Source organism: Anoplolepis gracilipes, chromosome 8 (genome assembly GCF_047496725.1).
Source record: "Anoplolepis gracilipes chromosome 8, ASM4749672v1, whole genome shotgun sequence".
NCBI lineage: Eukaryota > Metazoa > Arthropoda > Insecta > Hymenoptera > Formicidae > Anoplolepis > Anoplolepis gracilipes.
The window spans coordinates 10,778,967-10,923,145 of NC_132977.1; the positions used below are offsets into that span (position 1 = coordinate 10,778,967).

A 144,179-nucleotide genomic window follows, 5' to 3' on the forward strand; every position below is an offset into this window, starting at 1 on the left:
AAAAGTACGTGGTTAAATACTGGCCATAATGCGCGTAACGAAACTATCCCGCGCCCTCGTTACCCGGCCAACACCCGCCGGAAGCTGCCGTTCGGCGAACACCAGCCAGACAATGGGCAGAGGCGCAGAGCGCCCATTTTTTAATCATATCTAAGCGCTCAACGAGCTTCGAGCAAAGCGGTCCTTTCTGCTCCCAGCCATCTTGTCGGCCACCCGAACGAGCCGACGAAATCGCGCCCCACGAGAAGTCGCCAACCACGATCCACCCGCGGATCCATATCCGAATCGATACGCGCCAGCATAGATCGATCAGTCGGGGAGTTCCGCCCACCGAAGCGCGCACAACCCCGCGACATTCGCCGATTGATAATTGATATCGATCGCACAAAAATATGAGTATATTCTAAAGTAAAATATTACAAAGTTTAGAATTAAATATTACTAATTGCGTACAAGTATGCCAATTGCATAATCGGCATTAATTTACATTAATTAATAAAGTTTCTTTTCCTGAAATTAATATATCAAACGTCCTGCTCTTAAAATTGTAAATTCAAAGCGAAAAATAGATGAATTAAACGAGTCAAAAGATGTTTAAAATAACAGTAATTAAATAAATGAATGAAATTAAATGAGTCAACTGATGAATAGAATTAGAGTAATTAAATAAAATAAAATTATATTATAAATATGTATTTATATATCATATATATATATATATATATATACACATACACACACATATATAAATACATATTAATAATTTAATTTAATTTAATTTAATTTAATTATTATAATATTATACATTAGTTTAACACGTTTAATTCATCTATTTGGTTTGTTACAATTTTAACAACAGAATATGTTTGATACACTAATTTCGGGAAAAGGAACTTTATTAATTACTGATAATTAATGCCGATTATGCAATTGACATACTCGTACGCGATTAATAGTATGTGTCTTCTAATCTCCACGAAAATTCAATTTTTATTAATAAAATATTTTACATAAATATCGACAATGTACTTCACGAGCGGTAATGTATTTTAAAACGCTCGAAAATTCGCTTCTGAATGAATAGGAAAACATATTTCGCAAAGAAGGTATCGCTAAAATCCGCGGGAAGAACGATACCTTCTTTGCGAAATATGTTTTCCTATTCATTCAGAAGCGAATTTTCGAGCGTTTTAAAATACATTACCGCTCGTGAAGTACATTGCCATATTTATGTAAAATATTTTATTAATAAAAACTGAACTTTCGAGGATATTAGAAGACACATATTACTATAATCGCGTACGAGTATATGTCAATTGCATAATCGGCATTAATTAACAGTAATTAATAAAGTTTCTTTTTTCGAAATTAATATATGAAACGTTCTGCTCTTAAAATTGTAAATTCAAAGCGACAAATAGATGAATTAATTGAGTCAACTGATGAATAGAATTACAGTTATTAAATAAAATATAATTATATTATAAATATGTATTTTTAATATATAATTTATATATCATATATATATATATATATATATATATACATATGATATTACCGGACATCTACATATATAATATTGGTCATATATATATATATATGATATATAAATGATATATTACGCTTAAATGATATATTACGCTATAAATGATGTATAACGCTTAGCGAACAATAGTCCGGTAATAATCGCCCCAATTCTCTAGGGCAGATAGAGCAGATAAAACTGAACATAAAAGTCCTATATCATTTTGCGATTTTCGCAATAATTATTAAAATAATAATTAAAAACACTCGTATAAGCGCGCGCCGCATATAGCGCTCAGCATACCCTGAGCGTTTTTAATTAATAGTTCAATAATTATTGCGCTAATTGCAAAATAATACAGGACTTATATGTTAGATAACTAAAAGTTTATAATTTTATTTATAGAACAATACAATACTCTAAATTATTAAATTGTTGAAAGAAAATTTCTTTTTTATATTAAATAAGTTTTAATTTGTAAAATGTAGAATATAAAAATAGCGTTTAATAAAAGAAAAAGAATTTCAAAAAATCAAGATGTTATTGGCAAAATTAGAATATTGACAATATTTACTTGGTTATTTGATATTAAAAGTAAATTATTGCCAGTGTGGAGAAATAACAAGTTATTTTTAGGTGAAAGCGAATAAGCAAAATGTGTTAATAAGTTTTGTGGACATAGCACGGATCGCAACCAAAACTGTGCACATTATGCGTTATCCATTGAGAACATTCGTGGACATTGGCTATTTAGTTTAATGTCCAGAGAGGGCGTATCGCTTTCAGGGATTACGTAAAACCGGGCCGTGGCGTCTCTTAAGGTGCCTTTTCATGCTGACTCTTGACGCTCATATTTGGCGTCAAAACAGATCACGTGATCAAAATTGACGAATTGGTATTTTTATTTTTGGTCACGTGATGTCTTTTGACGCTGAAAATGAACGTCGAGCGTCAGCATGAAAAGGCACCTTTAGGCTTCTCTCTGTTGGAACACCTGAAGAAAATCAAATTTAAAGATTGCCTAGACTGATTTTTCCTATAACTACGCATGCGCGTTATAGCGGCCGTTGACGCGGGAGGATGATTTAGCAACACGAAAATAATTAGGTAAGTGTAAAGATCTCATATCTCTGAATCTTTCAAAACTCGCATATTGTATATATATAAAGGTATAAAAACTGAATTAATCTCTCTGTATAACTTAATGTTCCGGTAAATTGATTAATTTACATTTAAATCCTAATGCTTAGCATATTATGATCGCATCAAGTTACGCATGAAATTGCATACGCGCGTTCGCGGTCGATATTTTTCTCCACATTTCTGATAAAATTTCTTTGCAAGCGATTTATTTTTTAAAATTAAATTTCTTTTTCTCTAATTTTTTTAATACTTGACAATGTTTGAAATGTGAAATAAAATATCATTTAGCGCGACCATAGTTTCAAGCATTGCATCAAATATATTAATAAAATAATTGACAATTTAATTTTTGAAAATAAATCTATTTATAAATAAGCATGCATAATATTGAAAATACTGAAAAAATATGTGATTATATGCATATATAGTATAAATGTGAATTTCAATAATATTGTTCTATTAAATATTTTGCAAATTATATATTTTATTATTAGAATTATACATTAGTGTAAAGCTTCTATATTTGAGGTATATATTTATTCATATTTATGAATAAATACGATTGTTTATATTAATCAATATATTATATATTATATATAAATCTTAGAATATTTTGATTTTTCTGTTATTCAGAATCTGATGCTAATTTTTTTAAATCTGTGTCTAAGAAAGAATGAAAATGCCACTGCTCTTCAGATGTCAGATCATGAGCCCCATATATTTTGTAAAATTCTTTTGCTGGATTCCACTTAAGAACCAAGAAATCTAATTTGCTACAATTATTCTCAACTGCTTCCTGCAAAGATTTTGAATCAGATACATACATGTCACATATCTAATTCTAGTTAAACATACTTTTGCGACAGCTTTCAGAAGCTTGATGCCAACATGTTTGCCTCGAAACTCTGATGTTACATAAAGATCTTCTAGATACATAACTTTTCCACGCCATGTAGTATAGGTATAATAAAAGATAGTATAACCAATAATCTTTTCATTAGACGTTGCCACATTACAGAAAAATAATGGTTGTCCATCGAAGCCATCTCTTTCTAAAGCTAAATATATTTTTCATGTTATATTATCATTTTTATACAATTTGCCACAACACAATACCAAAATATATATAAATCTTACTCTTATAATCAATTTTTGGTCCATCAGGCATATTCTCATAATCTGCTAATTCCTGCAAAACAATATTTTTTACATTATCCCAGATATTTATTCACTGTTAATCAAATTTACCTGTATAAGCATCATGATGGCTTCGCAATCTTCACGTTTAGCTTTCCGTATAATTATTTCAGTCATCATTAATTTTTATTAATGTGGATATTGACTATAAAAATATTGCAGAAATAATAAATATTTAAAATGTTAAAACTGTAGTATAACACGAATAAAGAAAGATAAATCTGAGAGTTTTCAGCTAACACAAATTATTTATATATCTTATATTATACATTTACTTGTAAAAATCTAATTATATAACGTGTAAATTTTTATTGTTTTTATCAGTCTTATCGTTCTTATCGTTTTTACGTGTAATTATATATTGGGCATGTCTCTATCTTTCTAGTTATTTCCGTGAATATATTCCTGTTTCCTGTTGATTACTTACGTTTATTCTCAGATGGCTCTCAATCGCAAGTTACACACACACACACACACACACACACACATTTCCGTTACAGATCCTACGTTTATGTGCCGGCTGTTTCAAGTTTCAAGAAGCATCAAAACAAACTTGAAATTTTTTACGTTGCAGTGACTGTTCTTAACGCCTTTAAATCAACTTACTACATTTAAATAATTGAAACAAAATGAGTCGCAGGAAAAGAGCGAAGGTATGTGTTTTATTTCCCCCAGCATATCCTTAAAAATCAATCGCAATGTTTTATATATTTGTGGTTACGTACGTCAACAATTATAACGATAAGACTGTAATGCTGTCGCTTTGGGTCATGTCTTATTTTTTTATGTGATAATGAATCAGAAGAATAAATTCTTTTTGTAATATTTTATGACGATGCATTTTATTGCAATTTTGTTTTTTTCATTATAAAGTGAGGCTATATTTTGATTGTTTACATGTAGAGCAAACATTGTTCATGATACTTTACCTAATTATTTTTTATTATTCGACAAATTATTATTTATTTAAATCTTTTTTTTTAAGAAAAGTTTTCTATTTCTATATGAAATTTTTATAGTTAACCTCTTATATTTATGCAGGTGTATATTATGTATGTATATATTTTGTACGTTAAACTATATATATCCAATTATAGGTGGAGTATAGAGAAATGGAGGAAAAATATAATCAGTTAGAAGATGAGAATGCCTCGGATACGTCAGAGAAATCTAAAACTGGCCTTGTAACACCAGAGAAGAAAGTTTCCACAGAAATGAAAAAAGAATCTGAATCTACGGTGCCTGTACCTGTAGCTTCTGCTTCAAAAAGTGAAGTCAAAGAAGAAGATGATCAAGACAGTGACCATGAAGATCCACATGGTATCTTATGAATTATCTATCTAAATTTGTCAATGTTGATGCAGATATTAATTTTTGTATTTATATTAGTGAAGGAATTATTGAATGGATTGGAAGGTGCAGCGTTTCAAAGTCGCCTTCCATTTGATAAATTGACATCTACCGAAGCTGCATGTTTCCCTGATGTTTCTGGTGGACCACCACAAACGCAGAAAGTATTCTTACACATTAGAAACAGACTTGTAAGTATGTAAATTATAAACTATGAGATTATATTGTTCCTTTTTTAATATAATGTTACATTTTAGTTGCAAATATGGCTAGAAAATCCCAAACAACAATTAATTATCGAAAATGCATTACCACAAATTGAGCCACCTTATAATAGTGATACTGTGCTCACTCGTAGGATTCATACCTTTTTAGAACGACATGGTTTTATAAACTTTGGAGTTTTTAAACGTCTTAAGGTAATTTAATAAATTTAAAACTGCAATATTATTAAATTACAAATTATCAAATATTTTTAAGACAGTAATGCCATGTTTTTGTTTCATTTTAATATTATAATTGTATTATATATATTATTTATCAATAGTTATTAATTTATTAATAGATATTATTTATTAATGGTTATTAAAGAAATTAATAATTTATATTTGTTTGTTGCAGCCTTTACCAACTAAAAAGTTAGGTAAAGTCATTGTAATCGGTGCTGGTATTGCTGGATTGGCAGCAGCTCAGCAGATGCAACAGTTTGGCTTAGAAGTAATTGTCTTGGAAGCTAGAGTAAGTTTTTTATAACTATTCCATTTTATTTTAAATGATTTTTATTTTTATATAACTTTATTTTTACTCAATTATTAATTTCTGTCTCTCTAGGACCGTGTTGGTGGGCGAATCGCCACATTTCGTAAATCAAATTATATTGCGGATTTGGGAGCTATGGTAGTCACAGGTTTAGGTGGAAATCCTGTAACGACTCTTAGTAAACAAATTAATATGGAACTTCATAAAATTCGGCAAAAATGTCCATTGTATGAAAGTGATGGTCAAACGGTATGTTAAAAATATTTTATTAACACAGAAATATATCCATCTCTCTGATTTTTTATTGTTATATATTATGAAATATAATATGGTTGTTATTATAACCGTTTTTAACAATAAGATTAAATACTGCCTTATAAACTAGTTATGCTATTAATATGTTTTAATATATACATATACACTAATTATATGTCAAAGTTTAAATGAAATGTGTATTATATTTTTTGCAGGTTCCAAAAGATAAAGATGAAATGGTTGAAAGAGAATTTAATAGATTACTGGAAGCCACCTCTTATCTTTCGCATCAATTAGATTTTAATTATGTAAACAGTGCAGGAGCTGGAGGACAAGGTGGTAATACACGTCCAGTGTCTTTAGGTCAAGCATTAGAATGGGTGATACGTTTACAAGAACAAGGTGTAAAACAACGCCAAGTAGCGCACTTGCGTTCTGTACTCTCATTGCAAGGACGATTAGTTACTAATCAGCACAGAGTATGTACAATTAAAAACTATTTTTTTTATTAAATATTTTTAATGTGATGTACATGAAATGATATTAAACTGAATGAAATTATATGATTAAACTATAATTTATTTTGTAGATGATTTCCATTATGGACCGTTTGGTGGAATTAAATAAACAATACAAAGAAATGACGGAAAGTAAATTACAAACTCGAGAAATAACGCAAGAATTTGTGCTACGATCTAAATTACGTGATCTCCATAATGCTTGCAAGGTACGGTAGTTTAATGATGCACTTTTAACACAAAGTTATAAGTAATATATATATATATATATATATATATATATATATATATATATATATATATGCGATATATTATGTGATAACTAATGATATATTTATTTATTTTATACTTTAGGAATGGGATCAACTATCAGATCAGCAGAAGGAAATTGAAGCAAAGTTACAAGAACTGGAAGCATCACCTCCCAGGTAAATTTGTTGTATTCTAGATTCTCTAAATTTAATTTTAAATAATCTTAAATTTGTAGTAAATAAAACAAAAAATATACTTGTTAATTTATATGCTATTATATAGTATAGAAAATTTATTTTACATTTTAAAAATTGAAATACAAAATATATATCAGAATACATATATGTTATTTTGTTATTATAGAAATCAAAATTATTAATAAATTTTTGTTGCAAATTATAAAATATAAATTATCCAAAATAAATTTAAATCATATATATAGATTGATATACAAATTATCTTTTTTTTTTCATTCAGTGACGTCTACTTATCATCCAAGGATCGGCAGATACTGGATTGGCATTTTGCAAACTTGGAGTTTGCCAACGCAACGTCTTTGTCAAACTTGAGCTTGAAGCATTGGGATCAAGACGACGATTTCGAATTTACCGGAAGTCATCTAACTGGTGAGTCTATATATTGCTTATAAATCGAGTATCGATTTTCAAAGAGTTGCGATACTTGAAAATTCGAAAGTTATATAATTTTTTTTCTTTTAACAAGTGTTTACGACGAGAAAAGAATTACACATATGCTGTTACGGTGCTGTTACACAAATACCTATGTACAGTACCATTCTTTTCGACTAAAAAAAATTTTAATGAATTACCAATTATTTGCGGAACATTTAATTAAAACAGTATCAGGATCGAAGCATGTATTAATCTTACGAAGTCAGATTTGCACGATATAATCGTGTTTGCTGAAACACACGCACACAGTCACCTGACTATGTTCTTTGGAAATTGCTAAGGCCGAGAGGAGATGGCGCAGATAATGAGTGAATTATTCGCGAGTTGCATCTCCTTTATAGGCGTTTGACTCGCTCCTCTCGCGCGTCTCCCTGTAGTTGACTTTATCAACCTTATTGAAAGCCGATAGCATGAGATTCCGTGTAGATAGTCGCCGTATTCCCCCCGACCTATCGAGTACCGGAGTTCTCATTATGTGAAATTATGCTATGATCATAGCCCGTAAACTCTTACGAGCTTACTAAAGCGGCGACGGAAAAGCCATGCGGTTAAAAATATTTTATGATCGCCGATAAACGGGTATTTTTGCGGTTTGTATCGATAAATAAATTGTGTTCCCAAGTATTTTAATTTTACGAGACATGTTTATCAAGACTTGCGCGCGCGCACACAGTGTATGTTCTTTATTGCTAGATATAGGTATTAATCAAGTTCTACATTTTATCGTGCGTCTTAATGTATATGTATACATGTAAAAGGCATCAAAATTTCATCTGAACGCAAGTGTGTAGTTTTCGTTTAAAATAACTGACTCTATAATATTTTACTTTAGAAATGTTAGACAATCGCGACACGTATGTATAAGAGAAATATTTTCTTTCGTAATATTCTTTTTGATCTTTTTACTTTTTTCTTATAAACATACGACCGCTGTTATCTTACGCGGAACGTTTCATGTCATTTGCCAATTCCATTCCATTTCCGATGCGCGCTCGAGTGCTAAGAGAACATTAACGTAATATATTCACGATGGAAGTCTGACTATCTCCTTAACGATCCCTTTGCCGATACTCGATGCGCAATCAAAACTAGCCGATATCGTTCCGACTGTAATGCGGTTTAACTGTATCGCTACCGCCGTTACAAGCTCGACGGTCGCGCGAATGGAAATTGCTTTAAGTGTACCGGTCCAAAGTCGTTTTGTCGGCTATCGAAATGGAACCTACGCGCGAGAGGAGAGGTCCCCTCGAATCGAATCGAGTACGGAATGTACAATAAACGGATGTGGCTTGACGTGAAACGAGAGGACGCGCGCGCGAATAACGCTCTTATTTCGAGAAAACCGGCAGCGTTCGAGATTGAATGATGAGGCCCGAAAGAAAGGGTTCAAGAGAGGGTGGGAGCGCCCATGATTGAGCGTGCATCGATGATCATGACGGTCTCTGCTGCACCAGGTCCCATCGTTGTCGTTCCCCCGCGATTAATGAGATGTAAACAATTTAACACTAAATTAAGCACGACAATAGGCTCTCTTTTTTTCTCCCTCTTTCTCGATTGAAGCAGCCCTTCGGAACTTCCAGCGAGCACTGACTCACCCGATATATAATCGGGAACGAGGAACGAGGAACGAGGTGGACTGTCTCTCGGCGGCGCGCTCTCTTTTACGGACCATCGGTTCCTTCTCGGTTTCAAACGAGGCCCGCTGATGGGTCGGCCGCGATTTTATCGGGAAACGCACCGAAAGTAAAACAATACTTTACGGGACGTTTCTCTCGCTCCGCGTCTTTTTACCGTTTCACCCTTCGCGCTCTTCGGCGACGGGAGTTGCACCGGTTTATCACACATATCTGGTACCTTATCCTAAGGTAAGAACAGACGTTTTTATACGCGGTAGAGCATTCGGAGTCGATAACGTACAATATAAGAAATATCAGTAATATTAATTTTTCTTGTGCAAGTATTAAAATTACATGCCATCATGAATCTTTTGTAATAATTTAAGAACGCGATGCAAAATAATTGCAGACTATAAAATTGTTAAGAATTTATTACAATCTTTTCTATAAATAATTACACTGTATCAGAGATGTATAATCATACTTGCCACATGTGAGAGATGTATATAATTAACACAATTGAACGTATTAATTCTTTCCTGATCGTTACCCTGACGTTTCTGATCTCTTTTAGCTATATCCAAAGTATTTTCGCGCGGAGTTATAATTTCGCGCCTTTATAAGCAACGACATTTCATGCATTTCGAGATCGAGTGTATCCGCGCACTCGCGAAAAGTCGAGGAAGATGAAAAAGTGAAGCGCGTAAGGTAGTTTCGCGCGGTAGTTGCCCTCGTGATCGTGGAGGAAAAACACAGCGACGTGATCACAGGTCTCTATATTTTATACTCCGACTCTCGTAACTTGTTCCTCAGTCCACGCACGTTTACGTTCTGAGACTGAATACTGCGAAACGTGCCGTTGCACGCCTTTTCTTCTCGCACTTTATGCGGTTATTGATCCGACCTATGCAGTCCCGGGGAATATTCGGTACCGAAGTTTATGGATGTATCTCGAAGACAACGCGATCGTCACGGTCATCTCGATTTCAGCCAGTCTTGTGCGATCAGCAATATAACGCAGATTTACCGAGCTTTGTTCGCTGGCGACGAGATCGGTCGGCCGTCAGCAGTGTATTTTCGGGATTTGCCAATTTTTCAATCGCGATCGAAGACGACGTGAGTATTCTGACAACGCATAGGATGTTTGCAGAATTTTTACAAAACTCCTGCAAATTTAAAAACAGTTTTTTTTTTTTTTTTTTTTTTTTTTTTTTATAATGAAACTGTCACTTCTTGCTTTATCGTAACTTAAATTTAACGCAGTACTTTGAGGATTTAAAGTTTCAATTTAATATTCTGACAACAGAGCTTACTCGAAATCGATTTTTAAAGAAGAAGATTGCCCCGAAAAGTTGAGATTCGTAATTTTTTTAATTTGTCAAAATAATCGTAGGGCGCGGATCGAAAAATCTTTTGCGATAATCCACAACGAGGGGCACGTTCGCAAAGTTTGATATCGCGATATTCGCGAAACACTCCACATAACTCGTCCCCAGAAGAGCTCCGTTGTACGGTGGGTTCAGGAGAATAGAGGGGAAGGGGGCATTTACGACGTATCGAAGACTTCTATACGCCGTTCGTTGACTCCGATCGTCGCATTCCACGCCGTCCGTGTGTGTCGCTACCAAAATTATATTGTCGTAAAGTTGACTTCACTCTTCCCCTCTCCCTTGTCTGCCGTTGGTATCCTCCTTCTCCTTCTCAGTGTAGTTATATAGGGGGAAGAGGGGAATAACATTTGCGTGAGTACCCAGCACGCGGATGTCCTTCGCAGGATTCTCGCGAACCGATTGTCCCCCTCTTCCTCCTTGCGTGCGTAATGCGTGCGATATATACTGCACGCGCGTCGTTAACGCGTGCATATTTTTAAATTAATCAGGATCGAGATACGATAAAGGAGATTATTCGGCCGTAATACGGTGATGACGCTTCCTCCCACAAACCTCGGGGGGCTCGCTGCCGTGGGGACATCAAAATTAACTTTCTCCCCCTCCCCTCTTTCCTTCCCTTTCGCTGCGGCGATCGCGCTAATTGACGGGAGGATAACCCGATGTGCTTTTATCGAAGCTCGAAGCGATTTCGCGACACTCTGCGATAAGACGGGAAAAAAGAAGAAAAAAGAAATGGAGCAAGAAAGGAGAAAAGAAAGAATTTATTGTGAAACGCATCGTGAGTTACGCGCATAATAGCTTTCCGGTTTACATTTTATTTTTTAGAAAAAAATATATTTTAAATTATTTATATTATATATATAATGTGAAATTTATATTACATATATTTTTATGCATGCTTGCCTAAGTGCCACGTAATACGGAATATTTTTTATGCAACGTAGAGAGTACGGATAACGTGATTTTCGTTATAACAGAACGTATCCATTAACAGATGCATTGTGCAACATCAAGCTGTAACAATGTCGTTAATATGCGCTCGTAATCGAGCTCTGTAATGGAACTTTCAACGCACTGTTATTGTTTCCGCGGTCTTTGTATTCTCTTGGACAGAGTCAGATTACCAATCGCGTGGTACTGTCAACTTGGTAAAGACATCGCCGAGTGTACCGGAAGCGTGAGACGTATTCGAGGGTTAATGAACGGGTTAAAATCGCACTTCTCGAGCAAGAAAAGGGGAAGGGAGGCAGCTTGGTCGGCCGGATACTCATCCCGCATGATGATTTGAGATTATGTCGTTGTTCTTCCTTTTTCAACGTCAATACCGCACACTTTCGTTCATTGCTCCTCGGCAGCGGCAGCGGCAGCAACAGCAGCAGCCAGCAACGTTGCGTTGCACAAGCGGTCTTTGTTGAGCCAGAGCGCGAGGTATGACAATGCAACCGCCATCGGTTGAACATCGAAATTTCTTCCGAGTCTCCTCGTGATAGGACCATTGTGCAGAAAGGTTGATATTAACCGGGCAAGCCGGCGCGCCGCGCTCTCGAGAGACTCTCATTATGTATGCGCCATCGAAATTGCATCGTTACGATCTTGAATATGCATTCTCTCCCCCCCCCCCTCTCCCTCCTCCCTAAATATTCGCCCCGGTCCGCGCCACGACGTCGGGCGGTTTTTCTTTTTGCAAGCGAATGCACTCCAGAGTAGCAGTATTGCCGAGGCTAAAGTCGGGCTTCTTGACATTCCAATCGGATCGGATTTGTCCGACATCGGTAAAAATCCCCATGGGCACTCGAGGTAGAATACATGCTTTGGTATATATAGTGCGCGAATTCGCGATCTTGTCTCGTACTCGCGTCCGCTAAATTGCAAGAATTACAATACGACACGGCATTTATAACGATGGCATTACGTGAAGTTTAATCGTGCATATTCCCCTTTTATTGCCGACAGTATCAAAAAATAATTACATTTTCGCGATAAGCTTGAAAAATGTAATGTTTATCAGAATTTGAGTTTATCATTATTCGAAATATATCATCCTTTATTGAAATATGTTAACATTTAAAAAGAAGATATAATCTTTTTTTTTTAACAAAATTATTAAAGTAGAAACAAGTGAATTTTGAATCATCGATTAGTTCAATCATATATTAATGGATCATTTTATAGCACATTACTCTCATATTAATATATAAACTTTTTTATGATACCAGATAGAAAATGAGGAACTATCTTTAACTCTTAGTTTATCTCTATTCGTTTTATAAAAAATTTTAACTCATCTCTACATTTATAAATCGCAATTTTATACTTATTATTGAAACTCCGCAATATTTTGAAGAACGTTGTTAATTAATGTAATTAAAAGTAATTAAAATATTGAAAATAAACCAACAATGCTGCTGGTCTCATATTTAGACATTCGAGTTTTGGTTTATTTTATTCGACAATTCATCTCTCAAAATTACGATCTCTATAAAGAATACTACTTCACATAATGCATTTAAAAATTATAAATTATACATAAGAAAAAAAGAAAAGAAATTTAGTGTGATAAATTTTGCAAATAAATTATTAATGCCATTATAGAGTCACGTTTTAGTATAGCTAGCTTGTAAAAAATATCTCACATATTGATGTTCGTGAGAAGATTAATACAGCCTGGGCATTGTGTCTTCAATTTCTTGTGCCTGCTAAAAATTATCTTCTTGTCGCGTATACTCAGATACATAGCGGTGTTTTCATAGAGTTTTCATAGAGTGATGATAATGCGAGAGAGACGGGCGAAGGGAATCACGGAGTCTTTCCTCGGTGGAGGACGAAAACGAAACGTAGACAGCTTAACATTAGCCGAGAACCGAGAACTGGATGGCGAAGCCGGGCGGGAGGGCGGTAGCGGGGGTGATAAGGGGGGACCGAGCGGTAATTTACGAGGTATCGAAGACCTTGTACACTCTCCTACCCGCCAACGAGCCGGCCTCGCCCCGCGGAATCCAGTCTTGGCCTTAACGCACCGATACCTTTCCCATGACCACTTTCGGTGCCTATCTGTACATTGTACATACATACATGTTCGCATGTACATCCACAAACCATCTCTACTACTTTCACAAATACACACGCACACACACCAGTCGTCTTTACCATTTACAGTGCCCCTCGTGTCGGCAACGCAGTAGGGTACCTTGTTCGATATAGTCTATCTGGGGGTACAGTCCGTCGCATGATCTACGTAATTTCTCATCCCAACGACTATCGCTCGTGAAGAAGCGTCAATGAAACGATTGCTTAGCGCCGGGTCTACCGTTCCTCGGAGACAAATGGTCCGGTGGCACATATCGGTATTAGATCAGCGCTTAACTTATACATGCGTAGTAGTAGTCGGCTTCTGCTAGCGAGATATAACACTGTCATATAGGCTGAACTTTATCTTAATGTATAAGCCGTTCATTATATAATCCAACAAAAAAGAATAATTATTGTTTTAATGCGATTTTATGATCAGAGTTGCTCCATTGTGTTAGAATTTGAAAAAGTTTCATGTCAAAAGGAGTTTAGCGTAATTTATCATGCTATAGTTACAGTGACGTGCTGGAAAAATTTTATCTCATCAATTTTAATCAGTTTTATTTCATCAATGTTATTTATTTTATCTATATTAAATTTTAATCTTGCATTGGTATTCGACCTGAAAAATTTCTATAATTTCTATATGAATTTTAGTAAATACGTGAAAAATTAATTTTGGTATTTGCCATATTGATTTCATCATTTTGAATTTATTTTAATATTATAAATTTCTGCTTAATGACTTAGAAAACCCATAATAAAATTGAATAAATTGAAAAATATTTATTAGAATTATCTGTCATACTCAATATCTTCAGTTACAATTTTATTAATATAAAATACTTAAAATGGCTCCTTTATTATTTTTAGCTCAAATTTTTTAAAATTTTGATAAGGAGCTTTAGCTTGTCTTGATTAAAATGAACAAAAATTCGAACATTCAATTGAATGTAATTTAAAATAATTGAAATATCGAAAACAAACCAATGAACGTTACTTGTCTCATATTTAGACATTCGAATTTTTGTTCATTTTAATCAAGATAAGCTATTACACTGGAATATAAAAAAGACTACTAAAAATGAGTACTCTTTTCTTTAGACTTGAAGAAAAGTTACTTTTTAAATTAAATGTGTTTTTTTTTTAATCGTTAAACGTTATGTGAAGTAATAGATTAATTATAAAATGAAATCAATGATTAATATCGACAGTTTGCTACCAAATAACTCAAAGTTCCTTTAAAGAGTAATGTATATTGCCATTAGTTATATCTATTATTTCTGAGTAAAGATTTTCACAACTCGGCGAGCATGACAGTACGCTATTCTTCATTTTAGCTTTATTTGCATACCAAACTCTCTCTTGTCTCGCTTCGTCTGCTCTGTACCGTTGAAAATACGATGATGAATAATTGCGGCAACACGCAACTGATCACTGATGCGTATAGTGAAGATGATGGTAGTAGTAGTACAGAATATATTTGATATACAATATTGAAATTAGAGCGTACATCCTCCCGTTGACGTTGACCAACTTTTATTGCCATTTTAGATGTATCTATATCTTCGTGTTAATATTTCCAGTTCGTTACGAGCTGCTTCGACAGGTTAAATGCAAAGTGACGCGTTCAGAATCGGAGAGGTACCGGTTCGGTCGTATCGTTAATTGCCCACTTGCCGATTTGAGATGCAACATTGTACACGCGCGTCCGTGCCATTGAAATATTCAAGCTTCTAGTTAGATTGTAATTACGTCGTCTATGAGGCAATGTATCACGATATAGGCCGCGACGGTAGATGGGCGAAGGCCTCTAGAGACTACGGCGGATTGGATGATATCGTAAAGCATTCCTAAGCCCGACTAATTGTTGATTTGGGATGCAAAATCATATATCCGTCGACAAATATTCAAGCCGCCGGGCAAACGGCAAGATAAATGTTTGATAAGAAACGGGAAAAATGCCATGCCGTTCTTAGGGAATTATCTTCGATGCTCGATAGAGCGATCTAGTAAAAGTAATAGGGTGAGATTGTCGAGATACCTCATTGCGATACCGTAAGCAGCTTGAAAGCTTCTTTTCATGCTATTCCATTTTGGCTCTGATAATAGCAATTTTCCAACAATGAACTGTACATTTCAAAATTGCACGTTCCCATGATCACGATAAAATTGCTACGAGCTCATGTTTGACTTATTTATCATTAAATGTGGAATAGGTACATGAAATCGTAAAAGCGAGTGTAAAAAAATATTTTTGCGTAAATATTATCGAGTTGATACGTTTTATATTATACAGAGATAGGAAAAGAAAAATTTTTTACATAGAAAATAAAACGATTTAACCGCCAGTTTTATTTTTCCTATCAAATTATATAAATGTTTAATAATATAAAGTAATATAATTTATTTCTATGTGTTCAAATATACTATTTCAAATATTTAATTGGTTTTATACAAATGAGAAATATTTTAAATATATGTTTCTCGTTGCAGACGTTTGCTCTGAGCAGTTAATTTAAATAATTCTTTCTGTCAATGAAATATTTAAAAATACTATTTTTAATAAACTTGTCCTATATACTTATCCTATTATTTTTGTTTGTGTTTTATTAAATTATGTTAATTGTTTCTATAAATTAGCATTAAATACAATAGTTCCTTTCGGCTTAAATACATATTTGTTTTATATATAAAAAAAATGAAAAGATTTAAAATGATTAAATGCGGAAATATTCTACAAATATGTTATTTCAAATGGAAATTTCTGATAAAATTATTTCTTTTAATTTCTGATAAAATTATTTTAATTAATAATTTTAAAATTATTGCTTTTAATAATGCTTTCCTGCTTTATGTTTGTATCTCTATTATTCTCAGGTAAAATAAACTTTCAAATATAATATGTATTTTATTTAAACGATATTATCTCTTTATTTAAATGATTATGCGCAATAGTTTGGTAAAGAGTTCATCACTGCGTAGCCCGTGTGTAGTTTTCTTGTGTCTTTATATTTTAGAATTTATAAAAATAGAATTTTATTAATGAGCTGTCAGTAATTCTATGACAGTGTTAATAATTGTGTTTCGCGCCGTAATACCGCTTACAAAATTTTACATTTATATACAATGTAAATAGTACATAATATACTACGAAAACAGCGTAATCTTAGTAAGGATCGCAAGATTTATTACCGTCCGCGTTTCAGTGTATCTTAACGCGATGTAGAAGATGGACGAAATGATAAATAGCGAGTACCGTAACGGAAAAGGTGACGTATCGCCACGTGTCGTACATTATACGCGCGATTTTTCGAGGCGCGAAGATCGGTTTTTTTTTTTTTTTTTTTTTTTTTTTTTTTTTTTTTTTTTTTTTTAAGTCAGATTAAATTTTCATATACGCGCACACATGTGCGTCTATTTATTTAGGGACACGCAAGGAAGGTTGTGGTTAATCGGTTTTCACGCGGACTCGTCTATTCGTTAGGCGCGCGAGGCGAGGAGAGAGCGAATGCATTCGCCGAGATAGCAGAGCTATGGAAGAGGTACTCTCTTCACACCATAAGGAAGGAAGGAAGGAAGGAAGGAAGAAAGAATGGAACCTAAGAAAGGTTCTTCTCTTTCTCCATCTCTTTTCATGCACTGCCGTCGCCATCGTTTCCCGCAGGCAGGAGGCTCTCCGTACGGTGGATTTCCTTGACGCGTTAAGTCGCGGATAGATGTACTGTATAACATCGTAGCGAGTAACTTAAGGCCCATGAGGTTGTCGGGACGACGAATTATTTCCCTACGCGCTTTGTATAAACCGCCTCGCCAATCTGTCATCGGTTATACCCGCGTATACGCCAGCGGCGGGAATATTTATGCGCGTGATCTTGGAGGCGCGATGTACGCGTGCGATATCCCGGGTTACGTGTAAATTATTCATCCGCGAATTCGATTCTCTCGATTACGAGCGTGCCGTGTGTGTCGGCTTGTTAACCCCCTGATTGCGGGCCGCCTGGGATGTATCGCGCCCGTCACGTCTCTAATTCCCGATCGTTATTCAAATTGCCGTCGCATAGATTCTCTGTATTATTATTAGCTGAGTTTTGTACCGTTTTCCGCTATGACTATCATTATCCGCACGATCGATTGTATCTGACCGACAACGAGAACTGATATAATAACAACGAGTATCGAATGAGAGGGTTCTCTTATTCACATCAAAAATATTTCTCCGCAGATCTTATTTAATTACGGCATCGAGAGAGAATTCTTTTGAAGTATACGTTGTTGTAAAAAAAAAAAAAAAAAAATTGTTAATTTATCATCAATTCTTTTATTAATAACACGTCGACATAAAAACATAGGTAGTCGTCGTTTATCTCTAGGTGCAGTCCGACTGCAACACGTCTATTTGCCACATTGATAGGCTAACGTACTCGAGAGTTTAGCGATAAAGACAATTTAATATCCTAGAGAAACTCACGTACGCGCGTATCGGTTGAGTCGATGCGAATTAAAGGAGTTTCTTGTCGATTGCAGCCGTTTCAAGCAGCGGCCAACGTCGTATAAACTTGAACCGATAATTTCGAGCAGCAGAAATTCAGTCGGCGTACACGGGAGATTTCGTCCCAAATCGAGAACTGCATATGCAACTCGAATTGGCACTGGTCTAAGTCGCAGATTAACGATTTATTTATTTTAATCGCTCGTTAAAATATGCAATTATTAACAATGTAAACCTATAAAGACACATGTATTACACATTCATTAGAACTTTATTTTAATAATTATTGAATTAATAAAAATCTAGGAAAATAATATTTATGATTAATAATATTTATACGACTAATAAAATTTTATTTATTTATATATTGTAACTGTAACTTGTTTATAATTTCTTATTTTATCTTGAAAATACATATACTAAATCTAGTTACATATATATAAATTATATAGTTGAACTCGACGAGCTTGTAAGAGATGAAATATGTCAGAGATAATAAAAATAAGAAAAATAAATTTTTTTTCTGTACTTATTAGCAGTGAGAAACAAGTATTCGTTATAATCTCACATGTCCTATTATAAAAATGAAAAAGCTGCTGCCTTCATGTAATAGAGATATAATGTGTTCGTAGGAAAAAGATTGATTAGAAAGGCAAACATTGCTTCAGATGTTCAATCGTTACATGATATACATATCTATCCATCTCCCCCGGATCTATCGGTCGGTAGCGGCGTAATCGCTGAATGATGGGCCCGAGCTTCGTGTTTTTGGATAATAAGCTTTATACACTGCCCCAGCCACACAACGATGATGCATTTTTCAAATTAATGCTCCGCAATCTCTCTTGACAATCGCTCGAAAAGGGGATTACGTGACGGGATGACCGAGAATGATTAAACGCGGTCCTACGTGACGGAGAGAAGAATGACGGTGACCATTATATGTTAATGCTTGGCCACACGCCATACGACGATTATGCAGCCTTTCAGCATGTCCTCCCGCCTTTCCCTCTCCATGCGAGATGCGTTTACGAGAAAAAAAAAAAAAAAAAAAGAAAGAAATCTTTCGGTATATCGAAGAAGATGCGACTTGCTTTTCGACACGATACGCGTCTCTCACGCTTGGCAGGAATAATTTCCTTCTTCAAGCGCCGCCGTTTTGTAATGCTCGACTTGTCAGCAGCAATGAAACCCGCGATCGTTATGGAATGAAATGTAGTTCCTACTTAAGCGCTAACGAAGATAAATATTTCAATTGGTGGGTTAAATTATAAAATTCTCATAATTGACTTGCCCGCAGCATCTCGTTTAAATGAGTGTGTATATATGTTTTATAATGAAGAAGGAAAAATTTGAAACAAATTCACGCATCGAACCTTAGCTTGGTTAACTATAAATTTTATTAACACGTTAAACGTAAAGATAAGTATTGGCAATTATCTCTCACATGTCACATTTATCTACAGCATTTAGGAAATTACATTGGCAATTTAAATTAATGATGTATAAAACTTATATTCACTGTATCGTAAAATTTATACTCAAGTTTCTTATTCAATTTCTACGAAGTTGATAAAAATTTATTTATTATATACTATATTTATTTATTACATATAGCAATAAATAAATATATATATATATATATATATATTGGTTTTTTAATTCTTTTATTTATTTGATACTTATTACGGATTTTTTTATAAAAGTATAAAAAGATAAAAGTTTCGATGAAAAATATTGTGAAACTTATCTTCTCTTTTATATGAAAAGGCAAAGTCGTTTGATTTAAACGCGAATTCGATGCGAAAATTATATAGATCTCTATATAGCTGGCGACGATTTAGCAGATGGCGTGGATCGGATCGAGCCTTTTCGAATCACCACCTGGTTAGCAGGCGCCTCCAATCTGCCACCCCGGGCCCGTCGTAAAGTTCTACCTTCCACTCGTCTGACAGTCATTAAACCGACGATAGAAAAGTTTCGGACGTATATCGTTGGCGGTAATTAACGATCGGCCGGGAGTATCTTCCGAACGTGAAACATTATCCGTTGAAAAAACCGATCTTTATCTCAGTGATGGATTTGAAGTACGGTGGCTTTTGAGGAGGCCCGGGAGTGCGCAACGCGCACGGAATCTCCCGAACAGTTGTCGTTTCAGTTTTACAGGCAAGCCGGATTTCTAGAGTTGATAGTCGAGGTGAAAGTATATGCTAAGTCAAAGCTAAACGGTAACTTAAAGAGCGACGGACCAAATCTATGGTCCTCACTGCATATATACACATCGGTGAAAAGAGAATGCCCGAGTATACATATAATTTACTTGTAATTTTCTCTTCGAATATATATATATATATATATATATATATATATATATATATATATATATATTCTCAATCTTGTTTACTTCTTTTTAAAAATATCATTACATAAATAGCTGTCCCTTTAAATTTTCGAGATTGATTATTTACATTAGCTATCTCAAACGCAGCGAACATTGCGTGTATCGTCAGCTGCAACGAGACATTTCTGTAAAATGCAATACAGTCGGACTTGAACCGGAATTGGAGCGACTTTGACGTCGTCGTGCATCGGCACGTGGAAGCTGTATTACATCTTGCATCTATTGCCGATACATAACGTTTTAGCGTTCGCGCACTCGAAGACAGGTCGTACAATTTACAAAGTAACCCCGCCATTCTTTTCTATCAATTATCGTTTGCTCGCAAGGCGCGACGTACCGTTAAGAATAATGTTAACGATTCTCCTTCTCCACCTCGCCATCGGAGAATACCCATTCAACGTGAAACTCTATCTGTCGATAGGTTAAATGCTTACCGCGTGACTCTCGACGTACCTTGCAAAGCGCACCGTGTCGCTTCCTGGCTCGTACGATGCGATTCTTATTAGGTGCAATCCTTGCCGATGCTCGCCGGCAATGAAAGCTTCGAACAGCAAAGACGCCTCGGCGTGCCGCCGATCGTTAGCGATAAATTCTATAAAGGCCGATCTCAGAAAACTTGAATTTCGGTAGGTTGCGGTGTATCGGATTCTCTCGTAGTAATTCGATATTCCTTAAAGTTCAAACGCTCGGCGTTTCGATTCCCCTAGCGATCCATATAATTTTCACATCGAATTCACGTTCAAACCAAACGACTTTGTCTCGCATAAAAGAGAGGATAAATTTTACAATATTTTTCATAAAAACTGTTATCTTTTTACAAAAAATTCATAAGAAATATCAAAATAAAAAACTAAGTAATTAAAAAAAATATATATACATTTTTTTCCGTGCACATGTATCAGTTAAGTCAAATTTTATACACTAGAGAGTAAGTATTTATACTGCAGTTAGGTAAATTATTTCTCATAAATAAAAATATGACTAAATATTTACTGATTCTAATACATAAATTACAATACACGGATTAACGAATAATCGTGTAAATAAGCGAGAAGAGAAATATCAGTTTGTTTGTCATCAAAAGCGGTGGCCTGGAAAATGAACATCTTTTCGAGTCTACTCAAATAATCTGGTCAGTTATCTTAGCTTGTGTTCAGAACTCTATAATTTATATTTGATTTACTTTTGCGGTGGGGCGCGCATGCGAATCCCTATCTCAAAAATTGTTGGATAATACAAAGTCGGATATCGTCTAATGCAATTTATTTGTTTATTATAATTTATCAAATACATTTTTGTTTACGAGAAATAATTTATATTTGACTCCATCTAGTATGTGAAAATAAATGTAACCGAGGAGGACGATTTAACATGAGCATTGAATCCCTAAATATTATTGTTTTCACACCCTAGATGGAATCAAATAGGAATTATTTCTCGTAAATAAAAATAAGTTTGACAGAGATTATAAAACTCAAACGAATTACATCGAGCTACAATAGAAATTTTTCGATATTTCCTGAATTTTAAGCACCTTCGAAACAGAATAAAAAAATTAAATTAGATTAAATATTTTTTAGAACAAGAGAACAAGTTACTATTAATTGAATAATAAATTAATTAATGTACGGGAGGAAATTCTCGTATGTGTAGCAGTGTTTAGAATAGCAAAATTTCAAATTTTTTTGATAAATTCCATGTAAAATGATAAAAACTGGTAAAAATTGGTCTTTTCTATTAAAAATGTTAAAATAAATAAAAAACTTTTCGATATTTTTGTCGATTGAAAAAGTATTTTTTAATTTAAATTTTTAATTTATTTAAATAAAATTCATAGATTAGTAATAGGAATTGACGTAATAAACAAATTAATTTTTTTTTGATAGATGTTAAAAGGTAAACGCGAACCAGGATCTATATTGATAAAAATTTTTATTTCTGTTCGTATTAGATTTTTCTTATTAAACTAAAATTTACATAAAGTTTAGTAATATGTTAAAAATTTTAAATTTTCACACATTAATTTGCATTAAAAAAGACTATTATTATATATTGTGATACTTATTTTTTTTAAACTATAATTATTAGTATGATACTTTATTACTTAAAACAAAAATAGTTTTTTACATAAAGTTATATAAATATATTTTAGTATTACATATTAGTTATTTTTTTGCTAGTTTATTCCATTGAACAAAATCTGAAATAGTAAAAATCGAAATTTACCATGTTTTTTTCCCCTCACCGGACTTTCTCGACCAATCCCGCTGTGTAGATATGCACGAGATAGAAGTTACATGAAATTCAGTAGTATCAGATAATCTCGACAAATGTAGAAGAGAAATTTTATTTTTCGAGATTATTCAAGCACTATGTGTGTTTAATCACATTTTTAATATATGTTTTGCTAAATGTTAAATAAAAGATTCCAATTACTTCGAAACGTTGAACACACACGCACACAATTTCCTCGGTTCCTCAGCGTGTTTCTCAATTTACTCTGTGTAAATCGAATATCCAACTATATTTACGTTTGCGCGAGTCGATCTATATTAGAAGTGAAGCCCCACCCATATAGTCGATAGTTTAAGCGTTCGCTATAGAATTTGCGCTTCTGCTCGTAGAATGCGCTTCTTATTAGGTGCGACATTTAACAATACAATATTCCTAATACAATGAAAACGAGGGTGCGCGCAAAAAGAATGAGTACCCATTAAACTCATCAATAATGAGCCGTTGGCGAAAGTAAGAATATCTCGGATCGTCATGTATGTAGGTTTACAAACACGAGGATCGGGTAACTTCAACACCTCGCCATATGTTCTTTGTTTTTTATTCTTCAATTACCGTCTCCTTCACATACACGGACACGGTTCTATCGTTCTCCCACCCTCGAGATCTCGCTTGTCCTCCTCGAGTCCGTGGCTCGTCCTTCGGCTCCTATGTGGATAACCGACCACTAGTCTTGAAATACTAGTCTCCTTCGCGAGAAAGGAGAATTCTTGACATTTTTCTACGCCGCACCCGGCCATTAAGAATTTTAAGTAGCGCGTCCCTGTTTTTTCGCTCTTCTATATATCTTGTTACCGGTGGACAATAGTCCTATCGACGACACGCATATCTCCCACGGGATATCGCCCATGTTATTATCTCACCGACCGGTCGAGATTCCGAATCTCGATAGCTCCCGCAATTCTCACGACAAACTTGTCCATTAACAAGACAACCGAACTTTTATTTCTTCTATTTCTATTCGAATAGAAGATGTAAACTTATGCTCCTTTTATCTCGATAATGTGTGCGAGGACGAGATTGCTCGCGATACGCGACCGTAGGATAAAATATCAAAACAAAACTTTATTTCTTTACGTTGACAGATGATAAAATTCAAATTTAAAATCTTTCCAACAAGTGTGAGTTATATAAAACTTTTATTATGACCGTATTTTTTATTTGATTTTTTTTTTAAAAGATCGAGTCGGAATCTCTGAGCGATCCATATCTTTCGTACGAGGAGATCGACTTAAACTTTCTAGATACGAATTGGATCGAAATCGCATTTGTCTAGTACATGCGATATCGAGCGCACGCTTAAAACGAAGATGCGAATGGGTTGCTGATAAATTCCCCATGGGGAAAGGAGTTTCCGATTGCTTCGACGCGGCGCGATAGGTCTACGAGACCGGATATCGAGTGACTTGAGTATCACACCTTCCGCTTTCTTGCCATCTTGTCTCTCAATTTTTCCTCGTTCTGCTTCTCTTCCTTCCATTCTCCCTTTTTCTTGCTTTTTCCATCTTGTCGCCAGACTACTCCGCCATTTTTGCCCCCCTTTATCCCGTGTGGGTCACCCATCACCAGTTTAGTGCGTCTGGCACCCGGGCAAGCCGACCCGGTCGAATCGTCTGAGATGTAACTGGAGAGCACATTACCTGGTATTAAGTCACCGAGATAACTACCCGCGTGGGAGGTTTCGTGCACCAGGTATCCCCTCTTGCCTTTTTGCCTCCTTTCCCTTCGTCTGCTTAAAGTACAACGACGTGGCTTGTCGTTTTAGGAAATATTCAGATTTTTTCAGGCGTACGGTCGGCGAACCGGCGACCAGGAAGAGTATCGTGGCATCCGCACTGAGATATACCGTCCTTCTCTCGGGTTTATACGAAATACATCGCTTACGCGCTGATGAGGGTCTTAAAGCGCGCTGCTTTTGTACCTCGCGCGCGATACACTCGTCATTTTTATTAACATCGTTTATTCTCACCATGGAGGGTGTCCGAAAACTTTGTTTGCGCGACTGTCCTCCGAAAACACATAAAACATCATTGTAGAAATTTTATTTCGTTAACCGTAATTTGTTGCTGTCGAGAAGATGCATTCTTACCTTGATACTTACATTCTTAAATCGCTGAATGAACTTTGTTACATATTCTTGTGAACGAAAAAATAAATATACAATCATATTTTTCCAGAATAAATTCGCGGATATAAACTATATATATTTTTTTAAAGAAAAAGAAAACAAAAACAAATGTATTTTTCGAATATCAATTTTCACATATTTTTTAATCTCTCTCATATATTAATATAAATTTTTTTTTTATCAATATAAAATGAAATAAGAAACAGAGAATACGATTAGTTTCTTTCTTAATTCTTCCTTTTTTATCGTTACTTGCAACTTGTCCTTTTCCTATTTTTTTTTTATTAAATAAAAATTTAGCTTTATTCAAATTTAAATTACAATTAAAAGTTGGCAATATTGGAGAATACTATTGACTATTTTGATTGAAGATAAAATTCCAAACGAACAATATTGTTTGTCCTATATAAAACTCAAACGCAGAGATTTATTTCAATTAACGATTTATCAATCTCGAAATTATTCACATTTAATTTACATTTTTCTTTATCAACGTTTTAACATTGAGGTAACAAATAATGGAGATGTTATCATTAATTTCTTTTTCACCACTCTATTATAAAAAATTGTTGAAAATATCGATGAAACGTCAATTTACGGAGCTGCTATAATAACATCAGCGGGCGCGTGTCGCTCTATTAGACTTTCGGTAGCTGCGTGAATTTTTCGCGCAAGAGGGAATTTCTTAAAACGGCAAGGCCCCGGCAATCGTACATTATAAGAAGCGACGCTCGCGTACGAAAGGAATTTGCACGTTTATTGTCGCATTAATAATTCATGGTGTTGCGCAATTTTTAATCAGCCGCCGTCTGCCATTGATTGATGCTGCCCTTGCGCCCCCACGGGGCTCGAATTTACATACAGAACGAAAAGGAAAAGTATTGACATACGATACGCTCCTACTCGCAAACAAGCAGCAAAATCCAATCGCACGTCATAATGGCGCCGTTTTCTTTCTACTTCTGTCCTTCCTCGCAACATGGATCAACTCTTGGTTTTCTCCTCCTTCCTACTCTTTCTCTCTCTCTCTCTCTCTCTCTCTCTCTCTCTCTCTCTCTCTCTCTCTCTCTCTCTCTTTCTCTCTCTCTCTCTCTCTCTCTCTCTCTTTTTCTCTCGCCATCGCGTCTCCACAAAGAAGCTAACAAATCGACCACAGGATGCGCGCAGGTGAGGCTTTTTATTAAAAAATTTTTATTGCGACTTGCGCAAAGCATACGTCGTCATCGTTGTTTGGGGTCCCGCTCGAAAAACCTGTTTGCTCTACCGCCACCCGCCATTGCTTCTCTCTTCTTTCGGGAGATATTGCTTTACAATACTGTATTATATTGCGTAGTACATCGAATTTTGCCTGTTTGGATTTAACGAGACCCACCCGAGGAACGTGACGTGCCTTACCATGGGCATATAGGGGCTCAACTTCTTCGGGGCCCTTTGGATACGGTAGCGAATTACGCGTGGGATTCGACGTAGGTGTATGTACCTGAGAGTCAGCCTCTTCTCTCTCGATAGCGATGGACGCGTGTGCCGAATTTCTCGCTCGCGCGATATGAGCGTGGAGAGCGCGTGGAGCGTGTTTCGTAGGTGTAGACATCTCGGGGCATTAATCCCTCGCAAGAAGAAGACGCCGTGCACTGTCCGACTTGATCGGACTCGTCGGCATACCGCCGCAAAAACATGTCGGAATTCTAGCAGGGGGATTGGCAACTTTTTTCCGATATATCCGCACCATGGCCGACTCGAGTGAACGTTAAAGCGAACGCTAACGTTCCTCCCTTAAACACGTTTGCGACGCACGTACGAACAAGCTTCGTAAATTGCCGTTTCGAACTCTATTCCCTCTCTTTCTCTCTCTCTCTCTTTGTTTGGCTAGAGATGTCATTAATAACGGAAATGAGTACTCGATTAATCAAACGCGTGGGACGGAAACATCGGATGCGCGTTCGATAATCAAAACAAATCGCTGATTGACTGCTATAATATTGATGAGTTTGATTTTCCACGTTATGGAAAAAATGTACATTGCTAACGAAATTGCTAATTGAAAGATTCGATGCAACAGAATAATTAAAAAAAAAAAGTGAATTGATAAATATAAAGAGGTAAATTAATATATATCGTGACACACATCTCTCACAGAAATTATCGATGCAAAAGGTTTCCATCATTATCCTCGAATCTACGATGTTGGAATGCTCTTTATAGCGGTGTTGCTTAAACACGGGAGCAGGGATAAACTCGAGAGTCCATCGGAAAGCGTAACGTTACATCCACGAAAATTGTGGACACGTTCCGGAAGTCAAGACGCGGCCGCAAAGTACCGATTGCATTACGCGCCGTATTACCCTAGATTACATTCCGTTTTCGAAGAGAACGCTTGCTAGAGAGAGAACGGTCAGAGGGGAGGAGAATTGAAAATTCAGGAAATTCCATCGTGAAAATCACTTCGGCCCTGCTGCCCGGTATACCGCAACGAGTACGAATTTAGGACGGACAAATACGTCTCTTGGCATTCCGAAAATTATTTGTACGCAATCTGTAGATCGATGCCGCGGGGACGAGAGAGCGAAAGAGAGAATAACGAAATACGAAAAATTTCCTGACCCGCGTGTTGGTGCGTGTATAGCGTGCCAGGAGGAAACGGAACGAGCGAAGAGGAGGAGGAGGAGGAGGAAGAGGAGGAAGAAGAAGAAGAAGAAGAAGAAGAAGAAGAAGAAGAAGAAGAAGAAGAAGAAGAAGAAGAAGATGACGATGACGATGAGGACGATGACGGTGACGATGATGAAGAAGTAAAAGCGGTATATGGGGGAAGATTGTCTGTCGATTGGTAGGGTAAAACGATGTGGTTCGGGGAGGAACCACATCGGAGAAAGAAAGAGAGGAGAAAAAGACACGATCTCCATCGCTCGGCTTGTGCCTCCCGCGGCGGAGATCCTCCGCTCGTTCGAGCTCAAAGCTCGGGGCAGGTTCTCAGAAGCTACCGGTGCTGGTGGAATCCGCGCGCGCGCAGAGCTGGATTATACTGCCAAAGGGTATATTTATCGGGCGAGAATGTATGCAGAAGCGCGGACATCGCCACAAAGGGGCCGCGGATTTAGCCTTGACGCAACTTCGAGAGTGGACTCACACACGGATTCAGAATCGCTCCGTAGAGTCGGCCAGACTCCTGGATTGGCGTAATGGATTGCCCAACTTTCCTCTCCTTGCTCGCTCCCGCGCTGCTCCTTCCTTCCTCATTCCTTTGCTTCCTCGTTCCCTCCACTTTCCCTTCTCTCTCTTTCTCTCTCTCTCTCTCTCTCTCTCGGATAGCGCGCGAGTTCATTTTATTGATACATTTTATTAAAGTAACTCCATCAAGCGCGCGTTATTCGCCATGACGCGCGAGAGAAAACTGTTTAGACGATGCATATCGGACATAAATTCGCGATGAGTAACGTGTACTTTTACTGCCTTTGAGGATTCTTCGAATCGCCAGAGGGATCGACGCGGCTAGGATCCGTCAAATAGATAAATAGAGATATCCGTCTATGTTTATGCATTAAATGCATTTCTCTGTAGAATATTAGAAATGAAATTGACAGTGAAAGGCGCGGAAGATTATAAATGAGAAATATATAGTTTTATAAATAGAAATCTCTAACGTATTTAAAATGGAAAGTTTACGCGGATGATTGGCGATTTCTCTGTCATCGCTTGTTGAAACTTATTTAAATATAATAACATATTGAGGATCTTATTTTAAACATGTGTGTGTAAAAGTAATGCTTTACCTTTTTCAATAAGGTCTTATTTTTCACAGTTATCGTACAGACGATATCTAGAATTTAAATCGTTTTTAGGTCGTTTGAATTTTCCTTTTATATTTTCTCCTACGCGGTCGTTTCGAGATACTTTCTCAAATGATCTATCAATTTTTCTTTTTATTGTACCTCTTTTACATCGCGTCAGCTAAAAGAAACGTATCGTAAGATTCCCGCACAGAACCATAAAACTTACGTTTCGGTGATCTTAGTAGAGGACATGTAAATTCGACATCCTCTCGTAAAAGAATAATTCGCGACGCATTGCATACATTGACGTCGCGCATTTTGACGTAAGCCGTAACTGTCTCAACCATCTATGAGCGAAAGAGAATAAAGAAAGAGACAGAGACAGACTGTAAACACAGCATTGGGAATCAAGGTAGTTGCGGGTCTCGAACGTTAAATGAACGTTGTAGAATGCCAGGCGCAACTTCTTCGCGGATTCGAATGCGCTCGTATAGTCGCGATCGCGGATAATGGATCGCTCGACTTTACTTCCTCTATTCTGCCGCGCATTTACCGCGCCCGCATGGGATCCCGGCGGCTTGCGAGTCGTTTTTTTATCGATGCTCTTTATCGAAGTACCGTGTCGGTCTGGAAGAGTGGCTGGCATATACGTCGAACCGACCGCAAGTGCGAGCACGTGGTGGATTTTAGACGATGGTTGCTCGACGACACGTACGAGAGCTCGCGCGAATTTTCCCGCGGTACATAATAGAGAGTTTTCAGTCGCGCACGGCGTTATATATCCAAGTACGTTTTAACGCAAAATTCCCATTTTACACACGCTCTCGCTCAAGGAAACCCTGCCGGCGATCGCGCTGCCAGTTGCGCCATTTTGTGGTTTATAAACGTGGAGGAACACAAAATCGTGCTTTGCGTAATTCCTAGGAGTGGCAAGGTTTTCCTTGAAGGTACCTACGTTAATGCAAAAGGCTTTCCAACACCAAGGGTGTTCATACATACAGATGGTGGAAGCGTGAGAATGGAAAAGATCGGATAATATAAGATTGATCTAATGTCCATTGTCGATGATAAAAGTACACTATTCAAAGTTTCGAGAGTTAATGAACGATAATGTTATTTTTAGAATTTTGAGTCTGATGATATTAAATGTTGAAAAGCATAAGGAAAAAATTCATTCTATATTTTATATAAATAATTCTCTATATTTTATTTTTTATATTTTTAAAAATATTTTTTAAACTTTAATTCAATTTTCTATGAAACGGTAATATTTTTAATCAATTCCAAAACATCATAGGCTGCTTTAAATTACTTTTTTTTTTTTTTTTTTTAAGTAGTTTTATGTTTTTTCGAAAAGTATCATTGATATTACATAAACAAGAATCTATTTCATCTATCTCTTTACTGGCTATTTTTGTTTGCCAAGAAATTACGAGCCTGAAGAGAAACGTTCTTTAAGTCGGCTTAGGCGTTCAACCGATATTCAACGGTTTCTTACAACTTTAAAAAAGATCTTTCCAGTACCTATGGATTTAGGAAAGGATATCCACAGATTTAGGGGAGAGAAGCTAAAGTATGAAAGCGGTCTCTTTAAAATTCGGGAGTTATTCCCAAAGGACCGTGGAGATTGTAAACTTTGTTTTATCGAAATTTTCTACGCTTTTCGATTATCCTGATGTAAAAGAATGCAGTTCATTCTCTAAACTGATTTAGTTTACGATAATTGACATAAAAATTCATGCATTCTTCAGAAATTTTTCTAGATAGTCTACGCTTTATATCGTGTTTACGGTTGAAATCGTAACCACGGGTTTCGACCGGTCTTCTAGCGCGGCTTCGCCAGCCGATCGCATCTACGACGTCGAACAAGCTGCATAATGGATCGTCGGGCTTTCTTCCTTACATGCGCGCGAATATCGCGTCGAATAAACCCCTTTATGAATCAGTTTTATTAATATGTTTTACCAGGGCACTCGATCATACGTAGCGTACGATTATCGGATCGACCATTAACGTGTATGCGTTAAATGTGATTCGTATTACATGTCGAGTCGGCATTTCGAGCCTGTTAGACCTTGTTGCACTTGCGATCTTCATTATACGCGCGATTTATTCGCGCGTATTTCAAGAAAATAAATTATACACTTGAAATATATACCCACCCCCTGCCTTTCCCCTTCTCTCTTTTAATGAGACAGACGTGTAGACATTTTTAAATCACAAGTTTATATATCATATATCATCGTACACTTCCACATTTACATTTGAGAAAGGCAAAAAAAAAAAAAAATTAATACTTATCTGAAACAAAAATATTTTTCAATATAAAAGGAAATATTTTCGAATTGAAATTTCTGTTGCCATACATTTTTTATTGAGAAGCTGATCAAAATGCAAAAAATCTCACTAAAATCCGTCTTCATTCGCGGATGCCACTTCCTGATGCGACTTTAGAAACGAGCTGGTCGCGGACACGCTGACCATCGAAGCGGCTAGTCCGCATAATGGATTGCTTAACTTTTCTCTCTATATTCTTGCTCCGTTTTTTTTACTCTCGTCGCCGAGAGTTCGCGGGCAGTTTTCTTACTTACGTGTACATCGAGCCTTGCATCATCGTCAGGCCGATACGAAATATTGCAAAAAACGTGTTTCCCTTCAGGTCGGTGAGTTTAGCTCTGATGCAAGTTTTGAAGTGGACCCGTGGCTTCAAATCCCGCATCCACTCAATTCATGAGCTTCGGTAATGGATTACCAAAGCTTTTTTGCTCCTATCCGTCTTGCTTTGCCTAGTCTGCAGAAGGACTCTGTGGTAAAACCTCTCTTTCAGTTCTACTTCAAAAAAGAAATAAAACAATAAACAGAGTTATTTAATAAATGAAGAAATTATATAAAAAGAGAGAAGGGGAAAGCTATTTTATAAAATATTTATTATGAAACAATTTAATTTGATTTATTTTTTGCTTAATTTTTAACAGAATATTACAGCTGTTAACTAATTTTATTATTTGTTTTATATTAATATTTTTATTATTTATTTTATATTAATCTTTCTATATAATCAAAATTATACGAATCCTATAAAACTATAAAGAATCGACAAGTTTATTACGAATCAGCAGTTTGTTATGATATAATTTTCTGCCCTTAATTAAAAAGGTATTCGTGCAGGACCACGCGAGATAGGCGAAATTTATTGCGGCGTGCCTTGTAATAAATTTTTCCTACCTTTGACACTTGACATTTACTCGTTCTTGTTGCGGCGAGCAAGGAAACGTAATTGTGTTACATATGTGTAACATTTTTACGGCCCATTATGTATTATTCCTGTACAATGCATCTTGTAGCACGCTATCTTTCGTTCCAGAGCTACACGCCTGTTTTATTGATCTCCAGACTTTTCGTAGACTTAAAGAAAATGAGGAAAGTAAAATGCAATTAAAACTTGTTTCCGCGAAGTAAGATTATCCAGAGCGAGAGTCAAAAAACCTAGGCATCCTCTACACCATTTAATCGAGAAGTTAACTTTTTCTAGCCTAATGTGCTTTTAACAAATCTATATATTATAAGTTTCTTAATTTTCTTTATTAATCATTGTCACGCTTTCAATATTGAAAAAGATGAGAAGAAACTTTTTATTTGCAATTTGAAATTTTATATTGAATTTTATAAGTAAATCACATTCTCTAAACTAGAGGGAATGTGAAGGACTGTTTAACTCGCGAATGGTCGCCTTATCGATCTTCCTTGGATAAGATGTTGAAATAGGGGCTTCTCCGGTTATAAAAACGACTTCAAAGCGGATCAAAAAATTAGAAAAGCAATGTTCTCGGCAGGAGATCGTTTGGGCAGTTTCCGTTTGGAGGAGATTCGAGAGGGCTCTCGACTTATACGGGCAGATCTTTTTATTATCAACCCTTTTAGTAGTCAATCCTGCCACCCTCGTTCGGAATCTTTCGATTCACCGATCTGGGGGTATAGGAGGTGGCGGGTTTACAGCGATATTCACTCGCGTTGATCCTCGATGATCCCGCGACCGGGCATTGTTGCGAAGGGAGAGGAACGAACCCCCCATAGCTGCGCGGTTGAAAGGCGTCGCGTCGGGAGGAAAGCGAAGGGGTACGAGGCAAATGGTTACACTCTTCCGAGCGAATGGGATCTGTTTCTTTGAAGCTGCGGGGAATCGAAAATGTTTTAGTATTCCGCGGCCGTGTCGAAGATTTATGAGGTAAGAAGAACATGCGGGTCAAGGGGACCGCGCATATTAACCGGCAAACTATAAATTCGTGGGTCTCTCGTGTATATCTCGCGTCTACCTGCGGATACCACTTTCGAGTGAAACACGACAAGAAGGCTCCAACACCAAGGATCGTACGGGCCCCGCCGTCAGTTTGATGGGGTACTTTTAGCATCGCTAGTCTACACCGGCGAATGTCGGAGTAGATTTATGCGGTTTGACCATTGCAATGTTTTTTTCGATATGTCGTATTGTTACCTACGTATCCGATTATATCGCGTATAGTCTACGCTGTGATACTAAAATATTAAGAGCGTTATTGATACGCGAAATTAAGTAATAAATCTCCGTTAGTTTCATCACGAAAAAATCAAATTTAAAGATGATGATTATCTAAATGTAACTTATAACTTTCTAGCTTTTTTATGTTTCAAAATTACTGCATGAAATAAAAGACCTTAAATAATAAAAGGCCTTTTATTATTTAATTTTTCAACAATTTTTTTATCTATATTTTGTCTCGAATTTTTAGACAATCTGTATATCAAGTACTCTCTAAATTTTTTTAGAGTGGAACCTCACTTCAAGCAATAATGAAAATACTGTCAGTCGAAGTAGAATGAAATTTCAATTTTTCAAAAAAGCGAAATTATTCGCTCCATGATTAGAGTGAAAATTTCACTCTAAAAAATTTAGAGAGTAATTTATAAAATTACAAATAATACAGAAATTCTTTAATCGTTGCATCATTGCAAGTTTAAATTTTTACTTGTATTGATAGCTACATGTATAATCTATAACTAATATCTATATGATATACTTGCAAATCTTCTACATTCAAATACACGTAAAAAATAATTCAACATTTATCAGTACAAAGTACAACACTGGAGTTGTAGAACACAATATTGATCTAAAAAATATATCCAAAATGTATAAATTAATATCCAAAGTAATTAAGATTTTAAGAAATTATTAAAGCATAATAAAATTTCTGTATGTTCCTTTAAACAAACTTTTAAGAAATAGAAGATAAAAATGAAAATTTATTTTTTATATAAATATTTTTTAAAGATTTATTAATTTTATATACCAAATCTTATAATATTATATATATATATATATGTATGTATAATGTATGTATACATAATAATACATAATAAAAATAATGAAATTGTACATATATATATATATATATATACATTAATATATAACATTATTATAATATTTAAATATTTTTTACTATACACATTTTAAATATTTTAAAATAAGATCTAAAATATTTTTGTGCGTCGTATTACATAATAATGTAAACTGAATTACTACTGTAAAGATAAATAAGCAATTAATTTAACAAATAACGAATTAACAAAATTCTAAATTGTTTAGGGTTGCTTCGCCGATGCTCGATGTTTTCCCGGATTTCCTCCTTCTCTCTCTTGTTTATCTTTTTGGCTGCTCTTCGTGGCACTCACGAAAACACGATTAATTACACGTGCACTAATCACTAGAGCACGACGATCGCACGGCGCTTAATTTCACTTGCGACATAAATCACGTACGACGAACGCTTTATATTTATTATATTGCAATAAGAAAACATGATTATACGAAACTACGATCAACTCAGTATTGAAAAAAATCACGCGATCGAATTTATACAACGCTGTTTCTATTGTTAACGAATATACGCACGTCGTAATAATATTCGAGTCAATCTGTTTTATATCCGACGTTTGTCTTCAAAAATGACATCGGCATAATCACAAACTAATTAATCGCGCGAATTGATAATTGTAATAAAGCACGGAATAATTGCGTTGAAAGATTATAAGAAGAAATATCTTGCGTTGTTACCTGTTTGCCTCGCAGAATAACTGACTCAAAGTCATGAGACAATGACTCGTATATAAAGAGTAACACCGGTACTGCCAAAGACGTCGAATGTCCAATTCCGTAGATACTATTTCTTAATATCATGAAGTATTTAATTCACTACAAAATAAATTCATATCGAATATTCTATCCCTTGCTTCGTGCTGCGAGATTCGAATAAACAGGTAGCGATGTGGAACGCATCATATTATCTCTCGAAACGCAATTATTCCTCATAATTAGTGATTATCAACTCGCGCGATTAATTAATTTTCACGATTATCGCGTCTCAATTAACCATTAGCTCAATATATCGCTTAATATTGAGTAATATCAAAATAAAATTGCCAATATCATTTTTGAAGTCAATAAACTAGATCAAACCTCGAACAATTCATTACAACACGTACATTTAATGCGTGCGTACATATATTATTCGTTAACAACAGTTATATTATAATATTATGTAAATTTAACCGCGTCATTTTTCAATGCCGAGCAGATTGTAATTTTGGTAACCGTGTAATTTTCGCATATTTTTTATCGCAATATAAAATATAGTGTTGTATGTGATTTATATCGTAAGTGTTAAGTAAAATACCGGGTGATCATTGCATTCTTGTGAGTCGTACGATCGTAATTAACCATATTTTCGCAAATGAATATCGTGTGAAAGAGCAGCAAAAAAATAGAGAGAAAGAAGAAGCCTGAAGAGGCATCAGGCGACAGTGGATCAATTGATATGATTTTTAGAATTTGTTAAATTAATTCGTTATTTATTATTCACTACTATCTTTGCACTAATAATCTAGTCTAATCTAATCTATTTCATATCATTGTATAATACGATGCAAATATATTCTAGGTCTTGTTTTGAAATATTTAAAATATCTAATAGAATATATAGATTTATAATTAATTATCTTATATATTTATTAAACATACAAACATATACGTACATATGTATATGATATATTTCAAGATTTGGTATATGAGATTTATAATTCTTTAAGTCATTTATATAAAAATTAAATTTTTATTTATTACATTTATTTATATTTATATTACATATTTATATTACATATTTCATACAAGCTTGTAAAACAAAATATTTTACGATCTTTTATTCCTACGAGTTTGTTTAAAGGAACATATAGAAATTTTATCATACTATAATAATTTTCTGAAATATTAATTATCTTGGGCAATGATTTATATATTTTGGATAAATTTTTGTGTTTTACAGATCAATATTGTGTTCTACAACAAGCTGTTGCATATTAAATTGGTAAGTGTTGACTTATTCTTTAATCTAGATTCTTAATTTGAATTGTAGATTTGCAAATAATATATATCAAATACCAATATATAAAAATTTGAAATTGCAATGATGTAGTGAAGCTGCAATTTCTGCATTATTTACTCTTATAAATCACTTGAAAAATATATATGGAAAAATGCAAAAAACAAAATTAGCTATAAACAAGAGAGCCTTTAAATTGTAGTATATCCTTTAATAGTGCATTAAAAGAATGGTCTGGGAAAAAATTGGAACATGCTACGTGACGTCTCGCTTTGAAATCTCATTTATCTTTAGCATTTCGAGCGATCTAATTTGTTTAATTATTATTATAATAATTTTTATGCATAGAACTTTTTGTAAAATTATTATAAAACTCTCAACCGCTTAAAATCTGGCAAGAAATTATGGCTAAAAAATCATCGTTAAATTTTAATTTATTATTAATGTTTTTTTTAATCTTGATTTGTTTTTGTTTGCAAAATAAATTTCAAAATAATGAAACATATTTCTACGCTTATATTGCTACAAGCGTAAACTACATTGAAACAATTAATTACTTTTTATTTTGTTATTTCAAATTAATTACTCTTGAGATATAGCACTGCTTTATTACATTTAATTTAAAAAAAATAATAATCAAAGAGTATGCGGATTTTCCATGTTTTTGCGGTAAAAGCAAATAATATAAGTAATTAACTGATAAAAACTAATTAAAATAATGAACTATTTCTCATGATTTTGATGTTAAATGTTTTTTTAATTAATTACTTTCAAAATATACTCCTTTGAAATTTATTGCTCGCAACATAAGAATTAAAAATAACCGAAGAATTATTCTCAACCGAGGTGAGCGATAGGTCCACGTCGTTACATAAGTCGCGTGCTTTATTACAGTACCATTGTCAGCGTTTCGCACGGTAACGCGTGGGAGGTATGTCGCCGGTGATGTATTAACGCAATAGAGCTAAGATAGTTTCTTTGTGAATCGTAAAAAAGGCTTTGTCTATCACTATAATGACACTTGTATACGATTGTAGCTGGCGATACGTACGTTACGTTTGCATTTCGTATATTGTATAAAGTTAATAAAATTTTCTTTAAATGTGATTCTTGAAGAAACTTTTAAAATACGTTTTTAAATTCTGCAACAGTGAACTCTCTAACTATTCAGTATTAGCTTCTGATAAGGAGCAATTGCTTGTAGTTAACTGTTTAGAAATTGTTATATTAAGCTTTCAGTTAAGGACGAGAGAAATAAAACGACATGTCGATTTTAGTATTTTTTACGATTTTTTTTTTTTTTTTTTTTTTGAAAAAATCAAAGTGAATTGTGCTGTCTTTATTTCATATTATTCTTTTCCTTTCCCTTAAATTCATATATTCTCGATATTGTCGCGAGCTTGCAACTAAATTACTACGAACTCACCACGAACGTCTCGGCGAGTGATCGTTTGTCGTGGCATAAAATGCATTTTTATGCATTACCGAGTCGAAAACCACCCGTGTCGGCTAAATGAAATCGAAATGGACGACGCGTGTACCCGATCGCGGGCTCGAGTGGAATCGAGAAATGCCGCATCACATACCGCTCTTCATGGGCGGTGGAGTCGAAGGGTGCCACGAAGAGTCGTTGCATCGACAAGCACAACGACGGTCCCTGCAATGCATGACGACGCGGCAGCACTCACGTTCGATTCCGCGAGACCGTTCTCTCTCTCCTCTCTCTCTCTCTCTACCTTTCTCTCTTCCTCTCGCACTTTCGTGAAAGGAAAAGGCGGAGAACGAGATAGAGTCGGGCTTGTGCCACCAGCGCGCAGCCAGCGATTATGTCGATATCAAATATCACGAACCGCACTCAGCTGCGCTTTTACGCCGGACGACGTCGTCCCTTCTCTCTCTCTCTCCGGTTTTACTTTTTATGTCGGTCTATTATATTTCCCGGACGAAATCGTATTGTCTTTTCGACCCCGTGCTGCGTGTACAGGACGCGCCCAGAAGCACTTCATTATCATATAATTTCCCGTTCCCTCGCGGATTACCGTCGGGGAACGACACGTATGTGCGTGCGTACACGTGTGTTTGCGTACCGTGTCCCCGAAGTGACTCTGAGAGTGCGTTTCCTTAATGCATTCGGTCCCTCGGTGTCTTGGTACGTCGCTGCGGGCATTAGAACAAGACTTAGGTCGGTGTGGATTGTCTCGTGACCGCGGTATCGAGCGCTGGTTTATAATCCCGGACGAGAGAGAAGTGGGAGAATCAACGATAAAATATCATGCTAAAGTCAACGTGCAATCTGGCATTTCGCGAGCGTTCGTCTGTGCGTTCGAATAGTTTTTTTTTTTTTTTTTTTTTTTTGCCGTGACGTGAGATCGATTTCGCTTTGAAATAACGGGACAACATTCGTTGTGCTTCACATCATCATTTTTTCGTAGGAATTTGATGGGATACGATAAAACCGACTCGCAATACTACTCACAAGATAATAAAGATTGTAGATACATGATGCGTATAGTGCCAGCACGCACGGGTAAAATAAATTTGACGGACAAACGTTTTCCATTTCCATCGTGACATTTATTGGCACGATGAGATTCAATACCGTGCAATCGAATAGTAAGATTCGAAATCGTGTAGAATTATTTAATTCTTGTAAGTAAATTTATTCGAAACGTGAATGTTATTAAATATATTTGAATTTTTTTTTTTTTTTTTGGAAATTTATGTACACAAAATATTAAATAATTTTTTTTCCACAAAAAGAGTCACTTTTGTCGCTTATATCAGAATTTGCTCGGAATAATCTGTCTTTAATTACATATCTCTTAATATTGCATAAACGCATAATTTTCCGTAGAAAAGCGATATATTCAAACCATATTCGTATCCCGGAACGCACTGCGTGTAATCCTTTATCATTCGCATTTCCAATTAATGAGAATCAAGCTTACATCCCAGTGAAATAGATTGCGTTTAAAGCTTTGCAGCAGGATAGTAGGCTCCCCCGATAGTTACGATAAACGTGGGAAAGCATCGTAGATTAACAATCGTCGGACGTTGTAAGAGAAAGAAGAAAGAAACGAGAGCATTGAAACTGTCGGATAAATATTTCGATGAAGAAAAGAGAGGAAGACACAGACAGAGAGAGGAGGGCTACGAACATGTGGCATAGAAGTGCAAGGTGTTTACTCGCGAGCGATTTCACGTCGATTTATCGCGGAAACAATAAATCGCGATGCACCGGCCGGTCGACCGTCGTGGTTCACGCCCTAACACGCACTCTTCCGCCACGTGTGCGTAAACGAGCGGATTCACGCGCGCGCGCTCGGTGATTTTCGTAATCTGGCCTTTGGGGCACACGCGGCTTGGTGGCGTGAACTTTTTCATCGCGAAGCGTACGATCTGGTACGCCGTTTGGTGCGATATCGCGTGATTACCGCGCGTCTCGTCCTCCACCTCGGGGATACATTTTCACATCTCGGTAAAACCTACTCGATCGTACTTACTCCTGCTCGCCGACTGAGACCGAGAAATTGAAACGTCGGTAGGAACTCGACCATTATTAGATGTTAAGCCGCATTTATTGGTTGCTAATTCCACATAGCAACGGATATCGCGATCGTATCGCTCTTGTATCAAGAGGGATAGAATCTTGCCGACTGAATCGTTCATCTTTTAATGATTTTTGTAGAGAAAAATATCAAAATCGACATTTGTTTCTCGATACTCGAACACTTAACTCAAAGTAATAAATAAAATTTATACTTAAAGATGTTTACTAGAGATTATTTTATATCAGATATTATATAATAGGTTTTTGATAACCTTATTTCTATTATTTAGAAAAATAATTTTTTTAAGAAATAAAAATCTGAAAAATTAAAATTAATATGTATATACTAAAAATTATAGAAACATAGATAATGAAAATTATGATAAAACATTACTGTAATCTTACATACATTTTTATAAAACTCTCAATATATGTATAAGTAAATATAATAGATAAGCAACAAATGCTTAACACATTTTTAACGAGTTAACTCAAGTGAAACCAAATTTATATCGATTCTGATGAAAGAAAGCAGTACTTTCTGTTTACTGAAAAATATATCGGTTTAAGAAATCTCAACCTGTTTTATAGTACTTTACTTTACACACAAAGATCTCGAAAATAGATTTATGATACATACATTTTTTTCTTACGTAAGCGCACGTGCACTCGACTCTGCATGGTCACAAAGATGTCTTACCGCAATAAGGAATAGAGGAATAGAGTTCATACGAGTTAATGATATTCCGTTAACGCCCAGTTGAGGCAAGAAAGTAATGAGAGCAGGTTGGTATAACGTATGTAAAAGCAAAGTATATGGAAAGGTAGAGAATGCCCTATATCCATAATAATCAGTAAAGGGAGAGCTAAGGACGCTTTCCTTTACACATCTCAGTTTCTTTTTGATGCCTATCCGAAATATTAATGCATCGGACGTATTGGCGAATGTCGTAAATAAAAAAAAAAAATGCCACACGCGAACCGTCAGATATATATATCTCGGAATTGAATTGGGGGAAATAAATATTCGCGCGCGCGCACGTATATGCTTTACATTGATTTATTGTAAGAACAACGAAATTGCAAAGCGCGGCCGCCGCATCTCGAGGGGATTTTACGTTTCGTAATATGAATAAATTCTCTCCGCGCGTGTAAACGGCCGGCTTAACGTATTATCGGTCATTTTCGCGACTTAAAATTTCACGGATACAAAGAGGCCGACGAAAATAGTTGTTGATCTGCAACGAGTGAGCGAAAGAGCGCGAGAAATTTAAGTCGCTATAAAAATTAATCCTTTTCGCCATTTTTTTCTCTCGATATCTTTCTCTAAATAAAATTTATAACAAGCTCGAAATTGGTATCACTTCTACAGGTTAATATAAAATGAAATGTAAATGCAACGTTTAATCAGGAAGGTTTATTGAATTTGCAATTTTTGTAAACTATTTCCTGAAACAATTATTATGTTTACAACACAAAGGACGATGTCGCGCATTATTGATCAGTTGTGTGAATACCGTGAAAATAACGAATAGTTGTACTTTGTAAATGGAAAAAGCAATAAAATATACAAGATTTTATCTTTATTTGCTTTTATAAATTATCTTTATGAAAGCAAATAAAATTAATATCTTTTCTAATGTAATATATAATGTATGATTAGAAATATTTATTCAATATACAAGTAAGATTTCCACTCAACAGCTAATAATAATCTACATTTATTCGCATCATTTACTTCCTGGTAATTTCATCGTAGAATTAGATAATCATCTTAAATGATAACGTTTGACATATGTATTTTATACGTAAAAATATCATTCACTTGGCTTACATTTTCTTACTTTTTATTTGAACGTAAGAAAATAGACACGGGTTCAATGAATTCTGGCGATAAACGCAGGTGTGCATTACAATCGAGATAAAAAGCGCAGCTCTCTATATATGTTACGTTCCTCAAAGAAGTCGTGTATTGCAAAAAGAAAGAGAGGGAAAAAGATCATTAAAAAAAACATATCCTGTCCATGGGCAAATACCCACGTGAAGCAGGTTAGCTGCATTATGTTGGAGTAACTTTTTACGTTCAACTACTGGTTCTTCTACTCGCGATGGTATATACAACTTGACGAGCTACTTCATCGCATCCAGCTCGATGCGGGGTCTCGCTAATCTGGATGTAAAATCTTTTAATCGACTTACTGCGAGTGAAAGAAACGAATTATATCGTCATCTAATAGGCGATTCATATTGCGTGTCGCATTACGTTACACAGAAAGTTAATCTGACAAGCGTAGCGTTTCGAGTGTCGAACTTAAATATGACTTTGATACTGTTGTTTTCGATGTTTGTTGTTTTATAAATGCACATTTGCAGCATTCGCTTTGATCCTAGAAACCCTGTTGAATTGCAACGAGTTTTAATCATTTTAATGCTTCAAAATATTTGCAGCGTTTAATGCACACTTGAATCTAAAATACTTTCCATTGAATTTATTTCCTGTGTAGTTTCGGATTACTACGTTTGCCACATATTTTGCGTAAAACACAATTGTTCGATTTTTTGTTTATATATTTAATTAGATTGGCAACAATCAATCTGATACATATTTTAAATGTAATTTACTCTTGATCTCATTATTTCGTTTTTTCTTCGATTATTTATTTTTCGCAAAATAAGTATATTCATTCTATGTTTTTTAAATGATTTCGTTTTAATCAAATTTTTATTATTTACTGTTATTTCGAAATTGTTTGATTTTTATTTATATATTTAATTAGATTGGCAACAATTAATCTGATACATATTTTAAATGTAATTCACTCTTGATCTCATTATTTCAATTTTTTTCTTCGACTATTTATTTTTCGCAAAATAAATATAATCATTCTATGCTTTTTTTTTAATTATCTCGTTTGAATCAAATTTTTATCATTTACTGTTATTTCGAAATATCCAAAGAATTAAAGCTTTATAAAAAAAAAAATTCGATCGATAACTTTCGCAAATCGCGCCTTTTACCGCAATCTTTTTTAAACTACAACCTCGAGACTGCGATTCTTTCATGACTGTAATTTCGCGACATTTTCGCGACGCGAGTTAAATTGCGACAGAAAGCCACATATATGCCACATGATATAGCACATGATAGATAATTCGCAAGCGTTTCCTACATGCGTAAACAGCAGCAACCGCGGATTAAGTGGAAAGGCGGACGATCAACGCAACGGAGGAGAGCGCGAATATGTGTTTTCCGACGTACATGTATCAGCACAAGTACGATCGCGTACAGGTATTTGTCCCCCTCTTCTCCCTCAACCCTTCTATCTTTCTCGATAAGCAGTCCTTTCGCAACCTCGTACGTGCATACGTGTGAGTCGAGGGCCGCGAGAAAAATAGCGGCACTCGCGAGGCCTACGATAATTGAAGGTTCCGCCGCCCGTAACCTTGCGCGTGCGTGCATGCGTGCGTGCATGCGTGCCTGCGTGCCTGCCTGCCTGCCTGCCTGCCTGCTTGCTTGCTTGCCGGTCTATCTGCGTGCCTGCGTGTACGAGAACCTACGTATGTACGCGTGTTCAGTTTTCCGAGGAATTTTTTTCCCGAGACCCACACACACACACACGGTCGGCGGATGTTACCCGTGTGTTCCGTATGATCATTCACTTAAATTATGACGATGATGAGCGGATCTGCGCCGGTTTCTTCGTGTCTCACGGTCGTCGATTAACGATTAACAATTTGGGGTGACATTAACTTGTTAAATTTTATCGATCGCTTCGAGCAATTGTTGCTCGTTGCGTGAAACATATTTCGATCATCCGGTTCGTATTTCTGAAATGAAAAATTCAAATGGAGGTCGACTACTCCCTTGAAATGATTCTGAAAATACTAAATTATCTTGTATATCGATTACACAAATTAGTACAATCAAGACATCAACTATTTTGTCGAGTACAATTTTATAATATACTTTGTAATTATATAATTATAATAAGAAATAAATATTATAAAATATTGTAATAAATAACAACGTAAAATATATCGAAATTCTTGTTTTTTTTTTTTTTTTTAATACAAGTATTTATATATATAAAATTCCGAAAAAAAGCAATGCATAAATAATAAAGTATACATTCAAATTTATAGGATAGTAATACTTATCATTAGAAAATACTTTTATCGTAATATGACGGTTGATCTGTGTTGATTGTAATTTAAAGAAAAAAAAAACAAACTGGAAAGTTAGACAATTTAAGAAAATTCTTATACCAAACAAGTTGGTGTCAGGAAAGAAACACACATTGATACATAAACTTTGCTATCGTTTATCTGAATGTTCCTTGAGAAACAGGATGGAAGTTCCCTATTTTAACGAATCGAGGGGCAACGGCTCGTTCATGCTTAAGGTTATACGGTCGATGGAACGGATTGGTATTTGTGTGATGGTTGCATACATATGTATGGAGCAAGGCCAGGCTGCAGCTTCTACGATCTTTGGAATTCTCAAGAATTTCGATCCCGATTCCGTTAGATAAATGATTGAACATGGCGCATCTCATACAATCTACTTTCTTTTCTCCGTTCCTTGTAATACGTTGTTCCGTTTATTATTGTCCGCACCTGGTTAAATCGCGTTGCGTGAGGTTAAAAGCGCGCTACCGATAGTTAATGCACAGTTTTCCGCGGATAATCGATTCATAAATACGGTAATGATGCTGCGATAGGATGTATAATTGCTGCTCGAATATCCTTACGCTTCTCGCGTTCCGCCACGCTAACGCGAACTGGTTGTATCATCTCGCGATATTTTAATCCATAGAATCTCTAGCCAGCCCGGCGGGTTTTTGCGGTGCTAAGGAAATGGTGCTTCTTTCAGCCGCACGCATTGCGTGCAGGATAATTGTTGCTTCTTCAAACCCAGTGCGCTGAGAGTACGCGTCCTTGGGATAGTGATGAGTTCGGCGCAAATGTCTCAGACTTTGTTTAGCGCACACTCATTACTCGTCAAGTAACATCGTTCATGGAAATATGTTAATATCTTAACAAGATGATAAAGATGGAAATTTTTCCCGTGTCACTCTTCTCGATTCTTTCGCAGACATGTTCTCACTTCATACGTAGTACCCTTACACGTCATCGTAAACATGTATATCACGCGTATAAAATTCGAAAGCTTTTGAAAAATGAAATAAGACAACTTTGAAATAAATGTGTGTCGAGTTATATTAAAACGTCTTTTTAATAAAAAATTCTAAATGCATATATGACTATTTTGTATTAAGATAAAAAATCAATGCAAAGCAAAGTAAAATTTAATGATTTTTATTAAAAATGCAATAGCAACTTTTCAGCATTTTATTAAATAAATGCTATTATATTAACAGTAAGCATATAAAATTTCTTTAAATAAAAAAAGGGCACTCGTAACTTTTCTTTATTTGATCTTTTTCACATTTTCTGCACAAAGCTCCAGTCTTATAAAATCCTTTACTTACAACGTACTAAATAATTGTCGTCGTAAAAATTTCATACGTATATCGCATTGGTGATATATGTATCTAATTCTACTGAATAAAATTAATGTATCGATCCTGTATTGTGAGCCTTGGGAAATTTTCTCTCCCTATAGGTGAATTGAATAATTCACGCTTCTGTCGGCAACTAAGTAATTCGAAAGGAAAAAAGTCGCGTGAATACATATTTCGTGGCCTTATATTGGCAGGTCGGTTCAATCTCTGACGCACGCGGATATCAATATCAGCGCGGAAATAGACAAATAGGTATGCACATCACGGTTTGAGTGATGTACTCTTCTATTTGCGCAGCGTAATCGACGAATAGAGAAGGTGGATCGGAGAGGAGGAGGGGGGAGGGGAAGTTAGGTTCAATCGAGACATTCCGACCTGCATTTCCTTATTGCTATTCGACCAGCAGGATAGAGTTCTCTATCGGTCATTATGATAATAATTTTCCGGTCGGACAAGATCATGATACATACATTTCTTTAAATGTCGGTTTTTAGCTTGGATGTCCGTTTCCTTTTAACTGTTTTTTTTTTTTTTTTTTTTTTTTTTATCGCGCGATTAATGCGAGTTCTCTACGAAAATATTACATAGCAGATATTCATTGCGCGTTACGTGTTAGATGTTTCTTGAATTTTAATGATGATGTGATGTGTACGGAAATTTGCGAATGCTTCCGCGTGTTTAGATACGTTTAGGTCATTAGAGAAAATTTTAGTTGACATCGGCGAAATGTGTACCAAATTAATGACATGTTGTTTATTGAGGCTGATTAACTGAAGTGCCACAATAATTAATTGGCTGCTGTGTAATTTACGTTCCAATGATCGAAAATGTATGCAGACAATTCCCAAATTATTCGATTTATTTTTTTATCAACTGTTACTTATCGCTTAATGTTAACAAACATGATCAAAATACATTGAACGTACGCAAATTAAATGTAACTAAACTTTGAACGCTACATTAATTATCGTGATTCTAAAGTTTTGCATATCGCCTCGTATGGTTTTATAAAATTGACAGATAATTATTTTTTTGTTTGTCTGTAACTTACGATCAATTATTTAATTTGTCATCTTAATAATTTTTACATAAATCTATAATATAATAATTTTTGGACGTGACAATAAAGAATTCATGGATGTCGGTTTTTTTTTGTGTTACATTACAACTTGCTGTCAGAGATTGGACGCAATAACATTTGAAACAGAAAATAAATATATTTTTGAATAATTTTAATTTTCGCGTTTTAAATAAATATTGCTCATGCATTTTTATCTGTTGTTATAAAATATATAAATTTTCAAATGTTTTATTTTTCTAAAACAAATGCTATTTAGATAATTACATGCTTTTGCATAGTTTATACATTTGAAATGTGCCCACCGTTGTTTTCCAACGTCATTCGTGCGAATTCGCGCAATCAGCCGCCCAAAACATGTCATCAGTTTGTCTATACTTTTGCGCGACCTACGATCGCGCGACGCGCCGTAAATCATAATTATCATTGTTGCTTTTATTTGCATAGAGGAAATTCATTAGGTTCGCCCGACCATAGTAAACAACGGGACGCGACGGGTTGAGGGGCGAGGGGGAGTAGCGAGAGGCGAGCGATCGTGAGAGAGGTGGATGGCGGTGAAGGGACGGCGGGAACGAGGGTAATTTACAGGGAGAACTCGGGCCTCTTCAGAGCTGCGGATCGTGAGTTCGAGGCACGGAGGTGAGCTCCTCGGACCGACGGGCGTGCGGTATCGATATTACCAATAATTGTCGGCCTGAAAGGTTATCTCAAGAAAGCGTGCATAGCAAACTCTTCACCGACATGGTCGATAAGTTATGGTGGGGAGCGGTGGACCTCTCTCGCCGAGTCCTTTATTCCCGTCTCGGGCGAATAGAGAAGGCTGCATATATATGCTATTGACATATAGGAAGAACGGAGGCCGCGGATTAGAGACTTTGGTCGTCGCTTCGGAGACTTAGGAAACTGAGGGGAGGAGTTTGTCTTTAACCACGTGTTTAGCGTTGAATACGTTCATCCGATTGCCCGATGAATACGACCGCGCGATTCATGTTAGCGTCGAATGTGATTTTCACACGATTTTAGCATAAATGTTGGATAGGAATGGACAGGTGAAAGAGTGATTTAAATGAAAGGAAAGAATTTTTTTTAAGACTCTTGAGTTAGGAATTTTTTTTTATTTTTTAATTTATTTATATTTTAAATTTACTGTCTCGGATTTTTATGAATCAGATTTTTCTAGAAAATAATGCCACAAATTTATTCTTCAGCATCTATATAGACCGAAACGCGCAGTAGATTACGGACATTCTATTCTGCATCTAAAAGATTCTATAACAGGCCGTAAGTGTCCATAAAAGTATATGAGAGTCATTTTCAATATAAGATGTCAAGCGATACCCTTATAGATCCTTTTTTACTCGCGACACTTCTCCCGACCATCGCCCGATATGCCGATGTAACGTGCAGACGCGCCATCATCGGTATCGCGGGTCGTTATAGGTTTGACATTTTCCTTGCGAGCCATCTTCTGCGGTCTGAAAGCTGGAAGCCATGTAGAAAGGTGGCATGTTCCTTATTAGTACATTGCACGTACATCGATCCTAAAATAAAGTCAGATAATAGCGGTTATTATCAGCGGAATGCGCGATTCACGTTTGACCGAAAGGTCGCTGATATCTCGGGCCACCGTTTCTTCTTGTTTCGAGGGACTTTCACATGATTTTTTTTTTTTTTTTTTTTTTTTTACCAACCAGTAAATCTCGTCGCAAAATGATCGCAGTCACGATTATAAATGAGATTTCCTTTCCCGAAATAATTATCTTCAATTATTTTTTACACCCATCTTCAGTTTGCCCTGTTATTTTACTCGCTCGCGCGATTAAAAAAAGCTGTACACGTGAACGTTTTACTCGACCGAAAGTGACCCGGGTTGACTGAAAGGATCGAGGATTGGCTCCGAGTGTCACTAGGTCGTGCACTCTGCGAAGTGCTGTGACGCCTCTCGCATTTAACGCAGGTCGTACACGCGACGCCGTTAGGACGCCTCTCGCATTCAGCGTGCAGGATGCGCGCGAACTCGGTCGATGACGAGCAGGAGGATGCGTGGGACTCTCTCGGTGTCCTCGTCACCCGTGGTCGTCGTGATTCGTCGTTGCGTCTACGCTCGACGAATTTTAGCGCGCGCGCGGATCTTGATTACGGGACTGCAATTACGACACAATGTAGCCGCGCAATTTTTCACAATGCGCGTCCACGCTGGCGCGCGGGAAGAGGGGCGGCGATTTCCTACATATATTTATGTATGTCCAGCGAGGGGGCGGGCGAGACGCGAAGCTTTTAAACGCGCTAACAGCTCGCTACGCGAAAGATTCGCGTTCGTGCCCCTTATCCCGTCCGCTATATGTAATTTGCGCGAGAAATGATAACTCTACGGAGCGCGTTGTCAGAGTGAAAGGAAACGCTAAGAGCATCGTTCACTACCTACTTACGGTCGCCAGCTGTCCTTCACCCGCGACCTCGCGCGAGTCAACATCCTGCCCGAGTTTTCTGAAAACTTCTAGCGTTTCAGATCTCCTCGCACGCGATTATACAAGAATATTTCTTGCCTGATAAATCGCGTTCTGAAATTACATTTTCTTATTCCAGGTCATTTGATCGTAATCGAATTACTTATTCACGCTTCTTTTGATTTATCTAATGAAATTGACTTTTTTTTTTTTTAGGATAATTTATAGTGATTTTCTAAAGCTATATACAAGTTTTTTTTTTTTTTCGTAAATTTCTACACGTTTTGTAAATTTTGCAGGAACTTGACATAAATTTGATAAACTTTTTATAACTTTATTTGAATAATCCGTAGCTAAAAGTGAAATTAACATATTATTAATACTACAATATTTTCTGCAACTAAATAATTTCTTATTTTTGAAGTAACTATTTACAATTTATAATTAATATGAATAAAGAATATTAAAGATCTGTAAAGTATTGTTGAAAAAGTTTTGACAACATCTTCAATTCAGACATATTAGCATAAAGGGGTTTTCAATTATGATTTGTCAGATTGTGTGAATTGCTTGTAGAGTTACACAAATATATTTGCATATATTCTTTAGATTGTTTTCAAACAGACATTTTGCCCGTCTAGTTGTGCTTAGACAACTGCGCGATTTCCATCAAGCGTTCTCGTTAAACAGTCGACAATGGGTCTAACTAAATTTGTCGACAACTACGACCCATGAATCTTTGTGCGAAGACAGGCCGCGGAGGGAAAGTAGAAAGAAAAAGAAGATTTATATATATATATATATATATAGGATTAACAGTAACTCACAATTACGACTCGCCTGACAGAGTCGCTTACCGCGAATGAACGTCCGTCCATCATCAAGCGCATTAATGTCCGTTGAATTACAAATAAGCGGCCGTATCGAGCAGCGGTATTTCGATACATGTATTAATTATCGCGTCGCCGCTCTCGTAGAGGACGATTTCATGATTGATCCTGAATGGTCGAATGATCGCGTTTACGCTGACGGAACTGACGTTTCATGGCATTGTTCCTATTTCGCGAGGAACGAGCGATGCGATTAACGCATGTTCGATCCGCAAAAGCTCCAATACGAAATATATATCGCGATATGTTTTATCGATTTGTTACTCGATATCTTTATTAAATGCACGCGGCTTACATCGTAAACATTTCCGCTCTGCGAAAGAGAGAAAGAGAGGGAGGAGCATACTCGCAAATGTATATTTGTCGCTCGTAACAACATCGTACTTGTTATTCACGACGCGAATGTATATCCACGGTACCGCGCAGTTGCCGTGCGAATGCCCCTTTTATATACCGATGGAGGTGTCGTTCCCCCGGCCGGGTAAGCGAATGATATCTACGCCGTGCCACCTTTTTGGAATGCCATAAACAAGAATTCGCCCGATAATGTATTTGAAAGCCGCGCGTACGTTTTTATTTCAAAGCCAACGGCAACGATCCCTTTTTATTCGGCGTCGAATATCTTCGCGGATTGTATAACCGCGCGGGGAAAAAATGTATGCGCAAATATATTTCGATGGTCGTGCCTTGCCTTTATATGTGTCTGCTTGTCTGCCTCAGCCTCAGCCTTGCCTGCCACGGTGGATATGAATTTTCGTACAGCACGATCGTGCACGTGTATTCCCACCGTTCTCCACGACTTGGAGGTGCAGCGCAGTGGTGCTCACCAAGTTTCGGTGAACCGAGAGAAAGGGGGAGAAGAGATAGGGGGAACGCGTTTAAATGTTACGAAGCGCAAAATGGCAATCGTCCAAGTGCGGCATCGCCGGCGGAAATTTTCCACCATTGGCGGACACGCGTTGCCGCTGTTGTTGGCTTTCTTAATTTCCCATGATGTGTAGCTTCCCAGTTAATGGGGCTCGCCGCAGGGGGAAAACCCCGTCGGCAGGAATTGCTAGTAGACACGTCGTTCGCATCCTCCCCCCCCCCCCTCTCTCTCTCTCTTTCTCTCTCTCTCTCTCGTCCGCGAGACAATCGCGCACGCACTTTTGTAATTATGCGAGCTTATATTATCGTGTAACAGAGATGTATCGCGAAAGCGATATGAGAGTGTATATCTGCGGCCGTCTTAATTACGAACAAAAAATGTTGCGTACTTTGTACTATCTGGTACCTATCGCACCACACTTACGGTGTCATTATCGCATAACTGATACCCCGCTCTCACCTGCCTTCCTTCCCCCCTCCGTTTCTCGAAACGCCCGGCGCGGCAACTAGTTACGGAGCGTTATCCACATTACCGCACCGTGAAATGCGCTTTTATACGCTGCGAGCGGTTTTACACAGCGGGGGTAATCGTTCGGCGTGTATAAAGCAAATTAATTATTTGCCCGTTTACCGTTCCCGCGAGCGCGAGCGCGAGCGCGCGCGCTCGTGCATCGCGAAGCACCGGCGGTGGCGAGGATTCCGCGAGAAGGAGCTTCATTCCGGCTCCGGAGAGAGATAGGTACGCGTACGCGTGAATTGTTGACATTCGGTATAATACACATTTCATGTGCGTAATTAACGGTCTGATGTATAGCTACATCGGCGAGCGAACGGAAAACCATTCATAATACGGCCACTCGCCACTCGACGATTACTCATGTGCGATACATATCGTATGAGTTTCACAAGAGAAAGAAAGAGAGAGAGAGAGAGAGAGAGAGAGAGAGAGAGAGCGAGAGAGAGAAAATTTCTCTCGACAAACTGCATTATATTCGGACAAAAAGAGCAATGAGTTTGGATTTTACACAAATTAATTCGAGCAACCAATGCGTAAACTATGAACTTTTTAATGAGTAAACTAATTAAGCCGACCAAATTACGTCCGTTCTGATAAAAAGCAGATTTAATTGCTGTAATGTTAGTTTTATTTTTTTTTTTTTTTTTTTTTTTTTTTTTTCTAAAGAAAATTGAGTGTTTTAATTTGACGATTTATTTCAAATAGCGACACTTAAGTTCCCCTTACAAGTTCATAATTTTCAAAATTGTAAAACATGTTTATCTCGAGATTCATCTCGTATGAAACATTAGTATACTCTCACGTTTTCACCAATGTATCCGTACGCGATATAAAACATGAATTTTCCACGACCGGGCGGAGATAACCGGTCGCGCGCGATCGTGAATAATTCAATCTTCGTTTGCCGAGAAACCGGGTGAACGTTAAAAGCGCATTAATGCGGTCTACTAACGAGTGCAGGTTAATCTGGCATACTCGCACTGACAGGCTCAACGTGCCGTAAAACTGGAGGCACGATGCCATCGTCGCCGCGGTCTTTTTACCACGTGGAAAGAACCGCGACGTCCAGAGAAAAGAGAGAAGGAAAGCGAAGGGACGGAGAAACGGTGAGAGATTAAGAAGGAATAAAACAGCGATGGTACACGTCGATGGTAGAGACAAAGAGGCGAAGGGGAAGAGAGAGAGAGAGGTAAGAGGGGGAGAGCCAGCCGTGGGGCTCTCCGGGTAGGTAGGGTAAGGAAAGAGAGTGAGAAGCAGATTGAGGTTGATAGGAAAGAAAATCGCGCTCGCACGGCGTCTCGTTAGCTTGTTAACTTGCACGCAACACCTTCGGCTCAAATACCGGATACACGCCGGGCTCTCTTCTTCCTTCCCTCGACCCTCCCCATCTCCCTCTTGCCGCGTACACCCACCAATGTGCAACATCTCTCCTCTCCTCCTCCCCCCCCCCCTCTTCCTTTCTTTTCCTTCTTACTCCTTGTCCGCTGTATCTTCTCTCGCTCGTGGCCGGTCCGTCAACCCTTTCTGCATGATCCCTGCTCGTTCGAGAAATTCGCGGAGACATCGCGTCCTGAGATTCCTTTCTCTCACGAGATTTCGCGTCGCGCTTCTCGGCCTCTGTTGTTCCTCGAGGAAAACTCGCTAAGACGCTTTCTCTCGAGCGTTAGAGAACTCGGTCCTTGTTGTTAAGCGGAAAACGGAAGATGCATCGTACGCTACCCTCGGCAAAGTCTACTCTCTCTCTTTCTCTCTCTCTTTCTCTCCTTCCCGGCGAGAGCGAATGGTATTAGCTCTCGGAGACAGGTCTTCCGGGAGAGAGAAAAGTTGGACGGGAAAGTAAGGGATAAGGGAATGGCGCGGAAATCGGGAGCACGGTTCGTTGAATTATTTCTCTCTATCGGATATTGACATTCATTTGTGTCGGCCGTAAGTTTGCCGGCTACGTAGGACCGGAACGTAAGTCGGCGAATTGCATTATGTTCTACCTAGATCTAACTGGCTGGCTTTATTGTCGAGATGCTTTTATATTCATTCCTCTGCGAGAATTCCTGTATTTGTAAACATTTTATTTTTTTTTTTTTTTCGACAGTATAAGAAAATATGAATACGTAGAACGGTAAAGTGTCTGAAGAAATTACGCAACGTCTGAAATTTTTGTATAAAGTATATAGTTTGGTAAGAAATTTTAACACATCACACGATACATGCGTGTAACTATTTATCGTACTACATCTCGTTATCGTTATTTTACACGTGTGTTTGCTCCGCGCAACTATTTATCTGTAGAAAATCTATACGTAAAGGATAGCGCACCGCGTCAAGATAAGGGTAGGATTCATCGATAATTTCGCGATGAGCATTTTTAAGTCGTCAGCCTCTTCTAAGAAGTCATCGCGGTAGTAATCACTATCTCTAGCCTGACGATATCGATCGAACTCACTCTTCTTCTATATCGACGATATTAATTATTAGAAGAAGGCGAGAGGCATTGGCAATCTTGACGATAAGCTTTTCTTCGCTAAACCATTATCTTCGTAATTCATCTTTCTTCTCGTACACGTATCGTTTGTGGCACGAATCCACGTGAAATTTAAGGCGCCATATCTCCGACGAGGCAACCAATTCGAGATGCAATCGCATGGCCGCATCGGCGCGTCCGCTTTTGGTCGTCGTCAGTGGCATTTAATTAAAGAAAAAAGAAAGGTGGAGGCAGAAACGAGCAGCAAATCTCGGAAAGGTCGTCGTTACGTCGCGGCGCGTTAATCCCGAGTGGCGCGTTTAATTACCATCGCGACATTACGTCGTCGGCGTAAACCGGCCTTAATGTTGGCTCGACGTTGACGAGAAGCGGTTGACGTTAACGATATGGCACCTTTGCTCTTTCTCCCTCTAATACGCGAAATAATCTCAAAGGCTTTCGGTCAAAATTTTCTCTCAACTAAATAGCGTTTTATTCTACTATCTCTGCGAGCCTGTTTAAAGTTATTGCGCACTAAATTTATAGGACAGTCCATGACGCATTTTGTAAATGATTAATTTAATGAAATTACATTTTTTATTTTGCTTTAAAATTTAGATTTATTAAATTTAATCACTATAAACATTTTAAACTTACACAGGTTTATTTATCGCCCAATATTTTTAAATTGTATATCTACATACGCATAAACTCTGTGGCCTTTTACAATTTTGTGAATGGTTAATAATGCCGAAATGCGTTTGGTTTATACTATAAAATCCATTATATGCGGTGAAAAAAAAAATTTGTACAAAAAATTTGCTTTTAATGGATTAATTTCGGACTCGTGATGCGGCTAAAATTCGAGATTGTGGCAAAGTTTTTAAAAATAATATAAAAATCATTGAAATATCAACGCGGAGATTTTCATTATGAATCTAGCTTAAGAATTGTATGGTTTGGTGAGGTGTGAGGACGAAAACTGGACGGGCGAGGGGGAAGGGGAGAAAGAGAGACGCGATGTAAGACAGAAAGAGCTCGGGCGTTTCTTGTTATACCGTTGAACGCTAATACCGTCTCTCCCCGTCGCGTCCCACGGATAACCGGACTTGTAGGACGAATACCTGGGGCTCCGGAGGGAAGGACGGAAGAGCGAGGAGCGAAGAGCCATTCCCTTCGAATGGGACTCCGTTCGGCACGGGACGCTACCGACCGCAAGATCGTCTCGATCGGTCTTCGCATTCGTTCTATTCAATTGCGTACGTGACACAAAGGACGAACGAAGGAGGTGAAGGGCTATTCCTTCTCTCTTTCCAGTTCTCCTCCTCTTTGCGCGAATCCTTGTACCTTCGAGTTCTTCCGCGGTTCGTAACGATTCGATTCTGCGGAAACGTCCGCCTTCGGGTCTCGCTCGCACCGATTTCAATGCTCTTCTCTTTCTCTCTCTTTTTCTCTCTCTCTCTCTCTCTCTCTCTCTCTGCACTATTTTCTCTGTATACAATTACGTCGCAGTTTGCTGCGAAATGTCCGTCAAATCTTCTAACCGCGCAGCTCGACTCGACGTCGTTCATTAAATGGTTAATAGTGTCGATTTATTTACGCGCTTGCGTTGTTTTTCACCGGCTGTTGTTGAGACTGATGGTGCGAAATCGCGTCTTTGAGTTGTTTGTAAAAGGCTCCGCGAATAAACAAATCGTGATACGGAATGAATGGTGTTTGAAAGGAAAACGTAACTTTTGCCCGTTTTGTACTTGAGTTTTGCTTGTCATCGTTATTATTCTGCAATGACTTTAATTTTAAGAGTTTGTAATGTAAAAAAGAAAAGTGAAAAGATACGTGCACCATTTTCGAAATCTTTCTACATACTACTATTATTTTCACTGTTTATCGTCGGAAGTAGCAAAGAAAAAGCAGCGACGAGAGAGAGATATATTCGTTCAATATTCAGATTGGGTTACTCTTCTATGTGTTCTTTCCAAGCTTCAATTTTTCTTGCGATTTCTTCCCGATTAAAATAGCAGTCGAGGATCCGTTTTATTCAAGAAAATTGGAACGGTAACGATAAGAAAACGCGAAAAGCGTTTACATAGATTCATGTTATACATTGCCCGTCGCCGTATTGACGCAAAGATCCGCGTCTTGAATTTCCTGATATCGTTTCCCTCGCGATTTCTGGTACCGCGATCTGATGTAGTGCGTTCAGACGGAAGTATGGTAATAAAACTTCAGAGTTAAATGTTATCGCAAAAGCGAGCAAGAGAAAAAGGAAACCAACCCCCAACTGCAGTTTCGTTGTGGAAACTTAAGCAAGCTATTGGAACAGAAAAATTTCTTCGAGGAGGGAGTCGCTTCGCGGAATATAAAGTATACTCGGATGTTTCTTTTGCAAAATCATTCGATTGAGAATGCTACCGACCGGATCGGATCGGATCGGATCGGATCGGATCGGATCGGATCGGATCGGATCGATACGTTTTGCATCTATCGACATTCTAGTCCAGTAAAATGTCAATTCAGCATGTCCGGCACAGGTACATTGGGACCGTTTTAAATTAAAGAGGACATCTTCACCGACATCGTTTAGTCCGTCTCTGCCGTCTCGCCAGATTCCAATTTCGTCCTCGCGCTCGTAAATTCCTATAGTAGTAGTAGTAAATAAATATGGAATTTCTATCGCAACATTGATTATTCGATTCGATTGACGAGTAAATACGATTGTGTAGCCAGATGTGCCAAACATCGTTCGCTCTCTTTCTCCCTCTCTCTTTTTTTTTTCTCGTTGCGTATAATAGATAGAATAAAAAATGTCGTGTCACGCATTCTTCGCAGTTTCAAATCCCAAGTGACATTTCCATACGAGATTTCATTATGGAAATCACATTTTCAGACGGTCTTGAAAAAGTATCAAACGCTCTTTTTTCGCGGGGAGGGCCAAATAAGGTACGAGTGCAAGGAATGAGCGACGTCGCCGGGTCGAGCGAGAGTTTGATTCTCACGAATAAAATGGCGAAAGATTTATTTACACGTGTGAAGAGAAGGGAGAGTCGACGAATTTTTATGTCAAGTGGCAACGCATGCCAGTTAATATTCACATCTGATAATCATTTATAAATTTTCCGAGATGATTTTCTGGATTCCGTAAACTGCATTTTCGCAAGTCGGAAGCACCCAGGATCAGGATGTTGTCGTCATCATCGTCATTTATTTCTCTTGCTGAGCATCCTTACGGCGCGAAAATATGCGCGAAAATTACTACCGCAATGGAATCTCCAAGGATGCATATCGATAAATCCAACCAACGTGCATATTAATCATTCGACAGAGTTCCTACTTATCATAATCAGCGTATAACTTAATTCCTGCTTTACTCGGGTGTTAAATCGCACGTCTAAAGCGCGGAAGGACATAGATCTTACCCTCGTGTTAACGTTGTTCTCTCTTTGCTATTGCAGTTGATTTGCGAGCCACGATCATGCTGTAGAGCTTCTCTATCTGCAACTGCGTGAAATCGAGCGGGAAATACAATCAGATTTTTCATGATGAATACGTGAAAATCAATATTTCCAGAAAAAAACTTCCAAACACTTGTATTTAAATCTTAAAAGACTTGTAATAGATTTGTTCAGGCGAAAAAACAAATATTCATAATTTTTAAAAAGTTTAAAAAGAATATTTTTAGACTGAATCACTGAATTGGAATATATAAAGCCAAAATTTTAAAGTTAATAGTTTACCTCCAATAAGATACAAAAATTAAAATCATGAAATATTTTCGTAAAACTCTGTAAATTTTTAAAAAATTTTGACATAAATATTGTAGGTTTCTGTATTCACACATTAAATTCTGAAATATAAGTTAAATGTTTAAAAAACAAATAGTGTTTACTCCCTAGAAAAATGTGGAATATTCAGAGATTTCGTTTTTATCTGGCAAAATCGGAAAAGTCGCATGGAATTTTATTGGGATTCAGGGAATTTTTTCGAAATTTTTTTTTTGATAATTTTGCTTTTCATCTTGAGAACAGTCAGCCGTGTATATGTGAAACTGACGTCTCATTTTGTAGAAACTCAAATTATCACATATGAAAGTTATTTAGTTTTTTTTCTAGTACATTTATAAATGCAACATTGAAACTTAAGAAGCTCCGTGTTTTTTCTTCGTATTAATTAAAAAGCATTAGAAAAAATACATAATACAATAATTTAATAATAGAAAAATTTATTTTAGAGAACGTTGTATTAAAAAGTTTTGAAAATATTCTATTTACTTGGAATTTTTAACAAAAATACTTGGAAAATCAGAGAATTTTCAGGGAATATTTTTATAAGATTTGAATAGACAGCCTGAATATGGCAAAAACGTTAAAATTTTATTAACCTTTTTACTCAAAGATTTTTGAATGATTGAATACAGATATAAAGTTAAATATTTTTATAAAATTGAAATAATTTTTTCTCTTATATAAATATATATATGCAGTTTGATAAGTACAATAAAATATAGCAATATTGTGTATAACTATATAGTCATAAAATTTCTGAATATATTTGTATTTGAAATACTTTGATAATAATTCCAATTGTGTTTTATTAAAAGCTGCTTTATAGATTACCAAATAAATAACATACGTTGAAAATCTTTGAGGATTTTTTTATAATAAAGTTCTTTATAATAAAAATACATATCAAAAAGCTAGAAATTATGTGTTTACGACTGACGTAAGGGATTATCTTAGAAGCAATCTTATCGACAGTCACAGATGTATCCAGAGTATCAGGCCAACATTGCGAGCGTTCGTTGCTCCAGAAGTTTCATTGTTTTGCGTTTGCCGTCGCGCGTGACACGAAATCGGGTGGAATGGTTGTGCTTGAGAATTTCGATCGTTCGCAGCTGTGCTCATTTTCTCAGCAGCAGATGTTCTTCCCGCAAGGCTACGTTCGCGTGTACGAACGATGTTGGGCGCATGTACATCCCCCTTTTATGGTTATTTTACAACTTACAGAAATTTACATTTGACGTGCCAATAATACGTATGCAAATCTTGTGAAAAAAATTATTATTTATATAAATATTTCAACCGTGTGTGTATGTGTGTGTCGCGTAACGCATATTTTTGACAAAGTACAACCGACAAGTACAAGCTGAAACGACTTGTTATAGCCTAATGGCGCGTCTTCTCTGTAATTGAAAACTTAAAATAATTTCATTTACATACGAAAGCGCTTTGATCGCGCGAGAATCAACTTGTACAAGTTGTCTTTAACTTCACATCTATTAGTAGGATCCGTGGATGCAATTAAAGTGACGAGACACCGCGTTCTTGTTTCTGCGGTTACACCTTTGACGTGCTTTGAAAGTGTTTTACTTAATTCCTTGTTATGTAAATTTTAATTACTATTCTTGATCAAAGTTTGCTTACTCGAATTTCTAACACGCGATATAAAATTATATTAAAATAAGTATATGTACACTTGAGAGAGAGAGAGAGAGAGAGAAAGAGTCAAGTATATATTTCAAGTATATATATTTTTATTAAAAATTTGTCTGAAAGTATTATTCCAAGTATATTATTGGATAAAATGAACTTTGTAAATCTAGACTGAATAACAATGTTTTTAAATAAGATGCGAGAGTTAATCCTTAATTGCCAGGTCATTGCTTGATTGGATCAACTCAATTCGCACTACGTAACTGATCCTCTATAATCCTGGCGGCCCTCGCATATATTTGCATTACATTATACAGAAACTAGAATTTCGCCGAAGCGGAATATTCGGCGGAATGAAACACGTCAGACCGTAATTAACACATACGAGAGAGAGAGAGTAGTAGAACTAATATAGAAAATTTCTATAATATTGCGCGGCGAGAGGGAATGTCGGGATGATGAAAATTTCACCCTGGTCTTCGGGACTTTCGACTGTTAAGGAATACCATTGACTCTTTGGAAGAAAATGGCGAACGGTGCTCTGAAAATGTCGAAAAGTTTGGCGGATTGTCAGCTGGCTTTAATGCGCAACGGAGCGTGTCAACGGGGTCCTATGGTATTATTACGAAAGTCTCTTCTGTGCCGCACTTGTAACCATACACGAGTTGCCGGGAATGGCTCGACACGCCCCGCGACTCTCCTCCTCTCGAGCAGTTGCGCTTGCAAAGAGTTGATTAAAGTCACCGGTCGGTGCAACTTGTATTTTCAATCTTTCTCTCTCGCTCTCTCTTTCTCGTCGAACCGAGAAGAGGTTGGATCCAATTCAATGTTGCGCGAAAGTGCTTTGTAATCGATCGAGCCTTCGCGCGGCTCTCGCCACGAAATGTTTCTTCCGCCAGTGTCAGTCCCGCAACGACAGGCAGATCCACCTCCGTCAATATTAGCGATGCTTGTTCGGGACGAAGGCAACACTTGCTTAATAAATCGAATTATCCGGCATTCGCGCGCGCGTGGGGTTCGTTAAAAGTCCATTTATCCGACGATCGTGCGCGCGCGAGTCTCGTAACGGGCGGTCGTGAAATCACGAAATACCTTCTCTATAGGTACCGTGAGCCCCGAGAAACGTTCGTCAAGATTGACTTCATCATCGATGACGAGAAATCGATCGTATATATCTGCTTTCGAGAGAAATTTATCTGCTGCGCTTCTGATTAATTGCGTTTGACACGATAAACTAGAAACTCGTTTACCACCAGGGAAATCGAGATTCAAGACACTACAAAATAAATCGCAAGATACTTTATCTTATTTGAATTTTTTTACTCGATACTTTATCTTTATCGAATTTCTTATAGGTCTTACATCTTAACGTTATTAACGCGTTACATTGAATTTTCAACATGTAAAAAAATTATTTTTTTATTAAACTCTATGTAATAAGTTTAACTTTACATTTCTTTTTTTTTTTTTTTTTTACATGGAAAATATAATATTTTAATATAATAATTTATCGTGTTTTCAAGGTGTTTTGTAAATTGTACGTAAGAATTATCAAGTGCTATTATATTAATGCACCTTTATGCAACGTTTTTTTTTTTTTTTTTTTTTTTTATTTTATTTTTTTGTTATTTTATATCAAGAGTGGTCATTAATCGAGCACGCGAGATATGCGTGTCGCGCTTCGAGAATAGCTTTGAGACGAGCACAATAGGACGCGATATTCTTTGTGACCGAGTAAGTGAGGGACGAAATTAATTGTCGGTCATTACCTGGAATACCATACCCGCCAGGGTCGCGCGCTTTAACGTCATTATTCCGCTCTTTCGCCTACATTTGAAAGTAACACGCACAAAGAGCACGGATGATTTCTGCGACTTATTATGATGTTACACGGTGCCCTCGCGCGTTGTACCTAGCGACTAGGTATGTATGTACATGTATGCAAGGGAGGATATAACCGACTATACCACGGTTCGCATAATCAGCAGGCCGCTACACGACGGCGGCGGCCATAGCGCACGTGTGAAATATGCATTCGCTTCGCGATACAATGCAAACAGGACACTAAATTCTCAATCGCGATAACTAAACTGTACGCGGACAACGTTTGCGCGAGCATAAAGTTCACAGCCGACACGTGGGATCGGTGGTGGATTGAGGGCGCGTTTTTTCTTTCAGTTTCTCTTTTTTTTTCTCTCTCTCTCTCTCTCTCTCGTTTTCCATTAATCTCTTCTCAATATCTGGACAGGTGCAACGTCGAACGCACGAACGATTAGTTACTTTGGAAAAAAGAAACGCGCGTGTATATATCAGATAAACGATTCTACGTGAGATAAATTCGCGGAAAGGAGAGAGGACACAGTTCTCTCGAAAATTATCCTAATCAATCACGATATTACTCGCAATTACGTCGTGACTTATTATTATCGTTGCCGACTTTCTAACGCTTTGTAAGCACGGCAAAGTGACACAAATCTTGATTTAATGCCTGTTGTGAATTTCGCTCGGATCTCAATCTCGCAACATAACAACTTTCGAATGTCTCTTCGCGAGCTGCGGCTTCTCGGATGATTCGACGAGTCGTGATAAAACGCCGCTGTTCAATGATCCGACGCGGAACAGTTTGGCTCGATCGTCGGTGTCGATTCGAGACACGAATCCCCCAGAGCCCGCGCGACAACAACGACGACGAAGACGAAGACGAAGACGAAGACGAAGACGAAGACGAAGACGAAGACGAAGACGACGACCGGCGCGGCGACCGGGGACCAGGGCCGGTTGTGGCTGGCAGTGCAAACAGAAATTCCGTTATACCGCATAAAGCATTGGCGACCAGATTAGCGGGGGAAGGGAGGAGGGAGGTCGGCAGGCATGCAGGCCGCATTCTCGGGGAGCTTGCTTGAACGAACGAGTTAGCGAAAACGTAGGGAACGGAGGCGGGTTGTGAGTATTATCGGCCAAGATATAAGCAGTCCCGTGCGTTTCATCGCTCCTAATTCATTATTTTCCTTAGCAAAGGCCTCTGCGACTTTACGTGCATTAAAATTCCTTACTCGTGCCGGTCGTTTTATCCGGTGAATCCGTTATTCGCCGACGGTGCCTCTTCCATTATCGACTCTTCCCTCGCGTTTCGCGCTATATTATTGCCCGTATGCCGTTGTTCTTGTCGCGTCGATTCATATATGGTATAAAGACGTCGGTCGTATCAATTTTATCCCTTAACTTTGCAGATTCTATCGTCTCGCTAATTTCTTCGCGCCGCTACTGACGCGCGGCGCTGCCGGCGCGACCGTCCCGTCCTATTAAGTTGTATAAACGAGAATAAAGTGCGAACAGGTTTATAAATTCCTTACACAATCTCCGTTCTCAAACTGTATAGAGAGCGAGCGTTTGAGAACGATTTTCGTTCGGTTCGTTACTTGTCCCAAGGAGATAGACACGCCTGATTCCTTTCGCGCCCACAAGCACGCTTCGAGTGGATCTGGACCATTGAAATCTTACGATCTTCGTCCTTGCGTCCGTATAATTTCTTCCCCTCTCGCTTCGCCAGCCCGTGCAAAGGACTCACTAGTGTGGTATCTCGCATTTTTCTCGGTACATTAAATTATACTCGAGGGGACTCGAGGTTGACGAGTCCGTCTTGACCAGGGGCTTTCAACGAAGAGCATAAGCGATGCAAAGGGTGTTTTACCCGTGATATGTTGTTAAGAACTTGTTAATTACACGAGTGGCAGAACAGGATCGGCAGATAGGTACGCTGACTCTTGTTACCGACTCGGAGATGTGTACTCGTCACCCTTGATTTATCCAACAGACCGGTACTACGACTTTATAGAATTTTCCGCGAATCTTTCTTGTATCGTAGGAATTAAATTCTGAAAATGAGAGCTTCCGTGCGATTAACGCGATGGCTAAACGAAGGATGACGACGCGGCATCTCGCTACGGTAAATAGATATCGGATAATCTAATGATGAGACGTAGGCCGATTAGTTTGATTACTCGTGGAAAATAATTTGCCGAGTTGCCTTAAATGTCACGCGCGTGATGATAAAATCGATATTGCGCGTTGCGTTCTCACGAAGAGAACGTCCATCACGACTGATCGATCTATCTGTCCGCGTAGCGATGGAGGAAAACACCTAAGGCAAATGTTAGAGACGATCGTTCCTGCGGAACGACGCGAGTACGATCGCCGAGTACAATGCGATTGCAGACAAATTCCGCATTTTAGTCATTAGCCAAACCGCAAAGTAACCTCGGCAAAATAGTTACCGGTATGTAGGGTGGGACTCTACGCTTCTCTTTCGCTCGCTATATTATCGTGACACCGTTACCGCGCGATATCGGCGTTGTAATATTCTCCGACGTCTGTCAACGTAGCGGTGCGCTATCACGTTATTGCCCGCGTCGATCCAATCGAGCTTATGTTACGTAGCGCATTGATTACTCATGACGATTACGTCGCAATCGAGAGAGCCGAGTCATTTCGCGTTTTCACGTAGCTACAATTTTCCTGCGTGCCTCATTTAGTTTCGCTCTCCTGTGCAGGTTGCTCTTTGCGTGCCGCGATAAGATCAAAGATTATAATTGACGCGAGTTAGATTTTTACATTTTTCTCACAGGATTCTTCTTACCGTGCGCGTTGTAATAGAAACCAACAATTATTTACACATGGATTTATATCTTTTATGGTATACTATGGTATACTATATGAATTAAACTGTATTAAGTATGAATATTTACCGTCTCGACTAGATAACTAGAATATTTAGTTGACATTACTTCGCCTCTTTTCTGTAGCGAATTATTTATTACAATGATATAACTACACGAAATTCTCCTTTAAATGTATCCCATCGAGTTGTTCCTCTTTTCTGTTATCCTCAGGATAGATATTACTTATTCCGCTGATGCAACGGTAACAAGACGTGATGACAATGTATACAGACGTGACTCGATTAACATAAAGTATTGTTTTGTTCTCGAGCTACCTCAGAAAATGGTACACAAAGCCTGCATCGAAATGGTAGATTTAATTGTCATGCCGTGAATATCGCGTATACCGCTTTGTCATTTTATTGCATTAACTGAAAATGAGGAAGTGCTCTGCATACCGCTTGTAAATTCGCTTTAATGCGCCTTTGATACTTCTTTCTCTCTTTTTCTCTCATTCACACTCTCTTTCTCTCTCCCTCCTTCCCTCCCTTGCAACAAACAAGTTTGAAGAAAGTAATATTTTGCTTGGAAAAACGCAATTTGAAAACTAATATTGCAAGCGAAGATTTTTAGAAGAAGATGCAATATAAAGATATTTGAATTGACGTGTCTATAGAAATTTTTGATGATGATGCTTATATCGATTGAAAATTTTTTTCGGAAATCTACCGGGGATGTGTTTGGAAGCCTATTTTAGCATACATATTTGAGGAGAGGCAAGAAACGCAAAATGCAAAACAAAAGGGTTAAAACATAAAAAGAGAACGTTTTATTATTCAGTCATAGTTTTTATTCTAAAATAATATCTTTTTTCGTTGTGTGTCGAATAGTTTTGCGAAACATGATAACCGCTTGCGAGGAAAGCTAAAAAAGACGCGATTCCACGTTTGTACATTATATCTCAAATATTTGTAGCAGTTCAATTTCCTTGCGCACTTTGAATTCGACTGTCGCGTTTAGGATAATATATGTAAAGTTTGTTTTTTATCTTTTATCGAATGCATCGATATATTTTAATGTTGAAATTATTGGAATGATGTGATTGAGTCATCTGTGCAAAGAATAAGTATACTGTCTGCGTTATATATTTATAAAAATATATATATGTACAATTTATATACTTCATGTCAACTTGTACAAGTTTAATTAACTATCTCGCCTATTAATTCACGTTTGCTCGGAAAACGAGACCGTCGAATTCAAATGGAAATTTCGCGCGCGGCGCGTAAAAAAATGGTTTTTTTCTTAAATTAATTATTAATCGACGGCAAGCGAACTTTGTTACACTATTGTCTTCGTATTTTTTTTTTTTTTTCCCCTCTCACTCGTTACAAAACGTAGCGCATTCAAATCGTACATAAAGTCTCTTTATCGATTCGCACGAAATAAATAAGGCTAAAATAATACTTTACAATGTTTGCCCCGAAAATTTTCCATTTATCACCGTGAAGCGTTATCAACACTTCTGTCGCCAAGATATTCATAAGCTCGTTATTGCTGGATGAAATTCGTCATCAACCAGAGAGTGAAAACACAAATATACATAATAATTAGGAAGTGGTATCACTGTGTGTTGGCGTAGTGGCTCGAGCCAGGTTTAAACAGTCGAGTTGTCGCGTTGCGTCAGACAGGTGTGTCGGTTTGATATTTAAGCGATATTTTACTGTAAAAGCTGATCGTGGACACAGCTGCCGATGAAATTAAAATTATTACGATGCAACACTCGCCTCGAAGAATATCCAGCGCGGCCTTGTTGATCGATTGTGAAATTATTCGCGCTACAGTCGAATCAATAATAACGGTCGCCAATCTCTTCGACAACGAGGACGCACGGAAGTAACGAATTTTAAGTACACGGCCGCAACGAGCTGCATATTTTTTTTTTCTTTTTTTCTTTTTTTTTTTTTTTTTCTCGTTTTACGATTACGACATACACACACGCACACACACACACACACACACACACATACAAAGCACATTCACCTACACGTACTTATACGCGCACGGTCGCACTCGTAATCGTCACACGTGAATAACGGTCTGAGTTTGCTCGTAATTCGCGACCGCGTGACATTCTGTATACACACGATTTCGTTTCAATTATCCTCTCTCCCTCTCGCTTAACAACAATTTACAGATTTTACGTGTCGCGCGTAACACACCTGGTTTACACGTTCCGTCCGCAGAGAGCATCTGAAATACCTCGTCGCTCTTATCACATATCGTCTATGTACACGTGGCACGCTTTATTTATACATATAGATCCTCCGTGGGTTTTTTTTTTCTTTTTTTTTTATTTACACTATACCGTTGTATATTGCACCGTATTGAATACGTCTTGAGAAGCGAACGCAAAGATTCTCGAGTGTAGGCTCGTCTCCTCTCACGTGTCTTCCGTTCGGTTGTTGGCTCGACACGAATGACTCACTTGACACACGCGCGTATAAAACGAATCATATATGGACGGACACGGTGCGCGATCCGTTGGACGTTCTGTTGTTGTGCTGCCGTCGAACCGGCGGCGGCTGCTGCCTCGTCCGCTGCTGCGTCGTCCGTTGATTATTGGGCACGTCCGGCAACGCGAATCGTAGCTTCTCCCAGAATAGTTTGTCGCCCCATTGTAGATAAGTGTTGGTTTTTAGATACAGTCGTATGTCCGGATCGAGATCGCGCTGATGCACGTCGCCGACTAGTACGAGGATCAGTCGACGTCTCCTGTCCCTTAGTACCTGATGATGCGCCGACTTGAAGTCGAAGCGACACCACTCGGACTTGATAAAGTTTTCCGAAAGCACCATTATCGTGCGACGCGACGATTCCACCGCCTGCACGATTGTATCGGCGATGAAACTACCGACCGGAAAATCCCGATAGTGTAGACACAGCTTGTAGGACGGATTGCCCATCTCGAGCACCGGCGCTAGCTCCTCGGCGACGAACGCCTCGTCCTTGGAACTGTAGCTGACAAAGGCGTCAAACAGCTTGTCCCGATCGTCCCGGTCAATCTCGTTGCTCCGATAGAATATCCGCACGCCGAAACGCGAATGGAACCACACGCGTAGCTCGTGACGGTATACAAAAGCGAGCATGCATAGAAGTATGACGACGAGGGAGCTGGCCAGGGTCGCCACGAGCAGCGGCAGATAATCCTGCAGTATTTGCTTCTCGATGATGGTCTTGGTGTAATTGCGATGCACATCGTCGTCGATGTTTGTCGCCTCGGTACAGACGCTCTCGTTACCATTGACGCGCTCGCTCGCGCTTACCGAAAAACCAAACTCGTCGTCCGCGAACACCTCGTCGCCGAACGCCTCGAATTCCGTAAGGTTGTACACGCAACGTAACGTAGACGCGTCCGCGACACGGATGTTGGGGTCGCGCATCCACTCGCGCGAACTCCGCAGATGGTCGCATTCGCAGGACCAAGGGTTGCCGGCCAAGCTGATCTCGATCGTGCCCGACAGCGACCATAATGCCAGATTTGTCAGACGGTTGTTCTGTAGCTGTAGAATCCGCAGAGAATGCAGCGACGCGAACGTGTCGTTGCCGATCGCGACGATGCGGTTACGTTGCAGGTGCAGCTGCCGCAGCGCGTCAAGCCCCTCGAACTCATGGCCGCGCAGTTCGCGTATCCGGTTATCTTGCAGGTGTAGATCGTCGAGGTCGCGCAGGCCGTTGAACGATCTGTTTTGCACGATCTCGATGTTGGACGAGTTGAGGAACAGTACTTTAAGTTTCTTGCGACCGATAAAGGCGTGGCTCGACACGACTCGCAGATCGTTGCCGTCCAGGTAAAGCCGCGTGGCGTCCATCGGTATCTGTTCGGGCAACCGATTCACATGGCCGCCATTCGAGCAGTCGACCACGTTGGCCGACCATGACTGATCGTGATAGCACGTGCAGTTGTGCGGACACGTCATCTCGCAGTCGCACGCGTCAAAGTCGCAGCAGTGACACAAAGCGAAACAGTGAGTGTCGTACTTGCAGAGGAACTGCGAATGCGCCGCCTCAACCAGCGGCACAAACGCGTGTTCGCGATCGTACAACAGCTTGCAATAGATGCTCTCGAGGTCCATCACGCGCGGTTGCACTCGCGTCTGATTCTGTCGATTGACCCGTTGCAGCCACTCCATCGTGCAATCGCAGAGATACTGATTATCACCGATGTAAAACTCGGGCAACGGTCTGTCAGGCGGTACCGCGCTGATGCGCAACGCGTACGGCTCGAGATTCCGGATCTGGTTACCCTTGAGATCGACCCGCGTTAGATTCGGCTTCTTGAAGAAGGAATAACTCTGCACCTTGGAGATGAGATTGTCGTTGAGAAACAATAGCTCGATACTCATAGGAATCGCATTGCCGGTGATCTCGGTAAGCTTATTCTCGCTCGCGTCGAAGGTGCTCAGCTGCAGTTGCGTTTCGATCTCGAAGTAGTTGCCGAGCTCGCGGATCTCGTTCGAATGTATGTCGAGCCACTGTAGCCCGGTCGGTATCATGGCATAGTCGAACCATTTGAGCTTGTTGTCGCTGACATTCAGCCAGACGAGATTCGGCAGCTTGGTGAAGAGACCGGCGATATCGATCAATTGATTGCCATCCAGCCGTATTGCCTGCAAATTGAGATTCTCATCGAAGGTACCGGGTTCGATGTACTGTATGCGGTTACGCGAGAGGTTCAAGATCTTGAGCTCCTTGATACGATCGAAAACGCCTTTGGTGAGATTGCCGATATGGTTTTCGGTTAATCGAAGCCCGTATAGCTGTGCCACGTGGTCGAAGGTGCCGCTCGGTATCTCGGAGATGAGGTTTTCGCCGAGGTCGAGAGTGCGCAGGAGGGGAGTGGCCTTCAGCGCGTCCGGCACCGATGTCAGCCGGTTACCGTTAAGATGAAAGTCCTGCAGGGATGAAGCGTTTCTCAGGGAGCTCGGATGTATCGTGTGCAACCGGTTGTTGTCCAACGAGAGAAGGCTGAGTACATAGAGACCGCTCAGCGTAGTGGCGTCTATGATAGTCAACCGATTGTCGCTGAGCAACAACGTATGCAGATTGAAGAGCGCCGAGAACGTGTTCTCCGGTAGGCTTTCCAGCAGATTTTCTTGTAGCCGTAGAATTTGCAGGCTGTACAGATCGCGAAAAACAGTGGGATCGAGCCGCGCGATACGATTGCTCGAGAGATCCAACACCACTAAACGCACTAAACGACTGAAGGTGGCCGCGTTCACCCATTCCGCCGTTAATTCGTTGTGCGAGAGATCCAGCACCAACAGCTGCGTCAACTCGCTGAACAATCCGGGCGGCAGGACGCTCAGCGTATTGTTACGTAGATGAATCTCCTGTATATCTCGAGCGTCACCGAACAGCTCGGGCGGCAGGCTCGCCAGACGGTTGTCGGCGAGTCGCAAGATGGCCAGCGAAGAGAGACCTTCGAACGCGCGATCCGCCATGAAACCGATGGCGTTGCACCGCAAATCCAGACTGTGCAGCCTCGTCAAACCGGAGAACGCCGCACTCGGTAGCGACTCGATGCTGTTGTTGCTGAGATCCAGTTCCTTGAGATTGGTCAGGCATCTCGCCGCGGCGTTGAAGCGAAAACCCGCGATATCTCTTAGCCGGTTTCTCGTCAGATTCAGAATTTCAAGATTCACGAGGGGACAGAGCGCGCCCTCCGGGATGCTCCACATGTTGTTCTCACCGAGATCGAGCTTCTCCAGCTGCCGAAGCTCGTCGGTGAAGGCGCCGGCGGAGACGTCGAGCGCCATGGCCGACCAATCGGTGTTGTGTGTCCTCACGGTGAGATTTCGCAGCTCTCTGAGTCCCTTGAACGCGTCGTCCGACAGATTACCGATCTTGCAATACTCGATGACGAGCTCGCGCAGCTCGACCAGCGGCCGAAAGCTGCCGGCGCTCAACGAACTCTGGTAGAAGAGCGCGTCGCTGCATTCCAGTCGCAGACGCACCGTGTGCTGCGGCTGTATCACGCTAAAATTGGTATTTTCCAGCTCGCTGTTGATGGTGCGTAAACGGCATACGAGCGACACGTCATCCTCGGCGTCGCCGGTCGTGATCCACTTGCACTCGTCCGGTGCTTTGTACCTGAGCGCCTTGCTGAGAGACGCGCCGAGGACGCCGAATATCGTGCCCAGCAATATGGCGAGGAAGGCAGGACTACCCCGCATCTTTTCGCCGCGATCACTAATGTTCCATCAACGTGGAATTCCCCCTCCCCCCGCCCCCACCGTTCTTCAGTTTCGACTAACGCCGCTGCGCCTTGCGAAACCGGCGCGTCGATCCATTTAAATTGCCACTAGGTCTCTTGTCGCGGGATTTTTATCTTTTTCTTTTAACCTCACGTCATCCATATCACTCCGTCGCATCTCTCCATGTCTCTTCGGCCGACGCTCGACCTTAGGATCCTGGGGGCTTCATCCTTGGTACGATTTGCGTCTCGCGAAAACTCGGAACGAGCGAAAGAACGCGTTAACAAGACGACGCACGACGCACGACGCACGACGCACGACGCACGACGCACGACGCACGATGCAACAACGCGTTCGCGAGAAAGAAAGAACGGAGAGCGGAGAGCGGAGAGCGGAGAGCAGGTTCAGCGACCCCGTCGAGATTATCGCCTTGGTCGGTGAGAAAAAAATCTCTTTTGGACGACGAAAAGTTACCGCGACGGTTTTACGACGCGCGCGTGCGGCTCCGGTGGGACCCACGGTTCCTCCAGGACTGGTTGGCAGAGTCGTAAGGCCCCGGCGGACTCCGTTACCCTTCCCCCCGCCGCCAATCCCCCAACTGCCAACCTTCCGTAACCCGTCCCGCTCACCGCGCTCTCCAACCGTCCTTTCTTCTCCCACCAAGTTCCTCGTCTTCGTCTTCCTCTCGTTCTCGTCTTCGTCTTCGTCTTCTTCTTCGTCGTCGTCGTCGTCGTCGTCGTCGTCGTCGTCGTCGTCGTCGTCGTCGTCGTCGTCGTCGTCGTCGTCGTCGTCGTCGTCGTCGCGTACCCGGGTCTTCCCGACGTCTTCTGGCAAGCCTATAAAAACAAGACAGGTACACTGTCCAGGTCCTTACAGTGGCTCCTTCGCATTTGCAGCCTCCTCCGTCCACCACGTTCTTATTTCCTCGTCTCTCCTTTCCGTTTTTTCCATCGCGCATCTTTTCCGTTTCTCTCGTTCTCTCTCTCTCTCTCTCTCCTTTTCCTCGCACGTTCCCCCGCATCTCGTGTTCCCCTCGTCTGTCCCTTTTCTCTTTCTCTCTTTTTCATTCCTTCTGCCCTTTTTCCCTTCTGTCGATCTTACCTCTTCTCTTCCTCTTTATTCTTTCATCGTATTATTGCTGTTCGATCCGTTCACGAAACATCACCGTGCCATCATCTGTTCTCACATCGTTTCTACGATTCTGTCATGTAGAATAAGATCTCGAAAAAGGATGTTTGTCCGATGCCTTTGTGCGAATCCCGTTTATGTTCGTATTCCAGTTGTCCCACGCTTACTTTGCAAATACTTTTTGCAAATTTTGTACTTTTTTTCGTGGTCATCTAACTCGTGTGCAAACGTACACTGTGATTTACATTTTATATAGATTAATTAACAATTAATGCAGCAATACGTACAGTTATAATAAATTTATTTGCAACTTTATTGTCTGTTTACTATATTTTTATTTAAATTAAATTTTATTTCAGAAAAATTCCATACAAATATTACATTCACTTAATAATTATGGTATATGCATCGAAATAATGTCAACTTATTAAAATACGAATAAGATTTTATTTATTTCATAAAACATTTGATATTTTAATCGGTTTTCTATGAAACTGGGATAGTCTTTCTCGTAACATTTTACCTTTTAACCTATTTAGAGTTTGCACATTTTCAACTTCTTGATCGTGAAACGATTTGATGCATTGTGTTAGGAATTGTGTGTAACATCATGTCAAGTGGTCTTCTATAGTGGAACCCCGCCTTTCAGAAAACAGTGTTTAGCAGTTTGGCCTCCCGTCGTTGAAGAGTGATTTGTTACCTTTACCTGCTCAAAGTAGGGTTCCCCTACTTGGCAAAGGGCCTTTGAAATACATCATCATCGCTTAAATCAGCGATCCAACAGGCCCCATTCACCGAGCTTTAAATGACCATAAACAACGTTCGCGTTAACTCGTTGAAATCGATCATCAGCGATTATAAACATTTATGGTCGTTTTTTTTTTTTCCTCATAATTCGCTTGATTTCGCTTATGATGCATACTTTTATCCGTTCGCAATTAGGCACGCGTAAATGACACATTCAAGAAGAAAACGATAAAAAAAATTATATTTTCATCATTTTTATAGCCAATAATATGGGCGAACTACCGATTTCGTAATTAAATGTACGTTTTATCACTCGCGCTCATTGATCGTTATTACGAGATTCTTACCAAGGCCACGAGCTTTAAATCGGTATTATATTTCACTCTCTTCCGTCGAGTTTTCTCCCTCCTTTACTCTGGTAATTGCCGACGGTGGACTGCATTTCAACAGTCTATAAGCGCGCGTAATATTATTCCACGGGTGTCTGGTGTTTTGCGGATTAACCATGTATCACATGTGCTTGTAAAATGAAACTGCAACCTGTTAACTACCTCGATTACCTCGGCGAAAGTTCGCGCCATTCTTTCTCATTACACAAATATCTCGAGTTCTTCGGGGAAAGGGTTGTTTCATTCCCGGAGATTATTTTCGTCGGCTTTCATGGAGACGCAATTTTTTGGCCGATATTACGTTCCGATATCGCGTCAATTATTATAACTCTTTAAATACAGATTGAGACAAACGCGCATAAAGAATCACATTGGCCAGCCCGTAAACTTGATTTAAGCTTTACGCAGAATTATATATCAATTATTCTGAATTAACGAGAGAGAAAGAGAGTAAATATACATGTTTCTAATTATCGACAACAATCCTTTAGATTTCTATTGAATTGAATCCAGCGATAGAGCTTTCATATTAAGAAGATTAAATATCGTTATTCTTAATTCTAATGATTTCATTATCGACAATTACATAAATTCCGCACGTTTAATCTCACGGTAGCCGGTTCCGTACTGATAAAGGGGCAATTTCTACGACTTTGGGAGAAACGTGATATGTTTCTTTCTTTTTTTTTTTTTTTTTTTTTTTTTTTATCGGTTTGATTAGCAACGATGTGAATGGACCTTAAGCAGGAGGATGCCCCGATGGCTGCGCCGCTGAAAGGTGGCTAGTTGGCGGCAGGGATCGGCGAAAGCGGTCAGTGATCGCTGGGGCCTCATGCCCGGGCCCCTCGTCGTTGCTCACGATCAGGCACCGCGCTTCGGCACCTCCTCTCGCCCTTCACCACCATCCATCCCCCTCTGCCCCTTTTCCACCTCGTCTCTCCGCGAGCCTCCCCACCGCCGTCATTCCAGAGGCCCTAGTCTCCTTTCAACAGTGCAGGTGACGGGGCATTCTTTTAAATCTAATCAACTACCGAACCATGTGCGTCGTTACGTACTGGATGTTTCCAAAGTTGGTTTGAAATATTTTAAGGGTCCCCTTCTAATCTAACCCAGCAATTTGTAGAATCGTGAAACGCGGCTCCAGTTTTACGCGTTATGCGCTGGTGGTCAGAGAAGGCGCGTTGATGTTTTCTCACAGCATTATTATTGCAATACCACCACTATACATAAAGCAACTATATACATACTCTCTCGTTGCATTAATCGATTATTGTTATTATATTTACAAAATCCATGCATCGTTCTTTCTTGTAAAATATTTTCACTACATTTATATAATTAGATAAAAAGCAGAAATGTAAGAGAGAATAATAGCAAAGACGAAATCTTTGTCAGAATATTAAATTTTTGATTGCAAGTTTTTTTGTTTTCATCACAAAAGGTGCATCTCTACTTTGATAACGTGTAATAATGTACTACACTCTATATATACGTCCATATGTACGTGTCTCATCTTTGCGATATCGAGATACAAAATGACAAAGACCGCCTCGAGAGAGATTCTGTCATTACGTATTCAGAAATTACACAATCGTGTATTGGGGGAGCCCGTTTCGGGTCCACTGTTTTACTGGTCGCGTTGTATCATAGCATAGAAGCATCGATGCTCATTAGCTCAGGAGCAAGGAATTAATCAGAGTCGTTTGGATTGTTACACGTAATGGTGAAATGAAACTACCGGATTCCTATTGCTGGCCTACTCTTCGCTTGATAAAGACAGATGCGCGTCAGCCATTCAGTGGGTGTCTAACTGTGTAATTCCGTTGTTACATAATAGCAGCGGTGGCAGCGCGGGTTATCTCCGATGGTATGCGCTAATTGTAAAAATCATTGATTGATGGGTAACTTTTCTTCTCGCTGGAGCTAACTTGGATTGAAAGAAATTAAGATTTAACATTAGGTATTTTGAGATTGAATAAGGAGACATAATAAAGCTATGCAAATCATGCGTGAGTGACAGGACTATATATCTCTGAGATTTTCTCGTAAATATTTCTCATTCATTCTGTGATTACGTTTGAAGAAAAGAATAAATTTTTATAGAAAACATCTCTTATTAAAATTGAAAAGCATTGCCATCTTTTGGTAAATTTGGGGATTTTTTTAAACAAATTCAGAAAATATATTAAAATTTTTTATAAGAATGTTAGATTTTTTTTAAGTACATATTGCAGAAACTCACAATTGTTATTATAGAGATTTCATCCAATTTTAAAAGCTGAAATATTTATGTTGCTTTTGATGATATGAGAAAATGAAATTATATGAAAGAGGAAAAAATTTAAGAAACGAATATTGTAATTTAAAAAAAAAAATTTAATTTAACTAAATTTCAGTTAATGTTACTTTTCCGAGATTTGAAAGTATTATTAACATCAATTTCTTTTAGTTGATTGAAAAAGGAAAGTAACGGCATATCATAATTTTTGAATGATCTTCAACAGAGAAATTTGTGTTTATTTGAAAAAAATAAAAAAGTGTAAAATTTATGTCTTAATCCTAGAAAATAAATTATTATATGTACGTAATTTGTATAAAAAATATCCATTATATTGAAAATTTTTGCTTTTTTATATTTTTGTCATTATAATTTTGGAGTAACAAATTTCTCTTTATTATATATTTTTCCATATTGAAAATAGTTAAGATATTTCAGGTTAATACAAACGAAATACAATTGCTTACGTAACGAGAACATGTTTTATATATACATACAATTTTATCACATTTTATCATTAAATCAATCTAGCTTTTTATACACGATATAACTCGTATAATAATATGATTTTTACAAGATTGTCTCGGTGAAATTTATAACCTATCAATATCGCATCGACTCAAGACGAGCATCGTTCGCGATCATCCAAGCCGGGAGCGCATCGCAAGTCACGACGGGTTAAAATTCCTGCTCCGATATGTTTCTCTTCCGCTACTTTTAGACATGGCTTATATAACATCGATAAGAGATTTCACGAGTATTACGTACATTCTTCTCACGATACTTGGCGTTTTCTCGCGGGAGACTAATGGATCTCCCGTTCATTCGTATAATTACTTTTAGTGGCCGCGCAGCCGCTAATTATTGTAGTTTAAAGTTACAAAACCCCCTCGGTGTGGAAAAGATCACGGTGCGCAATCTTGCATAAAGTGAAACCAACCCCTCCGCCCTCTCCCCCTCTCCCCTCCAAGACACGAGCTCGGGAACCAGGATGGTTATTGTGCACACTTTCACTCGACGCTGGCCTAAGTTTCCTCCGTCTTGTCCCAGAAGCGGCCTCCGGGCCGTTTATTGTTTTCAGATGGAATCACGATCCGCGGCGATGCCCGCCGATGATCACCTGCTAGCTTCATCTCACAACCCCGCGTTTTCTCTCCGCAACCTTTTTCGAATGCATTCTACGAGGCGATTGCGCGGCTCGTCGCGGTCAGCTCCTTCGCGGTTTTAAAGAGACATGGCGTAAAGCCGAATGGATTAAACTGAGAAAGCTGAAACGTATGAAAATTATACTTATAATCTTGGACGACGCGTATATTTATTCTTATTTATTCTTTCGTCATTAAAAAGAAAAAAAAAAAAATAATAATGGCAAAAGATGTACAAGCACGCGGATTAAGAATGTTTTGTACGACGTGTCAAAAGAGAAGCACTCGAGCATTCTCTTTTTACCACGTTTTGTACGTTGTCAATGCACTTATATATTTCATCTTCATACAGCGAACGGTATGCGAAACGCCAAAGAGCTACTCATAAAACGATTACAAAATAGTTTGACACGCTGAATCTGCCATTACATAGTCCGTTAACTCAATTACTATCCGCTCTTATCTCCATTATTGTTGCGCTAGGTCGCCCTACTTCAATGCGATTCTCTTATCCTTTTCGTAAGTTACAGTTACGTAAGTAATGTCTGTATAATACTTAATCTCAGTCTAAACACTATTGATAGTTTTATTACACGTAAGGATAAATCACGCGTGCATCGCTTGGTAATTAAATCTTCAGCGAAAGAAAACTCGTCGGATTTTTTTTTAATGATAATAAATTATGCGAATATTTTCTTAGAACGGATATCCCGTGTGCAATGCAAATGACGCGCCTTTTGAATTCCATCACTTGGTCGTAGACAACACACGTCGAACATTTCAGAAATTAGTATGAGGATAACGTCTATCCATGGCGTGTGTCAAATGGAAACTACTAGACGGCAGTCTCGTGCAGCAGCAATCATTATGACAGCGATAATTTAGGGAAAAGATCGTATACTCCCCCTCATTATCATTTATAGTTTTTGTTTTCTTTAATTGACGAGGCACTTGCCAGTTGTCGTTACGATAAAGTTTATTATCCGCGCGGCGCATTACGTGCAGGATAATCGGTATCAATAATCGGCGTGGAAAATTTATCACCCACCACCGGACGTGGAGGTATCGCGCGAGAAATCGTTTTCCGCGTGCGAGAACTGCTCACTCATTTTTCTTTCTCTCTCTCTCTCTCTCTTTTCCTCTCTTCCTCCACGGATAGACGGCGAGAAGAGAGAAAGCGAGAGGAAGGCCGTCGTTCTGGCGGCGAAGGTCTAGTACTATGGTCTTTCGAAGAGAGACGGACGCATCGGACAAGTTGCTGATGTACGAAAGGCGGAAAAAGAGAGAAAGAGATGAAAAGCAGCGAGACGGAGAGGGAGATAGAAAACGAGACCGGAATGTGTGGGAGGGAAAGAGAGGTGAGATACACGAAGAGAAGGGAATACGACGGCGATCGCCTGTAATCGAGTTGACCGTGAAATTTTCATTACACCTCTTTTGAGTTATGCATATAAATAAGGAAGGGAGCGGGTTCGGTGCACCGGGAGCGAAGAACGTGGCAATGCCTTTGTTAGCGGAAGGTTAATGGCGAAGGACCCTCGGGTGTCTTACGACGCTGACAGCAGTCTCGTTAACGATTACGATAACTCCAACGGGCTTCTCCGGGACGCCTAGCTGGGCAACTCGCGCCGGGAGAGGCGACCCAAGGCAATCCAGAAAGCGGCGCGCGAGGAAGAAAGACTGGTTGGTTCATGGGCGAGAGACGAATCCCACGTGCGATCGTCGTTCTTCTCTCCTTTCCCTCCCCCTCTTCTCCTCGTAAAAAAAAAATTAACGAACTCGGACGATTGGGTTATATCGCTTGGTTAAGTGTAAACCAGGACCGATGATGTGCCTCTTGCAGTCTGTGAATACGCGGTGTAAATTGTCGCGGACGCGAAACCTCCAAGTCGTATAATCCGCGAAAACACTCGGATATAATTGCGAAGGAAGGAAGAAGGCGAAGTCGTAAAGACTCGTCATCTCCGAGAGATGCGGGTGTAACGATCTTGTTAAAAATTTATTGACGGTTTATTGTTTTCGATGACAACTAATCACTTTTGACGACTAATTGGAAAAAGTATTTTCAAAGAGTTTAAATTTATAATGTACATATCCAGATATACTCTAATATATAGAAATAATAGGGAAATATAGTACAATCGAAAAGATGATTTTTTTTCTGTATAAAAATGAGTCAAAGGTATAAAATAAATTTTTTTTGTACAAAGTTTTATTTCTGAACAAATTAATTTCGAACACTAAAAGATTGATAATATATTTTCAGTTATTCTTTAATGATTTTTAATAATCTTTATATTATCGAATTTTATTTCATCAGCAATAAATTTATATTAATATAAATATATATAATATAAATATTAATATCAATTTATAATGATGTCTATATTTTTTTTAAATTTCAGCCTATTTATACGTGATGGCATAATTTTGACAACAAGTGTACAAAAGTATTACTACTTCATATTTTATTACGTCGATTATCCGTTAGAACTTGTAGAACGATATTGAGATAATTCTAGCAGTATAACTCTACATATTGTTAACGACAAGAATTGATGACTGTAGTTAGCACGCATCATTCCAGTTTCATACGTAATCCATGATTATCCGAAATTAAAAAGCACTTTGCGAGCATGCTCCGTCGACAGCTATCCCAAAATTAACGGCTTGGTGGATCAGCTGACCCGCGCCAAATAAAATAAGTATCGAACGAGGCCCCGGGTGAGTCAACAAAGTCACGGAAGAGGAACGTATTACATAAGATTTTCATGGAAACATCATAATCATACTTAAAGGAACCCCGACCGAGACAAGTCGCTGACTCGCTAATGATAATCTAGCGATATTTTTAGAGCAATTCGATTTAAATTAATACTTTGTGCCGCCTCTTGTGGAACCGCGTTTTACAAATTTTGGAATAAACATGGCGTAAGAAACTTATAAACTTTGTGGCAAATTCTTTTCATAATAATTTATTATGAATTTATTTTTAGTCAATTGTTATTGAAGACAAATTGATCTACGAACAATAAATAAAATTATATATAATTCTATGGAACACAGTACTGTGTTCTAATTAAAGAAATTAAAATTTATTATAAAAGATATATATATTTAATTATTAAATTATTTAATTAAAAATAATTAAATAATTATATATATAATTATTTATTATAAAACTTGGAGCGTGTATAAGCGTAATATTACCGGTCTCTCAGAAATTCCACAACAGAAATGCCACCAACGCGAGATATGCCGACCTACCACTCGAACAGTACCCCTTCGATTCGCCAATAACAGAACGAGCGTTTCAAACTTTAATTTCTCAATAGCGAGAGTTTGGCGCCAATGGCAGTTATCTCGGCTGTGTGGTATTGCGAGGGTTTTCACATAGTTAAACACAACTACACCGCCCCTGTAAAAGCGCAATCGCGGTTAAGTACCGAGTACGGCGGGCTTTCGTGAGCCTAGTCGACTCGACTCGACTCGACCTGCGAGCACCGCGCCGCATCGCATCTTCTCTCGTCGGGATGTATACGAGGCAAGGTAAGCCCGGAGTTCAAAGACTCCCTCGTCGGTGGGCGAGAGACGTATGTACGTACGTACGTACGTACGTATCCCACCGGCGCGGCGGGCCACCCGAAAATTAACGACCTCACGAACCGGCTAAGACTCGGTAAACGAAAACTGCCCAATTTTTTTCAGCCAGTCGTTAAAGCCTCCCGTCCATACGCCGCCGTACGTAGGTACTCGGGCTTACGGAACGAGGTAGGACGAGAGGTGTGCGTGAGCACGTATTGTTGGACCCGGCCAGGGGCGGATTCGCATACCTCTGTCTCTCTCTCTCTCTCTCTCTCGCCTTCTCTCTTTCTCAACTGCTGAATTACTCGGGGGTTTTGACCACTGGCCTACGCGCGCGGCATATCGTACGACTTTGGCTCAAGTGGTGGCCAGCGGTTGTTGCCTTCGACGCGTATCGCGCATCGAATATAGCGATATGTAACCCTTCAACATCACCCTGATACGTCTTATTACGGCCGAGGATCGCCGATTAAATTTAAAGTGCAGGTCTCATTGAGACCCATGGGGGACCGAAATGCGCATCGCGCATTGCTAATTCCGCGAATCTGGTCTACAACTCGAACGCCCGTATATGGTTATATGTTAAATAATATTAAGAGTACACATTTCGGTGCAACGGAAATCGTCGAACTGATTTAATCAGATTGCGGCGCCGAGGGTCATACAGTACTGCGGTTATGTAAAGGCGTTGCCATAAATTCACGGTTATATATAGCGCAGTCGCGGCTAGCAAATTAACACCTGATCTTTGGCCATTAATACCGAGCGCGATAACGATCCGCGTCTTAACAATGCAGGTAGTGTAATCATTATGCAAGAACAATACATTAGAATAACGGCTTCGCCGTGAGAAACGATTATCTAGCTAATCATTGCAGCCGGTGTTGCTACTTGACCGACTGACTTGTATCTCGTGCAGCGATAATAACCGAATAATTTTCAGCAATTTGCATTTAATTCAAAAAGTTATACAATATTGCAAAAAGAGAAATAATATAAAATAGTTTGAGTGACTTTTTTTTTTTTTTTTTTCTTTCTTCTTCTTTGACAAGTCGACCCGGCCCTGAACGCGTACCCAGAGTACGGATTGGCTTGAAGAACGAGGTCGCCGAGGCGTTATGGAGAGCGGTGGTATTTAATGGAATTAAAGTGTGCAAAGGTATACACACAAGGAAAGTGCAATCGGATTTTTTTCCTCGCGCTGCAATACGATATCGCGGTATTATCAATGCCTGTGTTCCAGGCGCGCTTTAACTCTCTCGGACGGTCCTCCTCATGTTATATATATTCGTCGTGTTTCATTTATACTCGAACGATATATGTATAATATGTATACATATCGCGTGCCCGCTTGTCAGATATGCGTGCTTCTTCTGTCCTTGGAATGAAACGTGATGATATGCGACATTTGTACGACCAATGATTCCGCTCACGCGCAAAGTCAGCAACTAATACGTTCCATTTTATCGGGATATTTTATTACGGATATGTGATGCGGCTGAAATCGTGCAAATATTGAACGATACATTTACGTGAGTGAATATTTTGACGGTGCATAAGTAAAGTTTATTTTTTTGAAGCAATGATTCATACGGAATTTGTGGAAAGAAATTCGGCAGACGAGAATAGAGAAATGTCAATTTCCCGTCAAGTCGGCGAGAATACGTGTTAAACATCGCTTTGGAATCTCGCCGCCTTTATGTTGATTTAACGGAATCTCTCGCTCGCGAGTCGACGTATCCGCGGTAATGCTCGGACGGTATGCGCTCCGCGTGGAAGTAGGCTCATTTATTTCGCCGCGGATCAGTATTGACAGGTTGCAATTTACAAATGCTGAGACCTGTTGGATTTATCGGCACTCCGCTACCCTCTCATTACGCAACCCTCTGCCCTCCGTTATTTTCTCCTTCACCCGCCGGCCCGACCGCCTCTAACCGGGCCCTCCCGCTTCGCTCCGCGTCTCGCTCACATTTTCACCCTCCAATCCCAGCACGGCCTTGGTACGTCGCTCGTGATTATCGTCAATTGACCTACACTTGATTGAAATACGTAAATAAAAGAGAGCGAGCGAGCGAGCGAGACGGCCCTCTCTCGAGCTCCGGAAGGACCCGGGAGGAGATCCTCGTTCGGGAATTTTCTCGCGAGCCACCAGCAACGCTTCGAGCGATCGATCGATCGTCCGAGACCAGCTGGTGTTTTCTCTTCTCTTTTCTTTCTCTCTTTCTCTTCTTCTCGCTATCATTACGACGTTATCATTGATAATTCCGTGATGGATCAGTCGAGCAAAAAGACGTCATGGCGTTTTATAGTTTGCGTGCCGGCGGTACGTTACGATAGCACGGATTATCGTTACATCCGATAACAGACTCAGAGTCGATCGACGTGTGTATGTTGCGGAAAAATATATCTAGCGCAGTCATTGGTAATAATCGCGCAGCATACGTTTTCTCTGGAAACGAAGCGAAGCAAACAGGATATGAGTGGAGATCACGCGTTCGGAAGCGGCCTTTGAGGATTATCCACGCGTGTGTATAGTTTGGCTTTGACAAAGTATTAAAGAGAAGGAGAGACGTCGCATCGGGGATTCTGAAATCACCGGCGGGAATATCGTTCCCGTGACAGTAAACGGTCCCGTGCACTCTGCGCGCACAGCAAAGCACGACGATAATTTGTTATTTGAAAAGGACTGACGTTTTTAGAGAGAAAGTCGGCGATCGCAAAAAAAAAAAAAAAAAAAAAAAAAACTGAAATTACCGTCGCGAAAAAAAATACGTCCTTCGTCAGCGACGTCCGTTCCGGGGCCCTCGAATTCCTCTTTTGCGGAATCGCGAGCGGGCAGCGTGCGTGAGAAAATGCATTTCTTCGCGTGTCACGACTTTTCGCGAACGTGAAACACTTTCCTTTCTTCTTCGCCGCGTTTATCCGAGCTACAGAGTTACACGCGCGTGTATCTCTCGGCATTCGTGCAGAGCAGATCGAAAAAGGCATCTCTCGCGAGGGACTAACCACCTTGATTCCGTTCGTGACTATCGCAAATAGATGGAATAATCATATAAGGTAACCCTTTGTTAATGAAGGCCCCAGAGAGAGAGAGAGAGAGAGAGAGAGAGAGAGAGAGAGAGAGAGAGAGAGAGCCGCCCTCACGGTATTTCGCGACTCGCGTGCATTTCGACTCCGCCGAACGGAAGATGGCTCGGTCAGATTCACCACGGTTGGCCTCACTCTGACGAGGAGAGAGAATATGCGCCGACCGACCTTTAAGGGCCCTGGAGAAGGAAAGGACTTCCTCGGGTCCGCTATCGCGTCCTTAAATTCCGTATGAAAATCTCAGAGCGAAGTAATAACAATATCATGAAGAAGAGAAAGCTCTGCTTGTTTCTTTGGCCCTTTACGCTTATTCAATAAGGTTTAAAAGAACGCTCGCGAAGACGCGAAGCTCGTTCTCTCCTTGGTCAAATGATTATTATGCGACTCTCGGTCTTAGCGATCGAGGGAGGCGACCCCGCGTTGAAACAGTCGATTTTTACGCGCGGCTTTATTTGTACTCCGTACGCGACTCGTTGTTGCAAAACCCGGAAAGAATCCGAGAAGAGAGATTTGCGGAAGAAAATTTCTCGACTCTTCCCGCAATACGATCGTCGTCTCTTTGCGGCTAAAGTATTCCCGAGTTTGCGACAGCTCTTACTCGTCGGTTCGTCGTGAGAACCGATGTAAGGGATTTTCCTGACCGCGACCAAAACATAAGGAACTTGATACCGACATTTCGAATTAATGAGCTTGACGTCGTAAATTACCTCTTTTCTCTCATGTAAAAGAACAGTCTTGCGTAATAATCAATCATTGATTGGATGAAAATAATTGATCATTTACTCTAAAAATCGTTGTAGATTTATACTTGTTTATACTCATTATATATATATATATATATATATATATATATATATATTTTAATATTTTTAAATTTGTATTTTAATTTCTTTCTAAAATGTAATTTATAACATTTTCTAATCAAACGTAAAGAATCATGATTTAATATGAAAATATTAAACTATATTATTAAATTGCATTAAATGTATGAAGTTACATCTTAAAGCAAAAAGTGCAATCTAGAAAATTCAGATGCTGCAATTTACATTATATAAAATATAAAAAACACTGTTTAATTATAACAGAATGTATTTTGCTCGATGTGTGATCTTTATCTTTTTTTTTAGCATAATAATAATAATGATATTCATATCGACATAAGATACAATATCAAGATATCCCTCTAAACAATATACAATATTTTTTTTCATGCAGCGATTTGAAAACATTCAAGGTAGACTAGTATCAATTATATTTTTTGTTGCAACGGGGAAAGATCATATTGTATTGTGCGCAAGAAAAATTTCATCGTCTCGGAGTAATTCAACGAATCGGGGGATGTATCTCGTGCAAGGTGGTATTATATTCCGGTGACGTTAAACAGCGAAATGGAATCTCGATCGGAGATTCGTGCAATGTGATGCTGCAAATAGGCGGGGTCCGATTCTACGATGCTCGACGTCGAGTTGAGAGTTTGGACCGTTTAACCCTATAACCGCGGCGAGATGGCGAACGCAACGTCCTCGCGGTTTCTTCGTCCTATCCTTCCCCCCCTTTCCCCCCCCCCCTCCCCTCCTTCTCATATCCCTTTCTCTTTCTCTCGCACTTCCTCCACTTTCTTCTCTCGCATTTACCCGCTTCGGTATCACATGGCGCACATGCATGCATGCATGCATGCATTTCGAAGCGAGAGGATGGCTCAACTCGACGGTTCAGGCAGGCTGCGGGTTCTCTCTCGGCGCTTTCCTTCTCCTTCTTCTCCCCTCCCTCCTCGACCTCCTCCTTCTCGCGGTGAAGAGAGAACCGCAGCTCGTTAAAAAGTTGCCCGACCGGTTGAGCGCGCCGCTCCGAGAGCTGACTCCGCTGTGGTCTACGACCCGACACCCGAGCACACGAACGCACGACGTAGGTAGGTAACGTAGGCACGCAAACTTATGTGAACGTGAACGTGAACGTGAACGTGAACGTGCACTGCACGCGAGCGCACGAATACGACGACGAGCTCGGAGAGCCGGATATCCACTACACGCGAACGAGCATCATTGAGAGAGGGCTCCTTCCTTCTCTCTCTTCTTTCTCGAGAGCGAGCGAGAGATTTGTCGGGGAGAAAAAGAGAGAAAGAGAGAGAGAAGATTATCACCGCGGCTCGCTTGCATATCGTGCCTTATACTCGTCTTCCTGCGGTATTCTTCGACTTTCGGCTTTCTAACTTCTTTCGCGCGTTTCTTCCCCTCCGTTTCTTCCCCTACCTTTGCTTCTCTCGTCTTGTAAAATCCTCCTTTCCTCGCTTCGTCCTTATCTCGCGAGTGAAATACGGGCGTGCCGCATATTCCGCGAGGAGCTCTCCTCTCGCCCGCTCGTGTCCACCGTGTTTCGTTTAAACTATGTAGTTTTCGCCGTGCACGTCGCTTTTACTCTCCGTGCTTTCTTCGCTTCGTCTTGTTCTTCTCGTCTTTCTCTTTCTTTCTCTCTCTCTCTCTCTTTTCTCTCTTTTCTCTCCTTGTTTCCTCTCGCTTTTTGCGTTCCTTTGGTAGCGCTCGTTATTGCTCCGTTTTGCTTCAACATTGGCTCCTCCTGGCGTCCTCGATCTTCTCATTCTCTCCCCCTCGTTTTCTATTTATTCTACGGTGAGCCTGTTTCTTCCTCTCTTACTTCTTTCTCATACCATCCAAGGTGATCCTTTTAGTTTCACGTTGTCCGCGCTATTCTTTTCAAGCATGAAATCAAGTTGAAATAAAAAATTGAAAAATTTATATAAACCTCTCTCAGAGAACCTCCCTTAGAAACATGTATTACTTTTTTTTAACGAAATTAGACATTTTATTACTCATCCATTTTCGTTATTAGCGATCAAGAAACTTTGTATTAATCGTAGATTATACGTGTCCAAGAAAAGAATAATAAATAAATACTCGTGTTGCTCCGAAAAATAAAAATAGGAAATGCTTCGACTTGGCTCTTAATGTCGAGAGGCAGGACTTGACTGTCGATAAATGGACTTCATCGACGACATGTAAATCGTCCGAAATCCGATTATCGTGGAATAGAGCGCGTCGTGGCGTATCAATTTGATTCAACGATTTTAAGGGACTGTGGCGTCAGCTGCATCTTTCCCCTTTCCGTAGAGTTTGACAGTAACAGGGAAGACGTGATCTCTCCCATTCTCTCTCTGGCGCCTGTAAGCCTTTTCGCGGCGACTAATCCCCTTGAGAAGCCAGTTAAGGTATTTGTATTTTAATTAGCTCCTCCTTTTCGATACCCGTTTGTTCTGCCCATACTCTTGCCCGTCGCCACCGTCATCACGATTCTTCGAGAAGACTTGTTTCATCTTTTTCAATATTCTTTTCCGCTTCTCTTTCTCTCTCCCGCTACTCCCTACCATCTTTCGAATCGTTCAATCTAATCTAATAACCGGCTGACAAAAAACCAACTATCATTTGAACATAATCTAATAACTGGCTGACAAAAAACTAACTCGATAAGTGCACGCCACTCCCTCGGTGTTTGTTCTCGTACGTGAGGGGTGCGTTTCTGCGTTCCAATGCGAAATGTGCTTCCCCTTCTCTTCCCGAGGGTTCCGTGTGAGAGTTTTACGCGTCGCGCGCATTCGCAAAGATTGCAAGCAGCGTGGAGTCGAATAAAAGAGGAAAGGGAGAAAGAGAAAGAGAGAAAGGCAAACGTCTCTCCAGATATTATCTATTGCAGTCTGCCTGTCAGATGCGAGACTTTCCGACCGAAAGCGTGCTCTGCGTGCTACGGGATGAAGTGCCTTCTGCATAGTCACCCTCTTTTTATATGCCGGATTGGCATCTCTGTCTCTCTTTCTCTCTTTCTCTCTCTCTCTCTCTCTCCCTCGAGAGTTTGACCATCTCGCTAATCCCGTCGTAGCACGCCAGGCATGCCAAACTGAAGCTTTCCGTGCGATTCCCGATGGCGCGTTTATTTTCCCTCCTCTTCTTCCTTCATCCTGCCCGACCTTTTGCTCCTCATCTCTGTCCCGCTTTCCCTCTCTCTCTCTCCCTCTCTCTCTCTCTCTCTCTCTTTCTTTCTTTCTCCTGTCGCTCTTTTTTTTTTTTTTTTTCTTTTCTCTTGTTCCACAAAATATATCGGCTGCCTCGCCGTCCGAACTCTTCGACGAGTTGCAAAAAGGGCCGCGGTTTGCCGAGCGATTTGCGAAAATTACACGATCTCGAAGGCCATTTCGAATAATTATAATATATTGTGGCGTCTCCGCTGCGTTTGAAAAATGGTTTCGTCATTCGCGGTCTCCTACGGATGCGGCGCGTCGAATCATTTTATTCAACGAGGGCCTCTCATTATACGCTACGTGTTTTTATTCGCATATTTAACCACATCTTTTGGAAAATATGAGCGTTTTGTCTTGTGCTTTAATTTCTCGAAAATTTTTAGTGTAAAAAAACCGCAGCGCTGTAAAATGCATTCTGAGTCATTTATTATTACGTAAAAGTTGCTGAAATAAGCAGATGAGGAAAAAATATTTTTTTCTAATGTTTTTATTATCAGTTTACAAGCTACTAAGGTTTATAATTTTTTATTATTTTTCAAACAGTTTTAAAAGTTATTTTTTATTACTACTTGAACAGCAGAAAGCTTTTGCTATTTTTTTTATTTGTACTGCAGTCTTCTTTACGTAAGAGCTTCTTACGCAGGGTTCATAATACTGAAAAGTTTTTACATTTATCGCACGTTAAATCGTAAATCTTACCGAATGCGCAATCTACTCTTTCTGCAAATCTCTAGGTAATGACAGAAGCTTCGTTATGCGGAGACGGCGGACAAAGATTTCAATTTAAACGCAATTATTCCCGCCCGATCTGAGGTAAAAACTGTTGTCAGCGGTGCCATTGTAAGTTAATTCCTTCTAACGGGTGCCGCCTACCCGCCCCTCTCGTGAAATTTACATCAACGATATCACGGCTTCATCGCGCGGTGTTGACGCATGTATATAGGATAATATTCGAAGGATACATACGACCGCTTATTGTCGAACGAACAAAGCCTTGCAGTGGCCGTGCAGCGTACAGTTCTATATAGGCCTTCTCTTTGCGCTTGTCATTCTTTCTCATAAAACTTCGTACCCTTCTCTAACTTTTCATATCGCTCGGCAACGTAACGCAACACCATCTTTCGAAAAAGATGAGAAAGAGAGAGAGAGAGAGAGAGAGAGAGAGAGAGAAAGAGAGGCGCACCCACATCACCAATGTCTGTAAATCTTCCCTGGTCTTCTAACGAGGTGTCGTAAACGCGATCTTATTAGCGAGCGTACTCGTCCTCAAAATATGTGGACTCTCCAAACGTCTGTGCTTCTTTCACGTGGGATCGTTTGACAGTTCCACCTACATTGTGTCAATTTCATGTCGACCATATCGCTTTTTATGATAGAGAAAACAGGTTTTAAAAATGAGTGTGTAAAATATTTTTTAAATTTTAATATCTTTTATTTAAAATTGATTCTCATTTTAATTAATTAACGTTTTTTCATCTATTTTGTATATGACCAACATATTTCTAAATAACTTTTCAAGTCGCGTTTAATGTCTGTATTTATTAATGGTTCGGAATTATATAGAAAATGTCGCACGTATATTTATAACTTATTATTTTATCACAATCATACAATTAAGTATACATAAGATAGACCAACACTTTTTTTATCGTACAACAATGTTCTCGATTAGGTGTTTATTCCTTTTTTTTAGACTTGGTCATTCGTTTTTTACACGGGAACAGAATATGCGAATTTCAATTATGAAGATGCTTCATGAAACAATTGTTCGACTATTAAAATAAAAATTATATTTTGAAAGAGGATATAAAATTAGCCAGCCTGATCCTCTTTCAAATCCATTGCCCTTTACGGGAAGTCTCGTAGATCGGCGATCTCACGACCACGTGCGATATCGTTAGTCACGGCGGTTTAGGTCGCCCGTACCATTTCTTGTAACCGCGCGTCTCTTTGGCCGATTACAATTGTGACTTCGCGGTTATTATTGCGACGCGCGACAAGAATCGAATCGCGCGCGACCGCCCGCGGCTGTTTGCGATGCATTCGCGTGCGGTCGCGAAAGAGAAAAGATTTAAGAGGAAGAGGGCGAGAGAGACGTGTACGAGGAATAATCAGCGCGCAGACAGGACTGACGAATGGGATACGACTGTGGAAGACATTGTAAGATCGATAGATGGAATCGGCGCGTGTAATGTAAATTGACTCTCTCGAGTGGACAGAGAGAAAGAAAAAGAGAGAAAGATGCAACAGACGAAACGAGCGAATCGCCGGCAACGCATGACGTGAAAAGGTGTCTCATGGAGATAAAGCTCTGAGAAAATGTGCCTTTTACGACGGATCTTGTTATATAGCTTCTATTAAGCTAGTCTACGAAAAAGACAAAAAAGTAGTATTATTGAAAGCAATTTTAATATTTAATATTATTTTTCATGTTGTGTTAAATATTTATTTAGAAAATCACAAAATTTGAGAAATGTATCATCAAGTTGAGAAACACTAGATTAAAATGTAAAATAATTTTTTTGAAACAAGAATTATGTATTATTTAAAAGAGAAGATTAATTATAAAAATACTAATAAATAATATAAATATTTAATTCCAAAAAGTTGCGCCAAATGGTTTAATGACAGACAGTAATTTTCTTCGACATTTATGACGACGAAAAATTTATTAAAGAACTTTGATGATTATACAAAAGCCGCGAAATATTGGACATAATTTTATAGACCGCATTTCACGACCATTGTAATAAACGCTGAGGAGGGGGATCGATTGATTACAACAACAACAACAAAAATAATAGCTTAACGCACTTTATGAACGAGGTAGTCTATACGAGAGAAACGAGTATTGCTAGGTTTGCCGGATTCGATTTCGCGTAATATCGTAATAGGGCTTTAACGTGGAATCATATTGAGCGGATCGCTCCACATCGCGGCGACCGCGGATTCTCAATATGCGTCGGATAACATGGAATACGCGGCAGGAAACCCGCCGCGCTAACACAGGGCAGCCTAATATGGCTCGAATCCACATTGCCCTCGAGTCCGCGGCGGCAGAAAGCACTGCTACCGCTGTTAGTAGGATCACTGAACCAGCGACGGCAAGGACGACGACGACACGAGGTCAACGACGTCGATCGTTGCCGCGACGGTGCGTGACCACGATCGTCTTCCTATCGCCCTCTTCGTCTTTCTTCACACTTCTTGCACTTCCATTGCATTTCTGTCTTTTCGACGGAGAGCATCCATACTTCTCTCGAATCCAGCAGTATTGCACGTTGTCCGATTACGAGACATCTGTTTGAGAATTTGTAGACTTTGAGACGACATTTCATATTTGAAATCCGCGATTTAATCAAAGATTCTAATTAACAATTCAACAAATTGTATTTTAATGAGGCTTTTAGCAAGATTTTAATTCATATAGACAGATGTTAATTATAATTGGCTAACATTGCTGTAATTTTGTACAACACAAATATTAAAGCTCGCCACATCTAAAATAGGATTAATTGGATCGTAATATCAATTTTGTTTTGTATAATAATATCACGGTTAGAATGCTCGTGACACAGTCGTTTGAGTTTGCAATGCCTGCCGTTAGCATCATTTATATCAAATGCGAGTACCATCGGAAACAAATTATTTAATTAATTATAATTTCAAAAATTGATAAAACTATTTTAAAGAAAATCCAATGTGTTTTTTTTTTAACATATCACGAATTATTAGGTCATAAAATATAGAGTCCATGAATGCGCGATGCAGTATCGAAATATTCAAGATGCAGGTATTTGCGCGATTAAAATCTTTTTCGTTTAAAATAAACGGATCGTGCGTTACAATATATGTTAAGGTTTTTCAATAAGGTTCTTCTCTCGTATATCCTTAGCAAGGATAATCCTGAAAATATCGATGAAATATTTTACATCATATGTACACAAAGAGCGGTCATATACGCGAAGTGGTTAACGCATTACAAAATCGATAGTGTGGAATTCGATTGGCACTTAACAGTCGTGTAATTGGAGCATAAATAATCCAGTGTCCCGCAACAAACACGCAAGGCCGGGGCCCGGAACACGAACCCGGGTTGTTAGCTACAATGTACCGGCGGCTGTACGAACGTAAATACGCGAGCGAGCCAATTTTGTTAATTTGAAGAACTTAACGCGATACCGGGAACATTTCAGCCGCGACCGTTATAAACGAAATATTCGCGTGTGTGGCATCGTATTTATGTATGCATAAGCAAACGGAGCGCCGTCCTTACTAATAAGCGTCTACGTTTGCGTGCGGACGCGACGCAGGTGTAATGAGCGCGCGTGTACACACATACGGTCTCTCTCTCTCTCTCTCTCTCTCTCTCTCTCTCTTATAGATGATTATCATTTTCCAATACTACTTATAATCCGATTCAATCGGAATTTTTTGCGGTCGGGGGAGGTGGAACGCTAACGAACTCCCGCGGGACAGTTGCGCATATCTCTGGTTCCTGTTAGTCTTTCGCCGCGGGGCGAATTGTAATAACGCAAATAACATAGTAGCTATGTACACCGGATATTGGATAATTAGGCGATACACCCTTGTCGCAGAATGAGTCAATTTGCAGGAGTGGCTTGTATAAATAGCGTCTTACATTATTGCTGCTCTGTCCACACGGAAAACTTTGAAGATTATCAAACTGCAGAAATGCAGCGGACTTGAGACGATAAAAATATCGGTAAACGGAACGTGTGTATCCGCAACACGCGACGATAATTTTGATTAAAAAAAAAAAAAAAAAAAAAAAACTGGTAAGTCGCGACGAATAACGATATTTCTGCGCACGTTCTAAAACAATGACTCGTAAAAAACTCGACTTTCTTGGTGTCGCTTTGCGAAATATCGTTATTTAACTCGCAATTTAACTAAATTTCGCCAAACCATTTAGGACCGATCAATTACACTTTCTCTTTCTCTCTTTGTCTATACCATATTGATGGCCGCTAATATGACGAGAGAGAGGGAGAGAGAGAGAGAGAGAGAGAGAGAGAATGAATAGACCTAATACCTCATTCTATGGGATTTCGCGGCTACGGTACGGGGGTCGGGCCCTAAACCCTCCTACGGTTCACGATTTATGACCGTTGTCGTCTATATCTCTGGAAGAAATAGATTATAGCGGAACGCGCGAGAGAGAAGCATGCGAGCTGGCGAGACTGGAAGGGCTGATGTATTAATTTCTCACGTAAAGCGTAGAAAGAGAAACATACGCCATCGCCTCCTATTCCTCTTCTCCTGCCGGGACAAAGCTGGAAGAGATAAATAAAGCGCGTTAAGATGGTTCTTGTCGCGCAACATGGATCTCAATTATTCGAAACTCCGTGGTCCCCGAGGTCTCCCGCAAAGGTCTCGTGATTTTCGAAAATAATTCGGTCGTATCCTGACGAAGAGCGAGACGGATCGAAGGCGATCATCGGAGGCTTAACGTGAGAGCGAGGAGAGAGGAGAGAGGAGAGAGGAGAGAGGAGAGCGAACAAACATTGCGACGAGAGACGCGCGCGTCTCTGGATGTCATACATATGTACGTGAGTTGTATCCGATTAATCAGCATAATAGACCAAGCTGTAATCGCAGCGGACACTCCATTATGATCGCTTTCGCGTATATGGTTTCATGCCGCTAATCTGAAATTAATCAGCCGCTTAATCATTATCATTCCACGTTGAACTCTCCGCACGCAGCCGGCGCGGCGAGCGGTCATTCCTGTTATGAATGTTACAACTGCGTCCTTGCTTTCTCTCTTTCTCTATCTTATCTTCTTTATCTCATTTTATGCTACGCTTTAGACCAATGTGTGTATGTATGCAGGCACGATTTTCTCAAGTCATAAATGCGGCCGCGAGACGTTCCGCGAGACGGCCCGCATAGTTTTCTAATTGAAATAATTAATGACACGTACATTTAAATATGAAAAAATAATTGTTTTTCTCCTTTAATTGGGTGGGCAAAAAATCAGATGGACGTAGCAAGGTGTGTTGCGTCAACCTTTTTCAACTTTTTTAAATTAATTTTTAAATAAAGTTTATTTAAATTGAAATAAAGTGAAAAATTTAATTTGAATGAAAATTAATTTTAATGGACGTATCATTTATATTATTTTTCTCTTTACTGTCGTCGCTTGCGAAAGCGACGATGAGTGTTGAAGGTTTGAGAGCGTATCATTTATCTTCTATCACTGATGAGTCTGTCACTATATTTAGTTATTCATCTGTATGCTAATCTCAATATAGTTCGGTATTATTATTCAGCAAATTTTTTATGCATTCTCCGTTCATCGATCACAGAATCATATTTCGCGCATCTCTTACATTATCCCCTCGCGATACATCTTTCAGTTGTTTGATCTTTCTTTTTCTTTTTTTTTTTTTTTTCTTTTCTTTATCACTTATATTTATCAAGTACGTCGAGGGGATTTAATTATAGAGCACGGAATAAATATATCCTCTTCTATTCCGCTATAAATATATATTCTCTTCCTGTATTCTCTTTTCTTCTCTTTGGATGCCCCGTTGTCGCGTCGATTGGCCGATTGAAGGATTTATGCCGTATGCCGGAACGCACGACGGACTACATTAATTTCGCGTTTTTGGCGACGACCGCGATCGCCCCGTTCGTAGCTCATTATCGCGCTTGTCGACGGTAGATTTATAGCGCTCTTTAATCTGTTATGTAATCTCTGCGTTTCTGTTTTCTCTGTGACTCGTTGACCGGCACAACGCGGTGCGCGGCGCCTCTTAATCTCGGAATTTCTTTGTCATAATGCATTCAATCACGGATTCATGAATTAAACATTTTCATCGTATCTCCGCGACGCGATAAATCCGATATTTAGAATCGGCTCCGGGTCGCGCGGAGTCATTTTTTATCCATGGCCATTTGTCGCGGCGTTAACGTCGGCGTTAATTATATGACGGTATTATTAATGCGATCGACGATCTTTCTCTCTTTTTCTCAGATACAACTCTCGTCTCTCGTGTTGCGATCTTTCACATTGAGCATATATACTATATACCATCGTATATCGACGATATAACGGCGCGTACTTTCGAAGCTACGACGTGTCGGAAATCTCTCGCGCTTCCACGGTATGTCCACGGTAAATGCCTGTTCTCGCCTCTAATAATTTATTTCGTTGAGAAATTGAGTTCGAACGCGTGTTGAGTCTCGAATCGTAAGATGTTCCAATCCGAAAACACATTTATTATTGATCGAAGCGCAACGTCCCGCTCGATTGGCGTGTATATATATGCACGAGCGCGAGGAAGCGCGACCGATGATCAAGGTGGGTGTAGGCTATTATACACATCGCGCCGGGAGACGTCAGCCAAACCTGGGTGTTGTTATTAATTAAATGTCTGACTGATAGGCATCAAGCGACACGCCAAATCCCCTCGTGGGCCTCGTCCCTATTAGGCATCATTTGTCTCCGCTACTGGGAGATCTCATCATTCTCTTTTTAATCCGACCTGCGGGCCCGCTTCTTTTCATTCTTGAATGTCCCTCATCCCGAGTCGTTATTCGTTTTTATTCGTAGTTAAAGCGTTATTAAAAAGTAATGGGGTTAGGTTTTTTTTTTTTTTTAATTTTTTATCTTATTTTAAAAAATATGCTTCGATAATATTTAAATCATCGTTTAAAAGTTTAAAACTTATTAATAATAATTATTAATAATATATTATTATATGTATATAAAATGTGTAATTACATTAATAATTAATAACTATTAATAAATTATCTAATTTTTTATCTTTTTAAAAAATTATTCGTTTCATTCATTGATTTATTTTATTTTCAATTTTATTCTGGAAAACTTAATAATATTTAAATGATGTTTTTAATTCAATACAACTTGTGTCGTAAAAAAAAGATTTTTAATTGTCTTATTAGTATATAATAAATTATTTATCTCTTTTTACTTTGAGAAAATAATTATTAATTTTATTTTAACAATTTTTTTTTTGCCGTTTATTCAAAAAATCGATATAAATAATTCTATTAAAAGTTTTTATTATTAAAGCAAATAAAGATTCTTTTGTATTTTTTTTTTTTTTTTCTCTGCATTTATTATTCATTTTGCAAATCCGAGTTCAAAAATAATCGCTTCTCAAAATGACGGCGATGTGTTATCAGCTAAATATCGGTTGGCAGCTCTGTTTTGCAGCAATAAATCAACATACGAATATAAACCGAATTAAATTAATTAACAGAAACCTGCCCTCGCGGCATGTCGGCGCTTTTCGCCGTTATTAACCGTTACGGCAAATGCGATCGCGCATAAATATGTCCACAACGGATAAAGCATCGTAACGCAATATCATCCACGACGTGTACGGCCTTCTCGTGGGGCAAATTGTTCGTCCCCGCCGACGATATTCTCCATCTCGTCGATGCGCGATAGCTCGCGATATTCCTTTGAATCATCGTTTCTCATCAGCGTCGTGAAAAATCCTTAGGTATCGATCGGGCCAACTATCGTATCGTTATGTGCCCGACGGATACATACGGCTTATTAATATTAATGAATGGCCTCTCATAAGTTCTCCTTGATTTATGTCTCCAAGTCCTACGCCAATGCACGGGCTTGTTGCCCCGCCGTAAATCTTCGGGCATAGCGGGACAAAAGTAATTTCTGTACGTTATTTGTATTTTTAACAGATTCCTCTCTCTCTTTCCCTCTCTCTCTCTCTCTCTCTCTCTCTCTCTCTCTCTTTCTCTTTCTCTCTTTCTCCCGTTCTCAACCGTGGCGAGAGACCTTCGTTTTCGTCGCCTCTCCTCCGCCCTTCAGTGCCGCTGCAGCCCGTTCACCAGCTGTAAAAGACACGTGCAGGAATCAAATTGGTGCTTAAAAAAATATCCCCGACTATCGGAAGATTTTTACATACACATACATCACATACATCAGTTGCACATAGTTTAAAATGTCGCCGTTAACTGCTTACCTTGGACGTGACAAATCACATTCCGTGCCGTGTAACAGTACTAGCGATCGCGTTTCACTAGAATTTCTTACGTCTTGCCGTTGTGTCATTACGTTAATATAAGTATCAGATTTACTGTTAAAATTGTCTTATTTAAGATAAAAAAAACTTTACATGTGCAAAAAAAAAAAAAAAAAAAAAAATAAAAAATAATTGTACAGGAAGTATGCGATACACACGCGTCGACGGCATTAGCCGGCACAGTTTCATCAAGCCTGGCGGCTCGTACGCGAAATTAGTTGAACGCACCAAAACTTTGCAAAGGACGTATACATATATATGTGCGTCGTGGTTGTAATTAAACGTAAATTAGGGCTGAGCCGCCTACCTCGAATTCTAACACGTAACGGAGTTGCAAACGCAGTCGCGTATAGCTTAAAGGCAGAGATCACATTATGTGACACATGCTGATACGAGTCATCGTTCGAGGCTTCGTTCTACCGCATGTCGGGAAACGACGGTAATTTCGACATTCCTGCCGCGTCCGCGAAGTTTCGCAAGTTTCGCTGAATGACACGAGAAATTACAACGTTCTTCGCAGAGCAGCGGATGAAGAGGGGAGGGGAAGGGGAGGGGGGGCGGCGGGGAGAAAAAAAAAGAGGGAAAGAAGGAGAGAGAAAAAGGCGCGCTTGTGATGCTCCTGAAATTATCCGCGGATCTCCGTAATTAATTAAAGGAGCCGATAGAGCGATAAAAGAGAGCGACTACCGCGCTGTCAAGAGTTCGGAGATGTACCGTTAATTCGCAGCGACGCGTTCGACGGAGTGTGCGAAATTTACAGGCTACCCCTGCCTTTTCTCTCCCCTTTCCCCTCTTCTTCTTTTTATCATCCCGTCATCGAGAGAGACGACGAATCGAGGACCGATGTTAGCCCGAGATGGTCCATCGTGCTATTCTGCTCCCTCGCGTCGCCCAAGCGATACCGAGGGGACCCGTCCTGAGAAAACTCTGTAGAAAACGGGGCCTAAGTTTCCGGCACAAGACGCTGAATTATGGGCGTCATTGTTCGGCCGTGAAACAACAACCCGCCTCATTACATGTGGGAATTATTAATGCCGGACCACCTCAATGATACTATCTCTCTTTCTTTTCAAGTGTGTGTGTGTGTATATATATATATATATATATGAATCGCGTGTCATCGCCTCCGCTTGATTTTACCTTCTTGCCCGAACCGGCTCATTCGCTCATTCAAAGGACTCTCAGGAATAGTCGCGATCGAAGGAGGATTTGATTGAGACGCGAAGCGTAATAAATCACTAAGAGACACGTCCGGACTATCAAAAATTAAATTACCGGATAATTATGTCACACGAGGCGTCTAAGAATATGTGCTTGATCTAATAAATTACCTCTTATAATAAAGGAGAGGAGATGAAAATAAAACTATTCTACCTCTGCATATATAAAAGTTTATTATTACATTTTATACTTTTAGCTAATAATAATAATAATGCAGACTTAGAGCGAGAAGAATTACAATGATTCAAAAAATTGATCAACTGTTTGGAAAATTCTAGAAAATATTTAAAGACATATTATTGTATTTTAGAAATTTATTTTACAATATATTTACTTGTTTTAATATTACCTTTATATAGAGTTATTAAAAAAAATCCGCTTTTATATGATTTTGTTTTCTTTTCCTTTTTTCGATATTAAAATTTTGAAGAGGAGATTCTTAAAACATTTGATCACAGCTTCATGAGCAACTATAGTTATATGAAATTATATAGTTTGACTTTACACAATTTTCTCTTAAATTTTACACAAGAACATACACACTTTGAAGGCACACGGACACTTTTAGATAATTTTAAACATAATTATACAATGTTTCTCCGATCCTCGTGTCTCAAGATGAGTATGAAGATTGCTCGCCTTTACAACGTTAATGACGCCTTTCTAAACGTGCGGCGGGAGGCACTGGAATCCGCTCGTGCAGATTTGTGCATTTCGTGAGAATTTCGCGCAGACCTTTTAAATACGCTGACACTAATTAATTCTCGAGCATGATACGATCGTGCGGAACAACAAACGGGAGAAAGTCGCCATTAGGCTGCCAGAAAAATCAGCAGCCTCGTTAAGAGAAGGTTGAAAGGGAGAAGTATAAGGCCGATCGAAGATAATCTGATATATATTAAGGGTATACAGTGTGTGTACGTAGTCTGGTTTTTTTTTATTCCGGAAAACGTTCGCCGTTATATGTGCCTATTACAGAGCATAATCGACAGCCTAACGGTCTGTGCGTTAAAGTTACGATGTGCTGTTGTATGCCGCGCACACGTTGTGTAAATCGTTGGATTATAATGAATGCGTCCCGTTTCGCATTAAATGCGAGCGAAATAGAACAAGTTGCGCGGACGAAACTATTTTCTCGAAAGCAGATCGCAGTTAAATTATACATAATTTGACGTGTTGCGCGTGGTATGGTAACATTACGAATAACATTCTTTTCATCAGTAGCAGCATTTGTGCTATACCTTATATTACGTTCGGTTTTATATAAAGCACTGTTTGACCGTTGAAATTTTAAAGCCCGATCAAAGAAAAACGATTGTTCCATCTATCTGATCTCAACGGAATTTTTACGCTCTGTACTTTTCCGATAAACCATTTTTAACGGAATCACAAATACCTATTTCATTTCATCAAAACTTGCACAATATCCGTATGTAATAGTTTAACGAACAAAAGCGTGCCTTTCATCACATTCCTAGTATAAATGTTGCATAAAAAAAAGCAAGCGTCAATACTTTCCGGTCAGGTGAGCACCGATTGATTTAAAAATCATAGTCGACAGAACACACACGCACACACGGAATAATCTCGGACGTTCAACTCTGAGCAGTATCCCCTCAGGATCCAGGTACGGCTCGGTCGCAATCGAGTTTCCGTCGATAAAACCGAATGGTCCACGGCGTCTCGTCCACCAAACGTCCGTAATCGTTCCGTCAAAAAGTCGTGTGGGAGGCTGCGAGTCGTGTTCATCGACGTCAAAAAAAAAAAAAAAAGCAAAACTTATCAGGATATAAATCCGCCTTTTTTTTCCACCTCACGGAGCAGGGTTGAAGGAAAGCAATATTATCGCATGTATATCGGGACACACCTGCGCGAGAGAAGCTCGTAGCCATTCCTCCGTCTCTCGCAAGAGAGAGAGAGAGAGAGCGAGAGTCCGCGGAGTAATAAATTTCAAGTCGGTAAAAACGGCACGCGGTAGGTTACGAGAGATTGATGGAGCGACGCGCGAGAGGTGAGAGCGCGCGAGAGACGGCCCGCGTAAGTGGGCCTTCTCTCGTCCGATCTCTCTCTCTCTCTCTCTTTTTCTGTTGGTCCGACAGTGATCATCAAAGCAGAAAAAAGTCGCCACCCGGAAAGTTCTCTCGGCCCGGCTCGGTTTGCCCTCGAACGCAAGTACGGCCGCTAACCGTCGTAATGACCGCTCCGTATACGTCTGCCCGGGTGAAAATAATTTTAACTCAATTACGCGCGCGGCAGCCTGCATGCCTTGCCTCATAGTCTTCATTGTCGACCTCCTCGTGCCCGACGACGGCTTGGGAACGCCCGCTCCTTTCGTTACAAGCGGCCGATCCGTCGCGACGTGGCGCCTTTTGATGTCTGTGTAGCCTCTCGGCTCTCTCGTGCGATGCAATTTCGCCATTGTCTCGCAGCTTAATCTCACGCAGTTATGTTGATGTCGTTATTATTATCGTTATCTTAGGTCCCTTCAATGTACGGATAATTGAATCGATTCATGCGGTTATGTATGAAGTGAAACGAAAATTTCAGAATATAAAGTTATGCTACAGCTTTATTGCGATGTCTGTGATATGCTGAAATATATTCAGATAATATATAATGCCTCACAAAATTGTGAGCCATTGTTGTAAATATTTCAAAATATTCTAAAAGAACTTATTATACTTTCATCTAAAAATAAGTTATTGAAATTTATTTTTATATGTATTTTTTTTTCTTCCTGTTATATTAAAGATTTTTATGAAATTTTTAAAATATTTCATACATTTTCATAAATAAATACTAGTCACATAGCGTCCCTTACTATATGCAAAGTTCTTTCTTGCGTGCTTGTAGGATTGCCTATCTTTAGGGAAAGAAATATATATATATATATATGTGTGTGTGTGTGTGTGTGTGTGTGTGTGTGCGCGTGCGTGCTACGTCGTTCGCTTCTCGTGAAATATGCAAAAATTTTGCGGAATTTTAAATGTATATTTTTCGTGTTTTTCAATACATTCGTATGATATAAATATTAATCCAATTACTTGCAAATTATATAATAAATGTTACATAATAAACGTTGATACTAAATGAATAGACATGAATCAAGCAAGCAAATGGATACATTTATCTCGTAAACGTTAATTGCTTTAATGCCTTTATTATTACAGCAATTAATTATCGATTATTCGAGCTTGTTTCGTTACGTTATTTCTGCATGCACGCATCGCATCGCATCGCATCGCATCGAGAGGACTTTTCAATCGTACAAATCGACGAATATATAAAGAGATTCTCCTCTTTTTTAATCACTACATTCATCCTGAACTCGAGACAATTCGACGGAAATAAAAGAAAGAAAGAAAGAGTGAGAGATGAGAGACGCAGGATTATATTGACTTGTGAAGAGGATGAATAAGCGATCCCGCGCAAAGTGTATCGGGCCGATGACGATGCTTTACGATCGAAGATAACGTGCAGAAGACTATACGCCAATTTCACAGGCCGCGTTTCCCCCCGAGGAATTAATCGCCCCTCGTTTAAACCTTCGGCACTCCTCGTCCTTCCATTTTTAAATCTCCTCACGGCATCATCCGTCGATGCGGCCAGCGAGAGCGTCTCCCCTTTGCTGGTTGCACGTTACGCGTATATACACAGACATATATATCGGGGGTAACTACTCTAATTATCGAGGTCTCGCGTAAAACGAGTATGTAAACATAAATCGACAATCTTGTCGAGTCAACCGCGCGATCGTTTAACTACACGGTAAGCTCATTTTTCTTCCGTCGCTGCGAAGAAGAAAGAGAAAGAGAGAGAGAGAGAGAGAGAGAGAGAGAGAGAGTGAGAGGAGAGGAGAGAGGTGGAGGAGAGGAGGAGAAGAAGAAGTCCTTGACGTCTTATTACGACGATTAAAATCCCCGTGCGTTTTCTCTGTCTTTTCCTGTTCTCTAATTATTTTACTTCAATAACCTATCGACTATTCTCCCTGCCTCCGTTTGTAAATTAAAATTTCCTCGGGATATGCATTTTTTTTTTTCGTTTAACCGGACGAGCATCTTGTCGGAAACGTCCCTCACGTTTCTAATGGGACCGAATTATATCGCGAGCAATTATTCCGATGACGTAAATGTCCTCGCGAGATAAAAACAGGCTGTCGATTCGGGTTTCTTGTCAGTATTCGCGATGCGATCCTCTCTCATCGCACGTAAATACTCTCTTTGTCTCTTGTTCCTGTATAAACGCAATAATTTTCTCTCTCGCTGCGTGACACGAATATCACTTGGTCTCATTACGTTTATCCCCCCCCCCTTCAGGAAGCGCTTTATGCACGGAATGAAACAACAAACAAACTGTCCTGGTATATTTTATGTCCTCATTTGCGTGAGCATTCTATAACAACATGAGTACTGTATTGTATTATTTATCGCATTTGCCTCTCTTTCGTTGAGATGTTTCGCTCATTTATTCGCGATGTCACATCATATATAAATAACTCTCACACAGTGTGATCCAGTAAGAATCCAATCCCTCGTATCGCGCGATCTTTCGCGTTTCTCTCGTGCCTGGCGTTAAACATGCGTCTGTGAGATGCATATAAAAATCTCACGATCCCAAAACACAGCTACGAACAAAGCACATATTTGCCCTGGCAGCGCCTTTTGATCCGCGGCAATGTAAATTTACCGAGAGAAAATAAATATGTACAAGCATGTATAAATATTAACATCTATTCAAACTGTCAATACGTTTAGATAAGGCAAGCAAGAGGCATGTACGTATTTATTGACTCGTAACCCAAAAAAGTATATACCCAAAAAATATGTTTCCGATATATTAAATCGCGATTAGATTCTTACATTTGTTTTTTTTTTTTTTTTTTTCTTTTTTTTTATTTCTTATGTATATTTAAATTACATATATTTATATGACAAATACTTAATATTTAATATATAATTTTTGTTTTTGACAGATTGTAAAACTGTACTTAATCGATCCAAGATGTCAAAAATTATAGCTACGCTATAAGGGATAAATTTGTATTGGCATTAATTTTAAAAAGGAAATCTTGCCGCCATTCGCGCCGGCTTTACGAAGTATCCCTTCGACACCTCGGGAGGTTTGCACAGACTCCTCCCTTCGGTAGCCGTGACGCTGTCGCGGTATCTGATTATTCCATTTGTAATTACAACGATAATATACGGCACGCCTTTTTCAAAGAATCTTACGGCCGTGCACACGTGGAGGATGTGCGTGCGTGAAGGAAGTCGTCGATGGCGTCGACGACGATCGGAGAGGAGGACGGAAGGGTGGCCGCATGACCGCGCACAGGGGATGGGGATGGGGAAGGGGGATAGGGGACCTCCGTTTGGTGGGGAGAGGCAAGGGTTTCGGGTGGCAAACGGCATGGGCCGCGAAAAGGGGACCCGCGTAAATTGAAAGGGGGCACGGCCGTCTTGTTGTGTTTAAAAAGGCAATTTGCGGGCCTGAGATACGGCCTATATATTACGGTGCAACTTGCTACGCGAGTTGGTGGGAGATAGCTCGCTCGATAGCTCGCTCCCCTTTTTCTCGCGCGGCGAGGGGAAGGGGAGACTTTGCCGTGGACCCCGAGCGGGGTCCTCCTTCGACCGCACCGTTCCCTCTCGTCGAGCGAGATCTCCTCTCCTTTTCCCGGGCCCCGAGGGCCTCCTACCGCCCCACCATCTGGCCAGGTAAATGCGTTTCTTGTGTAGCTCGCTGCTCGTTTGCGGACGGGACGATTTACTCTCGCGGTATAGTCGTATTCAAATATCTTCTTGTGCCGGGCGAACGAGACCCCGCGAGCTGCTTCGCCGCCTTCGTTCTTCCGCCCTTTTTGACCGCCTCGTCTCGTTTCTTCCCTCTTCGTTCCCCTTCCTCGCGCCTTCTCGCCTACACAGATTTCTTTATCCTCCGTTTCGTTGCACGCGCCTAATCCATTTAGTCCTCGCAATTGCCACAGCGACCTAATCCTTTGTAACCGCGGTGTAATCGAGGAGCTACCGACAGCGGTGGACGAACTCGAGAGAGTTGCGGGTTTAATTATCCAACCGCGACAAACGGAGCGTTTGATAATTATGAGCAGATGGTTCTCCCTAAGTTATGATTTTACGCCACGAAGAGGGTGCAGTGATACGCCACATGTGTACATGTACATTACGTTAATCGCGCTGTAAATTGTCATTGCCGTTGACGACGTCGATCTGGGAAGCGATAAGACATTATGAAATCAGACAGGTAACGTTCTACTTTTCTTTTAAAACATATTTAGAATTATTTGACAAAAATTTTCAACAATTTCGTGGAAACTTTCAAGACATAGAAATTTTAAATTTTTATTTTACATATATATTTGATTTGATATACTTTACTTTACTTTATATATAATATAATAATAATTTTGTTACGTATACAAAACACTGTTTTTCCTAGCTAAATTGTTTGATGAAAAAATCAGGAATTGATGGGCTCGAATAATTTCGATATATAGTACCTTGTTTAAACATTTATGTTATTTGTGATTCATGGAAAATACATGCGAACACGTCGATTATTCCCTAACCGATCGACGTCCCGTCAACAATGTATTAATAAGCGACTCGCTATTACGATAATTATATGTCAGGTTGCGCCGGCGAAAAAAAGCGTTCCTCTTTCCGTATTACGGATAATTCGGTAAGTTGTGAGGTGCAACAACTATAAAATATTCGGCGTGCAACATGCATATGCATATTCAGGTTACTTGAATACCGCGATCGTTAGGCCGTGCACGCGTAATTCAGACTTATTAATATCTCTTAAATTGAACGGGTTGCTTAATTTTAGCGATATCTTGTAGCGATTTACGTTGTGGTTCGCTTGGCGTGTATTTATCACAAGCTCCCAACGACCACGCCCGTTTTATCGCTTACATCTGGCTGAAAAGTAGCTTCCGTATTTCGCCAGGATCGTAGCTTCATCGTCAGTAGTTCCACGAAAATTCGATTAAATACAAAGCAGCCTTAAAAAGCGCTTGCGCTCGCTACCAATTATGCCAGTATGGCGCAAAGTGTTGGATGCATCTCCCAGCATCTCAAACCGGTTTTGGTATAATTTCGCTACTTTTCGCGGAGAGCGCAGTCAAACGCGAATCAGTTTCGCAATAATTATCGCCTACAAAAGAGAGAAAGTTTCTTCGGTCTTTCCGTATACCGCGGGAATTATTCAAATTGAGCAAAAAGATATAAAAGGTGAATATTAAAAACAAATTAATTAAAAAGAGTTAATAACTGTATAAACTTAAGTTACAAAGAAAGCACATTTTTAAAAAAAAAGGTAAACAAACGATTTTGCTAGAAATACGATTTATGTTTGTATTTTCGACACGTCAAATATAAAAGACAAATATTCTCATTCATATATGTATATTAATTTTAATTTTTTGGAAAATATTTTGTAACAACTAGAGGGATGAACTTTTATTAATAATCACATGTTTTATGTTTAAAATCACAAAAATTGATATTATCACGCAATTTAGAACAAGAGTTAACATCTAACCCAATTGCATGATGGTAGAGCTGCTGCCGTTTCGTAAGAACGTGAGAAAAAATACATCTGTATGAAAGTATAAACTCATTTGCACAGAATGTATGACAATCGTAATAAATTGCGTCTTCCGATATCGATCTCCTCATGTTACTTAGTAGCGCGATCTAGGAATGTTACATCCTTAGGCGTTTACTTCTCTGGCGAGCATCATAAATATCACGCAGCGATTCCAATTAACTTTATCTCTATCTGTACAAATTACACAGAACGTCGTCGCTAAATTCACTAAATTCACGAATGGCTGGAGATACGAGTTACAGATACGAGATATATTTCTGCGATGTAATCAAATTTTTAAGAACTTTTTTTTGTTGATTTTGCGGGAAAATTGCTGATTTTTTAAACGTTTAAAATTTCGAAAGATAACAGGAGGTATATTTCGATAAATTGACAAGTAAGAATATCAATAAATATAAGTAAAAAGTACAGTACCAGTTGACTTTAACTTTAGAATAAAAGACAAGAAAAATCAAAGTGTTCTATTATTTACATTACGTAATATTTTAATTTTTCTTAAGCCTCTTTCTCGAGCCTCGTGCAAAAATTGTGCAAAATGGCAATATTCATAATACGTATTTCCAAATAGCACATATAACAGACATTATTTGGTAAGGCAACCTCGCACTGATTTCCTCCATCCTCCCTTCCGAGCCACATATTACATCGTCACGACGTTTAATTAATGTTGGCATAACGGATAGAAGGTAGGGGAGAAATACACTATGAAGATTCCTGTATAAGCGTAGAGAATGGCTACGCGATTTATCTATTCATCTTATTTATGATTTGTATATATATGCTGCGATATTTATACTTTACTTTTTGTATACATTTGCATAATTATCGGTTATTGTTCACGATTAATATTTTATTATTTATAATAAAATTTTGCATGTATTAAACTACCCATATTATTTTTAATAGGTTGCATAAGGTATATTATAGCTCTTTTTTTGCACTGAACAGATGTTCAAAAACATATTTATTATATGTATATAAATTATAATTAATATACAATTATTTTACATGTTTTTTTAAATTGTATAATATTTATGAAAATTAATAAAGGCCAGAAATATATCCTCTTTGAAATGAAATTTACAAAATTGTTGAATTTTCGCGCAAACTATTCTGTATCATGCAAAATTTTCGCGTTAATGCAATCTACATCTTGTCATAAATTTCAATAAAACAATATACAAAGTTTAGTCATAGATTATTATTACCGATAGAAACATGTATCGATGAAATGATAGCAAGAATTATTGCACGTCGAATCACGATGTAGAGGTATAAGATGCAATTGGATACATTTAAAAAATACAATTACAGCATGATAATAAGGTGATGTATGAGCGAGATGCACGAAGCTAAGGGGGCGAAAACCTCTTCGCGTTACCTCTCGCACTACCGAAGTTTCCAATCTATAAGGTATCAACAGTTGCCTAGCTGGCACGTTGTATACCTCCGGGACTTGCGATTTAGTATGTTGATATAACGGATGGGTGAGCAAGAAAAGCTCGGGCGAGCACCTCCTTCACGAGGCGTGAGATTGAAAGGGAATAAAAAAGAAGTTCCCGCGCGACTTGTATCGAATTTCACACTGCGTACTTTCCGGCTATTTATACCGCGTCTGTATACACTTCATTATGTACATTTAAATGGTAAAATTTCGTCGCCACTCCAAGAAAGAGTTTCGAGAGCCTCGAGAGACGTAAATTTAATCCAGTGAGCGAGTGTCAGTTGTATGATCTCCTAGAAATTCTGCAGTCAGATCTCGAAATAAAAATACACATTTAAATACAATTAAGAAAAAGTTCTAAACATATGTATATTTTTTATTATAATTTATATTAAATTTTTTTATTATAATTTATTTCGTTAAACTTTTTTACGTATATTTAATTTAATGAAAATGTCGCACGATCTTGGAAGAAACATTTGAGCAGTGGAATTTTGAAATAAAATAATAGTATAATATATAATAATAATAATTTATAACTGTAAATAGTATATATAGTAGTAATTAGTCATTAATAAAAATTAAAAGAAATCTCTTTAAACATTATGAACACAACGTGCTACATTTTAAAAAATAAATTTGATTAGAAGATGAACACGTCAAGGAAACGCGGGAAAAATATTTGACGCAGTCAAATTTTGAAATAAAATTGCATGCAGCTAAATAAAATTATAATTATATATTAGATATTACATATAATATAAAAGATATTACATTTTTTTCTCTAATTTATTTTTAAAAGCGCACAGATGTTCTTTCCAACCATCGATCAATCTTTCGGCCAAACTTGTGCCCCAGTAATCGTAGTCGTCGGGAGGATGATCTTGATGTCAGTAACGAAACGCGGAGGCGTCGCTCGGTTGAACTTCCGAAACCTCTCGCGGCGCGGAAGCAACCGAACGAGAAGAACGACCCTCGCGTCCTCGCGCTCGCGCGTTCCACCGTATACCTTCGGGAGTCGCGATTCGGAATGTTGATATAACGGATGGGTGAACAAGAAAAGCATCGCGCGGCGAGTTCTCTCTCTCTCTCTCTCTCTCTCTCTCTCTCTCTCTCTTTCCTTTACTCCTTCTCTCTTTCTTTGTCGTCCCTTCTCTCGCGAAGGGCCTGCGCGCTCCTCTCTCGTATCCGGCAAAAAAGCACCGGCGCCGGTACATTGAACCCGGCAAGAGAGTTCCGCCACACGTTCGCGAGGCCGTTTCAGTATTTGACTGTTCCCGGTGTGCAGCGGCGACGGGCTCTCCTTCCTCTTTCTTCTCAGTTCGACTCCCGTCGAGACGACAGAACGCCATAAGCAACCAATTTAAATGTAAATTGAAAACCACCGCGGGAGGGGGAGGCGGGGAGGGGGGGAGCATACAAATTGTTCGACTCGCCGTCAAAAAATACTGCGAACAAAGATCAAACGGAAGACAAGACACGCGGACGAGAGGGTGGCGTATCATATGGGGCCGATGGTCGAGATAGAACGAGAAAAGGTGCCCCCGGAGAAGGGCATCTCAGGACAGTCCCGATCTTCTCCCCCGCGCCGTGTCTGTCCCGGCGGTGTGTTGATTGTATTCCCCTTTACTTACTTGCCGTTACCGGGAGGAAGAAGCCGGTCGGTGTTTGTTCCACCCTAAGGCTGAACGGATTCCCGGCTACTATGCTAGACTGCCCTCTAAATATTTGCCTTTCCCCGACGAGAAAGTCCCGTGCGGTTCGCTCGGTCAACGAGTAGTCATCGCGTTTTATCGGAGAGAAAAATTCAGGAAGTATTCAGGGGGAGGAAGAGAGAGAGATAGTTTCTCTTTCTCTTTCTCTCTCTTTCTTTGAAGGATTGTAGGCCATCGTAGAAAATTCTCCCGCATGCTCGACGATTAGAAGCAGCGAGATTAATGGATCAGTTTATCTTCCCCATTAACGATTTCGGATCTGCGCGGGTTCATCCTCCCTCTCGCGTGGCGAGGAATTAATTTTCCATTCTCCCAAGTTGGGCAGAGAGCCGACTTACCATAATTTTCATGGATTCGAATAGCTTCACGACCGGCTGTTGAATATTCCCCCGTTTATTATAAACGGTTTTTGTAATCAACGTCAGACGTAGGAGGATACGTCGTGCGATAGTCGAATACTAATTAAGCAAGTTGCGTTTCTTCAAAAAAGTATAGCATTATGGAAATTTTGTTTCCTTTTTATTCTTTTGCGACATTGTGCGTTTTTTCTATTAAAGAAAAAACTAATTTTTTAATTATATTATACTTTGCCATCTTTCAACTTTTTCATATACGTAGCATACTTTTGCAGAAAAATAGGTCGTTTTTTTTTTTTAATTATAATATAGTTTTTTTTTAATTACTTAATATATAAAATGTTAAAAAGAAAAAACATATAGAAAATGTTAAATAAAATATAAATGTAATAAATAAAATATATACATATTTAATTATTACACTTTATATTATTTTATATTATTTTTACAATTCAAATCTTTTACATAAAAAAAAAAAAAAATGTTTAAATGTTGTGGGCATATTTTATCAAAACTCATATTTTTCCAGAAAAAAAATAGCCTCTACATCGATGTATGTATATATTGGTGATTTCTATATGATTGCATCGAATTTGTGCGAAATATTTTCCTTTTAATCGCTATCAACATCATACGCGCGTTAATCCGCGTACGATGAACGATACGAGGATTGATGCGGGAACGATGTAGCGACTAATTCATCGCGCGGTTTGTCATTAGCTGTCGCGTACAGATGCACGGCATTTTGGGAACATTTCCGGTTACGTTTACAATACCGGCGTCGGCACATAAATTTTTAACGACGACGCCGATGTCGTGTGCCATATACGTGTACGTGTCATGATTTATCGATCCCGACTGGTTAACATCGACAGCCCCAACCCCGGAGGCTGATACAGCGCCTACCGTCCAAACTCGGCGATAGAACCCGATAGATCGCATTAGCTGCCGGCCAAGGTTGCGGCAACATTTCGTCGATTGTATCTCGCGGACACGTTCGACACGTTACGCGTAATCAATATGTACGCCGGTCCCTCGAAGGGACCATGGCCGGTCGAAATATCCGCGATAATGCATAGGCTCGCTCACGCGCGCACGTCCCGAAACGCTGCTAATTTAAATTATTGTGCTTTCAGCCTGACATAACGCACGCGTAAATTTAAATCTCTGAAACAGAACGCAATGCTAATAGGGAGAGAGAGAGAGAGAGAGAGAGAAAGAGAGGGAGGGGGAGAGAGTGCTTGTTAGCACCGTGGTAGCCATCAACATAATTAACCACCTAAGTGGAGACGCCTGTGTATCATTATTAGTACACGCCTCGATGTTACGGGGAAACCAGAGGGGACAAGGGAGAAGATGCTTACGAGAATTTAGGTGTGTCCTGATTTAAGCGCACGTAACGCGAAATATCCAATTAAGTCATAATGGGGCTCCCTATTGCATCCCATATAACATCGCTACAGTGGATATTTATGTTTGCCAGAGACTGTATCTTTTGATACGACAAACGGGGGAGCATTTTCTGATTTGATCCGCTCCGCTCCTCTGAACGTAAAAGCTACCGCGAGAGGAGATGAGCTACAATTCTCAGCATATTACCGTACTTACCTACTTACCTACCTACGAAATCAAAGGAATGTATATAACGAAACTCTCTTTATGCGACGACCTACTTCGTTAAATGTGCCCCATCTCGCGCGATATGTACGTGACTATCCTTTCGAATGGCATTATTCTCGCCACCCTCGAGCGTAGGTTCTTCCCCTACGAATAATATACCTTCCGCGCGGTATATATATATATATATATATATATATATATATATATATATATATATATACACGGTGTAAAATAAATATCTCTCTCGCGATATATAGGAGAGATATCACGATAAATCGGAATACTGATCCGCAATTTTTGCCCTTCTTTTTGCAGTTCGCAACGGTTATTCTTGCGTACCTGTTGCTCTCTCAGAAGGACTCGATATCCGATTGAACACAGCCGTCAGAGCGGTACGATACGGGCCGAATGGGGTGGAAGTCTGGGCCGCACCCTCCCGTAGTCCGCACACAAATCACACCGTTTATAAAGCGGATGCCGTATTGGTTACGTTGCCTCTTGGCGTTCTCAAAACTTCCTCACCACCTTCGGGGGTCAGTTTCACCCCGCCGCTTCCGGAATGGAAGTCTCAGGCGATTCAACGGCTTGGATTTGGCAATTTAAATAAGGTAAGCGCTAATTTTTTACGTACCTATAATATATGTCTTGTATATGCCTTCGACAAATCGCTGTCTCACCCTTAAAATGGATTTATATCGCTTGCAAAACGGCGAATAGTTGTCGAGCAAATTGATGTAAAAAGCATTTCTGCAGTCCTGCATAATCGCGTATTTAGTCTTATCAATGACAAATGCAATGACGTGCAATGACAAATAATATCCAGTAATAATTAATGTATATCTCTTTTATTGAATGAATGCACATTAAAGATACTAGAGAAAGTGCCGAATGTCTTTAGCGTATCATTGTTTAATTCACATTATAAAATATTATAAGCGCTCACACGCACAAATAAATAAGCAAAATTTTACGAAATAAAAGACATTTTACGCAAAAAAAGACATTTATATTATAATAATTTAAAAAAAAGTAATGTCTTGATAAATTAAGATTAATTATTTAGAATTAAAGCTTAGCCAAATATAAATTTGACGTTCTCTCAAATATAATAAGTATTCAAAATTATATAACAAGATATTAAGTATTTATATAAAGTTTGAAAAATTAAATTTATTTACTAAATATATAAATTAAGATTGAATTTGTTTCTGCAATTTTCTCTCGAAATATTTTCGCGTATATATCTTAGTATATAATATATTCTCGTAATTTTTTTTTCAATTTTTCAGGTAGTATTATGCTTCGAGCGCATTTTCTGGGATCCAACGGCCAATTTGTTCGGCCACGTGGGAAGTACCACTGCGTCGCGTGGTGAGCTCTTCTTGTTCTGGAACTTATACAAGGCGCCTGTTCTGCTGGCCCTCGTCGCCGGTGAAGCGGCTTGTGTAATGGAAAATGTCAGTGACGATGTTATCGTCGGCCGTTGCATCGCCGTACTAAAAGTAAGTGGATGAAATTTCTAGTTGGCGCGCGAAAGGTGAAGGGTACATCGGACCCAAGCGATCTTATTCAGCTCGAGCTTATCGAAATGCCTCACCGATATTAATCTTTCTCGCGAGCTAATTTTTTAAAATAATAAAAATTTTAATTCTTCATATTGCCTCTTACAATTTAAAGATTTGATTTTATATCTGAATTGAGCAATCGTAAAAAAAATCTTTAAATGTAAATTTTTAAAATTTGTTTTGTATTTAAATTTAACGAATATAAACTCTACATATGTCAAAGTTTTGAAAAATTGTATCAACTTTTACAAAAATATATTAAAATTTTAATTTATGTATATTATATTAAAGTCGTATTCAATTTAGACATTTATACAGAAGAAACTTATACAGAAAAATTTACGAGAATATTATGTGTTCATATAAGTTGTATTTACCAATTTTTGTACTAAACTCTAATAATTTACTAAGAGTAATCGGGACTTTTTAAATCAATATTAAATATTTCTCGTACATTTTTTTTGAATTTTTTAATTTGACTGTCAAATATTGTGATATATCTTTTTATAAAAATCATGATCTCTCTCTTTCGACTTTTTTTTTTTTTGATACACACTTATACCATGATTCGCGAAAGGAATCTTAATACTTTGTGGCTAGTAATTCTTTTTATTATTATTCTATTTATTATACGAGGAAAAATCAAAAGGATTGTTTTTCTGTTCTCGCAGGGGATTTTTGGCAACCAAGTTGTACCGCAACCTCGCGAAAGCGTGGTAACAAGGTGGCGTGCCGATCCTTGGGCGCGCGGATCTTATAGTTTCGTCGCGGTTGGCAGTTCCGGCAGTGATTACGATCTTCTGGCAGCGCCCGTGTCAGCTCCGCACATGCTCAATCAACCTCCGCCTCAGCCAAGAGTATTCTTCGCAGGTAAATATCAGATCCGTTCGATACTTGGTGACGCGCGTCAGCAAAAGTATGAGAAATTCAAACAGTTGCATATCTCTTCAAATTCTCAATTGACGGATGTGCAATATATTTGCGTTTGTCTTATTTGCATCCTTACGTTAAACGTAAGTGTTTCTGGAACGTTCCGATTGATGCGCACGATGCAATTTGCCTAGCTACAATATCGCATTTCCAACTTGTGTGCACACAGTAATTTCGTTGACGTTATTTGACGATGCTACTATTCGCGAAATACCGGTCGTCGCATAAGCAGATTAAATTGACGTTGGAATTTAACGAAAATCTGTCAATAAATATATCAGGAGAATTCTATTTAACGAGTATAAATTTGAAATGAAATTTGACAACGTACAGAGATTTCATAAATTAATAAATACAAGATAAATGTCACGTCAACTGTGTGCGTGACAACTGTTTCGACGAGATGTGCGTACGCGTTTGATCTACCTATATCTCCCGGCGGATTTTCAGGAGAACACACTATACGGAATTATCCGGCTACCGTACATGGTGCATTTCTCAGCGGCCTCCGTGAAGGTGGACGTATAGCCGACCAGCTTTGCGGAAGTCCTTACGCGCCACCGACAATGGCAGCATCCGCTCCGCCATCAACGGGCATCACATCAGCAAGCACCGGCAGTAGCTCGACGCCTTAGTATTTTCGCATCTTACTATTCTGCTATTACGTTTTTGTCTTTCTTTGAGCGAATAAGCTCCGAGAAGAAAATGGAGAGGTCTTTGTCGAAACCTCTTTCGCGAAAGAGATATAAGAAAAGCTCTTCGTGAGACAATTCCGTCTCTGCGACAGCTTGACAATGGAAAATGCGCCCGTTGTTAGTACTCACTATTATTTCAACAGCTTATGTATATCGTTTTTCATGCGAAAGTTTTCGGTGAGTAACTTAATCTGATTAGGTATTAGTTCGATTAAATGAATTGACAGAAATAATAACACGACGATTTGCGAAATGCTCAATTTTTCGTGTCACATTCAGACGTCTCTATCCATGCACGCAAGTATATGCAGCTCAAATGTTATCTCTCAATCATCTATACATGTATATTTTACATTATATTAATTATTTATCCATAGAAACAAATAAGTAATTTGTCATAGCTTATTGTTAGTTTAAGTAATCTTTTTTTTTTTTTCTCGTAAAATAGATAACGTAATAAATTTTTTATTACATTTCTCCCAATTTTTAATTATGCTTCCGTTAATTTATGCGTGCGATTGATTAGAATTATGCTAAAAAAGGCATGCTTTTGTATAATTGAAAAGTATTATTTATATATATAGAAACACACACACACACACACACACACGCACACACACACACACACATCAACATCTCTTGATTGAATAAATAAGAAAAACAGCGATGTGTTCGAAGCTGTGTGTGAATCAACATAAGTTGTATCACAAAATGCACGAAATAATGCAAAACCATAAAGATATATATATATTATTTTATGACGTAATATTACTTTGTGATGATAGAGCAATCAGAGTAGAGAACGAATCATATTCGTATCAATACATATTTGTTATAGCGAAAAAAAGATAGACCTATATATACGTATATATAATTAATAACATATTTACATAAGATTAGTTTATCACAGCATATTTTATTGTATACATATGATGAGAATTTCAATATTTAAATCTATCGAAATTGTTAGCGGATATACCTATCGAAATTTCGAATGTTTGTTGCATGTAACTGCGTGCGTTCAAACTATTTTTTTTATATGTTATAAATAATTTCTATTTATGTTCTTCATCTCAAATGCCCGATCGTTATAAAATAATACAGCAGTCATGAAAGATGATTTTATGGTAAGTTACGTTATAAAATATTAGTATTATCGGACATATAATGCATTACATTCCTATGCAAGTAAAACGCATACAAATTTTCATTATATTGTTCCGTGCGATTATACGTAAATAATTAGATGTAATTACAAAACGTATAAAATATACTGTGTTGCAATTCTGACATTTGACACATCTGGAAAATATATATATGTAACAGAGAGAATTTTACATATATGTAACAGAGAGAATTTATACATATTACAATTAAAAGAGAATTATTATACGGTATATTATATATCGACGATATCAAAAAGAGGGTTCCTCTTTACTTTCCTATAATATACTTTAATTTTTACGTTATTTTTTTATGGAATAAGGCGTGCGTTGCCTCTTCCATAAAATTCTCGATAAATGCCATTGAGACGGGATTATTTGATTAAAATTTGTTTGCCTTAGTTTTATATCGCGTCGAAAACAAAAAGATATTTTAATTATAGATAACAACAGCCATTGATAATATAAATGCCTTTATTTTCAAATTTGCAATATTGGTTTAATCATATCTAATAACGCGCGCGCTATTTATATAGTAACCATTCCCTTCGTCATCATATTAGATATCCTATCTAATTTGGGAATATTGAATATTCGATCATTCCGGTACGGATATTACATTGCATGCATCGCCGCGGGCGCATTATTTCGAACTGTACAGGTTTCCACTAATGCAAGTAACTTTGAAACGCATTTACCAAAATTCTAACGATATCGTAATAATCTATAGCCTTCGAAATCTCCAAGTATTCTGCTTTGCGACAAAATTGCGAATGCATCGATAGGTGTACATACACATATATTATATATTGCTACTATGGGGAGAAAAACGTGAATAGAATCAATTTTTGCATCTTATATTAAGCATTCTTTATCCTCTATTTTTCGTCCGTTCTAGAAGTTAATAATTCGATAAGAGAGCGCATCGTCATAGCAACCATCACACAGACAAACAAGCAAGAAAACACGCACCATGCACTATCGGATCTGTCACATTGAGTGACACTGTCCAGAAAGGAGGTATCTCGTCGACCTCTGATTCTTCCATCGTTTTTTTTTAATAATGAGTGTGGTTCCATTACCTAAAGTACGATGCAGTTCACTGAAAGCGAGAAAGTATTCCATTGACGTTCCCGGTACGTCAAATGTATCCTACGGACACAAGTTACGCGAACGCAAAAATTGCCAGGTTGCAAAGTACCATGATAAATCTATCTTTGAGGGCTCGGAAAAGGACGAGAGGGAATATGAACAATTTCTTAAAACTCTGGAATTTGAAAGAGAGACCACTCGGAAGATTAAGAATAAAAATCTTCGCCGACGAATTCAACAAGGTATGGATATATAGACCTTGATAAATTTTCTTTATTATTTATTTGAGCGTAAAAGATGAACGAAATCAGAAAATAAATCTTCTCCTTTAAATATGCATATTTTTTTGTAACTCTTATACGTATAATTTCTATCTTGTTTTCCCTAATTTTGACAAATTTGACGAATTATACAAAATCATGATTGATATACATGTGTACTTAATTTTGCGATCAGATGCAAATTACTTCAAAGAGAATTAAAAAATGATAAGATTACATACTTTATCCAGTCACCTATACTTATAACTTAATTTTACTCGTTACACATAAATCTATATCATATGTCTGGACCCGACATAATAATTATCATTTGTGTAACGGGAGCTGTTAAACGGGGATAATTACCAGCCATTAATACGACAACGACTAATCCTCAGATTTGTCGACGTACGAGGAGAATTTGCAGAGGCGTAGAGAGAAATTGCGCGATCTAATGTTGAGGGAAGAAATGAATCTGACGAGAGAAATTGCAGAGGAAGCGCAACGGGGAAAGGACGCGCGACTCGAAGATACGCGTGCGAGAGCGGAGGAACTGAGAAAACGACACGAAGAAGAACACGAGGCGATGGTGGCCGCCAAACGGATGCAACAGTATCTGTACGCGTGTCCGGATGCCAAGCAGGAATTATCGAGGAGACGTGTGATCGACGCGAAGCGATGTAACGCTGCTCAGATGGCAGATAACGAGGCGAAGAGATCTGCCGAGAAGAAACTGGACGATTTGTGGCACAAGGTGATGATGAAGGAGCTCGAGGCGAAGAGGCGCGGCGAAGAGACGGAGAAATCCGAAAAGCGAGCTTTAGCGCAGCAAGAAATAGCGCTTACTTTAACTAGGCAACTGGAAAACAACCTGGTACTGAAAGAGGAAAGAAAGCGGGTCGAGCAGGACGAACGGGAACATCTAAAACGTCTATGGGAGGACGTGCGTCAAGCGGAATTGCAGAATCTCGAAGCAGAAAAGCAGAAGCGGGAAAGATTGAAGAAAGAACTGGAGGAACAGATTCTGACGGCGAAAAGGTTCCTCGTTGAGCGCGCTCGCGAAGAGGCCATAGTGGATCGCATGTTCAATACGTTAGCCGAGGAGGAACTGGCCAAAGAAAAGGCAAAAGCGAAGAAGTCCACTACAGTTCTTCGAGCGGAATTACTAACTTATCTGAAGTATCTCGAAGACTTGCGGCAGGAGGAGGTCAAACGGAATCTAGATGTGGAGGCCATCGTCGAGCAGTCGCGCAAGGACGTCGAGGCGCGACGTCAGCTCGCGGTGAAAAAATTCAAAGAAGCTCGCCATCGCGCCATGCAGGAACTCCTCCATGGCCGGGAGGAACAGCTGAGGGCGAAGCAAGAGGCGGAGGAGCAAGAACGACGGTTCAAAATGGAGGAGAGGGAGGCCCTCGAGAGGCAGATCGAGATGAACGCCAACTTGATCGCGATGGAGCGGAAGGAGAGCAGACAAAGGGCGTTTCGTTACGGGCTGGAGCTCAAGGAGCAACAGAAGTGCGTCCAAGCGATGAGACGCCGCGAATTGGAGGAGGAGCGAAAGCACCACCGAGAAGAGGCAGCGAGACAAGCGGATGAGTATCAGAAGCTCACAGACGAGCTGTTGAAAGCTTCCGAAAACATCACGCCGCATCCGTTTAAAGTTCTCTTGAAGGAGTGCGCCGCGCGTCACGCGGCGGAGAAGGAAGGACGTCATTACTGTCCTCCAGCCTTAACTTTCGCGACTGGTGCTCAGGCATGAGGATCAACGAGATAGATCAGTGAGTATTATCGGCTTGACGATAAGGAGACGTAAGATAGAATAATAGAGTTTGAGATATCAATGATATCTCGGGATTTTGACTTCTTATATAGAGAAATAAAAGAATTTTGCATGCATAATATATTATTCAATTTTTGTATATCATTGTATGGAATATGTGTATAAAAACATAAAACAATATAAAAAACAGATATAATTTATTAAATTTTATATAAAATAGTATATTATTATATGGTAATTAATCTTTTTTTTTCTTCTATTTCTCTGCAGTTACATAAAATATTGTAATATAACACACATTCAGTTTTATTTCTCTCCTTTGTTATATGAATTATGGATAAAATATTTTTCACGTATTAATTAATAACATTTATATTTAATTAATATTTAATTAATTTAATAATATCCTTTAATCTTTAATCATTTATTCGCTAGTGTCTATACATGTTTATATTCCCTTTTTTCACATATTAATTTTTTCCATATAAAATATAACTATAATATTCGCGGCACCCTTGTTTTATTTTGTCACACATAAATTTACATTTCATAGTAAAAAATATTGGTACTGCATCATAATTAAAAAACATTAGTAATAGGTCGATGTAGATTGATTTGCAACCATTTATCTTTACTAGAATATTGTACTCGCAATAAATACAATATTCCGAGATATAAATATCACTTTTAATATCTTTCTGTCGTTCGTTTTACAAAAATATCTTTATGATATTACATCGAATAAAATCTAATATCATTTACATATGGTAAACATATATGCACGTACGTAAATATTTACGTACAGTAATTTATGAAATAAAATTAATCATATGAAATCAATCAAACGTTGCAAAAATTTCAAAAAAGATAATTTAAAAACTTATTAATGTAAAAATATATTTTTTTTTTATAATATGCAAGTTTATAAATTTATTTTTATCTATTTACTCTCATCTTTTTCTCTCTATTTCTCTCTATTTCTCGTTCCTTTTTCTTGTTACTTATATTAAATTTTTTTTTTAATTTTGATAATATTTGATCAATTTGGTGAGTAATCAAATTTCTTTCTTTCGTGAACAATTAAAAAGCATTTGTATAATACGTATTATTAAAATAATATATAACTGTTTCGCGCACAGAATTAAAAAATAATATCGAGATTTATTCCGCGCGGGCAGATACTCGACTTTGTCGATCGAAAAAAATATTCTCCGTGTAGTTCGACCTGCAGTTGGTGCTCGATATATTCGGGCTCTCCGTTTCTACCATCCGTTGGATGCTGTAGAATCCAGCGGCGAAGAGCTGCTTAAACGGTACATGTTTATCGACGGAAACGCGTTGCCCGCGTTGCTGCGGGGAGTTTAATACACAGAAGATCAGAGGCAGCAACATCCAACATTAAAATCTTGTTGTCTGTTTCAAAGGGAAAACTCGAAAGAGAGTTGCAAAAAAGCGGAAACCCGCGAGCCATAGCTTTTACAGGCAATTTAATGATTTCGCGTACGCGCGCGTCCCTTTTGCACACTACGAGAGAAATTATGACGAAGGCTTAAGAGAACATACAGCAGCCTCCGTATTATACGTAGTATTTTGCCGGGACACGACATAACATGAGAGAACTCTCTCTTTCTCGGCAATGAAATGTACATACATTACATTAAAATGCGCCGCGCATTAAATCAAGATTTGCCGCTGCAATTGTGCTCACGCATATGTGATCTGTACGATATATAGCGCGGCCAGCGTATAAATCTTCATTAAATGCGGACAACTGAGATGACATTTTATCGGTCGGAGCGCTTTAGAGAGATAGCTAAGAAGAATTTGGCGTGCTAGAGATATTTCTAATATATCTGGTCTTTTTCACACTGCTTTTTCACTGCACCGACTAATTGTCAATTGAAAGAAAATAAATTGCAATAAAAATTTATGAAAGGAGCGAATATTATTTTTTAAATATCAGAAATTAAAAATGTTGAATCTGCAAACTTTGCCATTTATACATTTTTGGTTTTATTATTTCGCTCCGCTTTGTATCGTTAAACTGATATTTATATTGTTTTCATTTAGAAGATAACGATGTGTTATTAAATATCATCTGACTGCTCAGATCTGACCAATCATACATATTTGGTAACACATTGTTATTTAAATGAAAACGATATAAATATAAATTCTGTAAAAGTAAACAAAATAAAATAATGAAACTTAAAATACAAACAATCAAGTTTTATTTTTAATTAAAGTTTTTAATTAAAGTTTTATCTTTAATTTTTGATATTGGAAATATGATACTTAAACCGTGATTCATTTTCCTACTTATATATAAAAAAGAATCGCACTTGACCCGCAGTAATCGCCTCTTACTCGATATCTGCCTCTTTTTTTCAGCGCGATTTCACCCGAGAGTATCGGTTGACTTTTTTTTCGCATCGTCGAGCATTCTACTCGACAGTGCTCGTTGCAACGTTAAACATTCCCCAACATATACATCGGAGCCTACGTGCGTGCACGCGTGCGTGTATGAATACGTCAGCTTAATACTGTAGACGGCCGGTTCGTGATTGATCGAACCGCGCTGCCGGCTAGACAGCGCAGTTTGTCTCGAGATTCACCCCCGAGGTTACGGGGTTGCTCTGGCGCCCGTTGATTGACTCGGGCATTGAGACTACTCGCGTAAGAGGTCACGGCGTCCCGATCGGGTCGAGATCGGCCGGGGGCGACGAGGCGGGCGTACGCATTTTTTTCCTCCCTTCTCGACGAATTATTTCACTTGGTTGCTCGAAGACAAACACACCTGCGCGCGTCTATATCTGCGGCGATTATCGGTGGACAAGACCAGAGTCACAAAGACACGAAGTGAAAAGGGGAGGGAAAAGAAACCGGAGCGCTAAAAGACAGAAGGAAAGATGTGGAAAGCGAGCGAGCGACAGAGAGAAAGATGGAAAGTGAGGGAGAGAGAGAGAGAGAGGGAGGGAGGGAAAAGGAAACGGAGAGGGTTGCGCTGCTCGAGAGAGCGAATGGACTCTGCCTCCGGGGATGTTCTTTTGACAGTCATGTCGCTGTCGTCTCCTAAGGTCCCCCGGCGGCATTGCATTAATCTTCTTCTTCCGACCTCGCCTTATTGAAAATTCTACAGAGCGCTTCACAGTTTTTGCCACGGACGTCTTTTATACTACCACTACCATCATCTCCACCACCGCGTTTCCCCAGCCAACCATCCCCCTCGGCGAGTTGCCCCGGTACTGCTACGCTTCGACGTGCGTCTGCCGGAGAGGAGTGGAGAGGAGCATCTTGCGAAGGTGGTGTCCGTCGACACAGACGCGTCGGAAGCTTCGACACAGTGATCGATAACATTATCAATCACCGGTGTATCGGTAAGTCTCTCGTCTCCGGTACCGGTGGGGGCGACCGCACCAATGACGTCCACGCACGCACATTTCACACACCTCGGTGACTGCGAATGCTTACTGTCGAAAGTGTACGCATCCGATTCGCGATAAACGTGTCTGTCGAGGGAAATTTCGATGTGCAAAGTGTCAGATTAACGCGTTCTGCCACGACGCCGCCGCGATATCCCGTAAATAGGATGATACGGATGTTCACGGCTGGAAATAGTGTGGGATCGAAGAGACGGCACATGTAGCGTGTTTGATGGGAATTAGCGAACGATAAATATCGGTACACACCTCGCCATGAATCAATATTCTTTGTGTAGGTCAAATAAGTAGGATGATGTAAAAGTCGGCCACTTATCGGCTTTTCGCTTAGTACCGTTTATAATCGCCAATATTAAATCGCTCTTCATATCCGACCAAATAATCAATGAAAAATATTAAATTAATAATAAGCGCGTTTTTCTTTTAATTAGATTAAAATGTTAACATGCATATATATATATATACTTTAGTTTTTAAATTAGAAACTGAGAGAGCGACAGTTATCTAGTTATCTAGTTATCAAACTCTTAATAAGAAAAAGGGGTCAAAGAATATTTATATATATAATTTCATTTAAAAGAATCTCTTAAGATATTGGGGCTAATTAAAAACAAAGTTCTCGTCGAAAATAATGTAAGATAATTTAAACTTTTTTCAATATATATAAGTTTACCAATTTTTTTATAACAATGATATTAATCCTTATATCATTTTTTTGCTAAACAATTGTTCAACTTTTTTCCATTAAACGAGATAACAGCTTCTGTGGTGTTATTGAATTTCATATTAATAACAAATATTTATTTTTTTAATTTAATGTCTACAGTTAGAAATTTTTTACTTGTTTTGTGCTTTTTGTGTTTCAAAGTAACACCAAGAAGATATTATTTACATATAGCGTATATAATTATTACTATAATTAATGGTGTTAATTATTATTTAGAATATTTATTAATATTTATTTATTGAGTAACAGTAATTATATATAAAATTAACTAAATATATATTCAATATTTGCACTATTATTTGAGAGTATATAATTATTATTTAAGAAAAAGCGAATATAACCGCACATAATCACTTTGTAATTTTAATCGTAAAATTGGCGAAAGCAAAATTTCGCATATATAGGTTTCACTTATTTTAGTCCAGAATTCAAAGTATCAATTTCTTATAAGGAAAGTAGATTGAGAAAACTTTCTTCCCTCTCTCTCCCCGCCTTTAATCAGAAAAGTTGGAAAAATCCGAACAACCTCCGGAACCGTCGAAGCGTAAAGCACACCGAAAGGGTTAATTAATAAACGCAACGCGTCTCCAACCCTTTGGAATCGATGTCGTTCGCGAGGCGTGTCTCCAGCTATTTTAAAGAAAAGTTTTCCAAATTTTTTTTTTTTTTTTCTTTTTGTTACACCCTTTTTTTCTGTGAAAGTGCTTTGCAGGAAGCATTAGTACACTCGGAGGCGTGTCATATCCTACCATCAGCGACGTAGATTAATGTTACGCCGCCGCAGTCGCGACGGCAAAGATTGTCGCGCTTTTCACGGGAATTCCTGTATTTATGATGATAAGCTTGATTTCAACAATCTCTCGTCTCGTGGTCGATTCGCGGGTATTAGTAAAGAGAGGAAAGGCAGACGGACGTCATAGAGAACTTTCGATAAAATACACGTGACAATAAAATGATTCTCGTGTACGGATCTCATTCATTCGAGACGACTAGCAGCGAATCGTTGTGACATAAACAGGGGAGAGGATGATTTATAGCGCGCGTGGCAGTTCGTCGGGGACTGATAGCCAGGAAATAGTCACGACTTTAATGTAAGATTATGATGGGCTTAAGCCGAGCTTAATTCGAGGGTCTTTCCGTATGAACCACGTGGCATCCGTGATACGCCGCAAATCGGCCAAAGCCGATGTAATTTTTTTACTTTAAAAAGAGATGAAGTGTCTTATTTTTTTTCTCCTTTGAAGGGAAAATTTTGTATTTTTATACATGTCATCTCTCTTTCTTTCTTTCTCTCTTTTGTAAAAATATGGAATTATTAAATTTCTTGTGTTTTTAACGCGTATTACGGAACTCTCTAATTATTATTCTAGCTATTAAAATAAGCGCTTTTTTACGCTATTTTAATAAAAATTAAATGATTATAAACCTGCGAGTTTTCATACATTTAATCAAGATAATCTTTAGTGATTTTAGCCAACTAATAATCACTCGCGTATTTACTCATTTAAAGTTAATTTTTAGGAACGTTCTTAATAACCATTTAAGTACCTACGTTATGTTCCCTGCATTTAATTTTGTATTATTAAAGCTAAAAAGAGCAAAAAACCTGCGCGAGCTTATATTCTTGTATACATTATATTTTAAATTATCGCGTGTACACTTAGGAAATTTGATTCTCCTATATTGAAATGAACTTTACATTACAAATACCGATTATATATATATATATATATATAAATATAGTTATGAAAACGCGTATCCTGTAAACTGATTATTACATATTTATTTTCACAGAAAATAAATGCCAAAAAAAAAGTTTTCGAGGTATACGTTTTTTTTTTCTTTTTTCTTTTCGCGAGGAAATTATTTTTTAACGCTAAAACAAGATTTCGACAGTTCGATCCGACACAACTGCTGTCATCAATCGCACACTCGCGCGCCCGCGGATGCTGCGACAGAGTGCATCAGAATGCGCGCATGCAGCAGATGCACGCGTCGGCGGACAATTCGCGATTGCGGGCATATGTCGGCGACTTGATGGTTCGCACGGGGCGAGGGACGAGAGATCGGAAAGCCGAATGGTAATTTGTGGTTTCGGCTTAGTTAAACACAGGGAAGCGCGACCGCGCAAATTCGACCGTAGTTTAAAAAGCGGACGAAATGTTTGCGAGCGTCCTTCCGATTAGACACGTACACCAACTGAAATGTTACTTCAAGCGTTATCTTTCGTTATTTACGACGTCGAATCTAATGCACGGTACAAAACATCGTTTATTATATGCGTTTACGCAATCGTAAAATATATCGGCGACGACGAGCTTTAAAGCTGGTAAGAAGAAATTAGCAGTAAAGTGTCAAACCGCTGCTATACGCGCGCGTTTATACAAGCTGTCTACTCCCTGGAAAAACATGGAAAACCTGGAATTCTGAAAAAAATCAGAAAAGTCTCGTGGAATTTTATTGGGGTTCAGGGAATTTTTTCGAAAATTCTTCTTCTGATCATTTTATTCTTTATAATTTTTAATGAAAGAAACAAAAATATTTGAAGAATCAGAGAATTTTTAAAGAATTTTTTTACAAGATTTCAGTAGACATTCTGTTGTAATACATGAGAAAAGTTGTTGAAACTATTTTCATAACAAGTTGCTGAAACGAATCAGTTAATCATTTTTAAACGCACGTATGGGCAGGAAAAGTAAAATCTAAAATATCTTTTAACAGAGAATATTTTTACTTATATATGGACCAATATCAATCAAAGAAATTGAAACAGGAATCAAGTTTCTTTCGCAAAAACTATAAAAAAAAACATAGCATTTCCTTTCAAATGTACTTCACCGCTTTTTTCACAGCTTTGATCAATTCTCTTATTATTTTGAGCTGTTCAAAAATATAGCCTGCGTAGGCACAAGGGCTTTAAAGAAAACTTAGGTCAAGTTTTCTTACTGTTCTAGGCTTTCAAAAAATCAGGTAAAAATCAGATTACTTTCAAGTGTCTACATAATCTAATAGGTTTTTAAATTAAAACTCGATTTCGCTTTCCTTTCATATCGAAGAAGTTTCAGATTAAAATTTCGACTGTGTGCCTTCAAATTTCCAGTGCCTATTCTCTTAGAAGATTTTTTTTTACCTTTCCTGTTCCCTTTGTGCGTTTAAAGATGACAGCCGAGTTTCAGCAACATCCCATGGGACTCCATTGTATTATTCGATTGTTGTAAACATAAAACGTTTCACCCGTGTAAACACGTTATATACATATATTGATATATTAATGTATTCACGTTTTAATAATATTTTCTTTTCATATAGTTATGCCAGAATTGATTATGAAACGTTCGCGTCATACATATTCAAATCCGCGCCGTTATCAAATTACAATTGCCACTGTAATAATTCGTTTCAATTGCAAATGTAAAAAGAGTAATATAAAGAGTATTCAAGTAATATACAAAAAGAGAGTGTGCGCGGCTGAAAAGACCTTCGGTTAATAAAATTACGGGAAGCTGAAAAAGCACGCACGGACGCGAGTCAGCACGGCCCCTTTTCTCCCCCGGAAACATAAACCTCCCGCCCGACCCGTCGACGGCTGTTCCCGTCGAGAGAGAAAATACAGCAGGTGAGTGGGTGACGGTGTGTGCGAAAAGGACAAAACGCGCGGTGGTCGATCGCGGTCGGCCGGTTACACCAACCACCGACCGCCGATCCCGATCGCCCGAATTTCCTTCCGTTATCGTTATTCGGACGATGATCAAAAATGTATGCGTAATAATTGCCGAGCGAAAGGGAAACGTCTCGAAAAGCTGAGGGAGAACAGTCGTCGACGATCGATGGTCGTTCGATCGCGAACGAATTATCGGAATATCGAGAGTGCGCACCAGTTAGCCCCTCTCCTCCCTCTCCTCATCCCTTTCCGCTAACCGATGCAATTACAACGGCCGGAACGCTGACTTGGCAGCGGACCGGACGACTGCCCCTCCCCCTTCTCGGTCTTTCTCCACGTCCGTGGATGAATTTTCAATACACACGATGTGAGGGGGAAATCGATTTTCTTTTTCGGCCGAGTGCACCGCGCTGGGAATAAATTCGCGGTTAACGTTCCTCGCGGCGCTCGTTCCGCCGAGGAACGTTCCGCTACGACCGCGGGACACACAAGAGCGGTAGCCGTTCGCTCCCTCGACATTCTATTTACCGGAAAGGACGACGATATTATGCAATCGATGGGAATGCCACGCTACGCACATACATGCAGCACATACAAAGAACCTTCTCTCGAGGAGACGTCGGCGAGACGGGAACGACAGAGGGGATGAGGGAGACTCTCGTCCACGCTTCGTCTGTCACGTGTGCGACGTGGGCGGTGGCGAATCGCGACCGGTGTTGTTAAGGGTACGATATTAATTCTTTAGAAAGGCCAAACTAGGGGGCCAACCATTTTGCCAATTCGAACGACTTTTTACTCGTACTTTGATCTATTTAGTTAGTATTTAATCTCGAAATAAGGAAATAACTTGGATAATAAAATTTTATACGTACGTATTAAAAACAATAGAGATATTTCGAGTTATCAAAAGTTTAGAATGCAACATTCCATATTAAAAACTAATCGCACCCTCTTCCCAATTCACTTGACGAGAATTGTCCGCGCCAGAGTTTGATTCCCCCGTCCCAATCGAAGGTTAACAACCTCGGTCGCGAGATGTATCCGCCATCGCGATGAACTTTTCGGTAAGGATATAGCGAGTTCGTCCCCGCTATCTCTTCCCTGCCTACCCTTCTTCCTTTCTCATAGTGAGTTATAGAAACAGTTTGCGGTATCGCTCCGCCATTTCGGCGGGCGCCGCTACCATAGACGGCGCTCTTATATATTCGAGCAATATTGCACCGATATTGCATGCTGTAACCCCTTCAGACTCCGCCGCGTCCCATGTTACATACGAGGAAAACGGGTCGGGAGGTGAATCGGAGGATGGAGAGAGTACTATTATTCCCTTCGACGCGGCTGACTCTTCGTATAGATGATCGTACGTAGTCCCGTAGTTCCCGGTTGGGAAAATCCTAAAAAGAATGAATCAAGGGGTGAGCGAACGATTTATTTCAAAGGAAATTCGTTCAACTTTAATGCTCTTAAGCTTTTATACATTATGGCATTCTGTATAAAATAATATAAAATTCTAGAGATAGTATTTATATTCTTTCGTTAACCGCGAAACACGCGTTGTCAAAATTCAAAATAAATAAATTGTATAAAAAGAGAATAAGGGAATTAAAACTTTCAACTGCTTTTCTAATCGCGCGGAATATATATTATTATTGACTCGTGTGTCGGATGAAAATGTATAGATTACTCAATTTACTCTGTGCGCAACTGTTTTAATAACAATTATTATCAATATCAATTATATCATTATCATATATTGTTATAATTGTCAAAATTATTATCGTACGTATTATTGTGTTTCCGTAATTATTTTCAAAATGTACGAGCACAGAATTTAAACGATATGCGATATTATGCATTTCGTATAACTGTATCCCAGCCATTCCGATCCGCGATTACGTCGCTAATCTACCCTTCAGATCTTTTCAAACTCCAACTCGATAACGTCGTTTAGCACGGCAAAAAACGAACGTAGCGGCTCTAATTAACACGCAGGGAGACGCGAGCACGAGGGGACGTTGCATTTCTTTCTCTCGCTTCTTCCCCTTCCTTCGATCTAGAAGCGAAAGCCGCGCCGCGGGATCTCGCCAAACCTCGCCAGACCTCGCCAGACCTCGCCACCTCAATTAAGATATCGTCGAGCTTAATGCTTCGATTCGCATTCCGCGACGCTAATCCGCAGGGATTCGGCGAAATGTCGCCGCCGCGGAGTTTGTCGCGAAAGAAGGAGAGGAAAAGGAAGAAGCAGAGGATTAAATGAAAAGGAGAGACGGTACCGTATATATCTGTGTAGGGGTGTGCGCGGGTGCGCACGATACGGATATACCTTAATTATCGGGAGGACAAGGAAGGGTGGGAGGACCAGACCCGCCGCGGCGAGGATTCGGCTTATCTTATCCGGGCTCACAGTCAGTATCGAGTTCCGATGTTCTCCGTCCGTGTTATTAGCATAACATAGGATTCGGGCTCGACACACGCTGCGTGGGCGACGAACCCTAAAGCGGCGAGGAGGACGATTAAGAAGAGGACAACGGTGAGGGAGAACGTATAGAGGCTCCGGACCGCGACGGGATCGACGCCGGATATCACGCCGCGTTCTTCAGATACGATGCTCGATTTGTGAGGGAGAGGAAAAGGCACTCGCGGGCACCCGGTGATATCGCCTCAGTCCCGATTTAACCATGCATTATTCAAGCAACAACGAATACGCCGGACCGGTCCCGTCGCTTTATCCGAACAACGACATCGTGTGACGGTCCTAAATGTTTGATTTCGCATCCCCCGGTGCGGGGGTACCGAATTTGTGGGCCTTAATTTGTGGCCGCTTTCCATGGATACGCGCCTCGAGGTATTTGACGTTTCGAACGGACTGTAGGTATAATATGTATATGCGTGCTCACATTTTATATGCTTCTCTCTCTCTCTCTCTCTCTCTCTCTCTTTCTTTCTTTTGCTTTGTTATTTATTTACTGTTAGATAAATTCTATTACGAGCTGACAATCAACTGACATCACAGTTTACTTAATTATCTGGCTCCACAATTAAAATTATACTTTACGCAAATGAAAATTATTAATCAAAATTAATCCTCCGTAAACTGTAAAGAACAAAACAATCGTCGGACCATGACAGGTCAGAGGTCCACTGCATTTCTATTCTACGTTGAATACTTGCATATAAATTTACATAAAAGCATGCACGCACGATATACGCGACACTTTTGTTTCGTACTCTACGCTTTTATATTAATTTTATACATTTTAAATAATACACTGAAAAAGAAAATAGTATTGAATCAACAACATCATTGTAGTTGGAATTTACTTTATTCATTCAATAAAATTATTAATCAAATTAATACGCCGCGTGTTGATTTGATTAATAATGTTGTTGGATTAATGAAATAAATTCCAACTACAATGATGTTGTTGATTCAATACTATTTTTTATATAGTTGAATGTAAACTGTAAAGAACAAAACAATCGTCGGACCTGTCATGGTCCGACGATTGTTTTGTTCTTTACAGTTTACATTCAACTATAATGGTGTTGTTGATTCAACATTTTTTTTTTTCAGTGTACATTTATCATTTATATAATTGTAATTAATTCTATATATATTCTAATATTTTATATATTCTATATATTCTAATAATAATTCTATATATAATATAATTATATATATATATATATATATATATATATATATATATATATATAAATATATATTTATTTATTTATTTACACATATGTGTATTTGGATTTGTATCACAGAAAAAAAGTAAGTGTCAAATCAAAACTTGTATACTTTATATGAAACGCGTTCATTGCTTCATATATGTATACGCAACAATTTATAATCTTCATAGAAAAATTTAAAAATCTTAAATTTCATCAATATTATAATCTTATTTCAACATTACAATTGTCATTTCAAGAATAAAATAATTATTTTAACTCTAAGAAAATTATAATCTTCGATTTAAACATGTGTTATTTTCTATCCAACATTTTTCCGCCCCATTCAAGAAAATATATATATATATTTTTCTTGGTTAAACTATATAAAATGTTTTTATCCAAGCAAATTTTCTTTGTTTAACGCAATATAATCTCATTTCAAGATTTACATTTTGAAACTAAAGATATTGTCAAAATAAGAATATTCTTTTTTTTTGTATATGCAGGCTCCTTGTAAAAATTTTTTAAAAGCCTAATCTTTTTACAAAATGTCACAAATTTTTATAGTCATGCATTTTGTGCGTGTCTTTTTTATATAAAATAAAAAGATGTACACGTTTCCTTCTCGATACTTTGGATTAATTTTATGAAATACGGAAATTTAATAGAATTTGTTGTACAGCTCGTCTGCATCATTGTCTAAGCGACACCGTGACAAGATCATAAAATCAACGCTATCGCACGTAACATTACCTGTCTGAACTCAATGTCGAAGCGTCGATATACGATGCTCCGCGCTATGATCCACAAATTAATTAGGAAACGATCGCGCTACATCGACGAACAGTAATCGGGCGCGATGTGTTGGACGTGCTATATATTTCGATGACGATTCTCGCGAGAGTGTCTATGGATAGATTTAGATATCCGATTTAGCTCTGCGATCGGTTGCAGAGGCAGAATACACGCGAAACTAATATCATAAACGTGAGCTACGTCATGTCTAGGTATGAGTTTGGTTTAATTGTATCCACGAATATCTCGTGTACCCCATAAGACTGACTCGTTCAATGGTGGAATACGCGCATAATGTTACGATCGGCAACACGCGATACTCGTCGGCAGGAAATTACAGTATCGATGAAACTGCCAGTAGATATCCGGAATATTTAGCGACGTGAACATGATTTGCTCCCGATACATAGTTTCTTGTTTCTTCCACTGCGCGATAAGTGCAGTGGAAGAAACAAGCAAAAGATTATTGTACTAAAACTGTTAAACTTTTGGTTTGTTGGAGGATACAGATGTTATGCCAGGCTAATATATTCTCATTCTTTCGGTATAATTTTCGCATCGAGAGGGCGAAGCTTTGTCGACGTGACAAAATAAGACTAATATTTTATGTGTCGCACGAGAAATTTTTCGGATGCGCTTATTGGCTGTCTCTTGAGGGAACTTATTGGTCTTTTCTCGAAAAATTTTTACGATATCCAAAAGTTCTTCGTCAGATAACCAATCAGTGCATTCGACAAATTCGTCGCACGACATGTGAAATATTGGGATAACTCCGTGCTGAAGTCGAGAGATTTGTATTTCGAAGTAGCACGAAATCATATTATAGGTAAGTGATTTTTTTAAATGTGAATGTATGAATATACGTATATATACACATATAATATTTTTTGTAAATTATGTATTTTTATACAAACTATAAAGAAATCTTTAAATAATAAATAAATTTAAATTTAAATAATAAACTCACGTTAATAAAAGGTTAATAAAAGAGCATAAAGTATAATAAAGCAGAACAAAATTTATATGTGCTTCCTATTCTATTTTATTTATTTATTTGTTTTAAATAATTGAACATATTAATTTTTCTCGCATTGTGTGATGTATATTTAAGCTATATATTTATTTCAATCCATCACAGTTAAAAGTTTAGAATTTTGTAATCTCAACTCGCTTACATCCAAATGATTTCCGGAAACGAACAACACATGGTTAACATGTCTTACACGTGTAGCGCATAATTTACTGACGACGCGTTTGATTTTCCGTCAAATTCCGAGATTCCGAGACAGAATCGTGACATAAAAGATTCGATGAGGCAGCACGAAGCATTATCTCGTGGCGATCTAGTTCTCAAATCAACTGGAAAACAATTGTTGTGCACAGGAATTCCGTTTACAATTAGTCACTGTACAGTTGAGGAATATGGTTGCGTTAATATTCCGATGAATGCGATACCATAATACACGTACATTATACAGAGTATATATACCGTAGTTGCGAAATTACGAAAACGTTTTCCATATTACAAATTGTATGAAAATTATATACACGATTAAAATTTATTGTTATTAATTCAGACTGAAAGTATCAATGAATTTTGGACAGATAAAAAAATTCTCCGAGATTGTGTAATAATTGACAAAAAAGAAAATATATATATATATATATATATATATATATATATATATATATATAACGACAAAACATTCCACGTCACGTGAAACCTATCCCTCTAAATGACATATGTATAATAATTAACTTGATTCACATTAATGACGGCTGATGAATGTTGATTTCGTCAGAGATCGTTCGGCAAGGATAATACGAAAAAATCGGCTGACGATTTCGACGCACAAATTAAATTGCCTGGATGAGGGACATCTCGTCCCTCTCAGCGTTCACATCGATCGATTAGGGTTCCACGGCGACGGTGAGAAATAACGTTTTTAAGAAATAAATTGAAAAACGTCACTTGTATATGTGTGTGCGTGTGTAAGAGACACACTCCCCCGGAGTGTTTAATTACTCGGACGGGGCAATTAGGCCTAACGAACGACACTTATGTCACCGTATACTCTGCGCGCGCGTGCGTAATGAGTCATCCGATATTTATCTATTCCACTCGCTTGTCCGGCTGTTCTCCTTCTTTCCCTCTCGACAGCTGAATTCTTTGCCGCTTGATAGATGATAATGATAGATGGATTCGACGTGTAATGTCGACTGAAATCTTTCGCCCGACATGATGGATAATAATGATTCCCCTGGTTGACGTATCATCGGCTACAGCTTTTATTCGCGTGATAGATAACACGCCGCGTGAAGGTAGGCGGCCGCGTATAAACTTTTTTTACGTCCGATCGACAGTATTGAGAATCGGTTAATATAGACGCGAGTGATATGGAGCAAGGGAGTGAATAACCGGGGAGTTAACCAGGAAAGAATTGCGTATAGCGATCTTGCGGTCGATTCCGAGCGACCGGATCGCAAACGAGTCGCGGCGGAGATAACGATTAATCAATAACGGACCGAAACGTCATCGCCGAGTCTTTGAGACGTGGCGCCTATTAATCTCGCGTCCTTTCCGCGTTTAATTCAACGCGGTTTGCATTCGCTCTCGCACGGATATTAATTCACACGCCCGGAGTAATTACGCGGCCATAAACGATTCGGCAGCGCGGTAACTAACGACAGTCGAAATAATGAATAATTGTTGCGTTGTTACATGCAACGGGGTCGTGCGAGCGCGCGTCCGCGACGCGGGTCACGTGGAATGCTTGCAATTAAATCAATTAAGCGACCCTTCTGTTTAAACGGAAATGGATACTAATTTGCGCCCGGAGTAATTTCGCGACCGTACGACAAATAAGGGATAACTAACAACCGTCGTGTTGACACGTTTGCGAGGCACTTGACATCAAACGTGCCGAGAGACTGTAATGTTAAGTTACAAGACTATGTAAGGTATCGCGTTAGAGTCGTTTATTTCGCGAATGCAAACTCGCCGCGCGTTTGCTAATAACGTGCCAAATAAATGGCGTTACATAAGATTAGAGCGTAGGAATGGAAAATCAGAGTTATATTTTTACGTCATATTTTAAGATATTTTATTTCATGAAACAATACAAACACTTTATTATTATTCGCACGATGGATCCCACGTGGCGATGCAAAAAGCGATAGGTTATTCCGTTTTGGGACACGAAATACATTTTTGACGCGAATACTGTCACTCCTTGTTACGCGGTTACCGATCGATCATTATGCTATATATACTCGTATGTATGGTTGCGGGCATATCATATCCGCATTACTCGCGCTGTATACCCAATAAATTGTAATTGATAGCAATGAAAATCGATATCACGCTATCATCATTATCACTGCCGTAACTCAAGCCAATAATTGGATTGTTATTCATTGTAGAAAATTTAATGCACGATATTCCAGAAGCTGTATACCCTCGATGTAATGTGACCGCGCGCGCACAATAGTTCCTTTTGAGGTTTCGTGCGGTTTTTCGCAGTTTACAATGCATAGAGAGCGGCCCGCGCGCCAAAGCAGCTAATATATCGCGTTAAAAATGAATCGGCAACTTACAATGGGAAAAAACGTGAAATATAAATTACTCGCGCGAATGACTTGGTTAAAAATGAACGAGGCTCCCTCGAGAGTGAATTTAAATCGTCCGTGGCCGGTCGCGCGCGACCGCTTTTTCGACGTTTGGAAAATTTCATCCCTTCTCTCTCTCTCTCTCTCTCTCTCTCTCTCTCTCTTGACATGTATATCTACAATATCTCTACCTCATTTCGACGGTGTGAAACTTTTTGCGTGGCTTCGGTCCCTAGACTTTTATGATCAGTCGTCCTCTCCGCCGCAAATGTAGCGATACTAACTACTCTCGTCATTTTTCCCCCTTCCAAAATTCACCATTCTTCCCCTTTCTCCCGCTTCACCTTTATGCTTTTATAGTTCCCGCTTGAATATACGACTCGATTATTCTTCGCCATTATCCAAAAACTTCGACGAAAAGGATCCCATTAAGCGAATCGATATATACGTACGTCGAACGCGCAACAGTTCACTCTCTATCAGACCTTATTATCTAGTTTCAAAGATAAATGTATATCGCATTTTCGTCCCGGTAATGCTCTCTCTCTCTCTCTCTCTCTCTCTCTCTCTCTCTCTCTCTCTCTCTCTCTCTCTCTTTTGTCCGTGGATTATATGTGACGATACAAGGACGAGTTCCCGAGGTCGAACGGCAATCAAATTTGGCTCAACACTCGATAAACTTTCGAGTCGATTAAATTTTAGCGTTATGACGTTCGCTATATCGACGACCTAAAACTTATCTCTGAACGATTCGCAATTCTACGCGACATTTTTCACGAAATAAAATTCACGAACAATCGCTCTCGTCTCGTCGTGCCCTGTTTCGAAAAAAAAAAAAAAAAAAAACCGCGGTTACAGAAGACTCGCGATTAATTTCTACATTCTCTTAGCGCGGTCGGTTTTTAACGAGGCGTGATTCATCGTCCGGCGGACTCCTCGCGATTTGAAATTAAATTTCATAAGTTTAAAGTTGCGAAAAATGATCGCGGCACGGGTTCTCGCGCGAACAGCTTCAACCCGACACGTTTTCAATTACGCTACCTGTGCGGTACAATGTATTTCGCTTTAATGTAATATAGCGCGCCGATCTCCTTTCCTCAACCTCGGGCCATGGTGCTCGGTTATCATTAAAGGTGAGAGAAATGCGATTTAATGCGAAAAAATGACTCGTGTGAGACTTTTGTTCGTGCGATAATTTTACGTTGGCACATTCGTATTCATGACGTCATTTTCTTCCCCGTCTATGTTATACATATATAATTGTTTATTAGATGCATATATTTTTGTTTTATACTTTTATTTATTTAAATTAATAATATTTATTGTTACGTGATATATTTATTACGTTTTTTAGTATATTTTTTTTACATCTATTAAAATAGTCCAAAGTGAAGATATTTCATTCACATCTATCGCGCGGTTGTGAATTTCGATTCACTCTATATGGCACATCATATTTTCATGGAAGACTTTTAACTCCCATTGGACCATATTAAACCCTTATTAAAATTGCAACAATTCGTCGTTTGCGATTAATTTCATATAGTGCTCTAATTAAAGTTACATCAAAAGCGCGAGCAGTTAGTTCCCACAGTTGATAATTACTTGTTTTGAAATCGTTTAAGCCACGTAAATGCGCTTTCCTTGTCCCGCTAGCGAATTTCCATCATCGCTTTTTTATCTTTTAACTTTTTGCATTAAAATTCTAATACTTACGAAATGAAAATACTGTGAACACCACTTTAACTAGCTCTTACTGAAGATGCGATCCCTCTCTCTCCCCCCCCCCCTCTCCCACTCTCTCACTCTCTCATTCACTCTTCGCACCGTCGTAAATTTTTAAACCTCTTAAGGGTCGGCAATAGCAAAACGTCATCTTGGACTCAGAAGCGAGAAAATGCATGCGAAAAATTTTTACAACTTAATGTCCTTCTCTCAACCGAACCGCTTTAGTTTGATAAAGTAAACTTTTAAAATGTACTACAAAAATTCTGTCACTAATCTGACGTGTGACACAAAAAAATAAAATGAATAAATATACGACAGCGCAATTTTGAAACGACTCAAATCCATGATATGTAAAAAAAATTCAGTTGGCATTTTCGAAAAATAATTTTTTTTTCCCTATGATTTATGTTGTCATGTTAATGATACATTTTCCACGGCTGCTTGACACCCCGTGAACGGGTTTCGTTAAATGGAAAGTCATTTATGTGAACATAAATTGCGAGAATTATTCGCGCATATTTTCTTGCTCCTGACGTTACAATCAGGGATGACCAGATATCGATAAGCACTTTTAAGTCAATGATGAAAATATCCATTGCGTGATTTAAATTTTACCCCATTCAACTACAATATAATTAATTGTTTGTTTTTCGTTTATGACAAAAGATCGACTGTGCGATTTTTCCGTAATAAAGAATTTCGCGCGAGGTAAAAGAGAGGTGGAAGGAAAGAATCGGAGGAAGAATCCTGCGCCGAGCTCTGGGGAAAGAACGCTGGGGAGAGGTCGCGGGGGAAGGTCGGCGCCGCAAATTTGAGCTTAGAGTGATTAATCGCGCGCTGTTACCGGTGCACAATTACTTACACGACGACGCGTAATATGCGAGTCGAGCAGCGCTTCGCGCGTTATTATACACACCCTGCGCCACGGCCGGGTGTTTATTACCGTCCCTCGTGTCACTCCGGCAGAAACACAAAAGAAACCCTATTAGCATTAGCCATGCAAACGATTTTTAAGTCCGCTTTCAAGAGAACCTGCCGCGTTATGAGAGGATGAGAAAGAGAGAGAAAAAGAGAGAGGGATACGAGACCTCGCGTCTCTTTTTTCCTCTTTTTTTTTTTACAAAAATCCCGCGTATGTTTTCCGAAGAAAATTGCCATACAGCGTTCTCGCGCACACATGCCAATCTCTAATCTCATTCTCCTCTAAAAGGAAGCTCTGGACGTTATATCTTCTCCTCCCCCTCCCCCTCCCCCTCCCCCCTTCCTTCCTCTAGCTCTTCGTACACATCCTTAAACATGACCGCCTACAGCGTGCCGCGATCATGTATTATGCATTCGCCACCCCGAAACACGGGCGCGCGTGTATCATATATATATATATATATATATATGTGTGTGTGTGTGATGTGAGATGAGATGAGCGTGTCGTGCGCAAAGTACGCGCGTATGTCGAGAGAGCGTGTGTTCTCAACGTGCCAGGATGAAAAAGAACCTTCAAAACAGACGTTTTGGCAATTTTCCACTTTCGGCGCAAAAATTTCTCTCCCTTTGCTTGCCTTTCCTTGCCTTTCCTTCCCTTTAAATCTCGCATTGCGGTTGAATCTTTTATTCCTCCTCCTCTTGCTTCTCGTCTTCTACTTCTTTGCGAAATTCACGATCGTTCGGATTTTGGATGCGACATAAATATTTGAGCGGATTATTTATTTTGAATATCACGATGAATTTTGCTGAACAACATGTTTCTTGTCTCCAAATATCGAGATAATAATCTTCTAACTCTCTCGCAAAGTTCTCACTTGAAAATTTATAAGTATAATTTATAATTATTAAAAAAAAAAGACACGACGTGCGAAAAGAGTGAAATTATATATCGCCGTATTTGAATCTATGAGAGATCTTTCCATTAGTTCTATCAGAATAATCTATAAACTACCTCTTCGATTCTCTCTTCTTCTACGAAGCTGCTTTCGTACAACGATAGACGTACAAGAAGATCGTAAGCCAAGTTTACATACAATGTCTCTCTCTCTCTCTCTCTCTCTCTCTCTCTCTCTCATCCGATAACTCGTACTGTGTTTATTGCTTTTGCCGCGCGTTATCCATATTCGAATCCGTTTGCCGCGGGCCACGAATTAATTTTCCATTATGCGCTTCGAGTATTGTTCCCGTCCACCGCTAATCCGTTCCTCCCTTCCCCTCTTTCTCTCTCTCTCTCTCCCTCTTTCTTGCCGCGAGATTCCCCGTTCTAATGCGCGAGCGCATTCATTAGAATACGTCGCTGGAAATTTAACCAAAGTAACGGCAAATTGTATGCAACGAAGTCACGGTAGCTGACTTTCGAAGTGCCGGGCTTCCCGAACTGCGTTGCGAGTTGCGCCCGAGTTGCCCACCCCCGTGGGGCACGAAAAGGTAGGGGGCGGGCGAGCGGAGGAAGGGGAGAGAGTTCCCCAGCCAGCGTCGGGGCCATTTCGCCCGAGACATTCTAACGCTATCACGGACGTGCGTCGGGGACACGAGAGCGGAATCAAAAAACAGGTCCTGCCTGCACCGTCCGAAGGGACGCGACGCGACGAGCCGTACCCTGCCCCGAGAGCCCCCCAAGGGCGCATCAAAAGTTCCGAGGAGGAGGTATAAATGTGCTTAAGGAACTTTCTGCCGCGCGCGCTTTGTTCGCTGCCTCCTGCCGGGATTGTCTACAAAACGGTTCTCTTGGCAGGATATTCGGACGGACCCGTGCAGTTTTCCACGTAATAAGGACGATCGCGTTACGTTCTTTGTGCGCGAGATGCACGATTATATATAGAATATATATATATATATATATTTTTTTTTTTCCTGTGTTGCGCATACTGTATACTTTTTTTTTCCAGCGCGCGCGACGGCTTTTTTCTTTGGTTAAATTTATTCCGGAGGGATGGTGAATGCGAAAGACCGTTAGAAGAACGTGGGAAAGAAAGCAAGCACGTTAAATAATATTTAACAAATTTATAAATATGGAAATTTACAAAAAAAAAAAAAAAAAACATTTTCTTTTATAATATCAAGACTGACGCTTTCGCATTTTGCAGAAAAAAGCATTTATTTTATTTGTTCCATGTGTAATTTTCTCACTAATTGAAGGTGCTTTGCAAGACATCAAAGCAGATTGCCATGTTATTTAAACGCAAATTTGTCATATTTTTCAAAAAAATTATTTTTGATGAGAAATAAATTATGCTACACACACACACACACACACACATATATATATATATTATATATATATATATAGAAAATGTAGCTTCTCTCTTTCTCTCTCGCTCTGCCTGTCTTAGAGTATGAAGGCAAAGACCATTTCTGAACTATGTTTGCCAAGTTATGGACGGCACGCGGACACACAACACGGTCTCGAGCAACTATTAGATAACCAAACTACCAAACACTTAATAGTAACGCAAGGTAAACCATGATAGAGTCTGCATCGATCGTCTCTCTCTCTCTCTCTCTCTCTCTCTCTCTCTCTCTCTCTCTCTCTCTCTAGTTGGAGAAATTAAAATTCCCATTTCGTTTGCGATTCCAACGGGCAAACTCACTCTTTTTTTGTCGGCAGTTATAATTTGTTTCGCCAAAATAATTTAATCGAACGCACACAAGAAGGGCGATATATACAATGCGTTTGTATTCCGTGGAATCGCCATTGCACGTTTCCGGATTATTTAAACGGAATGCACGAATCACGATTACGTGGATGTGGTTTCTCTCTTAACATCTTTTTTCCATATTCCCTCTCTCTTTTCCCTTTCTCTCCATCTTTATCGCGTCGTAATAACGTAGCCATGGAATACGAGAGAGGGTAAAAATTCGCAAAATTCCTCGATACTTTAACAGCGTTTCCGCGTGCTTCTCTGCAGACGACTCAATTCCATTTTGACGCACACGCGCGTCCTTTCATACTCGTTTTACGACTGACGTGAGGTCATTTCGTAGGGTCAATTCTTACACACCGCAGTTCGCTCGGGAAAATTTCATCGTGTCTGCTAGCTTGTCGTATCGTCCGGTCCAACGTAAAAAAGCAGTCGCATCATTGATCGGTTTCTCGCGGTTTCCACACCGACTGTTGTATAAAACGATGAAACACGAAGAAACACGCAAGTGGATTAAGAAAGTAAATTTCAATATCTCACGAAAAGTGAGTCCTCTACTCGCCGATAAATAAATTGAATACGTCGGCGCAAAAAGGAACGAGCCCTCTTTTTATTATTAATGTTTCGGGAAACGGAGAAAAAGACGGACACATAAAGAGAACAGTTTTAAATTATTTGAATTCTCGCTCTCTTTCTTTCTGTTTCATTTGTCCGCGATCTGTTGTGTAAAACATAAAAGCTTTTCGCCGATTTCATATTTCCATCATTTACACAAATAATTATTTGAAAAAGAATAGCTTGTGTGTGAACAGTTGACCTGCTTTACCATTGGAAAATAATTGCGTAATTATCGGGTAATGAAATGCTATTATATAAATTATTCAGAAGAACTTTATTATTTTAACAGTAAAAGAGACAGAAAGAGATAGAGAGACGTGCGAGAGCAAAAACAAGTTGATCCAGTAAAACTGAATAAATGAAACATTTTCAACATACGTGTTAACGGAAAGTGTAGAAGAGCTCATATTTATTTCCGACCTGAACTCACAATCAATATTACTTATGAATTAATATGTTTTATTCAAAACCATTTTGATTGTAAAGCAAAATACAATCGACAGAAAACTGGGACGTATTTTTCATTTCGCAATGGAATGAAAAGCGACACTTTGACTTGGCAAATTGTTTTAATCGACAACGCGTTGCCTAATTATTCGCGATTTTCCATCTTTACGACGGGTTATCGTATCGGTTGTTTTTCTTTTTTTCGCATTTGTTTTGCAGAACCGACCGCATCGTGCCACAAATTCCAACTTGTATGTATGTACGTACACACAGTGCAAATTCTATTTATAAAATGCGGTGGGTGCGCTCTCTAAATTAAATTCGATCTCGTGCTCATGCCCGAGTCTGCTCGTCAGGGCCGCGTGTTGCACGTGGCAACAACGCGCTCACGGCTTTACCGAACGGATTATTCCACCCTAAATCGTGTTTTCAGGGCCCGGAACGTCGCCCTGACATTGGCATTCGTTGCCGTCGGCCCGAGGTAGGCGGAGGACACCTGCGTGGGCAGGCGAAGGGTTCCGGTCCCCCCGTTCTTCCTCCCCCCCCTCTCTCTCTCTCTCTCTCTCTCTCTCTCTCTCTCTCTCTCTCTCTCTCTCTCTCTCTCTCTCTCTCTCTCTCTCTCTCTCTGTCCTCTTTCTCCTCTCTATCTCCCTGCCGGCTCTTTGTTGCCTAATATTTGTTTTTTTCCCTAATGTTGCTGTCTCCGCTGTCGGCTGACAGCGAACGAGATTCGACCGTTGTTTCTACGCCCAGGTTTCTATTCCAGATCACCCTGCCGGCGACTCGTTTTCTCTCGCTAACCCTCCTCCTCGATCTTTCCGACCTCGTTCTCCGTTAACGAGTTTCGTAATTTTTCCGTCGTTAACATCGAAAGGGCGGAGAGAAGTGTCCTACGCGGTCGTGATATTCGTCTTTGTGCCTTAGGGCGCATCCTCGTGGGAATGAACGTGTGTATGAACCGCGATGACACGTCGCCGAACGGCGCGGCGTATCCGTTTAATGTAATTTACGATTCGCAAAAAAAAGAAAATGGATATTGATGCAATATGTTAATCATGGTAGTTTTAAATCAGGCGTGATGACGACGACGTGACTTTCCTTTCATAGAATACGCGCTGTCACGATCACAGCATGCGATACAAGAGAATGCACTTGCGTTTTTTTTTGCATCATTTTGAAGAGGGGAGATGAAATAAAAATCAATAATATCGAAGTTTCTCGAATTATATGTCTCATGCGTGAGATAATTCTCCTGTTAATACTTAGTATACATTTACAATAAAATCGATAATTAATCAATCTTTTAATATCTGTATACAAGTGCGCTTTTATTTTAAAGTAAATTATTATATAAAGATAAATTTGAACGAAAAATAAAGAAATTTTAATGAAAAAGCTTTTAATATAAATTAAAAGAATGGCAAATAACATTGGTAAATAAGAGCTGTTGTTGAGGCATAATTTAATTTGTTATAACATTTATATAAATACAGGGTGTCTCATAAAATGTTACTGAATCAACTGTCAATTTTTAAACGCACATATTTAGCAAGAAAAATAAAATATCTTCTAGTAGAGAACGTTTGGCAGTTTTATTTATATATCAACTAAAGATAATCAAAGATATTTTTAAACATTTATTAAAAAAATGCCAAAACAACAATTTTAATGATATATATTTAAAGTAGTGTATTAAAATTGAAACAAAAATCAAGTCTTTAAGAAATATAAAAAACTTTATGTAGCATCTCTCTTCAGATGCCATTCATCGATTTTCCCACATCTCTGATCAATTTCCTTACTCTATTTATTCTTAGGCTATTAAAAATATACTGTTAAGATTGTCGTTGACATTTTTATAAACATTTATTAAATAATAAAAATATCTCCGATTGTCTTTAGTCTATATGTAAATAAAAGTGCCAAAAATGTTCTCCTTTAAAAATATTTTACTTTTCCTACTCACTATATGTGCTCGTTTAAAAATGACAGCTAATTAGTTTGAGCAACTTCTCATGGGACACTATGTGTATATATCAAATTAAATCCCGTTTCGATGTTCAGAAGAAAATAAAAATTTCAAATTATTAAAAAATCTTTAGGAAATATATTATTAAAAAAACATTATATTAAAATAAAATTATGAAATTATTAAAAAGCAGAGAAAAATCGATACTTACAACTCTCACTCCCGTGAGAGAAATCTGGGTGTTTACATGTATGCACGCGCCTGTATATGTAAGTATATTACATATGTGTTGGATTCTGCATAATGTGCGCCATTTATTCTACACCGACGCAATGCGCTTGGAGGTTGCAACGCGCGCCTCGCGTGTTCCTGCGGCGGATAGCCGCAGAATTTTGAAACTGCCGACTTGAGTCTTACCGTCGCCGCCAAGTTGGTAGCATTCCAGACACTCTCGTGCGGCAATGTATGCGCAATAAAGTTGTACCCCTTATATCAGAACCGCGCGCAATTTGGTCGGACGTATGCATAAATACGTTCGTGGTTTGCGGTGGTGCACAAAATGGGAAATGCTTTGTGACTTCGCACAGCCTTATCGCGCCATCCTTTCTTTTTTTTTTTTTTCTCGCAATAAACCGAGAGATAGAGAAATGTGTGTAACGAAACATTTTTCGGTGCTGTCTCTCTCTCTCTTTCTCTTTCGAATCGGTTCGCACGCCGTGTCCAATAAAGTAGTAAACGTCCCCGACGAAGGTATCCAACGACGGTGACGCGCGTGAATAGATATGTGGACGGACCGTAAAGCCATTCCGGCATAGCTTTCCACGAAACATTAAAGCGAACGGGTCGTGTAACTCGTCGTAAAACTCGGTGAATTCTTTCCAAATTTTTTTCAATCATACGCATGGTTACGTTATGGACAGACCGCTGCGAGATGGCCCGATTGATAATCAACGCGCGGTACATAAATTTCCTCCCCCCTTGCTCCTTGCATTCCCCGGTTTGCGGGAATTATGTTGTAAACCGAAACGAATGGGACAGGTATATCATTAGGATGTGGGAGTGTCGGCCTCTCCGAGCCCAACCGGATCCCCGCGTCGGAATACATTTCACTAACGCAAGGCTTAATCATCAAACCAATAATCGTACGGATTAATTTTGATCGTGCGTTTAACATATATACGTGCGACTTAATTACTAATGCGATATTATAGAAAATACAGATCCGATTTAAATATACTCATGAAATTGATGATCAAAGTCTTATCGAACGTGAGAAATAAATTCGCGCCTTTCGAAAAGCATTAAGTTTTTTTTTTATTACTTTATTACATTAATATTTAGCATATACGTATACGCGCGTTAAATCCTAGAGTCTATAAATGTAACTTTGTTGGATATTGGATTTGGTATTAACGTGAAAGTAAAGTCTAACAAAATTAGTCGTCAGTTTTCACACGACGCATGTTGAAGCACTCGTGAAGCATTCGTTGACTGCTGCGATATTTTGTCAAACGTGTTACGTCTGTATCGCGCTCAAAATTTATCTTTCGAAACATCATTCGCATCATCGCAAACATTGTTAATACATTCGTAATTTACACACGTCAATTTTGCGCCTTATTTGCAAGGCAGTATTTTTTCCGACTCGTTTATTACGTGTTCGGGCACGTGAGAATTATTGCGTCAATAAAAATTCCTGTTGAAATTTTCCGGCGGCAGAATTTGAGGTACGGGGATTTTATCGGAGACGCGACTGTGAAATTTCAATCAAACGTTAATCATAAATACATGCTTAAACGTATGAATTATTACAGTCGTCGAACACAATTGATTTTGCCATGTAATATTAACTGTAACTTGTCGATAATTGCATGTTAATTTTATATCGCGTAAACTTTTTGAAATTATAAAATCATATTCATCACTAAACCGACCTCAAACTTATCGAAAGCGTCTATTATAAAATAATAGACTTAAAATTAACGCGAGCTTTTGATGGCTAGTGTCTTAAAAAGAAAAAAAGTTGCAATCTCCATATCGTGACCTCGTTAGAAGTAAAACGATTATTCCTGAAATTCCCATGGAATCTCTACAATTAATTTAATTAAGCGTCCGCAAGAGAGCGAAAGAGGTAATTGATTTCTTGGCAATTACGAGCCCGATTAATTAACGCGCCAAGTATATACCGCAACGAACACTTATTCGCTCAACGGACGATTATATCGGAAGCATCTCTCTCTCTCTCTCTCTCTCTCTCTCTCTCTCTCTCTCTCTCTCTCTCTCTCTCTCTCTCTCTTTCTCTCTCTCTCTTTTTCTCTCCAGGGTCGCGCGGATGGTTCCCAGAAAAATATCCTCTCATAAATACAAGACGTATAAAGCGTCCCTCTGACCGTTTGCTGCCGTCTGTCCGGATTCAATTGTTTTCCAATAAATTATTCCGACAGAGACGGCGCCGTACCGGTGATCTTCTCGTCGAGGAAACGCCGCGCCGTCACCAGAGAGGTTCGGATTCGGCGGACGTCCGTAAAAAATTTACTATCGAACATACATATACATATATACATATATATTGCGAAACTATGGGTCGCCGAGGTCGGCAATCGAGAGATCACGCGCGTCAAGAATTCAAGCCTTATCTTTCCGGATGCTGCGACACCGCTGATCCGTCCGTCAGCAACCGAGCCTAATCGTATAATCGACAAGACGCTTTTTCACCCGATTAAGCAGAAAAGTTAAAGTCGTCCGGGTGTGCGTCGCCGCATCCGCCGAGTGATAATTTATGAACACGGTAAGAAGAGCAAGGGGTGGCGGAGGAGAGGAGGAGGAGGAGGAGGGAGGGGGAGGCTAGAAGAGATGGTCCTCTTTCCTCTCCTCTCCTTCGTGCCCACAGACGCCCGAGACTTTCGTAATACTAGCGGTGAGGGCAGGGGGGGGGATAGAAGAGTAAGTGGATTGGGCGGATACCTAACGTCGCCCCCAGCACGTATCGTAAACTGCTAGAACTTCGCCAAGACTTTGGAAGTAGCTTCCAGATATTATTGAAGCC

General features: G+C 39.0%; 4 protein-coding genes across 6 annotated transcripts; 2 read left to right on the forward strand and 2 right to left on the reverse strand.

The window, feature by feature from the left end:
- Positions 1–3,193: 3,193 nt before the first annotated feature.
- On the reverse strand, positions 3,194–4,407 carry LOC140668335 (thialysine N-epsilon-acetyltransferase-like). Of its 3 annotated transcripts, none has more exons than XM_072897262.1 (5): positions 4,293–4,407; positions 3,917–4,010; positions 3,806–3,857; positions 3,524–3,726; positions 3,194–3,464 (listed from the first exon to the last, which is right to left on the reverse strand). In XM_072897262.1, exons 2-5 carry the CDS (start codon positions 3,983–3,985, stop codon positions 3,294–3,296), a joined length of 495 nt encoding a protein of 164 aa, XP_072753363.1. In that variant the 5' UTR covers positions 3,986–4,010; positions 4,293–4,407; the 3' UTR covers positions 3,194–3,293. The 3 variants fall into 3 exon arrangements, with proteins under 3 accessions (XP_072753363.1, XP_072753364.1, XP_072753362.1); XM_072897263.1 differs by lacking the exon at positions 4,293–4,407 and adding an exon at positions 4,214–4,236; XM_072897261.1 differs by lacking the exon at positions 4,293–4,407 and adding an exon at positions 4,141–4,281 and having other exon boundaries at positions 3,195–3,464.
- On the forward strand, positions 4,380–114,068 carry Su(var)3-3 (lysine-specific histone demethylase Su(var)3-3). Its single transcript, XM_072897250.1, has 14 exons — positions 4,380–4,518; positions 4,963–5,185; positions 5,255–5,406; positions 5,473–5,634; positions 5,837–5,953; positions 6,047–6,223; positions 6,445–6,708; positions 6,819–6,956; positions 7,102–7,175; positions 7,477–7,625; positions 109,669–109,961; positions 110,643–110,855; positions 111,590–111,788; positions 112,299–114,068. The coding sequence occupies exons 1-14, from the start codon at positions 4,495–4,497 to the stop codon at positions 112,481–112,483; spliced, it is 2,370 nt and encodes a 789-aa protein (XP_072753351.1). The 5' UTR covers positions 4,380–4,494; the 3' UTR covers positions 112,484–114,068.
- Positions 65,674–70,453, reverse strand: Tollo (Toll-like receptor Tollo). Its single transcript, XM_072897242.1, has one exon. The coding sequence runs from the start codon at positions 69,912–69,914 to the stop codon at positions 66,192–66,194; it is 3,723 nt and encodes a 1,240-aa protein (XP_072753343.1). The 5' UTR covers positions 69,915–70,453; the 3' UTR covers positions 65,674–66,191.
- Positions 113,539–116,943, forward strand: LOC140668333 (uncharacterized). Its single transcript, XM_072897257.1, has 3 exons — positions 113,539–113,670; positions 114,605–115,040; positions 115,457–116,943. Exons 2-3 carry the CDS (start codon positions 114,770–114,772, stop codon positions 116,815–116,817), a joined length of 1,632 nt encoding a protein of 543 aa, XP_072753358.1. The 5' UTR covers positions 113,539–113,670; positions 114,605–114,769; the 3' UTR covers positions 116,818–116,943.
- The last annotated feature ends 27,236 nt before the right edge of the window (positions 116,944–144,179 follow it).

What these genes read in the sequence shown, in the direction of transcription:
- LOC140668335 (XM_072897262.1), bottom strand. Translation starts at nt 3,985, where the DNA reads ATGATGACTGAAATAATTATACGGAAAGCTAAACGTGAAGATTGCGAA. An exon ending in ACCAAAAATTGATTATAAGA is followed by an intron (nt 3,727 to 3,805) that starts GTAAGATTTATA and finishes AAATATATTTAG; the next exon opens with CTTTAGAAAGAGATGGCTTC. An exon ending in TTCTGAAAGCTGTCGCAAAA is followed by an intron (nt 3,465 to 3,523) that starts GTATGTTTAACT and finishes AAATCTTTGCAG; the next exon opens with GAAGCAGTTGAGAATAATTG.
- Tollo (XM_072897242.1), bottom strand. Translation starts at nt 69,914, where the DNA reads ATGCGGGGTAGTCCTGCCTTCCTCGCCATATTGCTGGGCACGATATTC.
- LOC140668333 (XM_072897257.1), top strand. Translation starts at nt 114,770, where the DNA reads ATGAGTGTGGTTCCATTACCTAAAGTACGATGCAGTTCACTGAAAGCG. An exon ending in TCGCCGACGAATTCAACAAG is followed by an intron (nt 115,041 to 115,456) that starts GTATGGATATAT and finishes ACTAATCCTCAG; the next exon opens with ATTTGTCGACGTACGAGGAG.